Source organism: Ochotona princeps, chromosome 2 (genome assembly GCF_030435755.1).
Source record: "Ochotona princeps isolate mOchPri1 chromosome 2, mOchPri1.hap1, whole genome shotgun sequence".
In the NCBI taxonomy this organism is placed as follows: domain Eukaryota; kingdom Metazoa; phylum Chordata; class Mammalia; order Lagomorpha; family Ochotonidae; genus Ochotona; species Ochotona princeps.
In genome coordinates this window covers 918,627-1,047,091 of record NC_080833.1, presented here as the reverse complement: position 1 = coordinate 1,047,091, position 128,465 = coordinate 918,627, and the positions used below count along the sequence as shown (strand labels likewise).

General features: G+C 63.5%; 6 protein-coding genes across 6 annotated transcripts in view; 3 read left to right on the top strand and 3 right to left on the bottom strand.

Moving 5' to 3' along the window:
- Positions 1–7,351: 7,351 nt before the first annotated feature.
- PEX10 (peroxisomal biogenesis factor 10) lies at positions 7,352–10,084 on the top strand. Its single transcript, XM_058660764.1, has 6 exons — positions 7,352–7,522; positions 7,742–7,822; positions 7,950–8,356; positions 8,819–8,991; positions 9,085–9,220; positions 9,476–10,084. Exons 1-6 carry the CDS (start codon positions 7,414–7,416, stop codon positions 9,542–9,544), a joined length of 975 nt encoding a protein of 324 aa, XP_058516747.1. The 5' UTR covers positions 7,352–7,413; the 3' UTR covers positions 9,545–10,084.
- A 492-nt stretch (positions 10,085–10,576) lies between these two features.
- RER1 (retention in endoplasmic reticulum sorting receptor 1) lies at positions 10,577–16,911 on the bottom strand. Its single transcript, XM_058674360.1, has 7 exons — positions 16,748–16,911; positions 14,189–14,270; positions 13,272–13,376; positions 11,493–11,592; positions 11,293–11,371; positions 11,044–11,179; positions 10,577–10,926 (listed from the first exon to the last, which is right to left on the bottom strand). Exons 2-7 carry the CDS (start codon positions 14,267–14,269, stop codon positions 10,840–10,842), a joined length of 588 nt encoding a protein of 195 aa, XP_058530343.1. The 5' UTR covers position 14,270; positions 16,748–16,911; the 3' UTR covers positions 10,577–10,839.
- Positions 16,912–17,300: 389 nt separating this feature from the next.
- On the top strand, positions 17,301–35,377 carry MORN1 (MORN repeat containing 1). Its single transcript, XM_058661002.1, has 13 exons — positions 17,301–17,472; positions 18,147–18,245; positions 19,256–19,366; positions 19,837–19,927; positions 20,272–20,359; positions 24,926–25,022; positions 25,561–25,671; positions 26,681–26,807; positions 27,102–27,226; positions 30,929–31,065; positions 31,168–31,229; positions 32,549–32,628; positions 35,202–35,377. The coding sequence occupies exons 3-13, from the start codon at positions 19,309–19,311 to the stop codon at positions 35,363–35,365; spliced, it is 1,140 nt and encodes a 379-aa protein (XP_058516985.1). The 5' UTR covers positions 17,301–17,472; positions 18,147–18,245; positions 19,256–19,308; the 3' UTR covers positions 35,366–35,377.
- A 4,164-nt stretch (positions 35,378–39,541) lies between these two features.
- On the bottom strand, positions 39,542–79,493 carry SKI (SKI proto-oncogene). Its single transcript, XM_004596156.3, has 7 exons — positions 78,389–79,493; positions 43,447–43,569; positions 43,208–43,320; positions 42,724–42,980; positions 42,090–42,364; positions 41,074–41,304; positions 39,542–40,837 (listed from the first exon to the last, which is right to left on the bottom strand). Exons 1-7 carry the CDS (start codon positions 79,349–79,351, stop codon positions 40,655–40,657), a joined length of 2,145 nt encoding a protein of 714 aa, XP_004596213.3. The 5' UTR covers positions 79,352–79,493; the 3' UTR covers positions 39,542–40,654.
- Positions 79,494–96,905: 17,412 nt separating this feature from the next.
- Positions 96,906–98,627, top strand: FAAP20 (FA core complex associated protein 20). Its single transcript, XM_058661001.1, has 4 exons — positions 96,906–96,967; positions 97,296–97,482; positions 97,554–97,768; positions 98,417–98,627. The coding sequence occupies exons 1-4, from the start codon at positions 96,906–96,908 to the stop codon at positions 98,487–98,489; spliced, it is 537 nt and encodes a 178-aa protein (XP_058516984.1). The 3' UTR covers positions 98,490–98,627.
- Positions 98,628–99,925: 1,298 nt separating this feature from the next.
- The window catches only part of PRKCZ (protein kinase C zeta), a 45,387-nt gene continuing 16,847 nt past the window's right edge, over positions 99,926–128,465 (bottom strand). Inside the window, exons 5-18 of the mRNA XM_058674343.1 lie at positions 114,162–114,247; positions 110,346–110,477; positions 109,448–109,529; positions 108,570–108,622; positions 107,874–108,062; positions 107,244–107,341; positions 104,826–104,912; positions 104,069–104,204; positions 103,897–103,984; positions 102,639–102,758; positions 102,355–102,434; positions 102,044–102,133; positions 100,326–100,441; positions 99,926–100,245 (exon numbers count right to left, since the gene is read on the bottom strand). Of these exons, the coding sequence (XP_058530326.1) occupies positions 100,158–100,245; positions 100,326–100,441; positions 102,044–102,133; positions 102,355–102,434; positions 102,639–102,758; positions 103,897–103,984; positions 104,069–104,204; positions 104,826–104,912; positions 107,244–107,341; positions 107,874–108,062; positions 108,570–108,622; positions 109,448–109,529; positions 110,346–110,477; positions 114,162–114,247 (1,445 nt within the window). The 3' untranslated portion in view covers positions 99,926–100,157. The remainder of the gene's footprint in view (positions 100,246–100,325; positions 100,442–102,043; positions 102,134–102,354; positions 102,435–102,638; positions 102,759–103,896; positions 103,985–104,068; positions 104,205–104,825; positions 104,913–107,243; positions 107,342–107,873; positions 108,063–108,569; positions 108,623–109,447; positions 109,530–110,345; positions 110,478–114,161; positions 114,248–128,465) is intronic.

The window sequence follows — 128,465 nt, the reverse complement described above, 5'->3', positions numbered from 1 at the left end:
CCACCCCAAGCCTGAGACTGGCAGGACCACAAGGCATCTGTCACCTCCCGGAATCCCCCTTGCTTCACAGAAGACAACCCAGACCCCACAGCTGGGAGGCCCCAGTCCTGTGCAGAGCCCAGGGTTTTGGGGGGAACAGCGCCCTCTGGCGGAGTGCAAAGCCGTCATCTGCTCCTGGGGCAGAGGCCGCCAGGGGGGGCCCCGGACAGGCTGGCGAAGCCACAAGACCCCAACCCAACCACCGCTGTCTCTCCCGGCAATACAGAAGGGGTCACCTTGCCCCGCCGCGGCCCGGCTTCATTGGGGTCCCTAGTGCCAGGTGCGGGTGCTGCCTGCACCCCACCACAGCCAGGAGGAGGCAGGGTGCCCTTTCACGGCCCACCGGAGTCTGCAGCACCAGGAGGGGCTCCCCGCTGCCCCAGCTGTCTGCCTTCCTGGTATTATCCAGGGCAAATTTCCCTCCTGGCTCCGGGGGAATCCCCAGGCAACCCACTAGGGTCCCAACTCAAAAAGGAGGCAATGAGTAGCTTGGGCTGCCTGGTTCTGCACACAGGGGCTGCTAGCACCCCAGAAACAGGAGGCTCCAGGCTGGCCCCCTGCCGTGGGAGAGCTGGACTGCTGCTAGGGGCCCCAGTCCCACCACGAAGGAGCTCAGGCCAGACGCCGCGCATGGTGCTAGAGCAGCGGTGCACTCCAGGGCTGGCCAGGGCATCCTGAGCCTCGTCTGAGGTGGCACCACACGCTCTCGGGGGCCAACTCTTGCCTCACACTCCAACGGGGAGGCCTGCTGATCCCAGGCCACGAGGGACAGCGGGAGGCAGTGGGCAGTGGACCATAAGGAGCCTCCCGTCTCCTGACAACTGCCGCATGGCCAGGGGCCTGGTCCACGCCACCACCCAGGGTACCCACTCCTGCCCCTCCCCAGTCATCCCACTGGGCACAAGGGGAAGCTGACAGCCAGGCAGCTGAGTACAGAAAGGGGGCTTCGCTCTGGCAGGCTGGGTTGGCCTCCCCTGCCCACCAGAGTGGACGCAGGTCCACCACACGCCTCCTCGCCCAGTGTGGCTCTGCAGGACCCTGGGCTCGCCCCCTTCCCACAGCTCCAGACTGCCAGCCTGGCCCAGAGTCCACCCCAGCTTCCTGACCTTCCCACGGGCACAGAGTCCTGCCTCCTCTGGAAAGCCCTTCCCCTGGGTCCTTGGAAGTCCCATCCTGCCCCCACCCAGCCTTGCTACCCAGCAGTGGGCAGAAACTTGAGGGACAGGACCAGATATACCTGGTGTTGTGGGCTAAAGAGTTGATTAGTGCTGGTTGGCCTGGGCAGGAACAGGAACTGGGCTTGTAGCTAAAAACACCTAGACTAATTGGACTCATCTGTATCCAATATCCTGCTAAATGAGGATGTGGGGGAGGCGTATATAAGGAGAGGTGAAGGAGCAACAGAGAGACTTGGCAGAGACTTCCACCATCACTGGTCTCCTGTCGGTGCTTCATCCCCAGACCCTCCCCGTGTCCACCTTACTGGCTCTGCTGGCCTGCTGGCCGGAGCAAGCAGCACCTAACGTGGGGCACGGCACGGGGGATAATCTGAGGGTCCCCTGGACCTACGAAGGTAAGTTTAGGATTTAAAAATTTTGTAGGAGCATAACTGATTTCATCCCCAGACCTTCTCCCTGTCCTAGGGCACGAGGGACAATCTGAGGGACCCCGGAAATCCAGAGGCAAGTTTAAAAATTTTGCAGGGGCATAAGTAAAATTTGTCATGGGGCAAGAACTCGCTAAAGTGCAGATGATTAAAGGAATCCGAGACCTGCTCCAGTCACAAGGCACCGACACTAAGCTTAAGGCCGCCCAGAAGTTTGTCGAAACTGTCTGCGACGTATCCCCCTGGTTTGCTCTCCTTGGAGCCAGCTTTTTCCTCTGGTGCTTGGTAAAACATGCTTTGCCATCTTCTCAAGCAGTGCTGCAACCCTTTCTTGAAAAACTATCTGTAAGAAGGGGCAGGGAGTCACAAGGACCCCAAACCAGGGTAAAAAGAAGGAACCCCAGACCAAAGCCTGGAGAAACTGCACGGAGACTTTTGTCTCTTGTAACTCTTCAGGTTTCATTCGTGATATTTTCAAAAATGTGAAATTTTATCACAAATAACTTGGCATAGAATTAAACTCTAATGCACTATTAAATTATTTCAATGTATAAGTTAAATTAATGTGGTATTCCTTGTATACAAAGCATTTTTATATGTTAACGTGATTCTGGTCTTTTCGGCTGCTTATCAAATATCTCACTGCTTTAAATTGGTCAAGGTTTTGTATTTGTTTTGAAGGTATTTGAGTGATTTCACGTCAATAACAGTCTAATCTATAACGTGTTATGCTAACTTCAACAACAAAAAATCTTGTTTCGGATGTTTTTAATCATCTTAAAAAGGCATCCAAGAATTCAAGTTTCAAATTCTAGGGCTTCGGGCCCGGCGGCGTGGCCTAGCGGCTAAAGTCCTCGCCTTGAACGCCCCGGGATCCCATATGGGCGCCGGTTCCAGTCCCGGCAGCTCCACTTCCCATCCAGCTCCCTGCCTGTGGCCTGGGAAAGCAGTTGAGGATGGCCCAATGCATTGGGACACTGCACCCGCGTGGGAGACTCAGAAGAGGTTCCTGGTTCCCAGCTTCGGATCGGTGCGCATCGGCCCGTTGCGGCTCACTTGGGGAGTGAATCATCGGACGGAAGATCTTCCTCTCTGTCTCTCCTCCTCTCTGTATATCTGGCTGTAATAAAATGAATAAATCTTTAAAAAAAAAATTCTAGGGCTTCCCTTGCTATTCTTACGAGGCCTCAAGAATGCCAGCGGATTAATCTCTCGTTTTGTGGGGACAATTGATCAGGTTGATTGAATTATATTAAGATTATTGCCAAATGGACGTGATACGCATCCCAGAGTTCGGGACACTAAAGTATTTGCATGTTACTGTCGATACTTGCCCTGGATTTATTCTAGCTACTCCTTATACAGGGGAATAAGTCAGACATACTCTAGCCCATTGCTATGCATGCTTTTCCATCTTGGGAACCCCCGAAGTTATCAAAACTGATAATGGCCCCTGCTATACCAGCAGTAAGTTTTGTGATTTTGCTGCCTCCCACCATATACATAATTACAGGTATGCCTTATAATCCTCAAGGACAAGGTATTGTGGAACGTGCCAGCCGTACTATAAAGGATTACCTTATTAAAACTAAAAAGGGGGAATACAGCACTCCCCGAGATCATCTGAACCTTGTGTTATTTATCTTAAATTTTCTAACACTGGATGCTGAAGGACAGTCTGCTGCAGATCGTCATTGGAATCCGTCTCAGAAGCAGAAGTGTTACGTGATGTGGAAGGACCCCTTGACTGGTCAGCGGCAAGGCCCAGATCCCGTCCTCATTTGGGGGCGAGGATCAGTTTGTGTTTTCCCAGAAAATGAAAATGGCCCACGGTGGATTCCTGAGAGGCTTGTCCAGCAAGCTCCTGCTGCGGAGTGTTGTGGAAGCTCGGGTACTGGCCACGGTGATGGCATTTGAGTCGGAAGATCGACGGGCCAAGCAGGTATATTAGGCCTTTACATATATTATATAAGTATATTAGTATATTGTTAAGCACCCCTCTCCTTTTCTTCCTGCTATGAGCGCCGAGGTCCTGATACTTCCCGCCTTTTCTCTGTGGCAGCTGTGTGGGGAAAGGGCATGCATGCGTGCCCCCCGTTCCCGTATTAAGGGAGGCAATTATTACTATGGGAATTATTAGTTCAATCACTCCTCTGGATTTGAGGACTCGCTCACGTGGGTGAACCTCAGCGCCCTGAATTTTAAACCTGTGTCTGCCTGTTATCCCCCCATTTTTCTCTTACATATAGAAAACCTCTCTGAAGTGAATTGCACCAAGCTCAGCGCCACCCTAACAGCATGTTGGACTGGTAATGGCGATACTGCTGTTGTCATTCGGCTGCCTGGAATCCTGCCTGTGCCTGTCAGGGCTAACGGAGAGGCCTCTGTTGGCCTGATAAGGCATAAAAGAGACTTTGGATAACATCGGCCATCATAGCCAGCGTTGCCCTAGCGTCGGCCACCACCACAGCAGCGGTGACCCTAGGACACCCTACAGCGACCACGGAGACCATGAATAAGCTTGTAGAACTGCCTGTCTGAGCTTTGGAACAACAGAACTGTATATATGAACATGTGCAGGTGGGCAGGCTTATGTTGTAACAGTGGGCTGATTTGTTGACAGAGCAGCAAATGCTGTGGGATATGGTCAGGGCCTCTTGTTCCCCATCATGTCTTTATGTGTGTGACACCTGTGCAAGTGCAAAATGTTTCCCAAGTCCAGGAACTGCTGTCTGCTCATTGCTACCTAGCTAAAGATACTCCAGCCATGGAACAGAGTTACCAGCCTCCCCAAGTATGGTTTGTGCAGCTGCAACAGGCAACGTGTTGAATGGCAGCCAGGGACGGGTAAGGTGGACCGGGCACTGACCAACCTAAGACAGGGGCTCTGTCATGCTGCGGAGATTCCCGATGACAGGTAAGGCTGGTAACTTTAGAGTCCACAACTTAAGACAGGCACATTTAAGTCTGCTTTAAAACAAAAAAGGGGGACCTGTTGTGGGCTAAGGAGTTGATTAGTGCTGGTTGGCCTGGGCAGGAACAGGAACTGGGCTTGTGGCTAAAAACACCTAGACAAATTGGACTCATCTGTATCCAATATCCTGCTAAATGAGGATGTGGGGGAGGAGTATATAAGGAGAGGTGAAGGAGCAACAGAGAGACTTGGCAGAGACTTCCACCATCACTGGTCTCCTGTCGGTGCTTCATCCCCAGACCCTCCCCATGTCCACGTTACTGGCTCTGCTGGCCAGAGGTTCATTCAAGCACACAGCCTTTTTGGAGTCACCACAAGGACTGAATGCCACGCCTTCTCCCCTGGCCCAGGCCAGCTTTACTCTGTCCACGCAGAACGGTGGCCCTGGCCGCCTGCCCTCACCACTGGCTTCCCCCAGGCAGTTAGCAGGTGGCTGGGCAGGGGAACTTGCTCCACCCCCCCAGTCTGTGGTCCATACTGCCCAGGGCACTTAAGGCCTTGACAATCCTGAGAGGGTCCAGTACCCACATGCCCTGGGTCCCATCTGTCTGCCCCATGGCATGGAGCAGACACGCAGCCTGGAGTGCACTCCCACCTCCTCCTACACCACAGCCCCCAAGGCCGGGCTCTGTCCCCTCAGTGTGCTGACCCCAGGGCCCTGGGGTTGGGAAACATGTCCCCCAGCTGGGAAGGGGGTAGGGTGCTGCATGCGGCAGGAAGTTCCAGCTCTGAAGCCTGGTCCTACTAGGGCAAGAACAGAGACTTACCTAGCCAGTCAACCAGTCAGCTAATTAGCCCACTAGTAGCGCAGCAGTGTGAACAAGGCACGTGCCCACTCCCTCCCCAGCCCCCTCGCCCTGGCCTGCTGATAGGGCTGGAATCAGTGAGGCGCCCAGCAGGTGCCTGGTGGGAGGGTACAGCCAGGAGGAAGTCGTCACACTCTACAGGGTGAGGCTGGGGCTGGGAGCGCAGCCCCCTGCAAGGGGCAGAGGTATCCCAAGCAGCAGAGAGCCAGCCAGGAGGACAAGGGCACCGGCCAGGTGGCGCCAGGCATCCCTGGCCGAGTGCCGCACTGCTGACCGTCTCCCTGTGACGGCCCCAGCACCCAAGATGGAGCTCCTGGCTCACCTGGGGAGGGGGCCTTTAGACCGACCCGCCTCCCCTCCCTGGGTCTCATCCTTGCTTGGATGTGGTCACACAGCGGTGGGCATGCAGCCCAGGACATCCAGGCTCCTGCAGAGGCTCAGGGACCCAGGCAGAATCATGCACTGGTCAGCAGGTGCCGCTGAGGACTGAGTCGCCGCCCGACAGGGTTGAGGCGTCAAGCCCTTGGGGGCCACCCCATCCCGCACTCCACAGGGGCTCCATGCGAGTGGACGCAGGGCAGGAGCCCAGGCTCCGGGACAGTGGGCCCAGTGCTCTGGGCCACGGGAGGTCAGCAGACGGAGACTCTGTTCTGAACACGAAGGGGAGGCGCAGGCCAGGGTGGGGGTGTGTGATTCTGGCCTAGGTGCCAAGTACCCCAGGGGCAATAAGGAGCTGATGGACCGTGGTCGCCCCCTGCTGGCCGCCCTTCACAGCCACAGGGAGTGGGATGAGAAGTGCACCCATGTGGGCAGCCAGCAATGTACGGGCCCCTGGAGGTGTCTTTGGGGAGAAGTAACAAGTGGATGATTCCAGAGCTTGGAGATATTTCTAGATTCACGGGAAAAGGGCATGAATTCTCCAGGCACCACAAGCCAGTCCGGGCCAACCTGCCGTGCTGATCTACCTGCCAACCACAGGGGACAAACCAGTGGAGTGACAGGTCGGCAGAGCCAGGGCCCCTCAGCAGGGCCCCTCTCCAGGAGGCCCCCCTCCAGCAGGACCCCTCTCCAGCAGGACCCCTCTCCAGGACCCCCCTCTCCAGGACCCCCCTCCAGGAGGCCCCCTCTCCAGGACCCCCCTCCGGGAGGCCCCCTCTCCAGCAGGACCCCTCTCCGGGAGGCCCCCTCTCCAGCAGGACCCCTCTCCAGCAGGACCCCTCTCCAGCAGGCCCCCTCTCCAGGACCCCTCTCCAGCAGGACCCCTCTCCAGGACCCCCCTCCAGCAGGCCCCCTCTCCAGCAGAACCCCCCTCCAGGAGGCCCCCTCTCCAGCAGGACCCCTCTCCGGGAGGCCCCCTCTCCAGCAGGACCCCTCTCCAGCAGGACCCCTCTCCAGCAGGCCCCCTCTCCAGCAGGACCCCTCTCCAGGACCCCCCTCCAGCAGGCCCCCTCTCCAGCAGAACCCCCCTCCAGGAGGCCCCCTCTCCAGCAGGACCCCTCTCCGGGAGGCCCCCTCTCCAGCAGGACCCCTCTCCAGGACCCCTCTCCAGCAGGACCCCTCTCCAGGAGGCCCCCTCTCCAGCAGGACCCCTCTCCAGGACCCCCCTCCAGCAGGCCCCTTCTCCAGGACCCCCCTCCAGGAGGCCCCCTCTCCAGGAGGCCCCCTCTCCAGCAGGTCCCCCTGAAGGAGGAGCTGCGTCCATGGGTGCACGCGCCCCGCGAGGCCCTGCAGGCGCACGGGGACACCGGCCGGCCCACGGCTGTGCAGCGGCCGACGGCGAAGGCGGACCAGGCGCCCGGAGCTCCCCGGCAGGCAGCCTGGACCCCGTCCGCTTCCCCTTGGGGCGTCCCGTCTTCCGCCTCTCGGCGGAGCTTGGCCTGCGGGAGAGTCCCCGCCCCGATCTCGTCGGCCCGGTCGCGGAGCGTGACGCACAAGGCCCGCGCCGCCGTCGGCCGGCGTCCCCGCGCGGGCGTGGCCAGCGGGCGGTCATGGCGCGGGTGGCGGGTCCTGCCGAGGTGGTCCGCGCGGCGCAGAAGGACGAGCTGTACCGCGGGGAGCTGCGGGCCGCGGCGGGCGGCGCCCTGCACAGCCTGGCCGGTGAGCGCCGCGCCCAGCCGGGGTGGCCTGCGGGGCCCGCGCTGCCCGACCCCGGCGGGGCCGTGTGCGAGGCTTCGAGGGGCGGAGCGGGCCGCCTCGCCGTGACCCCAGCTCCTCTGTGACCCCCAACTCCTCCCCGTGACCCCCGGCGATCCGCACTCCTCCCTGCGACCCCCGGTGACCCTCCTCCGTGACCCCTCTTCCTGTGTCCCTCCCCAGGGGCGCGCAGGTGGATGGAGTGGAGGCGCGAGGTGGAGCTGCTGGCGGACGTCGCCTACTTCGGCCTGACCACCGTGGCAGGTAGCGACTGCCGGCCACCTTTGCTGGTGGCCATGGGCCCGAGTCCAGTTCCGGGGTGCAGGCGTGGAACCCCTGCAGGAGGGCTGCTCCTCGGCCTGGCCTGGCGCTGACGCCGCCCTCTCCACAGGCTACCAGACGCTCGGGGAGGAGTACGTGGGCATCGTGCCCGTGGACCCGTCCCGGCGGCAGGTGCCCTCCCGGTGGCGCCGCGTGGCCCTGGTGCTGCTCCACACCGTGCTGCCCTACCTGCTGGAGAAGGCGCTGCTCCCCCTGGAGCAGGCGCTGCAGGCCGAGGCCGAGGGCCTGCGCGCCCTGCAGGGCAGCCCGGGGCTGGGCGGGCGCAGCCGAGCAGGGCTGTGGCCCTGGGTGCGGCGCCGTGTGGCCGCCCTGCCGGAACCCCAGCGCCGCGGCCTGCAGCGCGCGGCCTTCATCCTCAGACAGGGCCTGGCCTGCCTGCAGCGGCTGCACCTTGCCTGGTTCTACATCCACGGCGTCTTCTACCACCTGGCCAAGCGCTTCACGGGCATCACTTACGTGAGTAGCAGGTGCTGGGCCACCCGGGCTGAGCCCGGCCCGCATGGTGCTGACGGTAGCCACGGCTGGTGAAGCTGGCACGTCTGGTCCAGCCAGGTTGTCCTGGAGACTCGGGGAGAGCCCGGGCAGGCCAGTGGGAGCGGCTGCTGGTCCGCGGCAGGGCCGGTTCCGGGGCCCAGGTCTTTCAGCGCTTCTGAGACGCGCCTCGCAGGTCCTCGGTGGGCCTGGCTTACACAGAGGCTGCACAGAGTTCCCTGGGGGCCAGGAGGGGAGCAGCAGCCTCATCCTGGCCCCAGCCCACTCTCTGAGGGGACCCCTGTCCCTGCCTGTTCATCCTTGTGCCTCAGCCCTGCACTGCAGACTGCACCCAGGAGTGTCTTGCTGGGGCCTCCCTGACTCCTGTCCCCTGGCTGGTCTAACTGGCAGCACCCCAGAGACTCACCTGCCCCTCTGTCCCACCAGCTCCATGCCCGCCGGCTGCACGGGGAGGACCTGCGGGCCCGCACCAGCTACCGCCTGCTGGGGCTCCTCTCACTGCTGCACCTGGCACTCTCTGTGGGGCTGCAGCTGCACGGCTTCCGGCAGAGACAGCACGCCAGGAAGGAGTGGCGGCTGCACCGCCACCTGTCCCACAGGTGAGCCCTGGCCTGAGCCTTGGCGGGGCCCTACCCTGCGAGGTCGCGTCCGTGGAGACTGAGGGAGCCCTGGCCCCATGGCCGCCCTCCCAGGAGTTCTGCAGAAGACAGAGTGGCTTCCCGAAGCCCACTGTGCACCCTGTGCCTGGAGGAGCGCCGCCACGCCACGGCCACGCCCTGTGGCCACCTCTTCTGCTGGGAGTGCATCACTGAGTGGTGTGACACCAAGGTGGGCACTGCTTATGTGGGGGTGGGCACACGGGCTGCAAATGCTTGTACACAGAGGGGCTTTTGCTGAATGCATCCTGGACGGGCCGTGGGTTGGCAAGGCCCTGTCCTAGGAACCCCGCTGGGGGTGTGCTCTGTGGGCAGGCAGGGGCAGCCTCATGGCCTGAGCCAGGCCAGTCCTGGGGGAAGCCCATGCCCGAGATGCCAGGCCTTGTGCCTGGCTGGGCACAACAGTGAGACGCCCCTCGCTCTGCAGACGGAGTGCCCCCTGTGCAGGGAGAAGTTCCCTCCCCAGAAGCTTGTGTACCTGCGCCACTACCGCTGACCCCGCCTGGGACGGTCAGGAGGACGGAGGCAGCCAGGCTCTGCATGAGCAAAGACCTGCACAGCCTGCACACAGCCACGTCTTCTGTTTGGGTTTTGTCCTAAAAGCAACCCAGGGCGCCCACCCTGCCTGTGGTGCTGTCCTGTGGGCACAGCACAGTCACTTGGGCAGGGACTGCCCAGTCCAGATAAAGAGGCCAGTACAAACTGCCCTTCGTGTTCAGAGGACTATCCAGAATGTCAGGGTACGTGTGGCCTGAGTGTCCGTCAGCACCCAGCAGCTCGAGGACCGAGCCCTGGGGTGGCAGGCAGAGGGTCGCAACCAAGCAAGAGGCATTGGCACCAGCCCGCCTGCCCATTGCATCTACCAGCTGCTCAGAGGAGGGTAGGGCCAGGAAGAAGTGAGTCTGCCACCTTCCGGGGCACACCTGCTCTCCGTGACCTGGCCTCTGGAACAGCTGGAGCCCAGGGCCCAGTGCCCAAGGCCTCAAGTTGCTGGTCCTGGTCTGTTCAACTTGCTGTAGCATGGGCTGGGCCGCAGTGTTGCTGCAGGTTCAGCCCCGGGTGGGAGTAGCCAGCCACAGGCATGCCCTGCTGGAGACCTTGGCAGCCAGGGCTTCCTGAGCGCAGCTCTCCAGGTGGCAGCAGGCACGGTGCTGGCTGAGCACTGCAGAGGAACAGGGCCCGTCCACTCTGAGAACCTGGTGGGCACCGGCCAAGCTGAGCCCTTCAGGTGTCTCTGGAAGGGCAGCTCTGGCTCCAGGGCGGTGGGGACACCCCTGCAGGCCTGAGTGAAGTGTGCGAGTCCTGGCACCGGGGGGGGGGGGGGGCACTCCCAAGGGACCTGCTGGCCATCTACAAACTCCAGGAGTCAAAGACACGTGCCAAAGTCATCTCAAACAATTAAAATAGAATATATATTTATAATTCCAATCATGGTAGATAAGAACAGAGCTGTGCGCCACCAGGCCACACTGGGCCATGCAGCCAGGAGCAGCGAGCCAGGGTCAGCCTGTCCTTGCCACAGGCCTGGCCCCTGGTCACTGCCACACCCTGGCTGTCCCCGGCCCAGGGGGCACAACAGTTCCTTCCGCGAACATCACAGGAAACAAATCAATGCAATTTGGTTTAAATGCCAGTCTCTTCAAGAACCTGGTATTTGTTACAAATAATTAGAGGCTCCTTTTTAGAAAGAAAATTCAACTCCCTCATAATCAACTATTTTATGGGAAGAAAAAGGCCTTGTTACAACGGCTCCACACGGCTCCTGGGGCAGGGACGGGTCCAGTCCAGCTCCTAGCTAGCGAATGTCTTCACTTCCTCCTTCCCCGTGTACCGCCTCTTCCCGTGCGTAAATGGAATGTACCGGTACTTGATCATGTGCTGAGGGGGCAGAGAGATGCTCTGAGAGCAGCCTGGCCAGCCAGCTATGCCCCCACCTCTGCCACAAGCATGTGACAGCCCGGCCCCCGCAGCCCCCGCGGCCCCCGCAGCCCTCACCTTGATCTGCCTTTTCATGGTGATACAGAACAGCATGATGAAGTACATGACCAGGATGGGCCAGAACACCGGGACGTTGAACGCCTCGAAGAACGTGCACACCATGGCCACCAGGATGCCCTTCGTAGCCGCGTGCCTTGGGCCGAGGTGAGGTGTCAGCACCTCCATGCGGGTGCCAGCCCCTGCCAGCTGTGCTCCCCTTTGCCCACCCAGGCCCCAGACGGGGAGCACGGGACTCCACCCGCTCACCAGAACTTGAACTCTGGAAGTCTCCGGATGAAGGGGCGGAACTCTTCATTCTGCTTGGTGGGCAGTGAGGGGCCGTCATCTGCAAGGTACAGCACGGCCGGTGAGGCTCCGCTGACACGCCGAACCCAGCAGGCCCCGCCAGGCAGGCTCCGGGGAGCCCAGCTAGGCCCGCAGGCCACCCAAGTGCAGCGCGGCTCTACCTGAGTCTTCCAGGAGGGATGGGTCCACCTTGGGCGACAGGAAAGCTATGAAGAGGTTGAGATGGTAGATACCCAAGGCATAAGTCACGATGTACCAGCCCTGTGGGGAAAGGAGATGCGGCCTGTGGACCCCGACCACCCGTAGCCCTCCACTGCACCGAGGGCAGTGGACCACCGGCCACGGCAGCACTACCTTCCACGCTACCATGCTCAGCCCGGGCTTCTGCCAGCCAATGTCCTACCAAGTCAGTCCCGCGTGGGCACCCATCCGAGTCCTAGACGCCCCACTCCCCACCCAGCTCCCTGCCTGTGGGAGAGCAGTGGAGGACGGCCATATGGGAGACCCGGATGGAGTTCCAGGCTCCCAGCTCTGCCATCGTCTCATCTGGCAGTAAAGCAGTGCAGGGACGGTCTCTGTTGGTTTTTCCTTCTCTGTAACTCTGCCTTTCAAATACGTTCTTAAAAAAAGATTTATTTTTTGGAAAGTCAGATATACAAAGAGGAGGGGAGACAGAGAGGAAGATCTTCCATCGGCTGGTTCACTCCCCAAGTGACTGCAATGGCCAGAGCTGAGCTGATCTGAAGCCAGGAGCCTCTTCTGGGTCTCCCACGCGGGCGCAGGGTCCCAAGGCTTGGGGCCGTCCTCGACTGCCTTCCCAGGCCACAAGCAGCGAGCTGGATGGGAAGTGGAGCCGCCGGGATTAGAACCAGTGCCCATATGGGATCCCGGCGCATTCAAGGCAAGGACTTTAGCCACTAGGCTACCATGCTGGGTCCTCAAATACATCCTTAAAAAAGTCCAGTAAGAAGCACGTGGTTGCCACCTGAAGCCACAGACTCAGCGAGGTACCAAGTGTGCGTCCACCCTACACCTGGAGATGCTGAGGGACCCGCCCACTGACTGACTGAGGGCCCCTGCCAGATGACTAGCCAACAGCACCTACGGCCTGACTCACTGGCAACCTCTGCCTCTGACCACAGACTCGGAAGAGCAGGAAGGTTTCCAACACCTGGAAGCCAGACATTCCTTGGGAGCGGAGGACAGGGAGACACACGGAGGTACCAGCACCTGACTGCTCGCACAGTGGCCTGGCACTCGGGCACCCCGGGAAGCAGCAGCACCCAGGGTCCCCAGCCATCTGAATTAGCCAGCACATGGGCCCTCTTGCTCCCAAATGGGACTTTGAAGTCAATTTTATCCCATTAGAAACGGCAGTGTGTCAGAATGGTGAGGCTTGACCTTTTCCAGACAGTTCCTTTCCGCAAGCCAGACACCCAAACACCAAGCAGGCAGCCTCTCAGGGGAGGGCCGGTGGCCCAGTGCGCACGGTCCACGGCAGAGAAACAGCTGAACCTGCCAGCAGCGACCTCCCCATCCGCCTCAGCCCCCCGAGTCCAGCACTGGGCAGTGCGCCCCCGCAGTAAGCCCGTCTGGTCACGCACACCCCACCCGAGCGCATTGCCAACTCCACACGGCACCGGGGTAGCGTCAGGCCAGGGAGCGGGTGTGGCTGCCAGGCCCTGAGGCCTCCTCCCTCGGGAAGGCAGGAAGGAGGCGGCACTGTGCCCGTGCCCGTGCCCTCCTCAGCAGGTACACCCCAGTCAAGCTGAGGTGTGGGGATGCACTCGCCAGGCCAGGCAGGAAGGTGGCCAACTCCGGCTGCCTGGCCTGGGCTCCCCGAGGACCGCCGCGCAGGGACGGAGGCGGTGCTGCCCGCAGCAGGAGCCCCAGAGGACACAGCAGAGCCCACTGGGAGCCCCAGTCCCACGCTGTCGTACCTGTAGCAGGTAGACTCGGACCATGTAGACGAAGCTCAGGCCCAGCGTCACGACCCATCGCACAGCCGTGTAAGGTGTGGACTTGTCCAGCCAGGACTGGTAAACCTGCAAAGGCAGCATTCAAAAGCACCGCGGCACCACAGCCTGGGTGCACCCTGCCAGGGCCGCTCGCCATGTCCAGAGAGCCAGCTGAAACCGCGCGACCGCTCTCACACGCACACCCTTGGCACACACGAGTGGCGACAACGCAATTCTGCATTCATTCCTGAAGCAACTTCATCTCTGCAAACTCGACACACGCGCGGGGCGGGGCGCAGGCTCAGGAAAGGGGTCACTCCAGGAGCCCCTACTTCACCCCACAGATCGGACTGCAGCAGAGAAAGCAGGAGCACCCTCAAAGGCGCCCTGCGGCCTCGCCAGCCGCCTGCCCTGCGGCGTGCTCTCGGGGAGCTGGAGACGCGGATGGACTAGGCAGACTCACGCACACCTTCAATGCCGACTTAAAAATCCTAGCGTATGGAAAACTGCACCCATTCATGCAAGACAACACCCATACACTCAGCACCCAGTCTCAACAGACACTTCCCACAAGCTGATTATTAATTTAAAAACAGAAAGATTTTTCATGTAACCCAAATGTCAGAGAGCCCCGCAACCACTGCCCGAATGAGGCGGCAGCGGTCCCGCTTCAAGGGGCAGGACCAGCAGCTCCGTCCACGTATCCGACCACCCAGTTTCCAGTTTTTGTGTTGCTTGATTTAGAAAACAGCGGCCCCCGGCACACAGAAGCAGCCCCCAAGCCCCGCGCTGGCAGCACCCTAGACACCGAGCAGCCACGGCCCCACAGCATGGCCTCAGGTTAAGCAAAGCTGTTGCCCGGCGGCAGCGGCCGACACCGCGTCCCGCACTCCACCCACCTGCCCGAGCCGCGTGAAGAATCTGTACACCGCCGACGGCTTCCCGTGCACCGACTCGCCGACACTGTCCCCTTCAGACATTCTGCAACAGTGAGAACAGGCCAGAGTGTGACAGGCGACAACTCGCTGTCCAGTTCATCAATGCCACCTGAGCAGGCCCTGTTCACACAGACAAAAGGCAGAGGCTCCGGCGGATGGCGAGGACAGGGCCGGGCTGCCCAGGCCACCAGCACTGCACGTGAGGGCCACACAGCCCGGTTCCCACATGCCAGCAGTGGTGCCCACTACTCCACACACTGCCTAGGTCCAGCGGACTCCGCCTGCAAGCTCCCAGACGCCAGAGGCCATGCGATGCAGCACCTACTTTCTAAAGAAGGAGGGTATTCCGCAGAGCAGGAACCCCACATCCACAGCCAGCAAGGCTCTGAGCCTGCTCTCAGAGGGGAGACGCGGCAGAAAGAACAAAACACCCGGGCCCGGCGGCGTGGCCTAGCGGCTAAAGTCCTCGCCTTGAAAGCCCCGGGATCCCATATGGGCACCGGTTCTAATCCCGGCAGCTCCACTTCCCATCCAGCTCCCTGCTTGTGGCCTGGGAAAGCAGTTGAGGATGGCCCAAAGCTTTGGGACACTGCACCCGCGTGGGAGACCTGGAAGAGGTTCCAGGTTCCTGGCTTCGGATCGGCGCGCACCGGCCCATTGCGGCTCACTTGGGGAGTAAGTCATCGGACGGAAGATCTTCCTCTCTGTCTCTCCTCCTCTGTGTATATCTGGCTGTAATAAAATGAATAAATCTTTAAAAAAAAAAAAAAAACAGAACAAAACACCCGAAAGGGGCACCTGCAGCTACCAGGTGGCCTGAAGCTCTGTGGGGTTAGGCACAGCCTGCTGCAGAGTCCCAGGGCACAGCGCCCTGCTCCTGGGCCAGCCGGGCTGCGGTGGGCACCATGAGAGCAGACCAGCAGACGCAAGACTGCCTGCTTCTGCTCCGCCTCCAACGAGCTGGGCTTAGACGGCTCGCCGGATGATCCCACGGGGCCAGCCACACCAAGCAGGTCCTCATCCGGCTCGGGCCCCAGACGCTGGCCCCGCGGGTCACAGCAGGCTGATCATGCCTTCTGGGACAGACAAGGTGTTCCTCGTTGGAGAAAAACTCTTGTGAGCAGAGGACGCTGGCCAAAGCCATGCCGGAGGAGAGCTGCTCCGCTGTCTCCGTTCTCCACGCCCTGCCGACACGCCCTCTGCCCACTAACCAGCGTTTGCCACCCAGACCCTTAAACGGAGCATGAAGAACACAGGGCGCCAGCTCTCCCCGACGCGGCCAACCCAGGGCCTCACCCTGTCAGGGCACACACCTCCCCACACAACCCAAGGTCCTGTCCTACCCCTGCACGCACCCGGGCATGGTGCAGGCCTGCCCACCCTGTTCCCCGCGTAGGGGGGCGGGCCGCCAGACCTCCTCACTCCAGCGTCTGCCCCCTGCTTTGTCCTCAGTCCCAGGAAAGGAAAACGAAAGAGAAAAGCCCCAGGGCTGCCTCCTGGGGCACTGCCTGAGGGCCACAGCTGTGCTTGACCTGCAGCCCCGGGGCTGGTCTCACACCCCTTTCCCCAACCCTTCACCCACTTGGCCAGGGCTGCCCCCCACCGGGCGTGACCACCCACATCTCCACCTGGCCCCCCGGAATGGACCGCCGGCAGACCCAGAGCCGCGTGACAGAGTCCACTGACCAGGCCCTCATTTGCATTTGAAGGGCCTCCCAGAGGTGCCAGTCCCGCCTGGCCAACCAGGCACCGCCAGAGAGGCAGCCGTCCCGCGTGGGCACACGGCCCGCACAGGAAGCAGCAGCTCTCGGCTGGCTCCCTGAGCGCACGGCCACCCGCACCTTCTCTTGAATCTACCGCCTTCATGCGGAACCATGTGGAACGCCGTCAACAAAGCCGGAGCAGCTCCACTACCCCAGCGCCTCCACCTAGAACCCCACCCGGAGGTCCTGGCACCACACCCCACAAAGGCATCTGGGCTGTGCAGGCGGGCACAGGGGCGTGCGGCGACGGACAACCAGCCTACACCTCCCGACGACCCAGCCTGAACCCAGAAGTGCCCCCCGACTCCCGGTGCCCCCGACCCAGACCTGCCTGCCCCCATGGCCCTGCCCCTGGACTCCAGCCTGCCCTCCTGCCCTCCTGCCCTCCTGCCCTCCTGCCCCGGCCTGCACCCCGACTCCTGGCTTGCCCTCCTGCCTCCCAAGTCCCAGCCTGCACCCCGATTCCGACCTGCCCTCCTGCACCCCGACACCCTACACGGAGGCCCCGCCTCCCGACCCCCGGCCTGCACCCCGACCCCCGGTCTGCCCTCCCGCCTCCCGACCCCCGGTCTGCACCCCGACCCCCGGTCTGCACCCCGACCCCCGGCCTGCACCCCGACCCCCGGTCTGCCCGCTCCGGGGCCCCCAGCCCGCACTCGTTCCGTCCGCCCCCGGGCACCGGCCCGTCCCCGCCCGCGGCCTTGACAGCCCGGAAAGAGGCGGAGGCGGCGCCCCCCGCCAACCCCGAGCCCGGCACCTCGCAGCTCCGCGGCGCCCACGCTGCGGTCTCCCTCACGGCCGCGGGAAGGGGACGGGGCAGGGCCGCCGCGCTCGCTCGGGCTCCCGGCAGCCGCCCCGGGAACTTCCGCCCCGTCCTCCGCGGCGCCGCCTCCGGGGCTTCCAAGATGGCCGCGGAGGCGGGGCGCGGGCCTCCAACCATTTCCGCTTCCGGCGCGGACGTCCAGGCCGTTGCGGGCGCCACTCGGTGCAGCGACGAAAAATGCGCCCGCCACGCACGCGCAGTAGCTCCTTCGGGCCCCGGGCCTGCGCTCGCTCAGCGCCGGGGAGAGTCATCATCCGGGACTTGCGCCCTGAGGCCCGCCCCCAGCGAGAATGGACCAATGGGAAAGGGGCCTGGCGGTTGCTAGGGAACCCTCCGCGGCAACATGGCGGCTGCCAGGAAGTGGAGGGCCCGCCGGCTCCCGCCGCGGGACGGTGAGGGCTGAGCCGCTGCGGCCTCGGAATCCCCCAGATGGGAGCGGGGGGTCCTGCACCGAGCCCCCCGCTGAGCGGGCGCGGGCAGCGGAGAGCCCCCGCGGCCAGGGCGGGATCCCCGGGCTGTGCAGGCGGCCCTGGGCGCGGGCCCTGCCGGCAGACGCGCTCACCGGCGGCCCCGCTGTCCACGCCCAGGCTACGGTGTCCACGTGTACACGAACTCCTTCTTCCGGTACGAAGGCGAGTGGAAAGGCGGGAAGGAACACGGTGAGGGCCGGGGCTGCTGTGGGGTCCGGAGAGCGGGTGCTGGGCGGGGCTTAGCTGCAGACGTGGGCGTCAGGCCGGGTTGCCGGTGGTGAATTCGCCCCAGGGGCCTCAGCTTGCTTCCCCCCAGGAGCCGCTTCCTCTCCCGGGTCCCCCACCCGCGCCTTGTTCGAGTCCCCGCTGCTGCGCTTGGTCCACTCTCTGCTGACGACCTGGGAAAGCAGCAGAGGACGGCCCAGTCACTGGGTCGCTGTGCCCTCCTGGCTCCGGGCTGTGGTCTGGCCGTTTGAGGAGAGAACCAGAGGATGGAAGACCTTTCTCTGTATAATTCTGCCTTTCGAATACAAGTAAATAAGTCTTCGAAACAGGTATTTTCATTTTATTTGGAAGGCAGAGAGATCTCCCATCGACCCCTGCAACCCCAAGTTCGAGCACCAAGTATCCGTGGGAAGCCCGATGGGGGAGCCAGGACTGGCCCCGGTGTACCCAGCCCCACTCACCTGCCGTCGCCTCCACATTACAGCTTTTCTAGATTTCTGGTTGAAAGACAGAAGGGCCAGGCTCCCTGCTGTCCAGGGCTCAGTCTGGCCGGCGTCACACCCAGCGCCCAGGCCGGACGGCCCCTGCCTCCTGCCAGCCCAGTGCCTTCCCCGAAGCCCATCCTGCTCCCTTCGCAGGCCGGGGGAAGCTGCTGTTCAAGGATGGGAGTTACTACGAAGGTGACTTTGTGGACGGAGAGATCTCAGGCGAGGGCCGTCGCTACTGGGCCTGGTCAGGTGAGCCTCCTGACCCGGAAGCCGCCAGGTGTTAAACTGGGAGCCCCGGGGACCTTGGTCGGCGCCCACCCCGTGACGCTTTGTGGAAATAAAGAAGTGTCCTTCTGCTGGCATCTTGGAGCTGGGGTAAAGCTGCCACCGGCAGTGGTGTGCTGTGTGGGTACGGGCCATCCCACTGCCTGCCGATAGACCTGGGAAAGAGCAGAGGACGCCCCAGGTGGAGCTCCTGGCTCCAGCCCCTGGCCCAGCCTGGCTGCTGCAGAGTCGCCACTTTATCCTCTCTTTAATTTTGACTTTCAAATAAATCTTTAAACAAAAAAAAAAAGTTTATCTCAGTCCTGGCTCCCTGCCTCGGTGGCTGAATCCTCACCTTGAACGCGCCGGGATCCCATATGGGCTCCGGTTCCTGTCGCAGCTGCTCCACTTCCCATCCAGCTCCCTGCCTGTGGCCTGGGAGAGAGCAGAGGACGGCCGAAAGCCTTGGGACCCTGCACCCGCATGGGAGACCTGGAGAAAGTTCCTGGCTCCTGGCTTCAGTTCAGCTCAATTCCGGCCATTGAGGCCACTTGGGGAGGGAACCAGCGGATGGAAGATCTGTCTCTCTGTTTCTTCTCTTGTCTGTAAATTTAATCTGCGTTTCCAATAAAAAATCTTAACAAAAAAAATGTCCAAAGTTGTTACATTGTTTCCTTTGAAGCTGACTTGGCCCCACTGTGTTTCCTGAACTGCTGCTGCCTCAGGATTGGCTGGGCTCCATGCAGGTGCAGGAGGGTCCCCCCTACAGGCCTGGCAGCTCTGCTCTCCGCCCTGGGGTGCTCTTCAGTTCCTGACCGGCTCCCCAGGTGCCCACCGTGGCTGGGGTCAGGCCAGCCTGATCCCTGGCCTGCCTCCTGGGTCAGCTGCATCAGGAGCCATGAGGGCGTGGTTGTCCCAGCTGCTCGGCTGCCGCCCACCCCTCACAGGTGGCTTGTCCACTTTCCAACCACTGTTCCACCTCCTCACCCACACAGGAAACTCGTATTCAGGACAGTTCATCCTTGGAGAGCCTCATGGCCACGGTGTCATGGAGTATAAGGCCGGGGGACACTATGAGGGGCAGCTGGTCCAGGGCACCAGGGAAGGTACGGAGCGGAAGCAGGTGGTGCGGGCATGGGGACCACCACCCCGGAGGCCTGCGCGTCTCTGGGTCTGGCACTGCCTGAGCCACAGAGAAAAGGAGATAAACCTCTGGTGGGGATTTGGTGCGGTGCGGGTGTGATGTAACAGTGATAGCAGCAGTCTCCAAAGGGCCACTGGCAGTAAGCGAGTTCCCACCTGTGCTGGGTGGGTCAGCCAGAGCCCGCTGGGGGTCCCCCACTCAGCACACCCAGAAAGCAGGGCTGGTGGCTCTGAGGCCTTGGGCTGGGCGGATCCTACCCCTCCCCTTCCCAGTGACCTCCAGGTGTGTTCCTGAAGGCCCAGACTGCTCCAGGGGGTGCTGCTGAGCCGCCAAATCCACTGCCAGCCAGTGTAGCAAGCTGAGTCCACTGGTGGGAGGTAGAGGAGGAACATCCCAGGTTGGGTTGGGACCAAGCCCATCTCTCCCCTCCAGGACACGGATGCCTGGTAGACCAGGCTGGGCAGGTGTACCGGGGCTGGTTCCACAACAACAAGAGGCACGGCCAGGGGCAGATGCTCTTCAAGTGAGTACGTGGGGGCGTGGTGTGTCCCCTGCCTGCTGGAGCTGCCCCCTGCTCAACAGAAGCCCCTTGGGCCACTCCCAGTAGCTGATGGGGTGCTGCAGGGCCCCCCAGAGTTTGAAGGAGACTCCAGGTGGGCCCCAAGGACACACTTCTTCCCTGGCAGTCAGGAGAGGCACAGGGGTCCCCTGCTGGGGAACCCGGCACAGCCGCCTGTCGCCAGCCCTTCCCCACAGGACCATCTGCTCAGGGCCTATTTTTGCCTCAGTCATGGCAATGCTGCTGAGCGGTAACCCTAACCAGCGCCACCTGGCCCCTGCCGACCACAGCCTCTGTTTGTCCCTCAGGAACGGTGACACATACAACGGGGACTGGGTGCGGGACCAGCGCCAGGGACACGGGGTGCTGTGCTGTGCCAATGGCTCCACCTATGAGGTATCTGCCACTCCGGTCGGGGGGGGAGGGAAGGTCATGGGGCCACTGTCTGAGGCCACGTGAGCTGGCCTGGCCCTGGTGGTATCCCTGCGACCACGGGCATGGGGGGAGCCACCCCACGTGTGTCTGCAGGATGGCCCCAGTCCCAGTGGCAGGGTCCCAAGGGAACGGCCAGGCCACCAGCCCCAGTGTCTGGGCACAGCCCTGGCGTGGCTACCTTCCCAAGAGGCATCCTGCCTGCTCCGGGGACATCTTGCCTTGCCAAGCGGTCCTCCCCCTGCAGCCTCTTCCGTGACCCTTGGGACACCCACACTGGTCTCCCGTGGCCCTTGGGGCAGCCCACACTGGTCTCCCGTGGCCCCCCACGCTGGTCTCCCATGGCCCTCAGGGCAGCCCACGCTGGTCTTCCCTGGCCCTTGGGGCAGCCCATGCTGGTCTCCCTTGGCCCTCGGGGCAGCCCACGCTGGTCTCCCTTGGCCCTCGGGGCAGCCCATGCTGGTCTCCCGTGGTCCTTGGGGCAGCCCATGCTGGTTTCCCCTGGCCCTCAGGGCAAGGATGGCAGGTGTTTCTGGTTTATGGAGAGGAGCCTGAGCCCCCCCTCCCCTGCAGGGACTCCTATAGGTGCCCCCAAGGCCCCGGCTAACAGACCTCTAGGGATGAGAAATCCCAGGACAGGCGGGGGCCTGGGTGACGGCGCCCTGTCTGCCCTCACGTTCTGAGTCCTTGGGACAGCTGTGTCCAGGGGTCTGCACACTTAACCCGGGCCCAGGGACATCCTGCTCTCGCCCCCTGCCTGCTGGCTGTGAGCCAACCAGGAGTCAAGCCAGGGGCAGCCAGTCCTCACTCCCGGGCCCTGGGGAAGTGCTGGGTGTCCAAGTACCCAGGCAGAGGACAGGGAGGAATAGCCACTCGGTTGTCGAGGAAGAGTCCCATGGGCCGCCTAGCCTGGGGGACAGCGGCTGCAGGGGCAGGCAGGGCCATGTGGGGTCGCGTGCCTGGCGGCGTGTACGTCTGGTCTCTGGCTGTCCTGCATAGGCTCTGGCGGGAGAGGCAACAGAAGCGATGAGGCCTAGGCTCCGGCCCCTGCCTCGGGGCTCCACGGGGGGACCCTGGCGTCTGCGCCGTGGCACTGGTGCCCAGAGTTGGGGCGGGGGCCCAAGGGTCTAAGGGCATGCCCAGGAAGAACTGCCAAGTCCAGCCCTTCAGCGCAGGCCACTCCGGAGAGCCCCTGGGCCGGCAGTGCCGGGAAGAGGTCTCACCAAGACAGCTGGATTCGCACGGGTGTGACGCTGACCAGGCAGGAGCCCCTGCATGGAGAGGCTGTGGTCCAGGGTGCGTGGGTCACCTGGGGTGGGGCTGGACAGCACAGGCCACCCTGCCGCCCTGGGGCCCCACAGCTGGAAAGCAACGCAAAACTGGACAGGGTCCGGCACTGCACCTGCTCGCGGGGCCTGAAGCAGGGCAAGGACAGGGTGCTGGGTGCTGAGGGGCAAGAATGGCCAGCCCAGCCACCCTCTCCGTGCCTGGCCACCCCCTATCCCCACATGGGACAGCCCTGGCCAGGCCCCCCAACAGCGCAGCCACACCCCTAGCCACCAGGCAGCCCGGGCACAAGAGCCCAGTCGGCACGGGAACCACCGGCCATGGCATTCATTCCTTCCTGGGCACCAGGCTCGACTCATCGCACGTCTTCCGGCGTAGTCCTCAGGGCAGCGCTCTAGGGTGGGGCAACTGAGGGAAAGAGAAGTGGTAGGACAGCCCTCAGCACCCACGCCCTGCACCCCGGCATGGTCCCATCAGTGCCTCCTCACTGCCTGGTTCCAGGGGGCACTGAGGCCTCCTAGGAAGGGGCCACCCCGCCCCCGGCTCCTGGCCGAGGCCCATGTCCCCCTCCCGCCACCAGGGGGCAGCGCAGCCCCGCGGACGGTCCGCAGCAGCCTGGGCCTGGCTTAGCACTGGCCTGGAGAACTGGCTGGGTTGGGGGTTGCACCGTGGAGATGCCCCTCGGGTTGGAGCGAGTTTTCCTGCCAGCACAAGAGATGTGCGGTTCCAGGTGCCAGCCAATGGCCATGGGCCCCTGCACACACTGCCCCTCAAACACCCTCATGGAGCTGTGCCTGGCCCTCGGCCACGCCTAGTCTGCAACCCAGAGGGCTGCCCTTGCCACCCAGTGTGACTGGGCCCCAAGTCCTGTACACTCTCGGCCATCCAGAATGCACAGTCCCACAATGGCTGAGCAAGCAGTGACTTCCCAGGCTGGTGTGCGCGGTGGACGGGGCCAGGTGGGCAGGCCAGGCTCTCCCACGACGGCTACAGGCAAGGCCATGGCCAAGTGCCCGCATGCCCCGGGGCAGTCAGGAGTCAGGGGACACTAGGTCAGGGTCAGCCTTCCCGTGTGCACTCAGCCCAGGGAGGCGCATGTCCACCCTGCCCCTGGAGGGGACAGCGACCTTGTGTTGTTAGCTCAGGAGCCAGGCCTGTGGCTCTGGGGGATCTGTGTGCAGCAGCTCACACGTAGGCTAGGCTTTGGCCTTGCATCTGCTGCAGTAAGCTGGTCCGGAGGTCCCTGCTCCGCTGGGCTTCCCCACGCTGACCACAGAGCCCGGCTGCCATTGCTCTCATGCCTGTTCTACCTTTGTTGAAGACACGGCCCAAGGGCCGGGAGCTGCCACGATCGCTGCCCGCCCACAGCTCTCTCGGCTTGGGCCTCTGCAGCCATTCTGTCACACGCACACACACCATGTGGCCGTTCCCAGGTGAATCCTTCTGGAAGGTTCTCTTTTCTGAGAGACTGGAACCATGTGCTCACATAAAGGACTAGGTGTCAAAACCAGTACCTCCTGGGGACCGCGGGTGGCCCCTCCCCCACCAGCCCCCAGGAGCCCCTAGGCTACTCTCTGCTCGGGTGTCAGGGTCTTCCTGGGGCCCTGCCTGCAGCTGGACGGGGCCCCCGGGGGGACTGCTGGGAGCTGTGCAGTCCCGCCATCCCATGTGGCCGCACCACGTCCTGCCAGCAGCTGCTGCCTTCCAGCCCTGCAGGCATTGGCTGTCCTTGCTGGGCTGGCTGTCCCAGGGGGAGGGCCTGCTGGTCAGTGCACCTGTTCATGCACAGAGCAGGTGATCTGTGTCACCTTGTCGCCCCCTGCAGGCGCCCCCCTGCCACCCCTCTGCTGGCCCCACGTCCTGGAGGCCAGGGCCCTGCGGCAGCCCCCATCCCCACTGCCCTGGCCAGCAGTTAGTGGCTGGGGAGGTGGCTCATGGATGCAGAACCCACAGAAGGTTGGGGGACAGGCAGCTACAGAGGTGGGGCTGTGCAGGTCCCCGTCACAGTGTCCACTTCCACGTCCCCCTCAACCTTGCGTGACCCTCAACATGGTCACGGGCACCAGGCACTGTCCTCCACGCCCACGCTGGGATCCTTCATGAGTGGGGCAGCTCCCATGGACGTGAGCGCAGAGCAGCGGCCTGGTGACCTGGGCGGGCATCACGCTGCGGCCTGCTGCGTGCAGCCCCACAGGACACACCACATGGCTGGCACACTGCCATGCTTAGCTTGCCCAAGGCCCAAGCAGCCTTGGAGCAGAGCAGGGGAGGGGGCGGAGGCCAGTGTCCTCACCATCGTCCATGGCTATGAGGCCCTCGGGCTGGCCCGTGGCACCATCGGAGGGATCGGTGGGGCAGCGTGGGCGTGTGACACCAGGCTGGGGCTGGCATGCTCCTGGGCATGCGGGACTATGGCTAGAGGAGCAGGAACTTGGGCAGTGAAGGTCCCGGGCCCGGGCCGAGTGCGGGCTCAGTGACCACAGCTGGCCTCGGGCAGCGACAGCTGCTTCCCGGGCACAGCCACCCTAGTAGGCATGGGCTGCAGCTGGGAGTCCTGGGTCCAGTCCACCCTCCTGCCCCCGGGCTTAGGGCCCGAGTGGGAGTGTGTGGAGTGGGACAGGCCCTGGCCGCTGGCCCAGGGTGGCCACAGCACAGCCCCCCGGGTCACTGTGACTGTCGGAAGTCAGCCCCTAGCCGTGTCACCAAGGGGCTCATGTGGAAGGCAGCTGTAGCATCCCCAGAGCACCTGGTGTCCCCGTGTGCTGTCCATGCTCACAGCTCACGCCCCTCCACCCCAGGCTCCTCCCCACAGCTGACCTCAGGTGGGGTGACGGCTGCTTCCCGGGCACAGCCACGGCCACTCCTGGGGCCTGCCCAGCTCTTTAGCCGTCCTACACCCCTCCACAGCTATGCCTGGGACCTGGCCTTGGGGTTACTCTTGGAGAGGTGGGGCCCAGGGCCGTGGGCGCCTCTCCTTGGTAGAGGAGTGGATACAAAAGGAGAGTTGGTCTCGAGTTTCTGTGGAAATGCTTTTCCAGAGGATGTTGGCTACCTCCCTGCCACGGGCCACCCGACCACAGGCCCCGTTCAGCCACGGGCCGCCCAGCCACACCTCCTCCCTGTGGGAGCTGCGGAGACCTGGCTGTCCCAGCTCGCTGCCCCTGGGGGCACACACCCCTCAGGATGGGGTGAGATGAGGGACATGGACCACGTCCAGCTGAGGCCGTGCCTTCCTCCCTGCAGGGACAGTGGCACAGTGACACCTTCAGTGGCCTGGGCAGCTTGGCCCACTGCTCAGGGGCCATCTATCACGGACTATGGGTCAATGGCCACCCAGTAGGTAGGTGTCGCCAACTGGCCTGAAAACCTGCTGGGTATTGCGTCTAGGGTGAGCTGAGCCTGGCCTCAGGGGTCCCCATGCACACCAGGGCGCTGGGGAGGACTGTCCCCTGTCAGTGAAGGCAAGTTCTAGTCTGAGCTGAAAGGAGGCTGGCACCCCGAGGCCAGGCCAGACTCCTTAGTCCTGCTGCCAGCCACAGGCCCCTCCCAGCCATGGACCCCCCCAGCTACTCAACCTCCCTGCCATGGGTCCACTCAGCCATGGGCCCCCAGCCCTGTGGCTCAGGCTCCTGCCGTGACGTGGTCAAGCTGTGTTGCCCCCAGCGGTCTCCCCAGGTGACTCCCAGCCAGGCCCTGCCCCGTTCCCTGGACTCCCAGCAGCCTCCTGTTCCGGCTGTTCGTCCCATAGTGGTGCTTCCTCAAGCTGGCCATGGCACATGCCTGGGCTCTGGGGAGGCCGCAGCCGTGCACCTGCAGTGCTGACCAGAGCACCTCGGGCCAGGCGGGCACCCTCTGAGGCTGTGTTCTGCTCTCCCCAGCGCAAGCCACGAACATTAAGATCCTGGGCCCGGAGGTGATGGAGGTGACCCACGGGTGTCCCTTCTCGCTCGTGGTGCAGCTGCAGCAGGACGACGGGGAGGTGGCTGAGAGTAAGCAGGCCGGGGACACCAGCCGTTGGTTGGAGGCTGGGCGCCCACGGGCTCCCAACACAGTGCCCCCCGGAGCCCCACAGGAGGGATGTGCGTTCCTGCGTGTGAGTACTGTGCCCCCGGGTTGCACATCACAGGAAGCTGAGGCCGGGACTCAAAGCTGGCTACGATGGGGGTGTGGGCATCCCAGCAGCCATGCCACATGCTGGCCCAAGGCACCTGTTCCTGACTACAACTCAGGCTCTCCTTGTCGCCCGATTCCTGGTGCCAGCATATGGCTTGCTGGGTGCTCCCTAGAGTCGGGAAGGTGGTGTCTTTGGCTCCGTGATGGAGGGGACAGACCTACTTAGAGCTGCTGCTGCCTCAGTCTGTTCCGGGGTCTGAGGTCTGTGCGGGGGCTTCTCTTTCCTCCTTCCGGCTCCATCTAATTCACTCGTGGCCTGAGGCTGAGGTCACCCTTGGCCGACCTGCACATGGAGCCCACCCAGGCCTCCGTCTGTGTCCTGGGACCACGTGGGCCGCCCCCTCTGATTGCTGCATGAATCTGGAAGGGTCGCCTGCGGGCTGGTCCTGCCTTTCACAGGCCGCCTTGCTCAGGTCCTTGTGGTGAGCAGCAGGTGTGCAGGTGGTGGCTCAGGGACAGCAGTGCCCCTCCACTGCCCTGTTCTCCAGAGCTGCCTCCAGTCTGAAGAGCCACAGGCCATGTGGCCAACACTTTGTGGCCCCACCTGTGTGGGCAGAACTGTGACATCTACCCAGTGGGGTGGGACCAGCCCCAGGCACTGCTCCCATGGGGCTGCCCTGGCCCCCGAGGACAGCCAAGTGCCTCTGACTTGGAGACCAGAAGCCAAGGTGTCCCTACACCCTGGCTAAAGTTAGGTGATTCAGGGGGCATGGTGCGTTACTACTGGTCGTGCCCAGAACCCCGGTCCCCGTGGTAGATCTGGTGGGACTCCTGCCTGCAGCTGCTGGGCCCCAAACCCAATGCCACTTCTCTCCCCTCCCGGAGGCGAGAGCGGGCGGCTGCTGAGTGTGTCGGCAGGCATCAGGAGCGTGCAGCTCCCGGCCCACGCTGAGGTCAGCTCCTTCCAAGTGGAGGGCGGGTGCCACCCAGAGATGCCCATGGAGACACCACTGTGAGTACCGGCCACGCAGATGGGGGAGTGGGCCTGGCCTCCCTGCCGCTGCCAAGGCCTCTGCTTGAACCGAGTCTAGGATCATCCAAGTGCCCAGCTTGCTGTGGCCCCTCTGAGACAGTGTCCTGGAGGAGGACCCTGGCCCTCCCCCAGGGGTGGGCTTGGGGATATAGCCCCCAGGGTGACCAGAGCTGGGAGACCGGGCAAGGTCTGGGCTCCCCTCACAGCCTAGGTCCCAGCCTGCTCGCGTGGCCCTGGCCTAGCCCCTCTAAACCACCTGCTGTTTCCGTCCAGGGGGTTCCAGTGCGTCCCTTATCCGCTGTTCAGCCGTCAGCCAGTGGGGCTGGGGCCCAGAGGTGACGCCGTCCCCAGCATGGGAGAGCTGGACCCAGCACAGGGCACGGCCACCGGCCTGCCTGGTGAGTTGGGGTGGATAGGGTAGCTGAGATGCAGGATGTGCTGGCACAGCCACAGCAGCTTGTGGCCACCCAGGCCCCTGCCACAAAAGTGTGTCATCCCATGGAAGTACGTGTGGAGTCTGGGCTCCCCCAGCCTGCCCTCGGGCCAGGTGGGGACACCTGGAGGCTGTCTGGGGCCCGACTAGGGGAGCCAGGGTCTTAGGGGACAGGGGTCCACACTGGCAGGTCTCACACATGGGGCTGGGGTCACCCCCCGGTAGAGGTTCTAACGGCCCTAGCTCAGCCCCGGCGCGGGCCAAGGGTACCACTACCAGGATCCCCTACACCACCCTGGTCATCTGCACCATGGGAACTCTAGTCCCCTTTGCATTCTGGTCCCCACGGCCTCTGCGTGGTCTCCTGCGATCTGTGCCCCATCAGCTGGCTTGGGGGAGCGGCTGTGCATGCCTGCTGCTGAGCCTCCTCATCCCCAACCCGCATTCTCCCCAGCCCCTCCTGGTCTGGTCTTGGCAGTGGACACTCGGAGGGGCAGACGGGGTCCCACTTTCCCTGAAGTGGTCCATGCCACCAGGCCAGGCAGGCAGCAGTCCACATCCTGGGGGCCCCTGGGGTCAGCATGAAGGAACTGCAGGCCTGGCCAGACATGCCCAGCCAAGCTTGTGCACGGGGTGCCTCTGCCTTGGTTTCCAGTTAGTTTTAGGAGCATCAAACATAGGGCGCCTCACCTTCTGCCTGGACAGCCGGCCAGAGCTCAGCAAACCTGGATGGAAACCAGGGCGGGACAGCATCACCTGCCTGGCCTCCAGGGGGGCCTGCTCCCCAGACAGAAACAGGCTGGTCTGACACATGAATGATAGTGGGGGCAGAGCCTCGCCCTGCCTGGACCCACCGCTTCTGGATTCACCCTGCCAGGGTCAGGGCCTCCCGTGTGCACACTTACCTGCGGACAGGGCCTCCCGTGTGCACACCGGCCTGAGGCAGAGCCTCCCATGTGCACACCTGCTAGGGGACAGGGCCTCCCGTGTGCACACCAGCCTGGGGCGGGGCCTCCCATGTGCACACCTGCCAGGGTCAGGGCCTCCCGTGTGCATACCAGCCTGGGGCGGGGCCTCCCGTGTGCACACCAGCCTGGGGCGGGGCCTGCCAGTTGATGAGATGTGGTGAACACGGATGGGATAGGGCCCCTACTGGAGTTCCCCACACTTGTCCCCCATCCCATGAGTGCTCCTTCTCATTCGGGTTCTGTCCCTCCGCTCAGGCCAGGCCTCCCTGGCGGACCTGTGAGCTTTCTCTAAGCTCTGGGAGAGCCAAGGGGCCACCCTGGGAACGGGGCCAGTGCTGGACGTTCCCGGCTCGCATCTACCTCTGTGGACATGGTGGCTGCTCTGCCCCCACGCATGGGCTCCAGCGGTGGGTGAGGCCCCCACGGCCCAGAGGGAGGAGCCCAGTGCTTGTTGCCAGAGCCACCACGCTGAGGGCTGAGGGAACCGTGGCAGGGTCGGTGCCTTGGAGTCCTGCAGAGCGCACAGTGGCGCTGACCCCAGGCCCCGGGGCCCCGCTGCCGGGCCACTCTGCGGCCACCTTCTGCATGGGCTTTGTTTTTCTAGAGACATTTATTTCAAAGGCAGTTAGATCTGCTGGTTCACTCCCCAGATGGCTGCAGTGGCCAGAGCTGAGCTGGGCCAGGCTGAAGCCAAAGGCCTCTTCTAGTCTCCCACATGGAGGCTGGCATTTGGCCCGGAGCAGGGTGTACCTATGCCAGGAGTATGCCATGCTGGCTCCTTCTCGGGGTCTCCCGACCCAGCCCTCGCCTGCCCATGGCTCACAGCCGGGGCCCCGGGGCCATGTCTACCCCTACAGCCTCCATGGACAGCACCCAGGTGTCCCTCTAGAAGTGACCACTCCAGGAGGGAACATGAGTACGAGATGGGCACACCAGGCAAGGTGGGGTGCAGTCGAGGGTGCTCCGGTCCCCACAGGCTGCTTGGCTGGGCCGGCTCTCAGGTGCAGTCTGGCTACAGCTTAGGCATCACAGGGACAGCACAGTGTCTGGCCATGTGGGGCCTCCAGGCGGGGCCCTGGGCACAGCCAGGGAGTGAGTGGGAAGCCGCCCCAGCCCATGGCTTGCTGCCTGGGGTCCTAGGGTCTTATGCTGCCTCTCAAACAAGGGGCTCCTCCTCGGACGGCGTCTGTCGTGGAAGGCAAGCATGCCACGGGCGGTCACCTCCAAGCAGGCAGCACTGCCCCACGGGGCCAGTAACATTCCGGGACCATTGAGTTCACCGAGGTCCCTGTAGACCCGCCGCCTCTGTGCCCTACACAGATGACTGGGGGCCTAATTGAGCTGCCGTAAAGCAGTAATGGAGACGTGCCTCCCTGACCTCCCTCTCACCGACAGAGGAGGAGTGAGATGCAGCGGGCATCCCGGCGGGCCCCGCTCTGTCCTGCCGGCCTGGGAGGTGGCTGGGGCTGGGGCGTTCTGGGCCCCGCTCTGTCCTGCCGGCCTGGGAGGTGGCTGGGGCTGGGGCGTTCTGGGCCCCGCTCTGTCCTGCCGGCCTGGGAGGTGGCTGGGGCTGGAGTGTTCTGGGCCCTGTCTTACCGCGGGTGGTGCTGCTTCTCTGTGCGGGGTGGGAGGCCCAAGCCCCTCCTAGCCCTGCTGCCCTCTCCACTCAGGGTGCAAGTGCGGAGACCCCGATCTGGAGGCTGCTTGGACAGGGACCCCAGCCCCCTTTGGGCTTTAAGCCACTTCCTCTTGATCTCTGGAACTGGAGACAAAGGGGCCTCTTGCAGCCAGTGGGGCTCCTGGGTGGAGGGTCAGCAGGTGGCCTGGCAGCCAGCAGGGGTGGGCATGCTGAGTGACAGTGACCGCCCATTCCCCCAGCTGGAGTGCATGCTTGGTGCTCCCGAGGCCTTGTGTGAGGCCAGGGGCAATGCTGAGGGGTGGCGCTGGCCAGGCCGGCCTGCTGGGAGGTGACCGTGCACCATGAAGTGGAAGGCGCACTGTCAGCAGTGAGCCCAGGCATCACGCAGGACCTGCTGGGCCTGGGAAGGCGGGGGCAGATATGGCGTGGGCGTCCTTGGCCAGAGCACGTGAGGACTGGACGGGAGGCTGCGTGAGCCACGCGGTGCCTGCAGCCCCTGCAGAGGCCGGCCTCAGCGAGTAGGGTCGGCAGTACATCGACCGGGCTGCCTGCAGACGCTTGCCCTTTTGTGTTTTCAGGGGTGCTGCTGCCCCAGGGACCCCCTCAGGTGCCCCCATAGGACAGTGGTTCTGATGAGCTTATGGCTGGGCTCCTGGCCCTGAGGCAGGCAGGAGGTGGCACTGGGCCTGGCCCTGGAGCCAGGAAGGGACATTGGCTCCACAGTAGGGACATGGGTTGAGGGACACACAGCCCAGGGACCGTATGTCACAGCGTGGGTGTGACCCCAGCCCAGGCCTGTCCCACGACCCCAGGAGAAGGCTCAGCGTCCTCAGCAGTGGGCAGTGGGCTCGGCTCTGCCCCGTGCAGCCTGGGGCCCTGTCTGAGAACCCCCCAGGAAGTGACATTGCCCATGCACGAGGCTTTACGTGGCGGGGGTCCTCTCCAGTCAGCTGTCACGGGCTGCCCTGGCAGGCACTGGATGGGCACCAGACTGCCCTGTCTATACTGCCTATCCACACTGCCGTCCTCATGTCCCACCACTTCTTCACTTTCTCTGCAGCCTGGGGCCAGGACACTGGGCACCCCTGGGAGGAGCTAAGGCGCACAGAGGCTGGCTGTGCCAAGTTTGCCGACCTGCTCCTGGGGCCTCCCCCACCTGGGTACCACCCATTCCTCTTCCTGGAGGGCCACGGCCAGGTGAGCAGGCCCACCCTCAGCTCCAGCTGCCCTCTGCCCTGGTGCTCAGCCTGTGTGGCTACTGCAGGCCCTCCTCTCCCCTTCCTTTGCGGATCCTTCTAGAAGGCAGGCCTGTGTCCTGGGAGGACGACACCTACAGCGGAGGAACCCCTAGGAGGCCACAGGTAGGAGAGGCTGGACTCCATGGGCAGATCTTGGCGATCAGCACCTCTCTACACTGTGCCCTGACCAGGCCAGCAATGCCATTGGCACAGGGCCTGCCCGCAGTGACCGGGCCCGTGCTGGGAGCCCCCATCCTGAGGGGCTCTGTGGGGAGGCGGGCAGACTTCACAGGGTGCAGCGGTTCCCTTGGGGCAGGTTCTGGCGGTGAGGTTGGGGCAGCTGGAATGTGGCCCCACCCATCTCCCCAGCTGATGGCTGAGTCCTGTAGGAGGTGGGACTCCAGCAGCCCCCCTCAGGGCAGGAGCAGTGAGAGGCCACCCTGGGATGCTTTGTGGGGCCCTGACAGGCTGTGGGGCGTTGCCACCACCTGGCCCCCAGATCCCACCCACCCCTTGCACAGAAGGGCACACTGACACCAAGCAAAGGAGGGCGTGGGCAGGTCCCTGGCTGAGCAGTCCCGTGCCCCCTTGACTCCAGGCAGGCAGCTGTGGAGCCAAGGGGACCCTGTGTTCCCAGGCCCCCAGCCAGCACTGGCACCAAGACTGGCTCCAGCAAGCAGGAGCCAACTCCAAGCTACAGAAATCGTCCAGGGAGGGGCAGAGACCCCCTGCTCCCCTCCAGTGCACCAGGCCTGGGCCACAGCAACACCCCCAGCAGCAGACCTCTCCCACTGACTCTGCTTTGCACCCCAGGCTTTTTTATTGGAAAGTTAGATTGGGCCCAGTGCAGTGGCTAAAGTCCTCACTTTGCATGCGCTGGGATCCAATATGGTCACTGGTTCTAATCCCGGCAGCCCCGCTTCCCATCCAGCTCCCTGTTTGTGGCCTGAGAAAGCAGTTCAGGACGGCCCAAGGCCATGGGACCCTGCACCTGCATGGGAGACCTGGAAGAGGCTCCTGGCTCCTAGTTTTGGATCGGCTTGGCTCTGGCCATGGTGGTCACCGTTCTCTGCTCAGCAGTGCACTGGGGAGCTACTGGGAAGCTGAGCCCTCCCTCCGGCCTCCCTCCAACCCTTGGCCAGCAAAGCCCACCCAAGGAAGCCTCCAGTGCTTCCCCAGGCCTGCCCAACATGGGCTGAAGGGGAGCTCTCAACACTGGGGTGAGGCACAGGGCGGAGGTAGAGGCCTGGAAGAGGCGGGCAAGGGAAACGGTGAAGACGGCAGGGTGGCTCGGGTGAGGACCGCAGGGCGCCGGCCCCGCCTCCCGTGGATGCTTCCCGCCTGGGATGCTTCCCGCCTGACGTAGGCAGGATGCCAGCCCCTAATAACCCTGGGCCAGGGAGGCTGGCCGGCGGTTTAACCCTTCCCTGCCCACCGTGCAGCAGTGTGGGGGTCCTCTCCTCGGGCCTCTGCTACCTGCTGCCTGGTCACTGTCTGGCCACAGCTGCCCAAGGGCCAGAAAGTGCGGCTGGGGCTTCCTGGGAGGCGGGGTTGGCGGTGTGCCACAGTGCCTGCCACCCTCTACCCGGTGGGCCCAGAGAGCCCACTGCTGTTTGTGTCCCTAATTCCTCCTCATCCCTGGGGAGCTGGTGCCCAGGCAGCATCTTCCCAGCCTCTGTCTGACTGCCCCGCCAGGCCCCATCGGCCCCGGGGGCTGCAGGTGACCCCACACAGCCCGGACGGTCCTGGTCCCTGCTTCGCAGACTCCCTGCCTGGCACCTAGGGCCTCTTGGGGTTGGTAACATGGCCAGTAATTCTGGGTGGGGGGCAGAGGGCCTAGCCACCCACCCTGCCAGGGAGTCCTCCTGGGCACTTAGGGCACAGGGCCTGTGGAGCCCAGCAGCCTGTACCCAGTCCTGTGTAACTACCTTGGTGACTCCCCACTGAGCCAAGCCCTGACACTGCAGCACCCCCCAGACCCCCACGAGCATCCACACAGAGCCGGCCCCTCCCCCTCAGGGGGTCCCCGCCACCCCAGCCCCACATCCCTGAATCCAGCATGTTTCCCCAGGATAAAGTGTGGGCGTCATGAGAGGCACAGGCAGGCCCCGTCGGGTGGACATGTGGGTCACCGAGGTTTCTAACCCGGATCCTGTGGTGCACCTGGTCCAGGTGGGGCAGGACCAAGGGCAGTCCAGGGGACAAGGAGCGGCCGTGGACCCCACCCACCATCGGCTGGGGAGCCTGGGACTGCCTGAGGAGTGGTAGCTGTGTCCAGAGCCAGGAGGGCAGGGGTGTTTGGTGGGTCCCAGGCCACTCTAGTCCAGCTCACCCGGGGCAAAATCCTGTTGGAGTGCAGCCAGCAGCGCCCCAGGGCGGAGAGCCAGGCACAGTATGTCCCCACTGGCACACAGGCGTCAGTCTGCAGGCCCTGGAGGGGGGGTGCTGGCCAGAGCCCCTGAGTGGCCCCCAGGGGTCCTTGTGCCCTTTCCTTGAGGCAGTTGAACCTACTACACCCCCATTCTCCCCACCAGAAATGAGGTTTGGGGTCACTGAGCCCCACCTTCGATGCACCCTGGCTCGGGCTCCCCTACAGCCACCAGTAACCCCAGCTCAGCCCACCCTCCCCCGAGGCAGGCCTGGTGCCACTGGGGGGTATTTGGGGTTGCCCTCGCACAGTTCTGTCACCTGTGGTTTGTGTGGCACACGGCACACACTTCCGCACTCATGCATGGCCTCCAATGCTGGGTGGTCTTCCTGGCCAGGTCACATGCAGGAGTTCCTGCCAGCACAGCCCCTGGGTGGAGACTTGGGTCACAGCTGGCCCCGGTTGGGGACAGGGCAGGACACTCAGGGCACCTCCCCCTCCCCACAGGCTTGGTAGAACCGCCATGCAAGAGCCACCTGCAGGAGCTTACCCAGGTAGGTGAGACCCTGGGCTGAGAGTGCTGTGCCCACATCAGCCCACATGGTGGGAGGGGCTGCCGTACCACCAGGGCAGGAAGTGGAGGGGAACCCAGCCCTTGCCACTGTTGGTCCACCTGACCCTTGGGCACCCAGCACCCTGCCCAACCATGAGCCAAGGGTCCAACCCCTTCATGCCAGAGGGTCCCAGAACACCTGGTGTCACTGAGCCTGATGGTCCCCTGGCGGGGTGGGATGCCCCGAGTCCCCCTGTGGAAGGCCAGTGGGCCGCCAAGTCTAGGCCCCTGTCCACAGGGTCTCCCCATGTGACCAGGACAGCTGGCTGCCAGAGGTCCCTGCTGATCTAGGGGGAGACAGAGCCCAGAACTGCCCCCCAACAGCAGCCCCACTACGTCCACTGCTCAGCCGGGGCTGGCACTGTGAAAGCGGCTGCCCGCGAGGGAGGGACAGAGCTCAGGGGTCCGGGTGCGCCGCCAGGCCCGGGGCCGTACCCCGTGACTGTGGTGGCCCGTGGCCCGGCCTGCCTGTGCCTCCCGCGCGGGGTCAGCTGCGGCCGCTGCCCGCTGAGCTCAGGCTGGCTCCGCCGAGGCGGGAACACCTAGCGACGGGGCGCTCGGAAACACGGCCGCGTTGCCACGCGCGGCGGCCGGCCCGGGGCGCGCGGCCCGCCCAGGAATGCGCCGGCCGCGGGAAGCCTCCGCCCGCCTCGCCGCATTCCTGCCGCCGTCAGAGCTTTTTCCACGCTCCGGTGCCAGCCGGGCTCCGGGGAGGGGAGAGGACGGTTCCCATGGCAACCCCACTCCGTGTTGTTCCTATTTTCCTCCCTGCGGCTGTTCCAAGTTTGAGGTTCCCCAGAAGGCCACAGACGGAAGGAAAATGGGGCCCCTCCCCGCGCGCTGCCTGGGGCCTGGGGCGGCCAGAGAGGAAATGGCCGATTTCTCTGCTAGAGCCCCCACCAGCCGTGCGGGGGTGCCCAGCGGAAGGGGCCCAGCTCGGCCTCCAGGATTGACAGGCTGGGCCTGAGGCCTGAGGTCAGAGGCGGCTTTCTCTCCAATCCACTGCTTCCCCTGAGCCTTGAGGTCCTAGGGCCCACTGGGGGGGTCTGGGGCCTCCCAGGGTGCAGCCTGGGGGTCCACTAGGCCGAGCTCGGGCCATGATACCATCTTGCAGGGGAATACGTGCTGGTGGTGCGGGACCTGACAACACCCCCCTTCCTGGGCTGCACGCTACCCACCGCCTTCCAGCACCTGCGGATTGTGAGGGGGCCCAGCCCTGAAGGTGGCCCTGGAGCCCCCGAGCTGCCCGCGTCCACACATCAGGTTGCACCAATCTGAGCAGACCAAACTGCTACAAGCCTTGGCCCCCTGTGCTGCTGTCCTGCCCCCACCCCTCCTGCCGCTCAAGAAAACTCAATAAAACTCGTGGGGCCCAGCCTGCGTTGCAGCACCGCAGGCAGTGGGCAATGTTTCTAGAACTCGATCCTTCCCAGGATTAGTTTGTGTGCACCCTGTCCCGGTCCAGGGGTCTCCCTGCTGCCCCCCAGGTCACCCCTGGCTAAGAAGGCCCTTGACTGCTAGGCCTGACCATGGCCATCAGGCGTGTGGGTGGCCCTGGCTGTGCCACCTGCCCATGTGCCGCCCAGTCTCTGTCCACTAGATGCCCCTTCCCCACCTTGCACCGTCTGCACCAGCTGTACCCCTCTCCCAGGCTCTCACCAGTGTGGGGCCCACCAAGTACTGCACCTCGCTCCGTCCATGTGGCCAGCCCCAAGGGCCCCACACGACCCCCACCCCTGCTCTCAGCTGCCACCCAGCCCGGGTCACAGCAGGGCCCATCAGAGGCTTGCCCAGAGCTGCCGTTTGGTGGGAAGGAAATCCCACGTGAGTTTATAAAGAAGTTGCTGGGGGCCTGATGCGCCCGCTCAGTGGCTAGATCTTGCACATGCCCTCCAGGATCCCGTACGGGCACAGGGTCGTGTCCCAGCTGCCCCACTTCCCATCCAGCTCCCTGCTTGTGGCTGGGAAAGTAGCAGAGGCCGGCCCAAAGCCTTGGCCTTGGCTCAGCTTCTGTCTCTGTAAATCTGCCTTTCCAATACAGGCAAATGAGCTCTTCACAGAAGTCCGCACAAGCAGTGGCTCTCAGTCATCAAGCCCCAGGCTGGCTGTAGGCAGGGCAACTCAGGCTGCTCACTCTGGGCTCTGGCCCTCAAAGGTCAGGGCTGGCCAGGGCTGCCCACTGCTCTGGCCACAGCCCTCCTCTGCTGCGCCATGCTTCCAGGGAGGGGACGCAGGCAGGTCCGCACTGCGGAGCAGCCACGGCTTGGGGGAGGTACCTGCCAGACCACCCGAAAGCCGTGTGTCAATAAGGATGGACCCAGGCTAACCTCCCTGGGGGCCCAGTCCTCATGGCCCACGGGGCTGTGACCCGATCCCACAGCCCTGCCTTCAGTGCCGGCAGGAAGGAGGCCAGCTGTATGGAACTGGACCCTCCCACACAGGACTTCCTAGTGGGTCCTGGTGGCCACGGCCAGGGACACAGGCTGACCACTTCCTGTAGGCCGGAGAGAGCCCAGCAGCCTCCTGGCCGCCAAAGTCCTTCTCCTGGGCCACAGAATCTCCAGGAAGGGGTGGGGAGTGCTGGGTGTGTCAAGCAGGCGGGTCTGTGCTCTTCACCCCAAGCTGGGGCGTCCCTCCATGCTGCTTCAGTTCCCGCCCTGGCCGCCAGGGGTCGCGCTGAAGCCCCTCCCGAGGCAGGCCAGTGCCGGGCGGGGTCCCCGGGGTGCGACCCCCAGCCTCTCCCTCCCTGCAGCCCCGGCCGGGTGGGAGGAAGGGAAGTGAAACTGGGCGGCAATTCCGGTTGGGAAGTACAGGCCGCGCCCTGGGCAGTGCGGGCCGAGGCAGGTGATTCGGGGGTGTCGCCACCCTCCCCTTCACCGGTAGGGTTTCTCTGGGGTGACTCGTAAGGCCGGGTTGGTGGGGGCCCTCTGGTACCCTCAGCCCCAGAAGCCCGCCCCAGGCCTGGCAGTGGAGCCCCTCCTTCCGGCCTATGAGTCCTGCAACAGGGCCGGGGCCAAGCGGGGTGACCTGGCAGGGGCTGGCAGGGGCTGGGGTGGTGGGGCCCGAGGGTTCTGGTGAAGGCAGTAGGGGTGGGGAGGGGCTTGGCTGGAGGCCCCCCCAACATGACCCCGTGGACCTTCTCCTTAGAGGCTGGGGCTCAGGAGGCAGGGTGGGGGGAAGGCGTATGGGGGCATCAGGGCCTGGCAGTGGCTGGCTCCCTCCCACCCACTGGTGCGCACACGGCAGCTCTGCTGTCCAGTTCCTACCCACGCACCTGCACACACGTGCAGTCACACGCTGGCACCCAGGAAGACTGCCCAAGGCCAACAGGGCCGTCCCAGCTCTGGACCATAGCAGAAGCTGGGGTGCCCCTGCCTGGCCTCCCCCAGAGTCCTGAGCGTGCTGACCAGGCTGGTACCCCAAGCGGGCCTCGGCAGGGCTGGTGGGCTCAGCCCCCAGCCCAGGTTCCTCCAGGCCCACTGTTAAAGGAGTGACAAGGCCAGGGCCCAGCTTCCTGGTCACGCGGGCTGAGGCTTAGCATGGCAGGATACCTGGCCCCACACAGGCCGCTGTGCCCACCCGCGGTGGGGCCACCTGCTCCAGGGCTGGGCACAGATGGCCATGTGCGTCACAGGACCACGGGGTGGCAGGGGTGGGCAGGCATCCAGTTCCCAAATGGCAGAGGGGGCCTCCCTGCCCTTCCCCACAGCCATGTCCTGTACAGCAGGACCTGATGCAGGCTTTCTGACACCTGGACAGGCAGACCCCGGGGTGTGGAAGGCCAGGCCTGGGCCAGGTTGGGAACGTGGCTGGCCCCGTAACCCCTGCTGGTCTGTCACCGCCCCCCTGAGGAAGCGTCTGGTGGCTGCTGTCAGCCCCTGACCACAGGACCTCAGGCAGGTGCATGGGGGAGGGGCGTGGTCGAGACCCACGGGGACGGGTGTGGGGCGGCTGGTAATGCAAACATCAGCCTGAGGGCTCGGAGGTGGGCAGCTGGACCGGTTAGTAACAGGAGTGGGAGGGGACCCTGCTGATACAGACACCCCCCGACCAGCACACTTCACTCTACCCTGGGGTTCCCGGGGAGGGGGCTGCTTGTGAGCGAGCCCCCCTCTGGCCCTGGGTTTGGGATCTTCCAGGGGGTGAGCAGCACACAGGGTGTCCTGCTGTGACGCAAGGGGCCCCAAGGACCCACTCCCCGAAGAGGCCAGGACAGCACGCTGGGTGCAGGACCTCAAGGGCCCCCCGAAGTGGTATCCATGGAGGGGACACCCACAGGCCCGGCTCCGGGTCCCTTGGCACACAGAGGCGGCTGGATCTGTTGAAATCAGGCATTTATAAACGAGAAAGCGTACATTAATTACATAAAAATAGTTCTCGAGTAGCCGAGGAAGCATGTATCGTAGCAGCAGCAAAGGTGGCGGGGGTGCGGGGTGGCCGGGGCTAGAAAGGTCGAAGTGGCTTTTCTTTTTTTCCTTAATTGAAAAAAAAAAAGTCATTTGTGACTCCTGACTTAAAGCAAGAACGGAAGCGGCCCCGCCCCAGCCCAGCGGGCGGTAATGGACAGGATCGGGCCGGCAGTGGGCGCTTCTCTGGCCCCCGCGGAGCATGTCCTTATTAAAACCCAGAAAACAGGATGGGCACGGGGAGGAGGGCCAGCATGTCCACTATGATACAACGGCGTCGCGGAGGGGATGCGCACAGCGGTCCTCGCCTGGCCGCGGCAGTTAGTGGCGCTTAGCTGCTCGAGATAGCAACGTTATTGCTGTTGGTTTTCCCTTCGTAAAATACCTTCTCTCTCCTGGCAGAGAAAACAACGGGACGGACACTGGACGGACGGCGTCTGGTGGAGGGTCCTAGACGGGAGTCAACAGCCTGCCGGGGGGGGGATGCCCGGCCCCGGCCCCACAGGCACCGGGAAGGAGCCAGGGCGCAAAGATGCCCGGAGAACAGGAGCCCAGCCCAGGGTGGGTGGGCATCCAGGCCTCAGGGGTACACGGCCCAGCGGGACCGAGCTGCTGGTGAAGGGAGCCTGCCCGCCTCAGCTTCCAGGGCCGGGCTGGGGCGCTGGGCCAGAGCCCAGTGGGGCCAGGAGAGGCTCCACCCCCGGCTTCTCCCTGCGGAGCGAGGGGACTGGCAGCCGGGCTGGCCCTTGCCGTCTCAGGCTTGGTGACACAGAAGCCACACGAGGCCGACACATTAGCTTGGCTCTGACAAAACCATTTGGTTTCCCTCCAGAAAGTGATGGAAAAGACACGTGGCAACACAGGGCAGGGGGCGTCCACGAGCTAATGCCCAGGGTGGACCTGCCCCGGGGGTGCACAGGCCATGCCCCTTAGCATGGCACTTGGCAGGGGCTGGGGCGACTTGCAGGCGGTACCGCCTGGCTAAGGGTCGGCGGCCACAGTTTGTGGTTACGGGTTCGAATGAAGACTTTCCTTCCGTTAATAAATACCTCGATCACGGGCTGGTGGCCGCCTCTCGTCCACCGCAGAGTCGTTCTTCAAGCTTGGGCGTCAGAAACCTTCTATGATTTGCATAAACAGTCGCGAGTAAACGAGATTATCTGGAATAAATGCACTAACTCATTCTGGCAGGTTCCATCGCTTCTGGAGACGGGGTGCCGGGGGCGTAAGACGCGTCAGGGTGGGCTGTACAAGATGCTGGAAGGCACAGAGCGACCCCCTCGGTCCAGCGCGGCGTCTCCGTTCCGTGGGACTCCCTGTTGCGAGCACCAGAGGGCCTGAGCAGCACTGAGGGTCGGGCTGCTCCGTCGGGGAAAACCTCGGCTCACCAGGGACGGGAGCAGGGCGGGGACAAAGTGCAGTTCTAGGTACACGGTCACGGTTACATGAACGGACGGACGCACGCACGCGCACACGGGATGGGATGCTGCGTTTTGTTCCGACGCTGCAGCCTCAGACCTCAAGGGGGAGGTGCCACAGGCATGGGGCTCAGGGGCTGAGGGTGGGCCCGGCCGGCCAGGCCCCCCCACCGGGCGCAGGTCAGTGCCTGCGGGCGGCGGATGGGCCCCGGGGCCGAGGAGGCCGAGGGACGGTCCGTGCACAGCGCCTGGGCCTGCCCTTCCTGGTGCCCTGGCTGGGGGCGTCAGACGGGCAGTGTGGGCTCATCTCGCACGCGGTGCTCCCCCCCCACTCCTGGCGGCAGCGAGGGAGTCAGGTCCCGGGGCTGAAAAAATAGACTCTGAGGACATCTGTGCTGTCCACTGCCGCCGTGGGCACCGAGGGGTGGAGATGGCTTCCCGGCGGGCAGGCGGTGCTGCCCCGGGTCTCGGATGGCGTCATGTGTTGAGGCTTTGAAAAGTCGGTCATTAAAAAAGGTTGGTTTTCTGAGTATCAAGTCTCCATATTGGTTTAAATAGCTTATAACAAAAGTGTAAATGTTAGAATGTTCTAGCAAGCGGAGCAGCAGCCACGAGCTGCCACGGGAGCCGGTCCCTGGACAGTGGCCCCGCCAGCATGTGGCTGCTGACACCGCGCAGGGAGGCACAGTGAGACGTGTGCTGGCGGCTGCCGCGCGCCGGTGGGCAGGCCCGGGCTGCGGCCGTTAGGGTTCCAGCTCGGCAGTGCCCTCACCGGCCGTGTGCTCGGGCCGGGGCCACAGCTGCTCCTGCAGCCCCTTCACCACCTTCTCCAGGTGCTCGCGGGCCTCACGCTCCCGCAGCAGGTCGGCCCGCAGCTGCTCGCGGTCGGCCTCGGCATGCTGCAGCTTCACCTGCAGGTCCTCGATCTGAAAGGACGTGCCGGTCAGGCCCCGCCGGGCGAGCCCCGCGCCCGCCTCTGCCGTGCTGTCACTCACCAGCCCCAGCACCCTCCCGGGCCTGGCCCTGTGCAAATCAACCAGCAGGGCCAAGTTACTGGGGCCACCCTGGTCCCCACAGGCCCTGGGTGGAGGAGACAGCAGGGTCCCAGGCTCAGCCACCTGCGGCCCAGCACACCCCACAGCTGCTGCGGCCCGCCGCCTACCTGGGCCGAGTACTTGGCGCGCAGGCGGCCGGCCTCGCAGCCCTGGTCGCATACCCGGGCCTGCCGCGCCTGCTCCAGCTCCCGCTTGAGGCGCAGGCGCACCTCGGTGGCCTCCTTCATCTTCTTCTCGTTCTCGGCGCGGAGCCGCTCAATCTCCTTCCGCAAGCTGCGCTTGGCCTCCGTGGCCTCCCGCAGCTTCTCCTTCTTGGCCACGCGCAGGAACTCCAGCTCCTGGGGACGGGGGGCGTGCGGTGGGCTCAGTACCCGGCCTCCTGTGCCCACCAGCCCCATGCTCTGCAGGGAGGCCCCAGCTTTGGGCTGTCAGCTGCCCCACGGGCCCAGATTTGTCCTGCACGGGCATAGTAGCGCAGGCGTACACCCTGCCTCTCCGGTCAGCCATAATCCACTCAGGCCACAGACATGCGAGAGCCGCCAGGCGAGAATGAAGCCCCTGAAGGCCCCTGGGCTCTCCTTCTCATGGCAGAACAAAACAGAACAGTCAGCGCTGGGATGAAGCCACTACCCGTGGCGCCGGTTTGAGTCCCGGCTGCTCCACTTGCCACCCAGCTTCCTGCTCGTGGCTTGGGGAGGCGGTGGAGGACGGATGGCCCGAGCGTTTGCATTACTGTCACTGCTGCCACTCCACGAGGGGGTCCCAGACGGGGCTCGTGGCTGTGGTCTAGCACCACGCTGCCTGTCACCCATCTGTGCGTGGTGGATCTGTTTTTCCTTCTCTATGTAACTCAGCTCTTCAAACACATAATAAATTAAAAAAAAAAAAGCTGTAAGGGAGGCACCAGGCTGCGCAGACAGCAGGACCTTGGAGGCAGCACACACCCGTGGGGGCGCACACACGGTGCACACTCACCCCCGCTCCCCTGTGCACACCCGGCAGCGCACGCACGGCCTCACCTGGTGCAGGACCTTGGAGGCAACACACACCCGTGGGGGCGCACACACGGTGCACACTCATCCCCATTCCCTGTGCACACCCGGCAGCGCACGCACGGCCTCACCTGGTGCAGGCTCCGCTTGGCCTGCAGGGCGGCGCTCAGCTTCTCCTCTTGCTTCACGCGCATCTTGACCACCTCGTGCAGGAACTTCTCCTTGGCCTCCCTAGTGTCCAGGCCGCCCTCCAGGGCCTGTCGCAGGTGCTCCAGCTCCGCCTCCAGCCCGCTCGGAGTATCGGCCTGGGCAGCGGGGTCTGGGACAGCCGAGGGTGGGGCACGCACGCCTGGGGAGCTCAGGTCTTTGGCGGAGCTGGACGAGGCAAAGGACGGGGAGGAGGTGACTGAGGACAGAGATGGGGGCAAGTCAGCGGGCGCCCACGGAGGCCCAGCCCCACGGCCCCGCGCCCCCAGGGCCCGTCAGCGGGCGCCCACGGAGGCCCAGCCCCACGGCCCCGCGCCCCCAGGGACCGTCAGCGGGCGCCCACGGAGGCCCAGCCCCACGGCCCCGCGCCCCCAGGGACCGTCAGCGGGCGCCCACGGAGGCCCAGCCCCACGGCCCCGCGCCCCCAGGGACCGTCAGCGGGCGCCCACGGAGGCCCAGCCCCACGGCCCCGCGCCCCCAGGGCCCGTCAGTGGGCGCCCACGGAGGCCCAGCCGCACAGCCCCACCCTCTGGCCCCAGCTAGCCCACGCACACTTACATTCTTCTCTGCTCTCCACTTCCACCTCTGCCTCAGAGTCCTTGTCTTCCTCCGGGCCAGGGCCAGGTGCCAGCACCTCTGGGGCTCCAGGGGCATCCGCTGCCAGCTTTCGCTTCCGTGGCTGGATGCCCGTGGGGAGAGGTTCTGGCACCCGGGACACGATGGTGCACGGCGGGCTGCTCACGACCTTGGGGGCTGGTGGCGCAAGGGCCACGTTGGGGGCCACGGCAGTCTCAAAGCTCTTGTAGGAGTAAAAGCTGCAGGGGTGCAGGAGCTGGCATGGCGTTCTGCCCACCCGCCACAGCATGCAGCAGCCACCACAGGGCACACCCCTCGGAGAACAGCTTTCCGTGACCATGAACCCTGCCAGGCAGGCCCCCCAAGAACCACAGAGGTCCAGGCAGCTCCGTCCTGATGCCGTGCCTTGGCCAGGAGGTGAGGGGCTCCTGGGGACAGGCGGGGGGGGTGGGGGTGCAGCTGTCACCTGTCTCGGATCAGGGCCGGCAGGTGGGGTGACAGCTCCTTCTCACTGGAGATTGCGGGGGACCAGGGTCGGAACGCAGAGAGGCGCTGGCGAGGGTGCACACAGCTGAGGCCCTGTTGGGAAGGAGCTGCTGTGTGAGCAGCTGGCTGGGTCCCTGTGGCCAGGCTGGTGGCAGGGCCAGCAGCAGAGTCCACTGGGGAGCGGCCCAGGACCCCCCTCCCCGCGGGCCTGACCGGCACCTTGTTGGAGGAGCCAGGCAGTGTTCGCAGCCAGCTGGACGACTTGTCCTTGTCGGAAGACGCGGGGGACTGGGAAGAGGCGTCGTCTGTTTTGGCTCTTACGGAGGCTGGAGGCTCGGCGACCTGTGTCAACAAAACCCTGGTTGGTATTCTCGGCAGGAGTGAACCAGGAAAGACTTGGGGTGACACAGACAGATGGGACCACGCTGGCGCCCCAGCTGGGAGCTGTATGCAGGAAGGTGAGCCACAGGCCACCACTTGGGGACACGCACACCACCTGCGGGCCTGATGCTGGTACGAGGGCCAGGCGCCCTGTCCCACAGCCAGGCCAGGAGAGAAGGACCTGCTGGGCCGAGGCCAGCTCCCATGGGATGCAGACATGGGAGGCAGTGTGCAGGGGACAAGCAGGGGCAACACGCTGGCCTGGGTTCCAAGAGCAGCACCCAGAAGCCTCGCCGCGGAGGACGCCCAGGTGCACCGCCAGGGTGGGGCTTCCTGTCTGACAGGCATGGAAACATACGCCACTCTCACCCAGGAAACCCGCAAGACGGAGCGGCTGCCGAGAAACCTCAGACGCGGCGGGGAGGCGTGTCAGACGCCTGTGGCTAAGCCGCCAGCCCCACGCAGCTGTAGCTGTGGCTGGGCCAGAGCTGCCATGACTCCCCCAGGGAACTCAAGCGGCGCGAGCGGGGAGAGGTGTGAGAAAAGCTACCAACCCGCCTGTGGGCCCTGAGGGTGTTACCGAGAGGTACCAACCTCTCAGAACCCCTCAGGGGGCTCAAGGACACCTTGCAACGGCGAGGGAGGGCACTCCTGGCTTCCCTTTCCCAACAGGCCCTGGGCCCTGCAGTGATGGGAAGAGCAGGGGTACTTGGCAGCCTGTGCCCTGCGCAGGACTGCACCCCACACCTCGGCAAGCGGGCAGCACCACCGAGAACCACGCACCTGGCTCATGTGTTTGCCGCTGCCCCTCCCCTGCTTCCAAGGGTAGAGCCGAGACCCAGACTGACCAACAGTCCCTGCTGGGTGCGAGAAGACCGCCAGCCGGGGGTAGCTCGGGGGCAGCTGCAGAGCTGGCCTCCCCACCCCTCCTGCTGATCTGACAAAATCATGGTCTGACAGTCCCAACAGGCAGAATGGAGGGTCTGTGCGACCCACGCTGCCCCCTCAGCCAGCCCAGCAACCAGAGGAGCCCGCGAGCAGGTCTCTGGACCCAACAGCCCTGTCCACTTGACTTCTGGGCTGAGGGCCTTGCCATGTTGTCCCTTCAAACGCCACAAACCAGGGAGAGTCCCAGGGCTTGCGGCCCCACAGGAGCAGAGAATGATGCCACTGACAAGGCCATGGCCCAACACCAGGCACCAGCTTGGGTCCAAGCTGCCAGTCCCCACCACGTGGGCCCCTGCCACCTGCTGGGGCAGAGACCAGGCCAGAGTTCCGGGCTCTTGTCTATCCAACCCAGGCTTAGCTATGACACACTTGGGCTGGATCAGTGGGTGCAAGAACCTTTTCAGCTTCTAGATCAAAGTCATGAAATGTTTTTCAGCAAGTGAGAAGGGGGTGGGCCTCCACGAGGGCAGTTAGGTCACAGCAGGGGCACTGTGGTTGCCACCAGGCCCCGGGGCCCACCCTTCACTCCACTCCTGACCCCGGCTTCCCGCTGATCTGACAGGTACCACAGCCTGCCACGGGGTCAGACTTGGGGCTGGGTGGTCTCTCTCGGCCCTGCCTCGGGATGTCCCCAGTTGTACAGAGCCAGCCTAGGCCAGCAACAAGCACCAGGTCTCCATGGGGGCCCAGGCCCACTGGCAGGCCCCTGGCTGCAATGTTGCCTGCGGCCACACAGTTCCCAGAACTCCGCAGCACACTTCAGCCCCCAAGAAAGGCCCAGGAGCCTCAAGCTGACCCCGACAAGCTTGGCTCAGGGTGCAGGCCCCCAGCACTTGGGCTTCCGCCTGGGCCAGGCTTTGGAAACTTCCAGGTATACCTCGAGTAAGTGGCGCTGACAGAGGGGGCACACAGCCCTGCCATGGGCACTACCAACAGCCCTGTCTTGGCACACACATCCTCCCTTCTAGTGCCAGGCTCCCAGCTGCCGGGACATGGTCTCTGGGCAGCTGACCATGCAGGGCCACACCACGGTGCCATGTGGCACCCAGGATGGCCAGGTGCAGGGCAGAGGGTGGGGCCCATGGGAGCCCCCAAACCCTTCCTGCCCAGTGTGCTGCCGGCATCTGGGGCGGCACTGGCTTCTGGCCGATTCCTCAGGTCTCACTCAAGGGGGCCCAAGTCCCAGAACAGGCGGCCACTCCCAAGACCCCTACTGCTTTCCTTCACTGTGTGCAGACCCCTGGACCATGGTGGGCCTCGATGCACTGGCCCTGGCAGAACGTGGGTCCAGACATCTCAGCAGGATCCATGGAGACCCCAGGCACACAGAGCATGGTCTTGGTGTGCGGCTGGGCAGCTAGGCCAGCCCCCTCCCCACCTACTTCTGGCCCAACTCTTTATCTCTCAGGACGCCTGGGGCTGCACCCTGTGCCCAGCAGAGCCTGGCTGGGAGAAGCCTCCCAGCCAGGCCCAGTGGAGATGCCCTCTGCGTCTAGCCAGGGGCCTCAGCAGCCCTGTGGGGGGCGGGCAGCCCACACAGCCCCAAGCCCACCAGGTCAGCAGTAGCTCAAAGGTCAGCACACGGGGATGTTTCAGGACAGCAGCTCCCTCTGTCCACAAACCACTGGCATGGCAGGAAGACAGGTAAGGCTGTCCCCAGTCCACCGTGGAGGGGTGCGGGGTCCGCCATGGAGGGGCGTGGGATCCGTCATGGAGAGGAGCTGGGTCCGCCATGGAGGGGTGCAGGATCTGCCACAAGTGTGCCAGGCTGATAGGCCCTTCCACATGTAAGAGGTGGTGTCTCCTGGGGGTACCCATCGGTGGGGTGGGGCAGCATCTGAGCTATCAGGAGTGTCCTAGGCAGGATGGTGTCCCAGGGAGGTGCAGGAAGGCAGGGGCATGGAGATGGGCTAGGCAGGCTCAGAGCCCCCGGTCCACAGAACTGGCACTAAGGCCCCCAAGGGAGCTCCCACAGGGCAAGGGGCAGCTCGGCCTCAGCACTGCCCTAGACCAGGGCCCTCCCAGGGGCAGGCCAGTGATCATGGCAGGTGCAGGCTTCGGGACCTCAATACAGCCCTTCTCCAGGGAACAGCAGGAAAATGGAAAAGGTGGGACCGCGTCCGAGCAGGAGCTGTGCTTCCCCGGCATGGTGGGCCGGCATGCCTCCCCCCAGGGCAGCGCCTCGCTCTCGTCCAGATCCCAGCAGCAGGCCACGGCTCCAGCACTCCAGGAGCCCTGCTTCCGACTCAGCCACGGTGGCCACATGGGGAGAGAACAGTGGACGGCAGCTCTCACTCACTCTTTCCAACAAGCCAGTCTTAGGGGAAACAAAACAAAACAGAACAAAACAATGGAACCAACAAAACTGAGCGAACGGGAAGAAAGCCCAGCCGTGGGGGCAGGGAGAGGGGACACGGAGTAACCCTTGCACACGCTGCCCCATACTTCGGCACGTCTGGAGCCTCCTTAGCCACGGCCGCCTCACAACAGCTGCCCTGGGAGTACAGACCCAGTAAGGTATCCCCCTTCCAGACCAGCTGTGGCTTGGGAAGACACGTGAGGCACTGGAGACGGGGACAGGATTGCCCCCTAAGCCAAGCTCCAGCCCAGGGGACACGGGGCACATGCGCCAGCCGTCACGGGCAACCACACAGGAACACACTCCGTGGCCGAAGTCTAGAGCTAGCACGCCCGGAAGCGGGCCAGCTCGGTGGGCACTGCCAGGTGTGGGGCCCCAAGTCGGGCAATGACGTGGACACACACTGCACTCTCCGTGAGGGACGTCCATTGTCCAGTCACAGCTCTGTTCCTCGAAACTCCACCAGAAAACCACACCCACAGCAGTGACCCTGGGGGGCTGCCCGCGGTTGGGGGTCTTTGCTGACTGCAGCCCTCAACAAAGCACTAGGAGGAGACTGAAGTGCTGCTACCATGTCCACAACATGGACAGAGATCGGGCCAGCGTCCACGGTGCGACACACAGGCTCACGCACAGCTCCTCAGAGGGTCACTGTCGGTGCCCAGTGCATGGCCTTCCCCACAGCCCTGAACACTCATGGCCAGTGCCCTGGTCTACACTGCCATGCCAGCCTGGCCAGGCCCAGGGAGCTGGGGGCAGGCAGTTCTATGGCACACTCCAAGGGGGGCCTGGAGGCAGGCCGAGCCAGCAAGGGCTCCATGGTGGCTGAGGTCCTACCACCCTCCACCTCCCCCTGCCTCCTGCAGGCCCCACCAGGCTCACTCCCAAGAGCTCCTGCAGGGACCCCTCTGCAGCACAAGGCAGGGGCACGGCTGCCCAAGGCCCTCCCAGGAACCCATGGCTGCCCCACTCCCCAGGCTCTGTCACCACAACCTAGGCATCAGGGAACAGCAATTCCCATGGGATATCACACCTCAATCTACCCCGGCCCTGCCAGCCCACATACTCCACAAGAGGGTACAACCAAGCCAAGGGTCCTAGGGTGCCCACATCGAGTTCCTGGCTGGAGAAAGCTCTGCACAGCCCCCTACTGAGCACGTCCACAGGCAGTGCAGCTCAGAGCAAGGCACTCAGACTCGACAGCCCAGCCCAGTGCCCAGCCCCAGAGCCGGCCCCTCCAGGCACCCACCACATACCAGCTCCCAGGGCAGCCAGCCATACCCTGAGACGCCCTGTCCCAGGCAGAGGAGGCTGCACAGCCCGCAGCCCCCCAGGATCACCAGGGATCTGTGGTCAAGGTGGATCATGCAGCCCCCGTGCATCCAGAGAGGCCTCACAGGGCCTGTCCCTCCAAGCACGTTGGACAGCGGTCAGTCCAAGGCGTGGACTGCACATTCTGTCCTGTTTATTTTACTGTATTTTGTGAAAGAGTTTATTTATATGAAAGGCAGTTACAGAAGAAAGAGGGAGGGAGATACCCAGCACATGAGCCATCATCCACTGTTCTCCCAAGTGTACCAGCAGGGAGCTGGATGGGAAGTAGAGCAGCCGGGACTTGAACCAGTCCCACAGGGGACGGCAGTGCCCAGCACCTGTCCTCAGCAGCCCACAGACACATTGAGGCCTCTACTGGTCCAGGACAGAACAGCCACTGCCTGCCCCAGGAGGACCATGACAGACGCCAACACGGTCAGCATAGGCCCTGGGAGGGTGCCCTTCGGCTCAGCACCTCCACCATGCTCCTGCACCCCTCCCCACCTGCCCACAGAGCTCCCGTGACTGCTCATTTGCAGCACCCCCGGAACCCGCCCCCCGCGTGGGTGTCACTCTCCTCCTGCCGGGGAGACGAGCGGGGCAGGAGCACCCTCAAGGCCAGGGTTGAAGGGTCACCCTTGGCCTTCGATCCTCGGCTGGGAGCACCTGGGGGGAGGAGGCGGGGCTGGCTCAGGAGTCTAGGGTGGACCTTCCTCAAGATTTCGCAGTTGCAGAAATTACAAAGCTATTTTTGTAAGTACCATTAATATTTTACACATGACAATTCGTATTTCACATCATGCTTAAATTAACCTATTTTCTGAGGATTGCAGTGCAAGAGGAAGTGGATTAAATTTGCAAGACAACGCCAAACCCCACGACAAGCTGCAAATACAACTCCAGATCGCCGTGGCTCCACGGAACTTAAATAGGGTAGGTCGCTGCCGCCGTGGCCAGGCCGGCCCCACCGTGGGGGCTGGGGGAAGCCTGCACCTGTGTGCCTGGGGCCTGGGCCAGGGCTGTGGCCACGGCTCTGCCAACAGGAGGCACCCGCTAGCTGCAAGGGAGAACGTGGGGAAGGAGCCTAGGGCAGCAGGGCCAGACCAGGCCAGAGGCGGGCTGGGGCTGGGTGGGGCAAGGCGGCCTGACCCGCCCGCCTCTGCCACGTGGGCTTCAAGAAGATGCTGGACTCCTGCCCTCTCCCCGCAACCCTCGGGGCAAGTCCAGAGCTCCCCCATGGACAGCCTTAACACTGAGACCTGGGAACTCCACTTTCAAAACAAGATCACACAGCGCCCAACAACACGCGAGGTGAAACGGGGTCTAAGCTGGTGTAGCATGGTCCTGTCTCCACCTCCCAGGCCGGGGGTCCGAGCTGTGGCAGCATGGTCCCGTCTCCACCTCTGGGGTACAGGGAGGAAGGGCGACTCTCCTCTCCCAGCACACATTCCAGTGCACTGACTCGTGCCTGGAGGGAGGGGCGCCGTGATGGCCGCCTGGCCGCCTGCCACCCTCACAAAGGCCCTTCCGTCCTGAGCTGCAGGAAGTGCTGCTGAGGAAGGCGCAAGGCTCCCAGCACTGCTCCTGCAGGCAGGATTCCTGCAGAACCCGCGTGTCAAGGCAATGGTTTCCCTCGCAGCCTGAGCGGGGTGGGGGTGAGGCGGCCCCTGCTCAGGTGCCTGGGAAGGCCCCTGGCTCCAGTGGGAGACCTGGATGGAGCTCCTGGCTCCTGGACTCGGCCTGGCCCAGCTCGGGCTGTTCTGGACATTTGGGAAGTGAGCAGCAAACAAATGGAAGGTCTCTCCCCTCCCTGCCTTTCAAACCCCAAAACACATCTTCAAGAGAGCCCCTGGGAGATGAGGGGGTGACATGGGCTTTCACCCCACCTGCCCCATCCCTGCCTGGCCCCGGGACCTCAGCTGGCCCACCTCCGTGGCCACCATCAGCACTCTGGCTCGCAGGCAGCAGTCACATGGCCACGCCAAATTGGACACTGCTCGGCGCAGCTGCCTGCTGGAGTCCAGGCCCGTGGCTGGGCTTCCCCTGAAGCCCCCTCCCCAGCCTCGTCCCAACTGCACCCACAGGCCTGCCACGGCCACTGGTCATCCCTTGTCCACATTCACCGAGCTGTCCCATCACAGACCCCATGTGCCACAGGCTGTGCCCAAGTGGCAGGAAGCCCTGGGTGCCGGACTAGGCCAGGGTTCTGCTCAGCAAATCCGCTCGATGGGGAAGCCCCATGTCGCCTCCACCACCCTCACCCTCACAGGGATGTGAGCAGAGGCCTGTGGCTGCTGGCCATGTGGCAGCTCTGAGCCAAGGCAGCCATCCCATAGAGCTGCCCCAGGGGTCCCGCCCAAAGGACACAGCCCTGTCCAGTTTGTACCCCAGGTGCCTCCAAGGGTCAAGGGTGGGGGTTTCAATGCCAGGCAGGTCCTCCATGCTATCCCACCTTGGCAGGCAGGTTCCACCTTCAGGCCAAGGTCAAGAGAGACGTAAAGAGCCACCGTGACTCTGGGGTGCCAGGGTCTCTCAGAACCAGGGGAGGAGCCTCCCTAGGCACTGGCGACACACACCCCCTGCCTGCCTGGCAGCCCCGCCCAGCCTGCGTGCAGAGCTCACATGGCTATGTGGACTGCGGAGTGAGCCATTTGGTTAATTCACTTTCCCCCAAACTGTAATTTTTCCTGTGCAGGAAACCATGTGGACACACTTCCTGTCCAGGGCCAGCACTTTCCCATCTTCAAATCTAAACAGAAATACCCCCAAACGGCTTCTCCCCTGGGAAAGGTCTCTCAGGCAGGCCCAGCTGTGGCTGGCGGCGGACAGGTGGCAAGGTGCCACCCCAGGCCTGGAGTAAGGCTGGCCCGCTCCGGCCTGGAGGTGAGGCTGAGACAAAGGTGCTGACCACCAGTCTAGTGCCACAGGAAGATATGGCACCCACACCCAACACCATGGTCACAAGGGCCAGAGCCGGGCCCAGTCTGAAGCCAGGAGCCCGGAGCTTCCCCTGGGTCTGCCATGTGGGACCTGGGCATCCTCTGCTGCGGCCCCAGGCCGTAAACAGGGGCTGGATCACCCCTCCAGAATGTTGGCACCAGAGGCAGCCGCTCTGCGTGTTACACCACAGTGTCGATGCTGAGCGGGAGAGAACGTGCGAGACCAGGAGACCAGAGGAGGGACACAGGCTCCCACCCCAGCAGCTCCCCCGGCACTTGGCGCCTCTCAGGTGGGCAGTGTCCAGAGCCAGGGGTTCCAAGGCCACAGACCCTGGACACCAAGGGAGCCCAGCCCTGAACCAAGTCAGGCCTGTGCTGGGAGCCTGGGCAGCCATTTCCTCATCTATTGAAAATCACCTTCAAAGAAGAGCTCAGGCTCCATCCATCGATACCCCCAGCTGCCCGTGAGTCCCAGCACAGCAGGGCCTGTCCCCATGTCACAGGGGGCCACCCTCGCCCCACCACCAGTACCGATCCCTCTGGGGAGCCCAGCACGACGACGCAACCCTTCCAGGCCAGCTCACTCCGACTTCCAGGACTTGACAGAGGTTGGGCTCGGAGCAGTTTCCTGACCACCATCACCTCAACTAAAGGAGTGGGTCCTGGGCTACCCTGGGGCAGAACAGAGGCCCAAGGAATGTTCCAGAATCCACACAGCCTCGCGGCATCACAGCTCCTCAGGGGCTGCTGTGGAGGAACAGGTCACAGCCAAGGTCCCAGCGGAGCTGCCACCAGCTCTCCCTCCCAGCCAGGGCCTCCTGAGCCTCCTCCCTCCCTGGCTGACACCCACGCTGTTCTCCATGGAAACAGACACAACACACAGCTGGGCCTCGAGCACCGACGCCCTCTCCCAGCCTGCAGGCAGCTGCCCAACTTCCGGGCTGTGGGCCGCGAGGCCACGCCCAGCCCATGCCTTTCTCGGCACCACCGGCACATGTGACAAGCACCAGGCTCAGACTGTGCACAGGGCAACCGTGAGTCGCTGCCACATTAGGCGAGAGCGTGCGGATGCAGGGCTGGGAGGCCAGCCGGCTTCAGCGTGTGCACTGGGCTAGTCTGCGAGGCAAGGGGCCTGGACAAGGTGCTGGCCCCACGCGCACAGTGGGCTGTGCGTACTACCTCCCCAGGGCTGTCCTTGGCAGCCAGCAGCGACTTACAGCTCTGAGCCTCTCTGAGCGCCGTGCTGTGCGTGACCCACGGTGCTGGACACAGCACTGGCCAGCCTGCCAGGCACGGGCCATGCCACTGACCTGAGCCACACTCGCCTGTCCTTCTTGGGGTGCAGGGGGGGGGGTTACAGCCCCCAGCTGGGCCACTCGACCCTTCCACTGACCCCTGCTGGGACACCAGCTTCTGGTTCCCATTTTGTGGCTATCTCGCTGTGTAAGGTGGCGACCCTGGGCACTGGTACCACTGGTACCACTTGGCTTCCTTTGTGAGACATGGAGGTGCCTGCTCAGGACAGCGTGGGCCGGGGCAGCTCGGTGATGTCAGCAATCCTAGGTGGGTCCAAGACCGCTCTGCAGGGGTGTGGGTGCTTGGGGCTGAACGATGCCCTGGGACTTGGGGGGGAGGCCCTTATAACAGGAGGCACCCCTCCCCCAGGCCCAGGAGGTCTAGGCAGAACCAAGGAGGGAGTCTGTGAGTGAGGAGCAGGCACAAGTGCCCCACAGGCTGGGGATGAGCTCCAGCGGGCGCAGCTCATGCCAACCCAAAGAGAAGATGATTTAAAGATAGCTGAGTTTTCAAGTAACTGAGCTGCTAAGTCTACAAAGACCCAGGCCCACCCAAGACAAGGGGACGGGGGACTTGGGAGGCCAAGGTGCCACCAGTACACACATGGGAGCCCACCAGCCTCCAGCCAGAGGCTCCTGCCCTAGTCGTCACTGGACCCCCGGAGCCACGGGGAGCCCTGAGGAACAGGCAGAGTCCGGGCCCAGGAACCCACCTGACTTAACCCAGTGACCTCGCTTTCCTCCCAGCACCTGGGACCGCAGTCACCTGGCCTGGCACTGTCAGAGCAAGTGACCAAACTGCTGCAGCCAGAGTCACCTTCCGAACAGACCCAGGAGCTCGGTGCCCTGGTGTCCGGCTGAGCCCTGAGCCCAGCCCTCAACCAGGGAGGCCAAGCAAGGCTGTCAGACTGCATGGTGGCCCAGAACCGGCCTCAGCAGCCACTCGGCTGTGAGCAGGAAAGCAAGAGGTGGCTGGAGCCAGAGACCCCACTGGGCCTCCCAGCCTGTCACCTGGATGGAGTTCACGCACAGCCTGCCCCCCAGGCACCCCACCGGGCCTTATGCCACGAATGAGTGGTATCCGAGATGCTCGCATGCTGGGCTCGCAAGTCCCAAGTTCAGAACTCCAGACTCCTTGGAGCACGGTCAGCTGAGCGTCCTCCCTCCCTGGCCCCAGGCCCAACGCCGGTAAGCGTCCCTGCGCCAGTCTGACCCACAGCCAAAGATGCTCGCCTGCCCACTGCCAATGCGGCGAAGGACCACAAGCCAAGACAAACTGTGTCAGGGTGGAGGGCTCGCCCCTGGACAGGGTCAACCGTGTCAGCAGGCATCACTGAGAGGCACCCTGTGGGTCAGTGCGGGCACAGTGGGTAACGCCACCACCTGCAGCACTGACGCCCCAGATGGGCACGGTCTCCACTCCAACTGCCCCACTTCTCACCCAGCTCCCTTTTGACACACCTGGGGAAGCAGCAGAGGATGGCGTAAGTGCCCCTGCACCCATGTGGGGGACCTGGAAGACGCTGCTGGCCTCAGCCTGGCCAGTGAATGTAAGATCTCTCACTCTGTACCTCTGTCCCCCTCCTCAAACGAACCCCACTGCCACAGAAGCACCAGCTCGGCCCGCCGACAACATATCACGAGGACGCACTTCCAGAAATGTCCCATGGAAACATGCCCAGATGGCATGAGGACGTACCCAGGTGACTCGAGAGAAGAACGGCCATCCACGCACAACAGACAGGACAAGGAACACAGGACCTGTGACGGTGGCCACCTGGTGATCACCTCTCCTTCACTGCAGAGGGAGCAGCAGGGGGGCACGTGGGCCGACCTGGCACACCTGGGGCACACACGCACCCTGCACAGCAATGCCACTGTGGCACACCCACCCAGTAGACACCAGGCTGGTCCCAGCTGAGAAGCCACCCATGACTCAAGGCTTCTCCTTGGATTGTCCACCGACCAGCTGAGGACACAGCCCCCAGCCAAGGAGGACCCACGTCCACTCTCTCCACCTCCGCTGGGCACAGGGCAGGATGCAGGACTCAGCAGTGGCCTGCGCTGAGCCGGCGTGCTCAGGTGCTCTGGGGCCCAGAGCCACCCGTGAGTCCAGGACAGGTCCCTGCCTCTGGCCCCCTAGCCATTCCTCCAACAGCTAGCAGGATCCACAGAGCCCTTGGGACCACCTGGGGGACACTGGGAACTTAAGAGAGAAGGCATGGGGGTCACGGGGGCTGGAGCAGGAAGGCCGGCACACACAGACCCCCGTGGCTTGCAGCCAGCGCCCTCACCCCAAGGACAGGATGCGCTCGACAGAGCCGGGCTGAGCTGCGCAGCTTCTCTCAGCTGGGGCGACTCAGGCCGACACCAGGCTTTCCACTCACACCAAACTGGGGCAGGACGTGGACAGCATCTGGAAGCCCTGCACATTTAACCTTGGTGGCCCCAGCTCGGCCCTCCTGCCTGTCTTCACTGCGCTGGCAGGCCAGGCCGTCTGCAGAGGGCAAGGGGTCGTGAGAACCCAATACAGCAATCAAAACCAGGGCAGTGACCTTCTGAACTGGCCTCTTGGCGCAGTGTGGGCCTGGGGAGAGGGGAGAGGGTGGTGGGGCAGTGGGCCTCACCCCCAGCAGCTCCTCAGCCCAGACCCCTGGCACCTGTTCACAGCCCCACTGCCTCACCTTCATCCCAGGGAAACGGGAGACATGGGCAGACACCCACAGCCCTGTCACCCCACATACTGGAGCCACTGCTGTTGCTGAGAGAGCCAGGCCCTTCGTGGCTTTCGGGAAACTTCCCCGTGCAGCCCTCAGGGTGCCAGCTGGCAGCCTTGAGCACAAAAATGCAATAAGCCCCTTGCCACAGAGCCCTGAGCCAGTGGGCGTCCCTCTAGGGGACAAGGACCACACTCCTGGGCCTGGAGTGAGCTGGGAGGGCAGGTGAGAGCTGGACCAGGTGGGGCAGGGCCAGCAGCTCCCAGGCAGAATCCCCCAAAGGCACTGCTCGCGCCACACCAGTGTCCCAACCCCTGGTCCAGATGGACAGTCATGCAAGATGCCAGCTCCACCACGACCCCACCTGCCCAGTGCGGCAAGGAGGGCAGTGGGGAGTGGCCAGCTGGACCCGTCTGCAGCCGGGACAGCCTGAACTTTTCACCTTGGGCAGGCAGACCAGAGAAAGGCCCCGTGGTGTGTGCCCCGGAGGCGGGGCCTTCCACCCGCCGGCAGCTGCTCCGCCACCATGGGCCTCGTCGCCCCTGGTGACCACCTGACCTCCCATAAACAGGACAGACCCACACAGGGCACTCCAGTTACTGGGGCTGCAGGCGACCCAGACTCTAACAACCAACTGGGCACAGTCACCCCTGAGCAAACTGCCCTGCAGGAGATGGCTAAACACACCACACTCCTCCAGCTGTGCCCATGGCCGTGCCCCCCATAACCGCACGCCCCCCAGCCGTGCCCCTCATGGCCATGCCCCCCATGACCGCGCTCCCCCCAGCCGTGCCCATGGCCATGCACCCATGACCACACTCCCCCCAGCCGTGCCCTCTGCAGCCTGTGCCAGCTGAGGGGAGAGCAGAAGTGTCTCCTCAAGGCAGAAAATTGGAAAAAATAACACAGCAACATCCTCCCCGCCCCAGTTTCCTGTAGCCTCTGGGTGCCCGGCTGCACCAAGAGACCACCTCTCCGCCAGAACTGCTCCCTCTCCCCACCATGCAGAGATGGCTCGCTGGGTACTTAACCCCATCTAGGTGCGTTCCGTGGCTAAGGTCAACACAGGATGCCTGCCTTCAGGTCCCCACGGACAGCAGCAGGAAGGACCGGCCCCACAGCTGAGGGAGAATGTGGGGACACCCAGCCAGGCCGGGCACCCGACAGCCACCACCACGGGACGGCCGACGCTGCGTCACCATGGGCTAAGCCACCACGAGGGCACAGGTTCAAAACTGGCTGCTCTGCTTCCGAGCCAGGTGCCAGCTCACGCGCCCAGGAAGGTGACAGATGGTTCAAGGATGGCCCTGCCGCCCATCGGGGAGGCCCAGATCAAGTCCCAGCTCCTAGCTGTGGTCCGGCTGCACCCTGGAACTCCCCGCCCACTTACAACCAGCTGAGCAGTCCAGCAACAGGCAAGACCCCCGGCTGCTTCCAAAAAATAAGCAAGCGGCAGGCCAGCCCTTAAGGAAAGTCCAGCAGCCCTGAGACGCAGCCTCAAGCCCGGAACCAGATCTAAGTGTGACCCTGCCCCGACAGTGCCGTCAGGACCCTAGGGGCCACCTCCAGGGACAGGTGAGGCATCCCGGCTGGCTGTGCCAACAGAAGGGGGATGTGGCATGGTGCTGAATACATGCTCTACAATGGTTTACTGCCCAAAGCAACTGACCCCCCAGGCTGCCACCAGCCTTGGTCTCCGGCCCAGGACCGCCAGCACATGACTGCCCCCCCAACAGGGGTCAGAGAGCCAGGACTTGCTTGCTTTTCCATATTAATCAAAAATCCCAATTTCCTCTCAGCTCAAGCTGAGTTCCGAGTGGCACTCAGCAGGGGTCTTCCCTGGGACTCCCGTACCCAGGTGGAACCAGGTGTAGACCCCACAGCGGCCGCCCACCTGCACAGTCAGAACCCCAGCCCTGGGCCGGCTGCACTAAGGCTGTAAGGAACTCACAAGGAGAATGTGACGTAACCCAATCAGGTAAGCGAGAGGGTACCAGTGCTACCAGTCTGGCTTTCCCTCGCAGCCTGTGAAGGGGCCTCTGTGCAGCAGTCAGCAATCACGCCTCCAAGGTGACGGCTACCTAGCCTCCCAGCCCCAGGAGCCTTCACCGCCCCAACCTGCTGCCATCGGGGTTTCCAGGCTGGGCCATGGGCGGCATGCATGACCCAGGCAGCACCCGGCCAGACGCTGCGCAGCACCATGTGGGCACACAGCAGCATGCCATCCACAGCTGGCACAAAGCTGGGCCTGAGGACACAGGGCAAGGCCCAGGAAAGCAGATGGAACGTGTACACACATCGGCACCCACGGAGGCGTACCACGCGTCTGGCATCCAATTCAAGTGCAAACACACACCACAACAGAGGGCCATCCAACCAACCCAGCCCAAAGAACGCAGCGACACTCCGCCAAGTGGCCAGGGGCAGGGAAAGCCCAGGGCCCCAGCTGCCAGAGGCCAAACAGGAGGCTCGAGGGGTTGTGTCCTGGCCAGCTCCAGACTGGACCACAGTGAAGGGCATCCAGGCGCCAAATCAACAGAAAACTGCCCATTTGCTCTCTTTCAAATTAAAAAAAAAAAAAAAAAAAAAAGAATCCTCTTGCTCTTCAAAAAGTAAAGCAAATGAAAATGTATGAGAAAGGGCCCGGCGCCGTGGCCTAGCAGCTAAAGTCCTCGCCTTGAACGCCCCGGGATCCCATATGGGCGCCGGTTCTAATCCCAGCAGCCCCACTTCCCATCCAGCTCCCTGCTTGTGGCCTGGGAAAGCAGTCGAGGACGGCCCAAAGCCTTGGGACCCTGCACCCGTGTGGGAGACCTGGAAGAGGTTCCTGGTTCCCGGCTTCGGATCGGCACAGCACTGGAGTGAATCATCAGACAGAAGATCTTCCTCTGTCTCTCCTCCTCTCTGTATATCTGACGTTGTAATAAAAATAAATCTTTAAAGAAATGTATCAGAAAAACAAAATTAAAAATTTAGGTTTACTTGAGCAAGACCCTCGGAGCATGCCCCACATCCGGGACCTGGGATGGGTGGGAGACTGGGTGGGGCTTCTCCCTTTATCTCCCCCTTTACCCCAGATACAGGAAAAAAAAACAATGTGGAAATAACAGTCTTACCCACTTTCCTATATCCCTTGAACCTTTCTGCCGTAATTAACTATGTAAAGATTACCAAAAATAAAGAAAAAAAATATTTAAAAAAAAATCAAAAATTAAGGTTTAAAGTAACCCATTCCGGGCCGCTGTTTAAATGGAGCGGGCGACTCCAGCAGCCTGGCACCAAAAGCCCCAGACGCGTGCTAGCTGGAATCCGGCTGCTGCCTTCCGCTCCAGCCCTTCGCCGGTGCCCCTGGGAGAGCGGCAGGACACCCAGAGGCAGCACCCTTGCACCCACGGTGGGGCTCGGAGGAAGCTCCTGGCTCCCCTCAATCCAGCCCCAGCTGCTGCTGCCGTCTGGGCAATGAGCCACCAGAACGAAGGCCTTTTTCTGTGTGTTACTCTCCTTTCAAATAAATAATTCTTTTCAAAAACCCAGCTTGAAGGTGTGCTGTCAGGAGCTGTCAAAAGTGGCCACGCAGGGCTGATGGCCTACGCAATTCTGTCACACAAACAGAATTATTGTCGGACAACTATGACAAGGAGGAACCGGTGTGCTGGCATGGGCACTGCCAAGATGGTCCCTAAAGTCCACCTGCTGAGTGCAGAACCCAGGCAGGAGTCGGGACGGCCCACCATCTGGCCTGCTGCGGAGGCGCCCGCCAGCCCTGGGCTCTGCACGGCCCTCCACCCGACACGGCCCTCCTGCTCCTCGCCGAGTGCTCCGTGGGCCACGGCCGTGGGCATGAGCAGTTCCACAGCGCACGGTGGATGGGCCCAGGGTGTCCCCAGGCCCGTGACCTCACCGTGGCTTTGTGCTTTTCCCTGCCAGGTGCTATACACACAGGGACTTGTTTGGTTTTTTTTTTAATGTTGTAATGTACTGGAAACTTCTATGTTGATTTTTTTTATTATTATTAAAAGCCTTTCTATTTTATTTGAGAAAGCTGTTCCACATTAAAAGCCTTGATTAAAAAGAACATTTTTATAAACAAAAAACTTTGGGTCCAGAGTAATAGCCTAGGAGCTAAAGTCCTCACCTTGCCAGCCCCGGGATCCCAAACGAATACTGATTCTAATCCTGGCAGCCCCACTTCCCATCCAGCTCCCTGCCCATGGCCTGGGAAAGCAGTGGAGGACGGCCCAAAGCCTTGGGACCCTACACCCGCGTGGGAGACCCAAAAGAGCTCCTGGCTCCTGGCTTCAGCTCAGCTCAGCTCTGGCCACTGCGGCCACTTGGGGAGTGAACAATAGAAGATCTTTCTCTCTCCTTCTCTCTGTAAATCTGCCTTTCCAATTAAAAAAAAAAAAAACCAGAACGGTAGATATACCACGCTACAAACTGCCAACAGCAGGGCGTGTCTGTCAGGTGCACACAAGGGCGCTGCGACACGCCCAGCCCTGGCTGGTGCAGGCGCGGAGATGCCTGGGGTAGTCCTAATCTAGGGGGAGAAAACTGGACGACGAACAGCACACAGAACATGAGAGCCCAGAGCACAAATGGTGAACAGGGACACGACGGACGGGCCACACATCAGCAACAATGCACAGCACTGCGCACACGGCTCGCTCCGAACTCCCACATCTGCCTGGGAAGCAGAGCAGGCTGGTGAGCCAAGGGCCAGCACCGGGGCCAGCCTGAGGACAGCACGGGCAGCCCGGGTCGCTTCCCCAAGGGGCCGCAGATCCTGCTCCGTCCTGGCCCGTGAGTCCTCACACATCACTGACTTTCAAATAAGTCTCAAAGAAATAATTCAGGTTCCAATTTATGAATATAGAGAAAGAGTAAAGAAAGTCAAAGGCAGGGCCCGGCAGCGTGACCTAGTGGCTAAAGTCCGCGCCTTGAACGCACCAGGATCCCATATGGGCACCGGTTCTAATCCCGGCAGCTCCACTTCCCATCCAGCTCCCTGCTTGTGGCCTGGGAAAGCAGTCGAGGACGGCCCAAAGCTTTGGGACCCTGCACCCGCGTGGGAGACCCGGAAGAGGCTCCAGGTTCCCAGCTTCAGATTGACACAGCACCAGCCCGTTGCGGCTCACTTGGGCAGTGAATCATCGGATGGAAGATCTTCCTCTCTGTCTCTCCTCCTCTCTGTATATCCTACTTTGTAATAAAAATAAATAAATCTTTAAAAAAAAAAGTCAAAGGCAAGAAACTATACAAGCCTCGCCAACTTAAGAGAAAAAGAACACACGAGAAAGCCAGTGGCCAGTGAGACCTGACGCCGACGGGCAGTTCCACGCAGACGCAGGCAGGCGGCAGAGGCCGTAGGAATAACGGGCGATGGGTATGGACAGGAGCCCTGCACGCACGCACCAAGCCTCCACGTGCCCAGCGTTGAGGGTGGGCCCTGCCCAACAATGTGCCCACAGGCAAACCAGACAGTGCCACAGCAGGCAGCAGGCCAGTCCCACGCTCACAGCTGGAAACTCTATACTTGAATAAAGCAGCCTCCAGGAGAGCAGCACGGTGTGGCGTGGGGACTGGGGGACAGGCAGCCGTGTCACCAGGGCTCCATTGCAGGTCCAGCAGCAGCTCCTGCCAGGTGGTCAGGGGACCGCAGAGTGAAGCATGCACAAAGGGGAGGACACTGCACACCTCACACTGGAATGCTCACTGCACACCTCACACCGGGGAGCTCACTGCACACCTCACACTGGGGAGCTCACTGCATACCTCACACTGGGGAGCTCACTGCACACCTCACACCGGGGAGCTCACTGCACACCTCACACCAGACAGCTCACTGCACACCTCACACCGGGGAGCTCACTGCACACCTCACACCGGGGAGCTCACTGCACACCTCACACCGGGGAGCTCACTGCACACCTCACACTGGGGAGCTCACTGCACATTTCACACCGGGGAGCTCACTGCACACCTCACACCGGGGAGCTCACTGCATACCTCACACTGGGGAGCTCACTGCACACCTCACACCGGGGAGCTCACTGCACACCTCACACCGGAACGCTCACTGCACACCTCACACCAGACAGCTCACTGCACACCTCACACTGGAATGCTCACTGCACACCTCACACCGGGGAGCTCACTGCACACCTCACACTGGGGAGCTCACTGCACACCTCACACCGGGAGCTCACTGCACACCTCACACTGGGGAGCTCACTGCACATTTCACACCGGGGAGCTCACTGCACACCTCACACCGGGGAGCTCACTGCACATTTCACACCGGGGAGCTCACTGCATACCTCACACCGGAGTGCTCACTGCACACCTCACACAGGGGAGCTCACTGCATACCTCACACCGGAGTGCTCACTGCACACCTCACACAGGGGAGCTCACTGCACACCTCACACTGGAATGCTCACTGCACACCTCACACCGGGGAGCTCACTGCACACCTCACACCGGAACGCTCACTGCACACCTCACACCAGACAGCTCACTGCACACCTCACACTGGAATGCTCACTGCACACCTCACACCGGGGAGCTCACTGCACACCTCACACCGGGGAGCTCACTGCACACCTCACACTGGGGAGCCACAGCATTCTCCCCAGGAAAGCCAACACTCCCACTTCCTGTGGACTTCCTGCATTAAGGTGAAAGGTGAAGGTGCCGGACAAACAGAAACAAAAAACCTTTGCAGGTGACAGCTGTCCACATGGGATAACCCAGAAGCTTTGTGGGGTCCAGGCCAAGAATCAACTGTACCCACAGCTTGGAATTCAAGCTGAACGTGAAAAAACAACTTCAGTAAGAGAAAAACCAGAAAGCCGGACAAGACCCAACCAAGCTACACTCTGGGTCTCGAGTCAGAGACCAAGGCACACCAAAGAACAGCACAGCTGCCTCCGCCTGCAACACAGCATCCCATACGGACACCGGCCCACTTCAATCCAGCTCCCTGCTTATGACCTGGCAAAGCAGCAGCAGAGGGCCCAAGGGCTTGGAACCCCACTCCAGTGTGGGAGACCTGGAAGAAGTTCTTGACTTCAGATGGACTCAGCTCCAACCACTGTAGCCATTTGGGGAGTGAACCAGCAGAAGGAAGATCTTTCTCTGTTGCCTTCTCTCTGTAAAGCTGCCTTTCATCTTAAGATGTCAGCTCTTGGACCTGGTGCAGCAGCCTAGTGGCTAAAGTCCTTGCCTTTTATGTGGCAGGATCCCATGTAGTCACCAGTTCATGTCCCAGCTGCTCCACTTCCCATCCAGCTCCCTGCTTGTGGCCTGGGAAAGCAGTGGAAGACGGCTCAAAGCCTTGGGACCTGCACCCATGTGGGAGACGTGGAGGAGGCTCCAGGCTCCTGGCTCTGGACTGGCTCAGCTCTGGCCATTGCAGCCACCTGGGGAGCGAACCAGCAGATGGAGGACCTTTCTTTTTCCCTCTTCTCTAAATAAATCTTCAGGGAAGAAAACCCAAAAAGACGTCAGCTCTTTCCACAGGTCAACTGAATTCTAAACAGGATTTTTTTTCACCAACACCGACAGCCAATTCTGCAGATGAGAGGGGAGTAGAGACCTCGGAGGTCCTGTCTGGGCAGTCAAGCGCGAGTGGCCAGGATGGCCGCCAGAGCTGCTCAACGTCAGTGCTGAGAGGACCAGCTGGGCTCTTCCGCCACACAGTGGGCAGCGTCAGTGTGTGTCCCAAGGACAGCGTGGGCAGCGCACAGTGGATGTCGCCCAACACCAAATGCCAGAGTCGGGGCACGCTGTGGCACAACAGGCCGCGCCCCCGCGTCCCTCCGGTTCTAGCTGCTCCATTCCCATCTCAGCTCCTGCTCAATGCGCCTGCAGAGGAAGCAAAAATGGCCTCCGAGTGCTCGGGCCCTGCCGCCCCCACACAATGCTGGAACGGAGCTCTGGGGCTCCTGCCTTCAGACTGGCCCTGGCTGGCTGGAGTCATTCGGGCGGTGAAGCAGGGACAGGCCCCAGCCTTGGCTGTGCTCCTGGGTTCCTGCACTCCGGGCTGGCCAGGAAGGCCTTTAACTTCAAATGAAAACTGCTGGTCTGGACACCAGCGTGGTCTCCAGGCCAGGTGTGAGGGGCACACGACAACGTACACACCACCAGCTCCCTTGGCTTCCTAACTATGACATCAGCCCTCCAGAGCAAGTCTGAGACGCCTCGCGCCTGCGTGCTGGCCACCACAGCGGCACTGCCAGTGTGGCAAGACCCGCTGCACACAGAGGCTGCCCGCTTCACACCACCCACTGCAGCCTGTCCTGCACGTTCCTGCCGAGCCCGAAGCCCCAGGCCGGCTCCGGGAGGAGGCTCCAGGCCGGCACGGACGTGGCACAGATGCGCGCGCACACACACAAGCCCTGACTGGGGGAGCACGACTTTGGGATGAGGCCCCGGCAAGCGCAGCCCTGTACTTTCCTTCTTAATCTTCCTCTGGGTTTGCCAACACTGGGCAGAACAAGTGTGAGTGCCCCAAGAAGCACAGCAAGGACTCATGAGGACAGAAAACTGGAGGGGCCAAGCACCCCAAACCTGCTCCCCACCTGGAAGTGGCCGTAGCCTCACCTGCCACACTTGCAGGTAAGAGCTGGGCAGATGCCACCAGCTGCCACAGGAGAAAGGATGCCAGCATGGCACACCCTCTCAGCCCTGGGCACCTCTGTGTGGACCAGACGTCAGCAACGGCCAGTAGGGAAAGGCAGCCACTTCAGCCGTGGCCCAAGCTGAACAGCAGACAGCAGGCTGCAGAGACGCCCGAGGGAGCACTGGCCCCACGTGCGGTGGACATCAAGGCCAGAGGGAAAGACACGGCACCCAGGAAACTGGAGGCTTCCGAAGGAGAACAAGAAAAATCCATCTCAGACGGAAGGAGACCTGAGACACCACAAACAAAATGCCTGGCGGGCACTCTGTCACAGGTGTGTTCTCGAAGCCCTGGCACGTCCACACACATGCACACTCCCACTAATGTGCCTGGCGGAGGCCGCTGGGGGGCGGCAGACAGGGGCCTGAGAGCCGGGGGGCGGCGGAGAGGGGCCCCAGAGCCGGGGGGCGGCGGACAGGGGCCCCAGAGCCGGGGGGCGGCGGAGAGGGGCCCCAGAGCCGGGGGGCGGCGGAGAGGGGCCCCAGAGCCGGGGGGCGGCGGAGAGGGGCCCCAGAGCCGGGGGGCGGCGGAGAGGGGCCCCAGAGCCGGGGGGCGGCGGAGAGGGGCCCCAGAGCCGGGGGGCGGCGGAGAGGGGCCCCAGAGCCGGGGGGCGGCGGAGAGGGGCCCGAGAGCTGGGGGGCAGCAGAGAGGGGCCCCGAGAGCTGAGGCCCCTGTGATGTGACCCTTCGGGGAGTGAACCAGCAGAGAATCAACCCTCCACCCTGCTCACTCTGCCTTTCAAACAATCCATAAAACCAACCATTCACTCAAGCCCAAGGGTGACCCTGAGAGACCGCCCCTACGATCCACATCTGACCCGCGTCCACGGGAGGGGAAGGGCAGCCACAGGAGGCCAGCAGCTCTAGCCCAGACTGGCCAGGAGCCCGCAGAGTCCTGGAAGAGGCACGTCGCCCAAATCCCGCACAGGCCATGGGGCGCTGACCAGCGCCGGACGGTGGGCAGCCAGCGATGAGGGCCTAACGTCACGGCACAGGAAGTGAGGTCAAGATGCAGGACATGAGATCAGAACAGGGTGTCCCAGGCGGCAGAAATGAGGTCACAACACAGGAAGTGAGGTCAGAACAGGGCATCCCAGACAGGAAACCAGAACAGCGGAAATGAGGTTGCGACACAGGAAGTGGGGTCCCAACAGGGTGTCCCAGACAGGAAATGAGGTCAGCTCACAGCATCCCAGACAGGAAATGAGATCAGGACAGGGTGTCCCAGACGGGAAATGAGGTCAGGACAGGGTGTCCCCAACAGGAAATGCAGTTAGGGCACAGAGAGGCTCAAGCAGGAAATGAGCTAATCAAACGTCACGCAGGAGCAACAGTTATACAGGACAGACTCATCAGAGTCAGGCACAGTGGCACTGCACAGACAATGGGCCAGGGCAAAGCCGTGTCCACAGGATCCTGGCAGCAGGTGACCAGCAGGAAGCCTGTACAAGCAGCAGCTGCCCGAGGGTCACAGAACAGACGAGGAACACAGGGAAAATCCTGGCTGTGACTGTATCCTTCAAAACCATGAGTTCACCCAGATCCCAGCGGCTGCCCACTCAGGGAGGCTGGCCAGCCCAGAGACATGCCCAGCAGCTAGAGCAGGGGGCCCAAGAGGGTCAGGGGGACACTGCACTCAGGCCCAACTCCAGGCCTCTACCCACATGTCTACCAGCAGACCGGGAGGTACCCACAGTGGTACACAAGGATAGGAAGCAGCAGGGAACTCGCCACAGCACTCAGAAACATCTAGAGAATTCCAAACCTCAGAGTCCCAGGCCACCAGGAAGAGGCAGACAGCCCAGGACACAGGACCAGCATCTCCCAAGGCCACACTTAGCCCCCATGCAGGACGCAGGATGGCACCTGCTCCAAGCATCCAGCCACTAGCCACTTAGGAAGCAAGAGGCAGCAACCAAGAGTCAGCCCCCAGCTCACGAGAACCCACTGAAGCACTGACATACACACCCAAAGACCTGGGCTCTGCCCGGTCGGTCCCAGCATGGCCACCGCACCAAGATCTGCCCAGAGCCCCAGACGGACACCTGGCAGGGCGCCCACCTGGGACCTGGGGGTGAGCGGGGGCGGCTGGCCTGCGTGTGGTGTCTTCAGCTCCATCAGGAGGCACTCTGGACGCACATGAGCCACCAAAGCAGGCACAGGGCTTCTGCCCAGGCCCCTGGCTGTGCTGGCACCCCAGGCACCCACAGGCCTCCGTACCTCTCCCAGCGGTGCACTCTGATGGTGGCCTGGGACCATCACTGAGCAGCACACCAGGCTCCCCGGGGGGCGATGCCCACGGTCACAGGGAAGGACTGTCTACGCCGTGACAGCTGGAGACGCAGCCATAAGCTTCGCCTGCAACCGTCCCAACTCCAGGACAGCGTCACCCATCCCGGAGCACACAACCACCAGCTATGCGCCAAAGCCCAGGTCCTATGTGCCTGCTGACGACACTGTCGGCTGTCTCTCCTCTCTGTAGATCCATCTTTTCCGAAAAAATAAGTGAAAAAGGAGGGAGGGGGAGGGGGAAGGAAGGAAAGAAGGAATCCAACCAGGGGTTCAGGTGCACAGGTGCAGGCTGCCAGCCTCCCCGACAGGTCACCCCACCCCAAGTAAACAAGTGTAGGGCTGCCAGCCCTCCCTGCCTCTCCTTCTCCTGCTGGGCGTGCTGGGCATGCTGGGCTCAGCCGGCTGGGGTCACCCCACTCTAGGCAGGAGATCCCAGAGGGATTTTGCAAAACAAAAGCAAGAAGCCTCCATTCAAGAGCCACCCTGCAGCGGCTGCCCCCTGCCCCAGCCCCCCACATTAATATTCAGCAGTCAACACAAAGCTTGACAAAGAGCAGAGTGGTCACCGCCAAGGGGGCCCGCATGGGGCATTTGGAAACCAGCTCGCAGGAGTGGCCAGCGGCCAGCAGGAGCCATCTGCCAGATCAGGGTGACCCTGGGGCGTCCAGGGACCACCCCTTCACCGGAAGGGACAGCTCTGCCAGAGGTCCTCGCCAGTCACACACACTCTCACCTCCCACAAGGCCCAGGCCCCACAGGTGAGGGCACTGGCAAGGAAGGGCAGGATCCCACTCGGCTGAGGCCTAAGCCAAGCAGGCCAGGGCAGCAGGTTGTGCCCTCCCACCTGGCAGCTGGCTCTCCAGGCCAGGAGCACTGGTGCGGCCTGCCTTGGTCCCACAGAGTCCATGGGCCTGGCCAGCAGCGTGGCCCGCAGCGCCTAGCGACTCCCCTGCTCCCCTCAGCAGGAGCTGCCCGCTCCGCAGCCCAGAGCCTCCAGCCCTGGGGGCCTGGCACACAGCAGGTGCAAAGCCTGCAGCTTGGCGCTTGGCCCTCGGCCTTGGGTCCCAAGAGGACATGGTGGTGCCAGGCACAGCCCCTGCTCAGCCAGCACCAGGAAGGGGCAGGGGACCATCACACAGAGTCCTCTCAAGGGCAGGTGGCAGCTCATGCTCCCCACACCCTCAAGGAGCAGTGACTGGTCAGGTGGGAGTCGCTCCTGGAGGTAGACCTGACCAGGACACCCCCACAGGGCCATCCTCCAGGACGGTCAGCAAGCAGAGGTCCTCACGGGTGACTAGGGACTAAAACAGGCCTGCAGGAGCTGGAGCGCCACAAGCTAATGACAAGACATCAGACAGTGGTCCCCACGCAGCCATCCCCTGCTGGGTGTACACACACTAGAAGAACACTGGGCATCCGGATACATGCCCACCCACGTTCATGGCCATGTGAGCACAGATGAGCAGACAACATACGGCATGCGCAGACGCAGCCTGCAGCCTTGCACACAGGCTGTGAGAGAACGACCCCAGGACGCCACAGCAAGAGGAGGCAGATGTCGGTAGTGGCCGGGGCAGCCAGCACAGGGCACCCCCGTCCAATCAGAGCTCCCTGCTCAGGCGCCCTCCCTCCATGGAACAGCTGGACCAGCCTGTGGCCCCCGGCTTCAGCCTGGCACAGCCCTGCAAGTGCAGGTGCTCCGGGCCGACAGATGAAGGCTCCGGGCGTCCGTGCGCTGCTGCACCGCAGAGCCACACCCAAGGGGGCACCAGTTCGTGCCCCAGCTCCCTACGAATCTGCCCTGGGACACGCTCGGGACGCTGGGGCATCTGCACGGACAAGGGAGACCTGAGAGGTGAGCCAGGAGATGGAGGATCTTTCAAATAAATTAGCAAATCTTAAAAAAAAAAGAAGAAATTTATCTGCCTTTGGAATAAAATCAATCTATGCTTTTTTAAAACAAAAAAGAAAGGGGAGTGGGGGGGCCAGGAGTGGGGGGAAGGAAGTCTTAGGTAGGAAAATGAGAATGTTCCAGAACAAATGGTGGTGCTGGCTGTATCACACTGTGGTGTGGCACACTGGCAGAGGCGGCCAGCATCCTGTGTCAGATGCCCGCTCCTCCGGGCTCAGCCCAGGTGCCCAAGGCTCAGGGCCCTCACACATGGCGTTCTGGCTCCGGAGCCGGGCCTGGCCACCCTGCCTGCTGCAGAGGGCTGCGCAGCGAGCCAGCGCACAGAAGCCTGCTCACCATCCTTCGTATCGTAACGACTGCACCAAACATCACACACCTAGTCACTTAAACAAGGATTAGGCTGGTAGAACTGTATACAGCACATCCTCTCCCACAATAAAAAACACTCAAAGCAAATCAGAGAACTGCCAGATCCCCAGAAAGCAAAGAAACACAATGAAACCACGAGCTTTTTAAAAAAACTAATTGACTTTATTGGAAAAGCAGATTCATACAGAGAAGGAGAGACATCAAGATCCTCCGGCAACTGGTTCTCTCTCCAAATGGCCACATGGCGGGGGCTGAGCCGATCCAAAGCCAGGAGCCTCTTCCAGGTTTCCCACGCGGGTGCAGGGTCCCAAGGCTCTCGGCTGTCCACCACTGCTTTCCCAGGCCACAGGCAGAGAAGTGGAGCAGCTGGAATACTAACTGGTGCCCATATGGAACCCTGGTGCAAGCAAGATGAGGACGTTAGCCACTAGGCTACCGTACCAGGCCCAAAGCCATGAGATTTTACACCTTTTAAGATATTCCAGGCAGCATTAGCTTAAGGTTACAGAAATAGGAAAGACGGACAACAGGTATCTTTGCTGTTCTACTCTCTAAAAAAACAACCTTTTAAGAAAAGGGTGGGGTGGGGGGGCACCAGCACTCTACAATGGCTCAGTTAGCTAATTCTCCCCTTACAGCGGTTGCTGGTTCCTGTCTGGGCTGCCCCACGTCCCATCCAGCTCCCTGCTTGTGGCCTGGGAAAGCAGCAGAGGACGACCCAAAGCCTTGGGACCTGCACCCATGTGGGCGACTGGATGCAGCTTGAGGCTCCCGGCTCGGCCAGGCCCAGTCCCGGTCAACAGATTCTGAGGAGTCAATCGACCAATGGAACAGCTCTCTAACTCTTCCAAATAAAAAACTGTTTCAAAAACTTACTTTTTAAAAATTAATTTATTTGAAAATCAAGAGTTGGAATGAATCTTCCATCCGCTCTCCAGATGGTAGGCCAGGCTGAAGGCAGGAGCCCCCCTGGGTGCAGGGCCCAGCCGGGGCCGCCCTGCACTGCCTTCCCAGACCACAAGCAGGGAGCTGGGTCTGCAGTGCAGCAGGACTCAGACCCAAGCTCACACGGAATGCCACTGCTGTAGTGGCGACTTTACCACCATACAACAAAAAGGGGAAGCATAATTTTTTTTTAAGATTTATTTATTTTTATTGGAAAGACAGATACACAAAGAGGAAGAGAGACAGAGAGGAAGATCTTCCATCCGATGATTCGCTCCCCAGGTAGCTGCAACAGCCAGAGTTGAGCCAATCTAAAACCAGGAGCCAGGAACCTCTTCCAGGTCTCCCACGTGGGTGCATTGGGCCATCCTCAACTGCTTTCCCAGGCCACAGGCAGGGAGCTGGATGGGAAGTGGAGCTGCCGGGATTAGAACCGGCATCCATATGGGATCCCAGTGTATTCAAGGCGAGGACTTCAGCTGCTAGGCTACCACATTGGGCCCACACATAAAAATGTTTTTATGGCAATAAAAACAAACAAATCTTAAAAAAAAAAACTTGAAACTAAAATTTTTTTTTTTTTTTTTTTTAAAGATTGATTTTATTTTCATTACAAAGTCAGATATACTGAGGAGGAGAGAGAGAGAGGAAGTGGAGCTGCCGGGATTAGAACCAGCGGCCATATGGGATCAAGGCGAGGACCTCAGCCACTAGGCCACGCTGCCAAGCCCTAAAAATGTTTTTAGGGCTGGCATGGTGGCCTAATCCCGGCGGCCCTGCTTTCCGTCCAGCTCCCTGCTTGTGGTCTGGGAAGAGTCAAGAACGGCCCAGAGCCTTGGGACCTGCACCTGCATGGGAGACCCGGGAAAAGTTCCTGCTCCCGGCTTCGGATCAGCACAGCACCGGCTTTTGCGGTCACTTGGGGAATGAATCATCGGACGGAAGATGTTCCTCTCTGTCTCTCCTCCTCTCTGTATATCTGGCTTTGCAATAAAAATAAATAAACCTTTGAACAAAATGCTTTTAAAGCTGCCCAACACGTACACGAAGACAAGCGTAGTGTGTACCAAGCAGGTCAGGGCGTGTGCCCTCTGACCCCTGCCCCTGGCAGTCAGACAAGGCCAAAGGTCAGAGGCGCCCTGGGCGAAGGCAGCAAACACCCTGCACCCGACTGCCACTTCCCTCCAAGGCTGATTCCAAACACACAGCCGGAACAGGAGCGGCCACACCACAGCGACACCACCGCCCAGCTCTCTAAGGAGCAGGCAGGGTCACCACACCAGTGCCTGGTGCTCCCAAGTGCCAGCCACTCGCTGCCACAGTGCAGCTGGGACACAGCGTGGGGGCTTTGAAATGTGGGGCAGCAGAGGAGCGAGCTCCCACCGCTGGCTTGCTCCCCACTGGTCACCAGGCCTGCCCTCGGGGTCTCCTACAGGGGGTGGAGCCCATGCCCCCGGCCATTCCACATGGCCTTCCAGACACACCCGCAGGGAGGCAGGGACCCAGCACGCCACCGGAGACGCCCACACACACCCTCAGCCGCCATCCAGTGAGGAACACAGGCCACAGTGCTGGCACGCCCGGGACCCCAGCCGCGCCCTGCACCCTGCCTGGGCTCAGGCTGAGGGGCACCAACGGAGGGACTGGCCTGCTTCCCCAGCCAGCAGGCCTGGTTCCAGCATCACTGCCGCACCCACGGTCGCTCAACAGGCAGCCAAATCCCTGCCAGACTCGGGACCGTCCTCCCCGCCCCGCCACAGGGCTGACGCGGTCAAGTGGGACAGGCTGATTGCTGGGACCCCGGCACTCCAGGTGGGCAGCAGGGGGAACCCCAGCTGATCTACTTCAACCCCAGCTCCTTGCAGCACACGTGGGAAAGCCGTGGAAGGTGGCCCAAGTGCCTGGGCCCTGCACCTCCTGCAGGAGACCCGGATGAAGCTGAGATGCTGTAGTCATTTAGGGAGTGGGCCAGCAAACGGACATGTTTCCCCCTCCCTCTCTGTAATTCTGTCCTTCAGCTAAATAACTGATAGCCAGGGTGCTACGTGGGGCTCCGCACCCTGTGGGAGCACGGTTCGCGTCCCAGCCGCTGGAGTTCCGAGTGCCCCAGGCCCTCGCAGATGAGGCTCCCCTCCCTGCCACCAGGCCCTTCAAGCACCGTTACAGGAACCCTCACCACTGAAGCCTGACCCACTGCCACGGGAAACCACCCTGCCCCAGGTCCACAGTCACGCTGGAGCCCGAGGCCATGGCGGCACAGGCCGGCACAGGGCAGGCAGCTGGGTAGCCTGCCGCCTCGGTGTGCCTCGATGGTGAAGCAAGAGGCCAGGTGGGGGCAAGTCCCTCTCCCTCCCCCCCCCCAGGCACCACGGGGTACACCAGGGCGTGACTCCCCTAGAGGAACACCGGGCACCGAGGCGGCCAAGGCGGCCAGCAGCAGGGTTTCCCACGCCCACAAACCAGGCCCTGGCAGCGGCTCCCAGCCCTGGCCTCCCGTGGGACCCAGGCTGAGCCCTGGGCCCCTGGTTCCCGCCCAGCACGTGCGAGACATCCACCCCGCAGGGATTCTAAGTCAACAGAATGCATGTAGGCTTCCAGCGCTCACCCGGCCTCACCCAGCAGGGCCTGCAGGAAGCTGGCGGCACAGCATGGGGCGCTCTCCCCTGCCAGGCACCAGGGCTCTGGAGACCTCGGCGGAGCCCCACAGGACACCCTGTCTCATGGCTGTTCCCCCAATTTGCTCTGTTAGACACCCCCACCCGTCACTCGTATGCCTTCAAACTCATTCTGGGGCCCAGCACGGCAGCTCAGTGGCTAAATCCTCACCTTGCACACACCAGAATCCCATATGGGCACCAGTTCAAGTCCCAATTGCTGCACTTCCCATCCAGCTCCCTGCCTGAGACCTGGGGAAGCAGTGGGGGACAGCCCAAAGCCTTGGGACTCTGCACCCGCATGGGAGACCCAGAAGAAGCTCCTGGCTCCTGGTTTCAGATGGGCTCAGCTCCAGCTGTTGAAGCCACCTGGGAAGTGAACCAACGGATGGAAGTGGAGCAGCTGGGACATGAATCAGCACCGATAAGGGTCCTGATACTTGCAAGATGAGGATTTAGCCACTGAGTCATCATGCTGGGCCCCAAAATAAATCTTGAAAAAAAAACACCTCTGGGGCCCGGCGCCGTGGCCTAGAGGCTAAAGTCCTCGCCTTGAACGCGCCAGGATCTCATATGGGCGCCAGTTCTAATCCCGGCAGCTCCACTTCCCATCCAGCTCCCTGCTTGTGGCCTGGGAAAGCAGTGGAGGACGGCCCAAAGCTTTGGGACCCTGCACCCACGTAGGAGACCCAGAGGAGGTTCCTGGTTCCCGGCATCGGATTGGCGCGCACTGGCCCATTGCAGCTCGCTTGGGGAGTGAAACATCGGACGGAAGATCTTCCTCTCTGTCTCTCCTCCTCTCTGTATATCCAGCTTTCCCATAATAATAAATCTTTAAAAAAAAAAAAGAAAGAAAAAAACACCTCTGGCTTCCTTCACATTGGCCCCCAATGGTGCCAGGACACCCTGCCCAATGGGCCAACCCTGAGTGTCATCCCTGTGGCCACTACCCACAGGACAGCTGCCCAGGGTCAGGGTGCCCAGGTGCCCTGTCCAGCCTAACAACTGCAGCACTGTTGTGAAAACGCAACGTTTTAGCCCCTGCCCCTCCCCATAGCTTCTGCCCGTAACCCTCCCCTGCCCGCAGCCCCTTCCCGCAGCCCCTGCCTCTGCAGCTTGTCCCCACGGCAGCCCCTGCTCCAGCCGGCTTTCCAGGCTGGGTGGTGATGTCCCTGCTGAGAGTCCTTCTGCCCGGCCCTCCACCCACACCCCCGAGGGAGCACAGCTGCAATGCAATGCTTAAAGAGCACAAACCAGGGCCCGGCGCGATAGCCTAACAGTTAAAGTCCTCGCCTTGAACACACTGGGATCCCATACGGGCGATGGTTCTAATCCCAGCGGCCCCGCTTCTCGTCCAGCTCCCTGCCTGTGGCCTGGGAAATAAAGGACAGCCCTAAGTCTTGGGACCCTGCACCTGCGTGGGAGACCTAGAAGAGGCTCCTGACTCCTGGCTTCAGATTGGCCCAGCTCTAGCCGTTGCAGCCACTTCGGTAGTGAATCATCGGACGGAAGATCTGTCTTTCTGTATATCTGCTTTTCTAATCAAAATAAACAAATCTGTAAAAAAAGAACACAAGCCATCCACACTGGAAACCCAGAGCCCATCACTTCACTGAATGGGGGGGCAAGAGGGGTCCCCCCACCACACACCCTGGTAACCCAGAACCAACCGCAAACCCAAGCGGCCACCACATTCCCAGCCAGCCCCGACCCACCGTGTCCGGCAGAGTCCCCAGGCGTCCCCAGACCTGTCATTAGCTGCCCTGGCGCCCCGCCTGGGGAGCCCCGAGTGGGGCATGTGAAGGCAGTGCCCCCGGCCACACGTCCTGGGGACCAGCGCTCATGCAGTCAGAGCCGCAGGGTCAGGCACAGCGGGCGACACGCACCACATACAAGAATGTTAAAAAGAAAAAAAAAATCACAGTTTTGATAGTTCTGCAAAAAAAAAAACTTAGCAAATTTACAACAAAACTGTCAAGTAATTAAGGCAAGGCACTTCACACATGAACTTAAACTGCTAATTAAAATCCCCTCGCCTAATTGACTACATTTGCATATCATTCAACTTGGGAGTATAATTTTTTAATGGTTTGGGCAACAGGGTTGTGACGCGGGAAGGAGACTGCGGGGGCGCGGCCAGTGGCACCGCAGTACCAGGTGCCCACGACACCGCGGGGAGGCCCCTCCTGCCAGTGCCGGGAGGGCAGGGCCGAGGCAGCAGCACGGGGCCTTCGGCTCAGGACGCCCCGCCCTGACCACCTGCTGCCGCTCCGCCCTCTGGAGCCAGGGTCGGAGTCCAGCCCCGGCCCCTCTTCCACAAACAGGCCTAAGTCCTGGTCTCCACTTCCGGGCGGACAGCCCAAGGCTGCGAGCGGCACCGTGCCAGTGTCCTCGGGGACCTGAGGGCAGGACAGGCCTGAGAAGGACGGAGCCGACCACAGCGTGCACAGGCCCCCCGACAAGCGCAGAGCAGGACGGGCTCTCCGCCCGACTCCCCTCCGACAGTCATCCGGGACACCCACGCACGGGGCACCACCAGACTGGCCGCAGCAGAGGACTTCCACTGCAGGCCCAGTCACCTCTGACCCTCAGGGAGAGCACGCATGCTCGGAGGCCCCACCAGCTTCGACTCCACTCTCAGGGTGCCAAGGCGCGGGCCAACCTGGGGCTTGCTCCCGTGTCACTGGGCTGAGCACACAGGGGAGGCTGCCTCCACCAGCAGCAGGGCCCGCCATCAGGGCAGGGCGGCCCCCCAATCTGGGTGGGGGGCCAGTCACAGCTCGCTCCCACCATCTGCAGCCCCCCAGCCAAGAACAGGAAGGATCGCTGAGGCTTCCTCCCATGAGCTAGCATCCAGGAGCCCCTGCACAGAGCCCACAGCGGACAGCAGTTGGCCCCAGACGGCTGCAGGCAAACTGAGACAGGCGGGGAGAAGGTGCCACTGGCCCCTGCCCAGCTCTCCAACACGCATCCAGCTCTGACCAGCCCACCCCGGGGGTCCAGCTGGGGTATCAGCACCCTGAGCTCGCACCCGGAGCCCAAGCAGCACCCTGGGCCCTCGGATCAGCCACACAGGCAGCCAGCAGCCTGGCTCACCTCTCTGGGTCCCAGGCACGCAGCCCCAGCAGCCCTACCCCTAGGCCGAGCGGCTAACCCTGTCAGGCCTGCCAGCACGGCCGGCCAGGCGCCACAATTCTCCGAAATGGGCAGCTCGCGGGAGCAGCAGGAAGCTCTTTCAGGCACCAGCCACACTCGGAGGAGCAGTCCAAGCAGCGGCTGCCACAGCCGGGCTAAGGGCTGGGAAGCACAGCAGCTGTGGCGGCCAAGGGGAACATGCCAGGGCTTTCCGAGAAGTGTCCCCACACCGTCTGAGAGAACCACTGTGTTCAGGGCCTGGCGGGACAGAGGACACTAAGGAACAGCTACAGCTCCTCCCCAAGAGCCCGATGGCCTGTCCTGACCAGTCCTGGTGGTTTGAGTTTGAGCCCCTCGGCAACCCCCCTGTGCAGGTCCCTCCCAGCTCAGCACTGGCCACTGTCACAGGCTGCAGGGGCCCTGCCACGCAGCTGCCCCCTGCCCCTCCCCAGGGGGCCAGCTAGGCGCTTCCAGAGGGCAGAGGTGACGTGGGGTGACCCCAACGGGCAGCAACTCCTGTCTTGACTGCAGTCGGGGAGGCGTGCACACAGAGAGGGGGTCCTGGCTGGGGCCCTCCCCGCCCCTCCCCTCCCAGGCTCGGGGGTGGGAGGTGAACACTTCCTCCTCCTGGTCACACATCAGCAGCCTCCCAATGTGTTGACTCAAAACAAAGCAACTTTTCAAGCATTTCTGTTGAGCCTTGCATAACTTCCACAGGAGAAGTCCTCCTAGCTTTCGCAATCCTTCGAAAGAGACGCAGTGTTGCCACAGAGGCCACCGCCTGGACACGGCCTGTCAGACGGCCAGGGCGCGGGCCCCGGAACCACCGCCTCCTCCCCAGGCCCTGCCGGCCGGGCGGCTCTCCCAGACCTGCGCCAGGGCTGCCCTGCGCCGCCTGGGGCGGGGCGCACTTCACAGTTCACCCAGACTTCCTCCTGCTCCACTTCCTGTCTGCCCTGCTGGCCACGCTGCAGACACAGCAGCCGCACTGGCCGCAGGGGAGGGGAGTGCTCCCCACCGTGGAGCCGCCGTGGAGCTGCGAGCCACGCTCTCAGGGCTCCCCAACTCAAGCCCTTGCGGGGGCTCTGCCCCCTGCAGCAGGGACACCGGAACAGCGCCAGGACTCGGGCAGCTGGGACCACCTTCCCAAGCTCCTGTACCCTGCAGCACTTCTGCCCAGCAGCCGGGCCTCTCCCAGAGCAGGGAACTGAGCAGGAAAGCCCAGGGCGCAGAGCTGCCGCAAGCCCTCCAGGGGAGCCGGGAGGCCTGCCCAGAAGAAGGGGCCTGGGTCCCTGACGGGCTCTCTCCTCAACCAACGTGCACAGGGCAACGCCCCAGGGCACACTGCTGAACCCCCACGCCTCCCCAGACCTTCCCACACACACAGCTCACAAGTCACACCGGCAACAGGGCCACCCGCAGCCCAAGCATGTGGCCCCCCACCAGCATCACCCCATGACTGCCAGCCAGGAACCATTTCAGCAAAGATGCCCACCGCAGCACAGGGAGGTTCGGGACTCCCAGGGACACAGCAGCCGGGCTGAGAGCAGGTGGCGCTGTCAGGCACGTCAGCCACTTTCAGACAGAAGTGGGACACCATCCACAGCCACAGGGCACACCCCAGCCCCTCATGTCAACACCCTCAGAGCCTGAAGCCAACAGACTGGCTTCCAGCCTGGCGCCACTTAGGGAGTGACCCGCACAGCTCAACTCGCTATAAGCCTGACTTCTCTCCCATGACACTGCTGGGCGGTTCTGAAGACCACCAGCCCCTTCACCCGGCCCACCCAACAGTCACTCTGCACACACCGGCTGTCCCGCTGGGGGGCGAGCACAGGTACCAGCACCCAGCACAGCTGGCCCCCAGCCCAGCAGGTTCGCAGAGGACTGGCCAGCCTCGTCCCACGTGCTCACCCCCCATCTGGCTGAGCCCAAGGCCTGTGCCCTGCCAAGAGGCCCAAAACCCCCACATGGGAAAACAAACCACAAAGAAACCAAGAAATCGCACCATGCCCAGGCAGAGAGCTGTCAGGAGGTGAGTGGGAGGGGCCAGTGGGCGGCAGGGCCTCCCCAGGCCACTCCTCCAGGACAAGGGGGTGTGGGCAGCTGAGGGCCTGGGGCCCCATGCACAAGGCATCCCTGGCACGCACGGGCAGGCAGGCACATGGCTGTCCTGAGGAGACTGACTCACGGAACGCCCAAGAGCCCCCAAGAGCCCGAAACGGGCTGGCACCCAGGCTGGCAGCCCTCCTGGGTGGAAAGGGCTCCCTCGGATCAGCCTGAGATGCCCAAAGGCCTGCCTCCTGGGCCAGGGACCCCCACCTGGGGAGCCCGGGGCTGGCTGTGCAGCAGTGGCTAAGGGCCTGCACAACAGCCCAGGGACAGAGGACAGCCAGACACAGACCCGCCCTGCTCGGCCCCACGTGGCTGGGAAGGGTGTGGACACCTAGCCCCCATGGAAGGCACCCTGTCCCACACCCAAGGGGTGCCCAGCACACCCCCTCGACGGCACAGGGCACCTCACAGCCCCCTGCCCCACCCTGCCCCCAGCAGGGCCGACAGTCCCTCGTTCCACAGCCCCTCCTCCCCAAGACTCTGACACTGCTGGAGGGGCGCCCAGAGAAAGCCAGGCTCAAGCATCTATTCACAGATTCAGAAAGGAAAAAAAAGTTTGATGCAATAGCTGAATTAATTAGGCCTCCCAAGAATAGCTGAACCAACGCAGCATTCTGGGCTTGCAATTTAATAAGCCTGGATTTTGAAAAGCTACAAACGCTGGGGCTGGAGACCAGGAGGGGGACCCCCCAGTCCCTCCCACCAAGCTGGGGCAGGGAGCCCGCCTTGGCGCCCCAAGGCCAGCAGCCCTGCACCCAGCCCGCACCCCGGAGCGAGGGGAGGAGGAAACCGGCGCGTCCAAAACAAATCTCAGGCGACGCGGGGACTCCCTCCCCGGACACGCCACACCGGCGTCAGGCACCTGGCTGCCCACATGCCGGCCAACGCGGAGCGGGGCCCAGCAGGCTGCCCGCGGGCCCCTAGCCAGCAGGCCGGGCCGGCCTCCCCCAGCAACAGCTGTGGCCTCGGGCTGCTGGGGGGCCTCGGGCTGCTGGGGGGAGCCTCCTGGGGGGGCCCTCGGGCTCCCGGGGGGCGGTGTCCCGAAGGCCGGCCTCCTCCTCCCCCGACCCACCCACCTCCCCGAGCGCCGCGCCGCCCACTCACCCGAGGCACCCGCCGCTTGTACTTGTTGCCATAGTCGAATTTCTCCTTGACGTCGTCGAGGCAGCGGCCGAGCCGGGCCTGCTCCTCCTTGCCCGTGTAGTCCTGGCTCAGCAGGATGTAGGCCCGCCAGTTGGCCGAGTCGAAGCCCCAGTGGCAGGTCCGGTTCTCCAGGGCCTTGTGCGAGTGCACCACGAACTTGTGCGGCGGGTACAGGAGGCGGCAGTCCAGGCACTGGATGCAGGCGGCGCTGGGGCTGCTGTAGAGCTCGGGCAGCAGCAGCCCCTTGCACTTGCCGAAGCACTCGTGGTACACGCGCACGCTGCGCTCGCTGCGCTCCAGGCCCAGCGCCAGGCCGGCCGCCAGCTCCTTCTTGCAGGGCGGCGGGTAGGCGCCGCCGTAGAGCAGCGCGTTGCACAGGCGCTCGGCGTCGGTCTTGGTGATGAGCCCGCACGAGGGCGCCGAGAAGGGCAGGATGCCCATGACTTTGAGGATCTCCAGCTGGTCGGCCGTGCAGCGCGAGCAGTAGATGTGCAGGTCGTCGCACACCGAGTTGATCTGCTGCAGCGAGAAGTCGCGCAGCACCGAGTTGAGGATCTGCGGCAGGCACAGGCGCTTCTCGCCGCCCACCACGAAGCACGAGATGGTCTCGCCCTCCAGCACCGTCTCGCAGCGCTCGGTGGAGCGGTCGGACGGCATGAAGAAGGGCCCGGGCAGCACGGGCGGCGGCGGCTGGATGGCGGGCAGGTGCAGCACGGGCGGCGGCTCGGCGGCCGCGGGCAGCGGCGCCGGCACCGCGGCCGCCTCCTTGGCGCTCTCCTTCCTGTAGGCCTCCTGCGCCCAGCGCGCCGAGAAGGCGGCCGGGCCGCCCAGGGAGCTCATGGAGCTCAGGTGGAACTGCTCCAGCGTCTTCTGCAGCCCCGGGTGCGGCTGGAAGCCGCCGCGGCCGCCCGCCGCCGCCTCCATGGTGCGCTCGGGCTCCCCGGGCGGCTCCCGCTCCCGCGCGCCCGAGCCCCCTCGCCCCCCGCCGCCGCCGCCCCGCGAGCCCCGGCGGCGCCCGCGGCCCCGACCCCGGCCGCCGCCCCCCGCCGCCGGCTCCCGGCCGATCACGGCCGCGGCCTCGCCCGGGGGCGCGAAGGGGAAGGCGGGCGGGGCGAAGGGGTCCCGCCGCTGGAGCCCGCCGCCGCCGCCGCCGCCGCCGCCCGGGCCCGGCGCCACATCCACGCGCCCCGCGCCGCGCCCGCCGCCGCCCGGGCCCCCCGCGCGCCCCCCGCGCGCCCCCCGGGCTCTAGGCGCGGGGCATGCCCCGGCGCGCGCCGCCAACGCCAACGCCAACGCTCGCGGGCCCGGGGCTCGCGGGGGGCGCGCGGGCAGGTGCCGGCGCCGCGAGGCGCGAATCGCCGCGGCGGCCGAGGCCGAGGGGCCCGGGAGGAGCGGGGGCGCGGGCGCGGGGCCCGCCGGGCCGTCCTCGCGCGGCGCGCCGCCGCCGCCCCGCTCCTCCCACCGCGCGGCGCCCGCCCGGCTCGTCCCGGCGGCGCTGGCCGGCCGCGTCTCGCCCGCCGCCGGCCCCCGGCCCGCCCGCCCGCCGGCTCCGCGCCCGCGGCTTCCGGGCGGCCGAGGCGCCTGTGCCCGCGGCCTCAGAGCGCGGCGGCGGCGGGCGCGGCGGCGGCGCGGGGCCCGGGGCGCTCGGCGCACATCCTCCCGGCGGCTCGCTCCGGCTCGGACTGAGCGCCCGGCGCTGAGCTCACGCCGCCGCCGCGCCGCCCCGCCCCGCGCCGCCCCGCCCCGCCGCGCGGCCCGCCCCGCGCGCTGTTTGTGGCCGTGCGTCCGCCTCAGCCCGAGCGCCGGCCAAGAATGTGACCCGCTCCCCGCCGGGCTCTTCCAGGAACGCGCGCGCCCCCGCCCGCGTGTGCGCCGCTCGGCGCCGCTCGGGCCCGCCCGCCGGCGCTCGGCGCCGCTCGGCTCCGTCCGCCGCGGCTCGGCTCCGCTCGGGCCCGCTCGGCCCGCCCACCCTGGGCCGCTGGCGGAGGAGGAGGAGGCGGCGCCGGCGCCCGGGGCCCCCCTTCCGGCCGAGGCCGCTTCCTGCGGGGCTGGGAAGGCGCCCCCGATCGCCGCCGCCGCCGCCTCCCCCGGACCCCAGCAGAGCCCACAGGGCCCCTCCACAACCGCAGCCTGACGCCGAGCGCGGACGGGGCCGAGTGCCCGCTGCAGCCCACGCCCGCCGGGGTCGCCTGACACACTCCCCCGAGTCCCCTCCGGATACAGGGCCAGCCAGGCCACAGGTCCCACACGACGGGGTCGCCCACACACAACACCGATCCCACACACGAGGACTCCCCCACATACCTGAGATCTCCACACACGCCATCAGGGTCCCACACACCATCAGGGTCCCACACACGCCGTCAGGGTCCCACACACGCCGTCAGGGTCCCACACACACCGTCATGTCCTACACACCGTCAGGGTCCCACACACACCATCAAAGTCCCACACTCGCCGTCAGGATCCCACACACACCATCAGTGTCCCACACTCGCCGTCAGTGTCCTACACACCGTCAGGGTCCCACACACACCATCAAGGTCCCACACACGCCGTCAGGGTCCCACACACCATCAGGGTCCCACACACGCCGTCAGTGTCCTACACACCGTCAGGGTCCCACACACGCTGTCAGGGTCCCACACACCATCAGGGTCCCACACACACCGTCAGGGTCCCACACACACCGTCAGGGTCCCACACACACCGTCAGGGTCCTACACACCGTCAGGGTCTCACACACACTGTCAGGGTCCCACACACACCATCAGGGTCCCACACACCATCACTCATACCATCAGGGTTTCCATACATGGGGCTCCATACACAGGGTCTCCCCCATACACCATCTGGGTTCCACACATAGGATCCTCACACAGCGGGGTCACCCCATAGCTGCCCAGGGTCCCACACAAAGCTGCAAGCAGCATGGGCCATGTTGGAGTGGCCACACGCGGGGACCCTACACAGCCGGCCGCCAGGTGAAGTCCCAGCTGCCATACCTAAGCCAGCCTTGGGCAGAGCACAGCCCGTCCCGCACTCTGGGACCCCCCACAGCCGTTGCCAGCCAGGCCCCTCTGGGGGAGTGGAGACTTGAGTTCCTGGTCGCAGAGCCAGCCCCATACCCACTGTGTGTCAGCCACAGGCCAGTGTCCAGGAGCTGGCCCCTGTGACTTGCAGTGGCTCGTGTCACACCCCATGCCATGGTGTCCAGGCCTAGGAGCTGTTACACATCACTGGGTCCCAGTGGGATGCTGCAATGTGTCAGTCTGTGCCTGGGCTATTCTCAGAGAAGGGTCTGTCCAGCCAAGGGGCTTAGTGGGGAGGCAGTGTCCGCAGAGGCTTGGGGGGGGGGCTCTGGTTGTGCTCGCCTGAGGCAGGACGGTGCAGCCCACATGGGCAGTGGCACCTTTGGGCTTCCAGCTTTGTGGGCCCAGCCTGCCGTGGGCAGAGGAGACACACACCCACACAGGCCTGGTGACCTGCCCATGGCCTGGCTGCTGGGTGCACCGTCCTGGACAACCAGGCAAGGCAGTCCCATGCAGGTGAGACTTGGGTGTGGGTCCCCCGACCCCAGGGACTGTCCCTTGCCCTACCCATCTCCTCTGTCACACCACACGGTCGGCATGCCCCATTGCGGTGTGTTCGCCTTGGAGGGACTCTGGAAAAGCCGCAGGTATACCTGAGTGACTCCCAGAGACAGTCTTCCGCCCAGAGAAACCAGTTAGCATGCTGTACAGAAGTCACGGCCAGTTGCCATCCCCAGAAGGCCAACAGCATGTCCATCCAGAGAGGCCGGGTAGAGCCAGCCGGCCCAGGCAGGGCTGTGTCCACAGGCGCGTATGCTCCCTGTCTCACTGCTTGCCTCTGGCTGACAACACGGGTGTGTGGGGCAGACGGAGTGGGCAGGGGCAGGGGCGTCAGGAGCCTGAGAAGTTCCGCTGCCCGTCCAGCTCTGGCAACGTGCCTGGGAAAGCTGGGCGTGCTCACCCATGCGCTCCAGCCACCGCACCCTCGTGCGAGACCCAGCTGGAGCCCCTATCTCCTGGCTTCTGCGCAGCATGGGCGTTGGTGACCCTTTGGAGAGTGAATCAGTAAGTGGATGGAAGGTCTTTGTCTCTCCCCCTTCTTTAACTCTGACTTTCAAGTAAGCAGCTGAAAAAATTGACGCTTTGTTTATTTTTATTTGAAAGGCAGATTTACAGAGAGAAGGAGAGACAGAGGGAAAGGTGTTCCTTCTGCCGGTTCAGTCCTCAAATGACCACAACAGCCAGAGCTGAGCTGATCCGAGACCAGGAGCCGGGAGCTCCATCGGGGTCTCCCACTGGGCACAGAAGCCTCAGCACTCGAGCCATCCTCCACTGCTCTCCCAAGAGCAGAGAGCTGGATGGGAAGTGAAGCTTCCGGGGCTTGAACTGGCACACAAAAGGGAAGCCAGAGTCGTGGGCGCAGGATTGGCCACAGTGCTGGCCCCAGATGAATCTAAACAAAAAGCAGCAGAGGACTGGAGCAGGGCGGGCGGCTGGCATCGCAGCATCACATGTAAAGCTGCAACCTGCACTGTTGGCATTCCACCTGTTCCGGCTATGCCATTTCCCGTCCAGCTCCTTGCCTGTGGCCTGGGAAGTCAATGGAGGATGGTGTATGTGCAAGGGTCCCTGCCCCTCCTGCAATCTCTCTCTCTTTCTCTCTCTTTCTCTCTCTCTCTCTCAGGCCAGCCTCCATGCTCCAGTGACTGAGTAGCCTGCGGGGGCCTCCTGTCCTCAGGCTGGATGTGCTGAGCGGCCCAGCAAGGCTTGGGGCAGCTTTGCCATGACAGACAGAGAGTAGGGCCTGTGTGCTCCTGGGGCCTCAGGGGCTCCCCGCTGCTCACCTTGGCAGCGCTGGGAGAGGGTGGGATGGGCCTATTACCATTCATGCCCTCCCAGATGTGCCCCAGCTGTTGCTGTGGGTGGGTGGGTTTGGGTGCTGCTGGTGCACTGTCCGCCTCCAGGAAGCAGGGGACCAGTGCGGGGCATGAGCTCAGGAGAAGCGGGAAGGCAGGCCTGGGAGCACAGGCGGCCAGAGCGGCCAAGGCTGCCCCCCGTGGTAGTCCAGCTTCCACAGCAGGCAGTCTCCTCTAGGGAGGAGATGTGGAGTGTCAACAGCGGAGGAGGACCCCCGTATATGGGGGGCAGCCGGAGGGTGGACCCAGCCGGGGCCTGCTGTGTGAGGGCGACGGCCCGCTCCCACTCACTGTGCTGCTCTGTGGGCGTTGCGCAAAGCTAGGGCGCAGCCAGGCTGGCCCTGTGTGCACCTGGAGGCTTCAGGTAGATCTTTTTTTTTTTAAAGATTTATTCATTTTTATTACAGCCAGAGATACAGAGAGGAGGAGAGACAGAGAGGAAGAACTTCCGTCCGATGTTTCACTCCCCAAGTGAGCCGCAACGGGCCGGTGCGCGCCGATCCGAAGCCAGGAACCAGGAACCTCTTCTGGGTCTCCCACAGGGGCGCAGGGTCCCAATGCATTGGGCCGTCCTCGACTGCTTTCCCAGGCGACAAGCAGGGAGCTGGATGGGAAGTGGAGCTGCCGGGATTAGAACCGGCGCCCATATGGGATCCTGGCGCGTTCAAGGCGAGGACTTTAGCCGCCAGGCCACGCCGCCCGGCCCTTTCAGGTAGATCTTAAGGGAGTTGCTTCTCCCCTCTGAGAGCAGGGATGGGGAGCCAGGCCCCTGGACCACCCTGACACGCCCCATCCCCGGGGTGGCTGGGGACCTCAGCCTGGAGAGGGACCTGCCAGGGCAACGGGAGTTCTGGGTCCTGAGGGTGGGCCGGGAGACTCATGGCCCAGGGGTGCAGACCCAGAGTCCGGTGTTAGGGGAGACCGCACCTCTCTGCAAGAGAACGTGCATGGGGAGCAGCCGCCCTCAAGGCTTTGGTTCAGTGGGTGATCCGGGCGGCCTCGGGCCCATGGACGTTTATAAAAGCCATTGCAGAAGAGAAGGTGGGACGGGCACTGTGGAGCAGTGAGGTTGCCTCCTGCAAGGCTGGCATCCTGAATGGGCAGCAGTTGGAGTCCCTGCTCTATCTCCAACCCAGCCCCCTGCTGATGGCCTGGGAAGGCAGCGGCAGACGGGCCCAGTGCCTGAGTGCCCTGCGTGGAGTCCAGCCCTGGCCGCTTGAGGAATAAACCAGTGAATGCAAGGGCTCTTTTGTGTCTCTCTCCTGGCAGGACGGCCCGAGCATGTGAGCCGTTACTGCTGCTTTCCCAGGCTTCTTCACAGGGGCTGGATCAGAAGTAGAGCATTCGGGCCCGGCGGCATGGCCTGGCGGCTAAAGTCCTCGCCTTGAACATGCCAGGATCCCATATGGGCGCTAGTTCTAATCCTGGCAGCTCCACTTCCCATCCAGCTCCCTGCCTGTGGCCTAGGAAAGCAGTGGAGGACGGCCAAGGCCTTGGGACCCTGCACCCGCGTGGGAGACCCAGAAGAGGATCTGGGCTCCTGGCTTCGGATCGGCGCAGCACTGGCCACTGCAGCCACTTGGGCAGTGAATCATCGGACGGAAGATCTTCCTCTCTGTATATCTGACTTTGCAATAAAAATAAATAAATCTTAAAAAAAAGAACTGGCTCTCGTGTGGGGTGCCAAGCGGGGGTGGTGGGGTGCCAAGTGGGGGTGGTGGGTGCCAGGCAGGGGTGGTGGGTGCCAGGCGGGGGTGGCTCAGCCTGCGCACACACGCGCGTGTCTGATGGTAGTGGGAAGGGCAATGAGAAAACAAACAGCAGCCACGTGTCCCAGCACACTTCAGTGATCATTCCCTTTACATCAGGTTTTTCTTTTTTTTTTTATTTGAAAGGCAGACTTTCAGAGAGAAGAGAGATCTTCCATCTGCTGGTTCACTCTCCAAATGGCCGCAGTGGTCAGAGCTGGGCCGGCTTGAGGCTGGGAGCCCGGATCCTCTCCCGGGTCCCCCACGCGGGTGCAGGGTCCCAAGGCTTTGGGTGTCCTCCGCTGCTCTCCCAGGCCACAGGCAGGGAGCTGGGTGGGAAGCGGGGCCGCCGGGACTTCAGCTGGTGCCCCCGATGGGGATTGGCCATTTACACCACAGCACCGGGCCTAGTGTTTACTAAGATAAATGAATGAGTTGAACCTTTGGTGAATTTCTTCCACACCACACACACACAAAGTTGCTTCTTTGTTACAGAAAGAGCAGGAGCAAATTGCCAACTGGGAGTGGTCCGAGCTGCATTCCCTGAGGGCCCACAGAGGACCAGGGTGGACTCAGGGTGGACTCAGTGGGCATAGAGCAGTTCCTGTGGCCGGGGAGGGAGGAGGCAGGCCCAGCAGCTGGCACAGCTGCCCTGCTGGGGTGTGCCAAGACCCCAGCAAGACCCAAGCCCACAAACACTGCTCCGCTTGCCGTGCCGTCCAGCTCCCTGCAATGCCCAGGGCGGCTGCTGCACCTGTGTGGAGACCCTGCTGGGACTCCTGGCTTGGGCCTGGTCCAGTTCTGGCCGTGTGGCCATCTGGGCAGTGAACCAGAGGTTGGAGAATCTCTGTAGCTCTGCCTTTCAAAGAAATCAATCTTGGGAAAACGCACACACGCCTCACAGGAAGGACACTGCCGACCGTGGAGTCCCAGGGGAGAGCTGGTCTAGTCCTCCGAGGGGTGCCAGGGCTGCCTGATGTACACCTGACCGGGGTCTGCACACAGCGGAAGCCAGACGGAGCTGTGCAGCCCACGAGGGTGGCGTGAAGGTGCGCCAGGCTGGCTGTGGGACGACGGCCGCAGGGGACAGTGAGTCCATGCAGGGCCTTGAGGAAGACCCCCGGGGCCTGCATCCCCACTAGGCTCAGCCCTGGACAATGTCCTCACGTGCACATGGCCCGTGCGACTGACTGAGCCGAAAACCAAGCAATGCCTCTGGCTTCTTAGAGAAGACAAGTTGGGCGGGGGGGTGCTAGCCCTTCCACCCCAGGGCTGAACCAAAGGAGAGCTCCGGAGAAAAGCGAGCCAGTGAGGGGCGACCAGCAAAACCTCACCATCTGCTTGGGACTCCTGACCCCTCCAGGCTTACTGAGGCACACTGGGGGCCAGCAGGTGGGGAACAGAGTCCTTGGGGGCCCCCCAGGGGGGCGCTTGGCTCTGCCTGGCCAGCCTGGCTGCCATGGGCGTCTGGGTGAAGTTAGCGCTCCCTCTTTGCTTTTGAAGTGGATGAAAGTGAGTTAACTTCCCAGCGCCTTGGCTCAGTGGCTAAACTCCTGCTTTGCATGCGCTGGGATCCCACACAGGCACAGGTTTGTGACCCAGCTTCTTCGCTTCCAGCTCCCTTCTTGTGGCCTGGGAAAGCAGAGCACAACTCAAGCCCCTTCTGTGTGCAGACCCCTTCCCCAAACAAGGGCTCCTAGCCTGGCCAGCACAGGTGGCTGTGGGGTCAGGGCATTGCCTTGGAGGAGGACCCAGTGGGACCAAGCGTCCAGGCTTCCACTCCCACCCTGAGACCCCAGCCCAGCTCTGAGGGTGTCTGGCCTGGGCCGCTTGGCAAGGCCCCCCTGAGCAGCCGTGGGCGTGCTACCCACAGGCCCTGCGCCCTGAAGCATCCTGTGCCACACTGGAATGTGCATTGCCCAGGGCTCCAGCCACATGGGTGATCACAGGTGGCCTCCGTCCCTGTGCCCTGCAGCACCAGCCCACGTGGGCCCTGGGGCCCTGGGGCAGGGGGCTGCGGGGGGTCACAGGGCAGTCCTGTCACATGCGCAGAGCCAAGCGCTGTTGGATGGCTGGGGAACACTGCTCAGAGCACACCAGCCCTGAGCTTGGGGGGATTCTAGAGGCAACAGTTTATTTTAAAGATGTGTTTATTTATCTATTTGCAAAGCAGGCAGGCAAAGAGGGGGTGTCAGGGGAAAATCTTGCAGCTGGTTCACTCCCCGAGTGGCCTCCGTGGCCAGCCTGGGCCAGGCTGCAGCCAGGAGCCTTCCACGTGGGAGTGGGCCCGTGTTCTTGGACCATGGTCCACTGCCTCCCAGGTGCGTGGGGGGAACTCAGTTGACCTCCCAAAGGCCAGACAGGACCCCAACAAGGACCCACCCTGGCTCCCCGCCTCCTGCCCAGGCTGCCCCTCAGTACCAGGCCAGGCCCTCTGCCCTTCCTCTAGCCAAGCTCCCTCCGGCCGCCCTCCCAGGGGGCCCGCTCCACACTGGGCTATGAGCTGGCCCAGGGGCCGCCTTCAGCTGCCGGTTCTGAGCATACAGGCTAAGACCCTCCTGCAGATCTTGCCCTGGCCCCTCACTGCTTCAAGCGTGACCCCCTGGCTCGGGGTTCATTCACTTACTGCAGTGTAGTTGTGGGGGGTGGGAGGCTGCCTTTCCTGGGGTGCACAATGCCCATTCACAGCCCTGGGTCTGGGCCCTGCTACACTCCACTGAGCCTCCACGTGGCTGGGGGTGCTGGCCATCAGGGCCCTCAGGGACCCCCCTGCACAGCTGCCCCAGGTTGGGATGGCAGTAGCGGAGGGCCTGAGCAGAGATGGGGCAACATGGAGGCCCAGGGGTGTCCAGGAACTCCAGTCAGGCCTGGTCTCTGAAGGAGAGGGAAGAGCAGCCGGTGCCCAAGGGGCTGCGCTCCAGGCCTACCTGGGGCCGTGCAGAGTGGGCCTCCACTGGGTTGTGAGCCGGAGGGCACGGGGCACCTGGGACTTCCAGGAGGAAGGGCTCATCTCCGTGGGCTCTCAGAGTTGCCCCTTGCGTCTGAGGGCTGGGGTGGGTCGGGGGGAACCCTCAGACCCCGTCATGTGGGATGCAGTGGCCCTAGGCAGCACAGGCAGCAGTGGTCTGCACCCTAGGCCTGGCCATGGCCACCTTGGCCTGCACCCAGGCTCCCAGCCTCACCTGGCACCCCTCTCTGGCCTCAGTCTCTTGCTGCAGCAAGCCAGACAGCCCCCCGCTGGGGAACAGGAGCCCCTCAAATACAGCTGGGGTGAAGGGAGGCCTGGGCAGAAGAGGGGGTACCCCCATGCACCCTGACCCTGCTGCGTGGAGAGGGGCTGCAGGTTCCCCGTTCCCACGCCCTGCTTGCCCCAGGCCCCATGTGGAAGGCCTCTCCCTCCAGGGGCTCCCGTGGGCTCCTGGCCGCCTCGGGCCCTGAGCCCAGCAGCCTTCAGTGGAGACTCCAAGATGTCACTGGCCAGAGAAGGCGCTGTGCACTGTGGGGAGGCTGCACATGGGGTGGGGGTCCTCCAGCCTCCCGCCCGTTCTCTGACCTGGGGCTGAGATGACCCCCAGGGAGGGCGGGCCGGGGTCCCTGCGGAGGGCCTGGGCGCTGGCCCCGGGTGGCGGTGTGCCTTGCGCCCACCGGGCGGCCCCCTCCCTCTTCTCACACATTGCTTCTTGGAACTCGCACCCTCTCGGCTTTGCTATTTTTACTCACCCTGAGCCTTCCGGTCTCCATGGCGACGCCTCCAAACAGCAGACTCCAGGCGGCAATGACGTCACCTTCCCCTTCCTGCAGCCCAGGCCTGCGAGGCACTGGTTGCCTGGGCCCCCTCCCACGCCCCCCTCCAGGCCTCGCTGGCCCCGGCAGCACCCTCTGTGTCCGGCCCTGTCCACACCCCTCCCGGCAGCTCACCCTTGGGCTCTGGGACCTCCGACCCTCTGAGCTGCCACAGGCCTTAGGGCCTCGGGAGGCAGGGGCCAGCTGGCACCCGCAGGCCAAGGAAAGGTCCCTGCAGCCGCCATGCCAGAGACACAGTTGCAGCAGTCAAAGTCGTGGCCTGGGCTGCCAGGTGTCTGCCACAGTGCCCGTGAGGCTCTCATGGCGCCCAGGTCTCAGCTAGGCCATTTCCACAGAGCGCTGCCACACACCGGGTGCTGACCTGCAGCTGGGAGGGGCTGTGGCCCTGGGGCCTCACGCGGGGGTGGGGCAGGGCAGGTGGCCCCCCATGGCTGCAGCTCAGTTATACAGGCAGAGTTCGCTGAGGGGTTCCCCTCTGCCGCACCCCCTCTCCCCGGACCCCCCATTGTCTCCCTGCTTCCAGAGTTCCTTGTGGCCCCAAGGCCTGGCCGGCATTTCTGCCCTGGAAGTGCTGGGGTCCTGTCCCCCACTCCCCCACTTGGCCTTGGCCCCTGGGGCAGGGCCGGCCAAGTGCTGCAGGAGGCCCCAGGATCCTCCCCGGCTGTGGGCCTGGAGGTAGTTTCCCCGTGCTCATTCCTGCGACTCCCAGGTGCTTAGTCCCAACTCGCCTGTGTCTGACGGCAGCAGGCACGGCCGCAGGTCCAGGCACGAGGCATGCAGGTGGGCGGCTGGCCCCAGAGCTCCACACAGACCCAGTCACCAACCAGGTGTGCCGCGGACGGCCACAGGCAGCCTCCCTGACCAGCCCCACCCTGCAGACAGGACCTGGGGGAGGCCTGTGTGAGCCATCACGCTCCCCAGGGAGGCTGCAGCTGCATGGCAGGGGCGAAGCCCCAGGGACAGCGCTGTCAGAATGGACAGGAGACTTAGGGAGCCATGAGGGCTGGGCTGGGGGAACCCCAGCCCCGGTAGGCGCGCAGGTCACCCCAGGACCCCAGCCGCTGGGAGGGAAAGTCCCAGCCAGCCAGACGGGTCTTGCTGGGACAGGGCAGTGGGTGGCTGAGGGTGAAGCCCCATCATGCATGTGGGGCTGGCAGGGCCTGGCCTCAGGGGCTTCGTGTGTTGGGGGTGGGGACCCAGGCTGCCCCCTTCCAGGCTAAGCGGGGGCGTTCAGGTCATTTGAAGATGTATTAATTTATATGAAAGGTTACAGAGGGAGAAGTCTTCCACCTGCTGGTTCACTCCACACATGCCTGCAACTGCCAGGGCTGTGCCAGGCTGAAGCCAGGAGCCAGGAGCTTGCTCCAGGTCTCCCACGTGGGTGCAGGGGCCCAGGGACTTGGGCCATCCTCCACTGCTTTCCCAGGTGTGTTGGCAGAGAACCGCACCAGAAGTGGAGCAGCTGGGACTCCCACCAGCACCCATCCAGTGTCCCTGGCAGTGGCTGTACTGGTGGTGCCACGGTGCCCGCCTTCTGTGAGGTACAGCTGACAGAACTCAGAGGGGCTGAGGGGCAGCTGATGCAGCCCCAGGGCGCTGCAGGGGGGCAGACCCCAGGTGCTGTGTCTGGCGCTGTCCCCCACCACAGGCCCTTGTGTGGCGGAACCTGAAGGGTTGACGGGCCCCAGAGCCAGGCAAGGCTGTGCTCCTGAACATGTTGTTCCCAGCCTCGCCACCCCGCCTGGCACAAGGGTGGACTCTACCCTGGCCCCTGGCTCAGCCCAAGCCCCTCTGGGGCCTGCGGCTCGCCCCTCCCTGCCCTGTCCCTCCTCTTCCATCCCAGTCTGGGGGTTCAGTAGACAGGCACCTCAAGCCGGAGACGGGAGGACCCCGCTTGGGGCTGGAGGTGCCCAACTGCCCCATGCCGCGGTGCCCGGCAAGGCCTCCAGGGAGTCCTGCCCGTCCGCAGGCCTTCCCCCTCCAGGCCCAGCTGCCCAGGGCTGTGTCTCCATGAGTAATATTTAACTTGGAAGGGCTCTCGGACAACTGCGGGGGAGAAGTTAACAGCAAGTTAGGGTTGGAGCTGCGTGCCAGGAGGGGGATGGGAGGAGAGAGCAAAGGGGAGGAAGACAGGCCGGAGGGGCGGCAGGAGGGGCGGGGCGGGGGCGGCAGGAGGGGCGGCCGGAGGGGCGGCGGGAGGGACCGGCGCGGCGGAGGCGGGCCCAGACAGCTCCAGGGACCCCAACCTCCCGGCACAGGCGCCCCACACCCCTGACACGGGAGCCTCGGGACTTGTTCTGGGGCCTGAATGCACGTCACGCGGAGACACGGGGAGACACACGCGTGCACCAGTACACACAGAGGCTTGTTAGCAAAACAGCCACGCCCACAGCTCAGGGGCTTCAACCAAAGAAACGAGAGGTGGGAGCAGGGAGGCAGCCCCCACAGGGGCTCCCCCAAATGCAGGCTGCTGGCATGGCCCACGTGGTTTGGCTGTTCCAGGCCTAGGCTGGATGCGGCCCTCGGCCACCACGGAGGCACCCAGAACCCACACAGGAGCGAGCAGCCCCGGCTGGGCTGCCTGGGGCAGATGCCATGCGCAGGTGGGGACAGAGCCGGAGGGGCTGGGCTCCAGCTGGGCCCCCTCCTCTTGGGGAACAGTGCCCAGGGTTGGGGGGCTCAGAGGAGAGAGCCCCATTGTCCACGGGACACTTCGGAGTGGCCCGGAGGGTTCCTGGGATCCTCAGCTCTGCCAGCGGCCCGGAGCTGGCGGTTACAGCCCCTTCATGCCAGGCAGAGTCCCACCCCAGGCTGACTCACTCCCACTCCCGAGCCGAGAGGAGGGGAGGGGGGAGCGGAGGGGAGTGCAGGGGAGGGGGGAGCACGCGGCTGCTCAGTTTTCAGGCTTTTTTTCCCTCCAGCTCAGGGAAAAATCCACCCCTCCTATAACCTTCTCTCCCTCTTTTTTTTTTTCTGATTTGCCCTTGGGCTAAAAGACCTGCCCCTCCTCCTGGAGGGGGGTGCAGGAGCAGGGGATGGGGCCCTAGCCTGAGCTGGGCCGAGCTGGGCGGGCCGCAGCCGAGTCTGGGACGCTGCCCAGGGGAGGAAGGACTCCCCAATCACTCCCGGGACCCCCTCCCTCCTCTGCCCTGTGTCCCGCCTCGGCCCGCCCTCCACCGAGTCCCTCCTGCCAACTTGGGACGTCCCAGCCCGGATAGGGGGTCGGAGCGTCCAGAATGAGTCTTTGGGGACCCCTCCGCTCCACGCGGCATGGGGAGGTCCCGCGCAAGGCTCTCTGGCTGGGCTGTGCCGCCTGCACCCGCCCACAAAGGGTCTTCGCGCCTGTCTTCCTCCTTCAAGGACATGGCCCACTGCAGGGTCAGCGATGGGGCACCCAGAGGGCAAGACCCGGCCCAGCCCCGGCCCAGGTCCACGCAGGCTGTCAGGCTCGCGGGTCGGGCTGCGAAGGGCCCGAGGCCGTGTCCCGACCCTCGCGGGGAGCAGGCGGGTCTGGGCGTGCTGGGGCCCCACGGAGCACAGCTTGGGGCGGGGGCGCCCCACGCACGCGGCCTCGCAGCAGGCCTGGCGCGAACAAAGGGCTGCGCGCGAGGCCCTGCGGACGCGCGTGGGGCGCACCGGTCCGACCGGCCGGCCTGCCGCGGTGCGCACACGGCCCGGGAGCGCCCGCCGCGCCGCTGCGAGTTTAAATCGACCTGCGCGGGCTGCTCGGCGGGCGGGGAGCGGGGCCGCCCAGGGCGCTCCCGGGAGCGCGGACCCCGCTGGACCGAGGCCCGGAGGCCGTTAGCGGGCGGGCCCGGGGCGGGGCGCGGGCGTGGGTGTGGGAAGAGCCGGAGGGCGCGGCCGGGGAGGGCGGCAGATGGACAAAGACCCGCGGGCCGGGGGCAGGCGGAGGGCGCGGCGGGCGCGGCCAGCGCGGGAAAGCGGAGAGCAGAAGGCCGCGCAGGCGGGTGACTGGGCTGTCAGCCCAGCGGCGTTTCCGCGGTCACCTGGGCTGTCAGGCTGCCCCGTGCCTGCCAGCTCTCCCGGGCACGGCGGTGGGCGGCCCCGGCAGGCTGCTGACGGCGGTGGCAGCCGGCCACACTTTGTACATGACTCCAGTGGCCTGTCCATAGGCTCGCCAGGCCACCCCGCAAGGTGCCAGGGCGCTCAGGGGGAGTGGACAGAACAGGCCGGGGACAGTCTCCCATGGGTCGGCTCGACCCAGAGCCTTCGGGGATGTGCCAGGCCCAAAGACGGAGGGCAGATCCGATGTGGGCTCAGGGTGTTGACCGGGCAGGAGCCTGTGGGCACCAGCCCGTGTGGCTGCAGTGGGTGTGGTCTCCTGGGCAGTGCCCAAGCTGGGGGTCAGGCAGCAGGACACGGCAGGGGAGTGTGCTGTGGGGTGCCCCATTCATTGCCCGCCTCAGGCTGAAGCCACTGCGCCCATGCTCACCCAGTGGGTGCACAACTCCCAGCCCAGCCCTTCCGCACCTGCAGCAACGAGGGGCCCAGGTTCCAACGTGCCACAGCTCATCATCTGTGGCCCCAGCCCTCTGCAGGACACCAGCTGCAGGGGGCAGCCCAACAGCCAGGCCAGCGTCCCGGTGGAGGGGTGGCCCGACAGCCAGGCCAGCGTCCCGGTGGAGGGGCATCCTGGCGTCCTGGTGGAGGGGTGGCCCGGCAGCCAGGCCAGCGTCCCGGTGGAGGGGCATCCTGGCGTCCTGGTGGAGGGGTGGCCCGGCAGCCAGGCCAGCGTCCCGGTGGAGGGGCGGCCCGGCGGTCCGGTGGAGGGGTGGCCCGGCAGCCAGGCCAGTACCCTGGTGCATGTCTGAGTTTTCTCTGCTCCCCACCCCCCTGGGAGGGCCTGGGGGAAGGTCCTGCCTAGCCGTCCGTCGCTGTCCTTCTGTGAAGCAAGGGACAGGTCACAGGGCAGGCCTGAGACACAGCCCCCCACCCGGGGTCCATTTCAAGCTGACAGTGTGGAATGCAGCCTGGAAAGGCCACGGAGGTTTTGGGGAAGGAGGAGTAGGTGCTCCAAGTCCGAACTCAAGGTGTCGCTCCGGAGGGCCTGGGGAGGTACCTCCAGCAGGGCCCAGGGCAGAGAGAGAGGCTTGAACCGGGGGACCGGGAGCAGTGTCCCACTGCACACAGGAGTGGCCAGGCATGGCTCAACTGGCCATGCCCGGCCCTGCTGAAGCCGTGAGGACGCCATGGTACCCGGGCCATGTGGCATGCCCTCAGTCCATGGCCCAGGCACGGCCCACACTCGCGCTGTACTGCTGTGTTCCCCAGACAACAACACACACACTGTCTGCCTGGCACTCATGCACCCCATGAGCGCCGCCATGCCCGGCTCCAGCACTGGCACGGCACAGCCAGCAGGTGTCAGGAGGTGGCCAACCCATGCCCCTGGCTGGGGCCAGTGTGCCAGTGCTGGTACTGTGGGGGACACGTGGTGCAGGAGGTGGCCCGGTGCCCGCCTGCCTCAGGTCCTGCACTATGGCTGTGGAGCTGCTTCCTGGGCCGTGCTGGTCCCCTACCCAGCCCGCTCACCGCCATTGTCCCTCCAGTGGCCTGCAGGCTGCCCACCACCTCCTGAGGTTCCAGTGGATTTGGGCAGCACTAGGCACCCTGGGGTTTTGCTGACAAGCTCATCTGGTCGGGTGCTAAGCCCTTCCTGGAGTAGGGGCGCGTGGGGAACCCTCTGGGACCCCGGGGCCCCAGCCCTGAAGAAGTCAGCTTCCCTGCCGGAGGCATCGTCCACAGGGTATGCTGGCGACACAGGAGGACGAGCTGGTGGCCCCAGCGCCGGCCCTGCGGCCTGCATGTTGTAGCCTGAACGTTGCTCGTCTCTGCAGCCTGTCTGCCCCAACTAGAGATTAAGTTCCAAGCAAGCCTAATTTCCATCGCAGGAAAAGCGTCTCTGGGCTGGGGGTGCAGTCGCCCCCCATGACGCTGGCTCTCTGAGGAGGGGCCTGTGCCATCCGGGCACCAGGGCACCATGGGCTGGCCCTCCTGGGGGCACCGCTCTGCTTTTCCCTGCTGCTTCCCCTGCACTCCCTCCTGTGGAGGGTTTCCTGAAACCACGTGCCCATGTGGGCCTGCATGAAGTCCCCTGGGGAGTGGGAGCACCAGGCACCTCCCACCGCCACCGCCTGGCCCGGGGAACCAGCAGGACAAGGTGGTAGGGGTGGAAGTTTGAAAGCTGAACTTGATTGGGCACATTGGCTCAACTAGTTAGCTGATCCTCCGCTTCAAGTGCTGGGACCCCACACAGGCCCTGACTTGTGCCCAGCCAGCTCCTTGCTGGCAGCCTGGAAAAGCAGTGAGATGGGTCAGGCCCTTGGCCCCCGGAGCCAGGTGGGAGGCCTGGCTGGGCTGGCTCGGTCCTGGCTGTGAGGTGGCTGATGGGACTTCTGTATGTCTTTCTCAATCAGTAAATGGGGCCCTGGGGGTATAGGGGAGGGCAGAGCAGGCAGCCCCCTCAGCGCCTGTGGCTCTGCCTGCCAGAGGAAGCTGGGGCAGGATGGGTATGGCGGTCCAGGGAGGGACAGGGACCAGGCGCTGCAGGTGTCAGATCGGCTCCGGTGTCTGGATTCCGGGGTGGGGCTCTTCTGGGTCCCGCATGGAAAGCCAGGGTTGAGGGCAGCAGCTGCCCATATGGCCCTCTGTCCCATGTGATCCTGTGGCACAACACTTTGCCCTGGAGACCTTGCACAGGGCCAGAGAAGGGCCCAGGGTGGGCTCAGTGGCAGAGGTTGCCCAGGCCAGGCTGGCCCTGCACCCCTTGGACTTGACCATAGAGACAAGGAGGTAGGCAGGGCTGCCCTCTGGGTCCACCAGTGGGACGTTGGTTGGAGCCAAGGGAGAAGGGGTGAGGACCTGACAGCTGAGTCACAATGCCTACCCCCGCCACCCCCCCAAAAGCCCCCAAGGCCTGGTGCCTCCAGGAAAGACCTGGAGCTGGGAAGCGGGTCAGGGCCAGCAGGGTCCAGCAGGGGTCCAGCAGGGCACAGGGCAGAGGTTGGCAGCAGCCTGCCGGTCACCTCCTGCAACAGGCATCCCTGGGGTTCCCTTGTCTGAGAGCATTCTGACCGCAGGTCACTTCCTCCAGGGCCCCGTGAAGTCCCTCTGCCTGCAGGCCCGAGTGTTGACTAGCTCACGTGCAGTGTAGACCAGAGCAGCAGGATGAGCCCAGCCGAGGTCTGGCTGCGGCACAGAACAGCTCAGCAGGGAGCAAAGGACGGTGCAGCCCTGGGAGGGGAGGCCACAGTGTGCAAGGAGCCAGGCCTGGCAGGCAGGACACACCGAGACGGGGTGGTCGCCCAGTGCTGCAGGGCTGGCCCACCAGCTGCCACTCACAGGATCCAAGGAGAGCCAGGCCTGGCCAGGGTACCCGGGCCTGTGCTGCCACCCTGTGGCGGCCTTGGAGGTGGCTTGGTGGCATGCCAGCAGAAACAGCAGGGCGCAGGGTCCACAGGCGGCTGGCCAGGCGGCCTCAGCCAGAACACCCCTGCACCGGAGCCGGGCTCTCGGGGTGCTCGGGGGTGGGGGGGAAGTGGCCTGCTGCGCTCAGCAGGGATCCGCCTAAGATGCAGGCAGGGCGAGTGGACCAACATCTGTGGCGGACCCAGTGGGCGGCCCGGTTCTTGTGCATGGAAGTTCTGGGGGGCAGGCCTGCCCCTGGGGCAGGGGTTCTGGGGCAGGGGTTTCTGGGAGTCCTGGGGCTCGGCCCCCTCCCGGGGCAGGGGGTTCTGGAGGTCCTGGGGCTCGGCCCCCTCCCGGGGCAGGGGGTTTTGGAGGTCCTGGGGGTCGGCCCCCTCCCGGGGCAGGGGGTTCCGGGGGTTCTGCGGGTTCTGAGGGTTCTGGGGGTCGGCCCGCTTCCGGGGCAGGGGCTTCCAGCCGGGGCGGGGCTGACGCGAGCCGGGCGTGGCGCCGCGTTTCGTACGTCGTTTCCGCCTAGCCCGCTCTTCCGCCCATGGAGGCGGCGAAGAGGCCGCGGTTGAGGCTGAGCCGCCGGAAGCCGCCCTCGGAGGATGGGTGAGTTGGACGGAGTTGGAGCCGCGGCAGGAGGCGGTGGACACGGCGGGGTCCCGGCCGTCCACGTGCGCCCCGGGGTCACCCCAGGCCGGCTTCCGCCCGGTCACCGCGCGCAGCCCCGCCCCTCTGCCCGCCGCGCCCCGTGACGCCACTAGCCACGCCCCGCGGACGTCGTCCGCTCCGCCCCGCCCCCGCGGACCTCGCCCGTCTCTCCCCCAGGGCCCCGCCCCTGCTGACGTCGCCCGCCCCGCCTCCAGGACCCCCGCCGAGCCCCCTGGCCGTCCCGGGCCCCGCCAACTGACGTCACCCTCTCCCGCCCCGCCCCCAGGGCCCCACCCCTGCTGACGTCGCCCGCCCTCTCCCGCTCCGCCCCCAGGGCCCCCGCCCCGCCCCCTGGCCGTCCCGGGCCCCCGGCGGGCAGCGAGGACGCGCCGTGGACGGAGCTGCTGCGGACGGCGGGTGCCGAGCTGCGCGTGGACGGCGAGGTGCCGCCTCTGCCCGCCTTCCCCGGCCAGGTGAGCCCGCCGCCACCCTGGGGGGCGCTCTGGGCCGGACGCGGCGCGACGCCCCCCTCCGTGTGTTGCAGGAGCCGGGCCCGGAGCCCGCGGCGCCCCTCGAGGCCTTCACCGTCGGATCCCAGACCTTCTCCTGGCCGCCCTTTCCGCAGGCCGCGGGACGCCCGGGCGCAGGGGAGCGCCTGGGGACCCCCACCCGGTCCCCGCGGCCCGAGACCCCGAGCAGGCTGCCGGAGGCGCCGGCCCTGCCGAGCTGCCCCATGTGCCAGGAGGAGTTCGGCCCCGAGTGAGTGTCCAGTTCTGCCCCTCGAGGTGGTGGCGGGGACCCCCGGCCTGGGACGTGCCCAAGGAGGGAGCTGGGGGTGAGCGTGCAGGTGTGCGTGACCGAGGTGTGCAGCGCGGCTCCACCGGCCTGGAGCTGCACCCAGGGGTGCCACCTCGGTCCGCGGACAGGCCTCCCGGCCCCCACGTCCGCCCTAGCCTGGGAGGGTCCCCCGGGAGCTGCAGCCCTGTGGGCACTGGGTCTACCTCTGCCTTGCAGTGATGGGGGAGGGACAGGAAGCTCCCCCACCTCGCGGTTCACCACCTGGAGGCCCGGCCCCGCCAGGACCTTCCTGCCGCCATGGCGCCCCTGTGGGGGTGCAGCAATGCTGGGGCGCCTCTAGAGAAAACAGCACAGCGCAAATCCTGTTCCTGCCTGGGAAAGCAGCCGAGGACGGTCCGGGTCCTTGGGACCCTGCACCCACTCGCCCAGCCCTGGCTGCTGCTGGCCATTCGGGCAATAAGCTGGTACATGGAAGGTCTCTAACTCTGCCTTTCAGTTGAAGAAACAAAGTCAGCTCGTGGTTTTCTGGAAGCAGAAACAGCCATGGGGAGGGAAGCGCAGGAGGGGGCTGGGGCTGGACAGGGTGGCCATGACCACCGTCTCTTGCAGGCTGGTGCAGCTGGACATCGACAGCCACCTGGCGCAGTGCCTGGCGGAGAGTGCAGAGGACGTGTTTTGGTGACTGCGGGCGCCCAGCCCCTTCTGCCTGTGTGTCTGGGTGGGGCAGTGTCCGGGCCCGCGCATGTCCCACCACGGCGCAGGAGGGGCTCCCCGGGGGACCCCACAAGGATCCCCCAGTGCCAGTAGTCGTGTGGGGCACTGGCTGGACTGAGATGGCCTGCAGAGGTGCTCTGTAATGGCGAGCCCCGGGGGCAGGGCCAGCGGGGCTCAGGCCTGTCGCAGGGGAGGGGTGGCCTTGGGACTGCGGTGCCTACCCCAGGGCTGAGCCTGGCCGGGCTTGCATGAGAAGGCGTCTCCAGGGAGGAAGCGCACATGGGGAAGGGATGTATTAAAAAACATGGTTTGGGGGCGTGCCCAGGGCCTGGGCCTCAAATGAGGGAGCAGCAGATGGGACTCCATGCAGGACATGCCTGGGATGTGCCCAGGACTGCCCAGTGCTGAGTGGTTCTCCAGGGCACCTGTGGGGCCTGTCCCCCCCTGAGTCCAGGCTCTATGGCTGTGGCCACTCGGCCATGGACAGAGATGGACCACTTGTGTTCCAGTTCCCTGCCCCTGTCTTTGGAATAAATAAATAAATAACAGCATCTCCCTGAAAGCGTTTGGTGAAAAGCGCAGTAACACGCATGTTCTGGAAGTCTTTAATGGACGTGCAGGAACAGGGTGGGCTGCCCAGTGGCCAACACGCAAGCCCAGAGCTGTGTTGTCCTTCCCCACAAGGCACTTGGCCCGTGCCCCACCTTCTTGGAGGGGAGTTGCCACCACTGCCACCCAGGCCAGGCCTAGGGTGTGGCGCTGTCCCCCAAGCTGGGCTGCAACCCAGGGGGCCCCAATCAAGGTCGCCTTCGCTGACTTGGGTGGACATGGGGGTTGCTGGTTGAAAATGAGCCCTGCTGTGGTCAGCGAGCCCAGCTGCCTGGGTCCCAGGGGCTTCCACCTGCCCACCCAACACCTTGCTGTGTCCTGTGAGCACTGGGCAGCCGCAGACCTGAGGAAGTGGAGGGGGTCAGGGCTGGCACAGCCCCTGCCCTCCCCAAGGCATAGCTTGGGCCACGGCCTGGCTTGGGGCCTGCCCACCACACAGCCTGGGGTGGGGCTCGAGCCACGCTCCCTTCCTCCATCCCGGGACACGGCCCTTGGGGCCCTCCAGTGCGGCTGTGGAGGGGGCCCAGCACGGTGGCTGAGGGGTTGGCCAGGCGGGTCTCAGCGCCTCCCCCTCCAGGCTGGAGCCCAGGACTGCAGGCTGCCGCTTCACAGCTGCCTTCAGTGCGGGCTCAATGGCCCGTTTGGCGGGGGGGCTTGGAATCGGCCCCGACTCCCCCACGGCAGTCCTGGGTGGCTGCTGCTGCCACAGCACAGGGGACGTTACTGCGGCCTGGCGGCAGCCCATCCCCCACTGGCTGGGCGCCACACGTGGAAAAAGGCGAAGGGTGCGTCCAGGTCATCGGCACGTTTTATTCCTCGGGACGTGACACGTGGGCGGCGGCAGCGCGGCCTTGCGCCAAGTCCTGTCTACACCGCCTGCTGGGGGGGAGGCCTTGCCACGTCCCACAGCCTGATGCCAGCTGCCCTGCCCTGGCGGGCCGGTGCTCGTGCCCAGCCTGGCATGCAGTGCTGTGGTTGGGAGGAAGGTCAGGTCAGCCCCGGGCGTGTGCACGCGGCTGCCCGAGCTTCACACGGACTCCTCGGCCGAGAGCAGCAGCGGGTTGATGTACTCGAAGCCTTCGAACTCGGACTGGTCGATCCTCTTGATGGTGTCCCTGCAAGGAAGGAGGGGACAGATGGCTGCCACAGCCGCGCCCAGCCCCCGGCCCACCGCAGAGCGAGCGACGGGACGCACTCATCGTCGGGGGTCAGCTGCACGGGCTCGCTGGTGAACTGTGTGTCGAAGTTGTCCAGGCCGTAGTCGTCCGTGATCTGTGGCTGGAACGGCGGCAGGGCCTGCTTCTTCTCCAGCTGCCGAGGCAAGGACGGGGTCAGTCCACACGCTGCCCACTCCTGGCACACAACAGCCCAGGCCAAACCAGGGCCCCGCTGGGCCCTGCAAGGGCCAAGCATCACTTCCTTAAGATGGAAAATGAGGGGGGCAGGGCTGGTGCGATGGCCCAACTGGCTAAACCTCCTCTTTTTGGAGGCGACATCCCATATGGGCACCAGTTTGTGCCCCAGCTGCTCCACTTCCCATCCAGCTCCCTGCCTGTGGCCTGGGAAAGCAGTCGAGGACGGCCCAAAGCCTTGGGACTCTGCACCTGCGTGAAGCTCACTTTGCATTAGCTCAGCTCCGGCTTTGCAGCCACTTGGGGAGTGAACTAGTACATGGAAGATCTGTCTGTCTGTCTCTGTCTTTGTCAATCTGCCCTAGGGCCCACTTGGGGGCGGCATGGCCTTGGGGCCAGGTGGTGGCTCAGTCACCGCTCCTCAAGCCACAGGGGCTCCCGTACACGGCTCCAGTGGGCTTTTCAGGTCCCCCAGTGTCAAGAGCAGCCAGAGCTGCCGCTGGTTCATCATTCTGGTACCCCAAGTGTGAGCTGCACTCCTGAGCCCTGGAGGAGCAGGGTGAAGGGTTGGGAGCCAGCGCCCGCTCAGGGCTGAGACCCCAGCAGAAACAGGAGCCCATTTCCATGTCCGGCCCCACGAGGAACTCGCCACCCTAGCTCCACACGGATGAAGTGACCCAGCAATGTCTTTGCTCCATGAAGATGTGTTGCCCGAGGCCCAGGGTGGGCGGCTGGCCCTGGGCAGCCGGGGTGGCCGCAGGTGTAGACAGTACCCTGGCCTGGTCTTCCTGAGGAAAGCTCCGATTCCCCTAGGTGGGTCTAGGGGGGCACCTGCTGCAGGGGCAACAGCCAGGCTGCCCCAGGGAGGGCGGATAGGGACTTGTACGCGAGTCAACAGGTGGACACGCCCCAGGATGGACCAGCAGGCATGGGAGGGCTGACACACCCGGGAGGCGTCGGCCCGCAGGGGTCCCAGCAGGAGTGGGGCGGTGGTTCCCAGGGGCTGGGTGGGGAGACGCTGGTGATGACGGACTGTAGTGATGGTCACATGACCTGCGAGTTGTGGGGGAACCAAGTGACTCTTGAAGCCACTGCCAGCAGGCCTGATGTCCCGCGTGGGCACAGGCTGCTCCACTTTGTCCCAACTGCCTAACAGCTGGAGAGCAGTAGAAGCTGGCCTGAACATACCGCAAGGGAGACCTGGCAGAAGCTCCTGGCTCCGGCCCGGCCACCATGGCTGTTTGGGAGTGAACCAGCACATGGAAGATCTTTCAAAGCCGTCAGTCCTATGGATATTCACTTCCCCTGGGCCTGTGACGGCTGCACCTCGGCCCTGCCAGCAGCGACTGGAGGGCAAACAGGCCTTGCCCCGTCGGGCGTTGCAGTGCCAGAGGCTGTGGTGCGTGTGGGGTGGGCAGCCGGGGGCTGGGGAGCAAGCCTTCCCTAGGCCGGCCCCAGGTGGGGTCTGACCCAGCGTGCCCTGTGCCCCTGGGACTGGGATCCCAGCAGGGGGGCCTGGGCAGCTCCCATCCCATCCCATCCCACTGCTGCACGGCCTTACCAGGTCCCAGTCCACACTACGGAAAAAGGCATGAGACTTGATGTCAGAGAACCCCGTCTGTGGCCGGCACCCGAGCCTCTCTTTGGGGTCCTGGGGATCAGAGGTCAGAGGACGAGTCAGGCCTACTTCCCCACAGGATGGTGAGCCCCCGCGTGGCCAGGGGCAGCGCCACCCCTCACGCACGGCCTCTTCCCTGCCCCATCTAGCTCTTGTCCAAGCAGCAGCAACATGGACTTGGATGCGCAAACCCACAGCCCCACACAGTGGCCCAGCCGCCCCCAGTCTGGCCCGCCCCAGGAGGCAGAGCCCACCTTATTTAAAAATCCTTTCAGGACGTGGGAGGCCTTGACAGACAGGAAGCGGGGGATCCGGATCGGCTTTTCCAGGATGACTGCAAGGAGGGGGGGCCATAGCTGCCCAGGGAGCCCTCGGCCGCGCCCACACCCCGGCAGGCCTCCTGGGTTGCCAGGTGCCTGCAAGGAGCACTGTTCCAGGCCCGCACCGGCGGCTCAGTGGATCCTGGGCCGGGTGGGACAGGGCAGCAGGAGGGCTCCTGGCCAGCGCACAGCAGGGAGCAGTGCGGGGAGGGCCGCACCTTGGAACAGGTAGTCCTCTGTGTTCATGTCAGGGTTATCCGTGATGATGTCGAAGGGAGAGCGGCCGGCCATCATCTCAAACATGAGGACGCCCAGCGCCCACCAGTCCACGCTGAACCCTGCGGCAGAGCAGGCACTGTCACGGCTGCCAGGGCCACGGCTGCCATTGCTGTTCTGATGTTGCCCACCTGCGCCATCCCCTGGGGTTTCCTGGGGTCCCAGTGTTCCAGGGTCCCAGTTTCTTTGTCCTGCCCAGGGTGTCTCCCCGCTGACAGGACCCTCCTGCTCACTCCGCTTGTTGGAGGGCACACCAGGGAGCCTGGACCCCCCTGCCAGGAGCAGCAGCTGACACAGGCCCCCCCACTTGCTCCTGTCAGGGTGGGCACAACTTGGCTCACGCACAATATCCCTGCCTGAGCCTGGCTCTGATCTTGGGGCTGAGGGTCCCACCTGCTGTCCACCACTGGCTCCTTGTGTGCCAGAACACTTCTCCCTGATGCCTCAGGACCACCCACTCTGCCCGCCCCTGTGGTCCTGGGGCATCCAAGATGTGTCACTGCAAACGTGTGCAACACAAGATGGTGTGGACACACGGGGCACACAGATCACAGAGTACACACAAAATACTATACACTACACAGCACTCCCAGCGCACAGCACTCCCAGTACACAGCACTCCTAGCACATAGTACTCCCAGCACACAGCACTCCTAGCACACAGCACTCCTAGCACATAGTACTCCCAGCACACAGCACTCCCAGTACACAGCACGCCTAGCACATAGTACTCACAGCACACAGCACTCCCAGTACACAGCACGCCTAGCACATAGTACTCCCAGCACACAGCACTCCCAGTACACAGCACACAGCACTCCCAGCACTCAGCACACAGCACTCCCAGTACACAGCACTCCTAGCACACAGCACTCCCAGCACACAGCACTCCTAGCACACAGCACTACCAGCACACAGCGCACACACATCCCACACAGCACACCTACTGCAGGGTCCTGTGCACACACATAGCTATGCTGTGTTCCTCTGTAAGTCAAGGCGCAGACCCGTTTCTGTCACGGGGGCAGGGCTAGGTCACCTCACCCTCAGCGCCTCCCCACCTGGGGTCTGTCCCAGGACCCTGGTGCTCCCTGTGAGAGGATCCATGCTGACCCCTTCTGGGGAGAGTTGAGGATATACCCCTTTCTCACTGCCCGGCTTTCCAAGCCCTCCCTCCTCAGCCCACGTCCGCGTGCTCACCGTACTCCTCTCCCCGCAGGATTTCTGGGGCGATGTAATTCGGGGTCCCACAGAAAGTGCTGGTTGTGTCGCCGGGGCCCAGGCCTTCCTGTGGGGGCAGTCAGTGGGGGGTGCGTCCTGTGAGCCGCTCGGGCGGGCCAGGGCGCGCAGGGCGGGCCGGGCCGGCGCGCACCTTGCACATGCCGTAGTCGGTGAGCTTTATGTGGCCGTCGGCGTCCAGCAGCACGTTGTCCAGCTTCAGGTCCCGGTAGATGATGCCCCTCTCGTGCAGGAAGTTGAGGGCGATGCAGATCTCCGCCGCATAGAACCTGGTGGGGTCAGCCTGTCACGGCCTGGCTAGGCCCCTGGCACACCCAGGAGGACCTGCAATCAGCCCCACTGGGGCACACAGGGCTGATGGGCAGGCCTCACACAGACACAACTGCGGACCCAGACGCATCCTTCCAACAGCCAAAAGGCAGCATGGCCTCAGCGTGCAGAGGACGAACAGGCAGGGTCCACCGACAGCAGGTGCTGACAAATGCCCCGTGTGGGCAGCCGCAGGGCACCTGAAGCCACAGGGGCCGTGCATGGTGGGCTGTAGGGCCGGGACCTGACATCACAGGGGCCCCACGTGGCGGGCCGCAGGGCACCTGAAGTCACAGGGGCGTGCGTGAGTGGACGGTGTGGGCTGTACACGAGCAGGTAGGTGCCGGTGTGAAATGACAGAAAATGGAAAGATGATGCTGTGCAGGGCGGCCCCCGGTCCTGTGTGGCGGAGGGACGGGCCCTGGGAACATGTGCTGTGCTGCACTGAACCAGACTTGCCACGCCTGGACTTGTCCCCTGGTGAGTCAGCCAGGCACGGCAGCCTCTGCCCCAGCCCCGCCACCGGGCCTCTCCTGCCCTCTGCCCTGGCCCACCCCACCGGCCTGCTGACCCACACTCACCTGGCATGCTCCTCCGGCAGCTTCCGCTGCCTCTGCATGTGGAACATGAGGTCCCCTCCATTGACGTACTCTATGACCAGGAAGAGCCTGGCGGGGCACAGAGGGCAGGGCTGAGGGCGGCAGAGGTCAGCTCCCACGCCCATTCTGCTCACCTACCCTATGACCAGGAAGAGCCTGGCGGGGCACAGAGGGGCAGGGCTGAGGGGGTGTAGGACCCCCAGGACAGAAGCAGCCAGGCTGTGGGGCAGTGCGGTGTAGGTCTTTCTGCAGCTGGTGCCAGGGTGCTGACCACTGGCTGGCAGCTGCAGTGTGCCCAGCCCCAGCCAGTGACAATGGCCACAGCAGGACTCCTGGGATACAAACACGAGTGGCTCTTGCAGCCACACGCTGCCCTGGGACTTGCACCTGCACGCTGAGTGGTGGCCACACGCTGCCCTGGGACTTGCACCTGCACACCACGTGGTGGCCACACGCTGCCCTGGGACTTGCACCTGCACACCACGTGGTGGCCACACGCTGCCTTGGGACTTGCACCTGCACACCACGTGGTGGCCACACGCTGCCCTGGGACTTGCACCTGCACGCTGAGTGGTGGCGGCCCATGCCATTGGGAGCAAATGGAAACCTGCGTCAGGGCCTTTGGGGCGGAGGCCTGGGCTCAGGCTCTACCCTCACTGACGCCAGCATCCTTGGCTGTGCCTCCAGGGCCGGCTCCAGCTGCAGGGTCCTGCTCCTGCAGGCCACGGGGAGTGGACCAGTGAATAGACCTGTTGGATTCTGTTTTCCAAATAAACAAAATAAACCACCTACTGAAAAAGGTGGAAAGACAGAGAAAGGGGGCAGAGAGAACACGTGAGCGCAACCTTCCACCTGTGGGTCGGCTGCAGCAGCGTCCGGCTGAGCTCCTGTCCTCGTGCTCTGGGTGGGCGGCAGGAGCCCAGGCACTTGGGTCAGCACCGTCTGCTCTCCTAGCACTGTCCCCAGGGCCCTGGTATGCGATGCTAGAGCCACGAGCGGCAGCTTAACCTGCTGAGCCAGCTGGTCTCAATAAAAATAAACACGACACCGAAAAAGAAACACATCTGGAAGCAAGCAGCCTACACACCGGGGAAGGCGCCGGGGGAAGGTGGCTGCGGCATAGGCCCCCGAGCGTCCAGCCCAGTGGAGGACACCCCAGAGCCCGGTGCTGTCCAGCGCACCCCTGAGCAGCAGGTGGCTGCCCGGGTCAATTTGCACAAGCATCCCACTGGGCCTGGCGGCCTTGCCAAAGGCCCCCAGCCCACATGGGCCTCATCACACAATACGGGGAGCAGGACCAAGCCACAGCTGACACGTCAGAAAAGAACCCGGAGGTTGGCCCCTTCTGGATCGGAGGGTCTGGGGTTGGCCACACCAGACAGCAGTGCCCCCGGTTGGCGCGGGAGGCTCTCGTTTGTGCAGTCAGCCTGCCACGTGCACACAACAGGCTGCTGGCCCTAGCCTGGCTCGGGGAGAACCACGGGGCAGAGAGGGCATGCTGAGGCTGGACAAGAGGATGGAAACATGCAGCTCGCCACGGCCGGCCCACAGCCCAGACTCACACAAAGACACACACATCCTCTACTGCCAGTTCTCTCTCCAAATGGCCACAATGCTGGAGCCAGGAGCTCCATCGGGGTCTCCCGCGTGGGTGCAGGGTCTGTGGGCCATCCTTGACTGCTTGCCCAACCACAAGCTTGTGTCCTGACTGCTCCCCTCCCCGTCCACACCTCCTGTGCCCCACGGGGCTCCCAGTGCCCAGGGTCCCGAGCATCCTGATGGCTCTCTGCACGTTGCCAGGAAGAAATCGCCCCATCAGTGCAGAAACAATCCCGAACCTTCTCAATCCCAGGGGTCTCTTCCTCAGCACAACTGGGCATGGCCCCTCCACCTCAACAGCTGGATACGTCCCGGGTGACAGCAAACCATGCCTGGAAGGGTTCCCGTCCAGCCCAACCCTGAGCCTCCTGCTCAGACACTGCGCCCTGGACTATCCAGCTTGGGGGTGTCACTGCTTGGTGGGGTTACAGGCGATTTCCAATGTATGAGTGAATTGATGCTTGAGAAAGGTGTGGCGTTAGGTGGCACCAGAGAGGACTGTGGGCCTGCGGGGTCCGGGTGGCACCTGCCCACCCCAGGGTGCCAGCTCAGTGAGAAGCTGATGCCCCAACAGAAGCTTCTCTCTAAAGCTGCTGCTAGCTCCGTGGGCAGCCAGAGAGCTGGGCGGGGCTGGCCACGTCCTCCCGCAGCTGCCCAGAACCCCTTGCCAAGCTCTCCTGGCAGGTCATCCAGTTTCACAGCTTAGGAGTGCATTGGTGCCCAGCAGTGGCCAAGAGTACTGTGCCCAACAGCCACCTTCTGGGCTTGCACAGGGTCCTGGCCATTTGGTCGGGTCCTCACCGACTCGTCGTCTGGAAGCAGGAATGCAAGCCGACCAGGAAGGGGTTGCTAGACGCCTGCTCGAACACGTGCTTCTCCGTCTGCACCCAGTCGATGTCCTGAAACAGAGGCCGGCTGGTCGGCTCCGGGCCCCGACGCTGGCGCCCAGCTCTGGCCATCGCACGCATTTGCAAGAGAAGCCATGAATGGGGAAGCTCTCTTTGTCTCAAGATAAAACTAAATTTAGAAATTACATTAAAAATAACACCATCAAATGCACCTATTCTAATTTTGCTCCATAAACTGTGAGGGTAAGTCTTGGGCCTGGCTTAGCACCTGTACCACTGTAGGGTGTGGGCAGACAGGGTGCCTGTGCCCTCCGGGGGCGAGCAGACCCTGTACGTGCTGTGCGTGCACCCTCCGGGGGTGGGCAGACACAGCATGCCTGTGCCCTCCGGGGGTGGGCAGACCCTGTACGTGCACCCTCTGGGGGTGGGCAGACCCTGTACGTGCATCCTCTGGGGGTGGGCAGACCCTGTACATGCACCCTCCGGGGGTGGGCAGACACAGCATGCCTGTGCCCTCCGGGGGCGGGCAGACCCTGTACAAGCCGCATGCGCGTGCACGTGTGCCACGGGGAGCCCAGCTCACCTCATCGTCGTGGACCAGCTCCTTCTTGACCACCTTCATGGCGTAGACCTGGCCGTTCTTCTTGAGCCGCACCAGGAGGACCTTGGCGTAGCTTCCACGCCCGATGACCCTGATGAGGTCGAAGTCGTGCAGCCCGAGCCCCTGAGAGATCTTGATTCCATCCACCCCGTCGATAACTGGCTTCAGGTCCTGGGGGAGGAGGAGGCGGTGAAGCGAGGCCCCGTACAGGCTGGCCGCTCCCCGAGGCCCAGAATCTCAGCCCATCCCGCAGAACGCCTTGGCCACGACCTGCGTGAGGCATGAAGCCAGCCACGAGTGCCACGAGCTGCTGGCAGCAAGCACCCAGGCACTTCACTGGCAGCCTGCAGGAGCCCCGCCCCACCACCAAAAATGAAACATGCACAGTGAACACCTGCCGAAGCCCGCCAGGCCACATCAGTCTCCCCTCCAGCTTGAGGAGGGGTGTGGCACTGTCCCTGGCATTCCAGGAACAGAGCGGGGTTTCCCTGTGAGCTGGCTGTGGAAGAAAAGCCAATTGGAACATCCTGGTCCCAGTGCATGGAGGGACGCAGAAGGGCAGCCAGGCCAGGAGGGCCAGAGGATGGGCAGCGGGCAGTTTGACAGAAACTGGAGCTGGGAGCCCACCCTGGCCCCCCCAGTCCCCCGCTCCCTCAAAGGGGCTGTTAGAACACTCACCTCGGAGTCCTCTTTCATGCTGTCACGTTTCCGGGTTGAAGAAATATAAGTAACTAGAGGAGAGAGAGGAAGAAAGGGGGGTTACAGGCGGCCCCGGGACAGGGCCCCATGTCCTGGGCCTGGCCAGCGGGGTGCCACCACCCATGGCAGCACGGTCTGGGACACGCTGTGCACAGGCAGGGTCCGTGTGTCAGCCCCGGCGTCCAGTTTGCTCGTGGCTCTAACTGCACGGTCACAGGTCGGGGGCTGGAGTGCAAGGACGGGTGACGGACGGGTGATGACGGGAGTGGAAGGATGGAAGAGAAGTGGGTGTGGGTTGGCAGATGGGTGGGCAGCTGCTGGCTCAGAGGCATGGGGTCTCAGCCCCAGCCACCTGTCAGCTCAGAGCTGGGGAATGCGCACCCAAACCCACAGGGTGCTGGCTCTGTGGGCATCAGTGCCAAGCGGGAGAGAAGCTCTCCAAACATGCCTTACAAACAGAAAGCCGTTTCTCCCCAGGAAATCCACACGAAAACCGGAAGATCAAGCCATGCCAGCCATGCGCAGGGCAGCCAGTCTCGGGCCTCTATGGGCAGCTGAGCGCCCAGCAACGCCATGCGCAGGGCAGCCAGTCTCGGGCCTCTATGGGCAGCTGAGCTGTGTGGCACCCAGAGTGGGGTCCCAGCTCACAGGAGATGCTGCACGGAGCTTTCTAGAACACCTGAAGTCAGCCTGAGAGCACCATGGCCACTGCAGGGCCACCCTGCCTGCCCATCTCTGCTGGGTCTGGATGGCTCTGGGGTGTTGTTCCCGAGGTGGTCACAGACGCTGACCATGGGGGGTGGGGGATGATGGCCGTGGCGGGGGTCTGATGGCCGGGGGGGGGAGGCGGCACCTACTTCCGTCAGGCTCCTCGGAGGGTAGGTCCGTGCTGTCACTCCTGTCATCTCCTGGAGGCTCTTGGGAAGGCATGACAGGATCCTGCCGGCGAGACCGCAAGGTGACCCCTGGCCTGACCCCCAGCTCCCGGGGACCCTGACGGCCACCCGCACGAGGGACCTTGGAATGCTGGCGGAAGGCCGAGTCACAAGACAAGCGTGAAATCCATGTGTAGTTTTCCCATGATGTGTATTTTTCATGAATCCTCCTATGTGTGTATCTAACCATTTCTTGCACCAAAATAAACCTACCCTTAAGACAGTTTTTTCTTTGAGAGGAAGAGAGCCTGGGGAGCTCCATGGCCGTCCAAGGTGAGGACTCCCACGTGCTGCCTCGCGGGGTCCGCACGAGCAGGGAGCTGGGGCCACGCCGGCCCCCCCACGCCTGCTCCCGAGTGGCCGCCAGGGCTGATGGCCTCGGAGGCAGCTCTGTGAGGTGGAGCTGCTCCCATGGTCTCAGGCAGAAGTGGAACTACATGGTCAAGAGGTGTGTGTGCTCTTGTGGTCTGCACCGGGCTCCGCATGTCCCTGAGCCCCGAGAACACAGGGGGGTAGAGCCAATCACTTTCTGCCCCCAAGCACACGCAGGGGACGCACTCCACGTGCGGGGATGCAGGATGCTGGCAGGGCTGGGGGACAGGTGTCCACTGTGAGGTTCCCTGAGACACACACTGGCCTGTAAGTTACCAATGGACTCTTCAGATTGCAACTCACAGGAAAGACGTGCCCAGGCTGGCCATGGGGTGCCCCCTGGTGTTGCGGAGGGCTCTGGGGCCTCCATGGGCATGGGTGGCCGCCGCCGCCTGCCTGCCTCGGTGGCGGGGACCGTGACAGAGGGGCAGGGCCTAGGCCGACTCACCATGCGCCTCCTGCAGGTCAGCGGGACGAGGCCGTGGCAACGCTTATGGACCAGCAGCTTGCAGGCGATGCAGCTGTAGGCCTGCCTTGCGAGGCCCCATACCCTCTCGCTGCACTGGCTGCAGTACGCTCTCTGCGGGCGAGAACGGCAGCCGTCGGGGGGCTGGAAGGGTGTCGCACGCCAGGCGGGAGATGCCTCAGGCCTACGCGCTCAGCCCCCGCCAGGCAGACCCTCTGAGACGCCTGCTGCAGCAGCCTTGGGGCAGCCCCACACCCTGCTCTGCGCGGGCCTGGAAGGACTCTGCGGGGTCTCAGTCAGCTTAGACCACCGTCTTCCAAACAACCTCAAGTCAGTTCTACGATGTTTCTACAAGTCTGATTTTTATAAAAGGCAGGGGATGAAGGTCTCCCAGCGGGGCACATGTCGCTCAGCTGTGTCCACAGCTGCACCATGGTTCGGGGTGCCTATGCCCCAGTCCACTCTCAGTCTCTGCCCTTCATCACTCTAACTTCTGCTTCTCAGTAAGCCTGAGGTCACTCCTGAATCAGGGAGCAGGAACAAGTACCAGCGGCCAGCCTGAGCTGAACTCACAGGATTCCAGGCACACGTCTGCACATGGGCAGTGTGCAGGGACGGGCCCCCCCAGTACATCGTGGTCAGGGTGGCGTGACCGGCCCCAGGACAGAGCTGAGGCAGAGGCGCATCCCAGCAAACACTGACACACGTGCCGTGGCCACGGCCCTGCTGGAGCTGTTTCTGGGTGCTTGGCAGCCGGGGCAGCGCACACTGGGTGGTTGGCAGCCGGGGCAGCGGGCACTGGGTGGTTGGCAGTGCAGGCTTGTCTGCCTGCTCTTCTCAGGGGCTCACATGGCAGAGCAGATGAACGCAGCCAAGTCCCTCTTCTAGTCGTCTAGTTTCTGGATGGTTCTACACTCGCACCCACTGGCCTGGGCCATGTTTCCCACCCTCTGTGGCTTGAAGTCATGAGCTCAGATGTTCAGTGTGTGTCGTGGGAGCTGACACCAGTAGGTGCCAGGCTGGACGAGACTGTGGGAGCTGGCACCAGTGGGTATGGGGCTGGTTGGGGCTGTGGGAGTTGACACTAGTGGGTGGGGATGGGCTTCTTCACATGGAGGGCTGGGCAGGGGATGGTGACACACAGCCCAGCTCTCATCTGCCCCTTCAGCTGCCAGATTGGGGCCTTTCATGCTGACGGCGGGAGTCAGGGCGGTGTCCCCTACCATGTCCAAACCGTCTCCCCTCAGGACAGCACCTTGGGCCTTCTGTCCCAGAGTGGCCAATGCTGGCCGCCTGTGTCCACTCGGACGCCAGTCTCATGGCACGTGATCAGGGCCTCGGCCCGAAGCCTGGAAGCTGGGTGCTGGCTCCCCGCCCCTCTAACTGCTTGCTGGACAAAGTGGAGACACCTGCCAATGGCAGGGCCTGGGCAGTGCCTGTGACAGGCGGGCTCTCCCTGCCTGGGAGCCCGGGGAGGCCCTGTCCGCTGCTGTGGGTCAGGGCCCGGCAGGGATGGCGTGGGGTCTGTTCTTAGCAGGGCCTGGCGACGCTCCTCGCATAAGACCCTGAGGTGAGAGTGCTGGATGCAAGTGTCTCAGGGCGGCAGCTGTGCACTCGTCCCAAGCCAGCTGTCAGTCACCTGTCAGTCACCTGTCAGTCACCTGCCCCACTGCTCCAATCATTCCCCACGCAACATCTTTGCAGAAACAGAGAATCGGGCCCGGTGGCGTGGCCTAGTGGCTAAAGTCCTTGCCTTGAACGCCCCGGGATCCCATATGGGCGTCGGTTCTAATTCCGGCAGCTCCACTTCCCATCCAGCTCCCTGCTTGTGGCCTGGGAAGGCAGTCGAGGACGGCCCAATGCATTGGGACCCTGCACCCACGTGGGAGACCCGGAAGAGGTTCCAGGTTCCCGGCTTCGGATAGGCACAGCACCGGCCCGTTGTGGCTCACTTGGGCAGTGAATCATCGGACGGAAGATCTTCCTCTCTGTCTCTCCTCCTCTCTGTATATCTGACTTTGTAATAAAAAAAAAATAAAATCTTTAAAAAAAAAAAAAAAAGAAACAGAGAACCACCACTCCTGCCTGCCTATCCTGACTGCTGACCTGCGTGCCCACACAGAGCATCTGCAGCAGGGCCGGCGCTGCGGCTTCGGCCAGGCCTGCCTGTCACCTCCTTCAGGGCTCTTCTGAAGGCGGTTGGAGGAGCTGCCTCATCCCCAGAACACAGCTGCATCTTCTAGAAGTGTCAATGGAAGGTCCGTGCAGAGGCAGGCCGGGAGCCACGGCCCACAGGGCACGGCACCCTCTGTTACCCTGGGCCTCAATACAGGCTGGGGGATGCTTCGTCCCCTCCAGGTCCTGCCGAGTCCTGCTGAACCAGCCCTGAGCGCAGAGCACCTCCAGGCCAGCAGGTGAGCTGGTGCGCGCGAGGAGGCGGTCACGTCTCTCGCCTGTACTCTGACACGGCCAGGGTTTCTGGGGTGCCTCCTGGGCTTCTCTGCTCTTGCCTGGGGAGGGGGCAGCACAGGTGTGGCGAGGAGGTGGGGAGGCCCTGGCCGGATCAGTGAAGGAGTCAGAGGTGGACACAACCCTCTGGTCACAGTTGAGCGTGGCAGGGACAACCAGGAAAGGGCGTGAGGCAGGCGGTGGCCTGTGCGGGCCCCAGGGCCCCAGGGCGCCTGCGGAGCCAGGCAGGAGGGGCTGGCTGCCCTAGCATACGAGCTAAGGTGTCCCAGGCCTGGATCCCAGCTGAGGCCTGCCAGGGCGGGGTCCCAACCCTCCCCACAGATGCCCAGGACCCCAGGGTGGACATGATGGATGGAAATGAGGCCATGTGGGGTGGGTCAGGTCGTGTCCAGGTACCACTCCTCCAAGCCCAGGGACACACACACACACACACACACACACACACACACACAGACTGCCAGTGGAGACCGGGCCAGGACTGAGCCCAGGGCCAGGTGGCTGTGCATGCTGGGCAGGGATGCACTCAGGTACTGCACCCCGTAGACACCCTCACCTGCCATCCAGAGCACCAGACCCCTACACCTCCCAGCTGACAGCCACCTGGGCTCCCTATGGGCTGGAGCCCCCACACTCAGACTCAGGGACCCCCAGGCTCTGCCCATCATGCCCTACTACTCCCAGCACCTCCTGCAGAAAGCCCCCTGGGGTCCGCACAGCATTTGCTGCTCTTCCTGAATGCTCCGACCCGAGAGTCTGCCCCTCCTCCCCACGTCAGCTCCCGGGGCAGGGCTGAGGCTGCGTGAGCCCTGCTCTTGCCAAATGAAAGGGCCTGGGGGAGGCAAAAGTGACAGCCCACAACGCCCACATCCGGGACCAGCCCCCACATGTCTGTCACTCTGACAGAGCGGAAGGGCTGGAGCTTACAACAGCAGCAGAACTGCCTCCATCCTTCCGACCATTGGGTCAGCTGCTTGCCAAGCATGGCACGGATGGCAGAGAGCAAGTAGCTCACTGCCCCCTGAGGGCCGCCAGGGGGCTGCACACAGCACTGTGGGCTCCCCTGCGCCCTCTGGGGAGGGAATCAACATGCCCACCTCATTTATGGCGCGTGGGATGGCACCGTGAGGAAAACACAGAGAACACGCGCGTGTCCTCCGGAGGCCACGGAGGGAGGCACGTGTTGGTGGGATCCTCCGTGCCGCCAGGCCAGCTGAGGGACATGGAACTGGGGTGTGCAGGAGCCATGAGGAGCCACTGGCACCAGCTGGGGGAAGCCTGCAGGCCCCTGTGCGCTGCAGAGGTCATCACACAAGCGGGGTGGGCACTCACCCTGTTAAAACGCTTGGCTTGGAAGAGATGGCCGTTGGCGCGGTAGAGCTTCCTCCATCTTCTGGCTCCCCGGCGGTAGATGGATTCTGCAAGAGACCAGAGAGGCGTAAGCAGCGCCGGCCACACGCCTGCCCGGAGCCTGGGGGCGGCTGGGCAGAGCCAGCTCGGTCCCCTCCTCACATGACTCTCCCCTGGGAGGCGCCACAGGCCCCTGCCGCCCTCCAGGCAGGCCAGACCCTGCTCTCCACACAGGATAGAGGGGCTCATGGAGGCGAGGGGCTCATGGAGGCGAGCGGACAACACCCCGGGGCCTACTGCCAGCCTCCAGCACAGCACCGGCCCTGGCATCACCATGACTCACCCGGAGCCGGGAGGCGAGAGGGGTCAGGGCTCCCCACCAGGGTGCCGGCGACCCCGGCCAATCTCAGGGCAGGGGGAGCGGACCCTCGGAGCGCTCATTGTCACAGCTCCCCGAGACGGCCGGAGCTGTGCCCTGCAGCCCGGGTGCTCTCGGCAGCTCCACAGGCTGACGGGAACCAACCTGGGAAGCGCAGCGCACAATGGGACACTTTGTGCTTTATAAGGCGCGGCAGCAAAAGCCACTTTCATGAGCCGGTAGAGGTGCCGCGAGCACGCCGAGTGGAAACCCTAACGGAATGTTTTGAAAACAGCTCAGCAGCTCCTGCCAGAACCAGGTCACAGTGCGGCAGAACCCGCTCCTCTCCACCAGCCGGCAGACCTCACAGGAGCCTGGGTGCCACCTCCGTGCAGCGGGGCCAGGCAGGGCTGCTTCCCACCTCAGCCACCTTGGGAGCCTGGGCTCTGCTCCCCCCCACCACTCCTCCGGGATGAGGACGCCTGCCCCGCCTGCCCAGCCCAGCGGGTGGTCCTGTTTGTCCCTGATTGTCACTCATCGCCCGCACTGTCCCCGGGACACAGGGAGAGAAACACGCGTTGAGAGGGTCCAGGCAGTCAGGTGGAACCGTGCCAGGACCAGTGTCTCAGCACCTTCCACCCAGTGCCAGGTCCAAGTTCCCTCTGCTCCCAGCCGGGCTCCCTGCGAATACACACCACACCCAGAGAGGCAGCAGGTGCCCAGCGTGAGGGCTGCAGTGAGCTCGAGCCACCTCTGCACCTTCCTGTGTGGCTGTTCTGGAATTGGGGCACATGGCAAAGCAGCACAGCGCCCCACACTCCCGCCCTGGGCTCCATGTGGTCACATGCTTGCCTCATGCCCCTGTCGCCCCCTCAGTGCCATGGCCCAGGCCCTCACTGCTGTGGGTGGCACACGGGCTGCCCTCCCAGTGCCACGGCCCAGGCCCTCTCTGCTGTGGGTGGCGCACACGGGCTGCCCTCCCAGTGCTCCTCTTCGGCAGGCCTGGGCATACGCGTGGTCCCCAAGCATCTTTCTGGAAAAGTCTATGTCCCCACAATGCTACTACCACTAGAGACTATAAACTGCCAAGCCTCTGACCCCAGCATCTAGGTCTGTGCCCCGTGAGGCCTGGAGGCCCCAGGGACCCAGATTTGAGGCAATGTGAGCCCTTTTCTGGGTGGAGGAGAGGGGCTGTGGCAGCCTGCTCACCTGGCCCACCTCAGGACAGAGCCCTTGCTGGAACGACCCCAGGGGAGCCCAGGCTGGGCCCTGCCAGGTGGCAGCAAGGTGGAGGGGTGCACCCAGCCCGGGGCAGTGAGCGCCCCACTTCCCCTGTGCTCCCCAGCCCTACAGCCCCCACAGGGGTGCACCCAGCCCGGGGCGGTGAGCGCCCCACTTCCCCTGTGCTCCCCAACCCCACAGCCCCCAGGAGCTCTTTGCTTGCCTTTGACATTCTATAATTAGGTTGGGCGCAGGCACGCTAACGAGCTGGTTTCCAGGGCAACGCAGTGTCTTGAGCACTCCACAAGGCGAATAAAAACACATTTTCAAAAACTCAGCTCGCAACAGCCCGGGAACCAGCCCAGGGCCGCCCCAATCCAGGGCCCAGTGTGTGCGAGGCAGGGACCGAGAACCCTGGCGCAGGGTGTGGCCAGCACCAAGCACTGCAGGACCCTGGAAAGTCAGGCCACCTGCCAGACGTCCACCCTCCCTTGCAGGAGCTGGCCACAGTAGGGCTTGGCTCTCAGCTGACGGCGCCTCTCTCCAAAGGCTGCCATGCTATGCCTACCCTCCCTGTGACGGTACACATACGGGCACCGGGGTTCAGCAAGGTTACCCCACTGCCTGGCAGGGGAGAGGGATGGGGCCCCAGCGGGGACCATAGCCTGAGAAGTGGAGAGACCTCCTGGAGCAGCCAGCAGCCCACACTGCCAGCACACGGGGAACCACCCGGGGGTAGCCAGCATGAGGGACGAGGGCCGAGAGCCCACGGTGATGCTCCCACAGACATGCCAACTGCCACAGCACTGCCCTCAGACCGCCCGTGGGTCCCCACTGGATCCCAGGGCGTCATCCCTGGCAACATCCTGTCCCAGAGCACTCACGTGGCCAGGAAGGAGAGGGGAGGCGGGCAGCAAGCCCAGGACATGGCCTGCCCACCCGGACCCCGCTGGTGGGCGGCAGGGCCTGCTGCTGCCTGTGTGTAGAGCACAGGCCTCAGGTCTTCCTGGTGCTGGGCACGGGGCAGGCCGGTGAAAAGGGGAGGGAAGCTGCCTTCCTGGGGACCTGCGCTGCAGCACGGGGAGGTCCCGCGTGCACCGGACAAGGGCAGCACGCGGCTTTGTTTGCGGCCAACACGCGCAGCACTTTGTGGGGAGGCCGCCACTGAGGCCGGACGGCGTGGACCCCCTGCTGGACAGCAGAGGAGGTTCAGGGACCACGGGGTGCAGGCTGGGGACAGCCGAGTCACCCCATGGAGGTTTTGAAACAAGAAAATGCAGAGGCTGTGGGAAAGGAGTTCCCGTGGCCCTGGAGGGAACCGTGCTGGGAGGCGAGCGGAGGAAGGGGTGGTGTGTCTGAGGGGCTCCCCACATCTCAGCCAGCTGTGGCCAGCCCGAGGGAGGCCAAGCACCCAGGCCGCCTCTGGCAATGCTATCGCAGGGGAGTTAGGTCTCCTGGGAGTGGAGGGCGCCCCCAGTCCACAGGCTTCTCCACGCCCAGCATGTCCACTCCTGGTCTGGCATGCATGCTTCCTCCAAGCCACGAACAGGCAGGGGAGCCTCGTGTCTCTCCTGAGCCTGCTCCTTGGCAGATGCATGGTGTGCGCGGGGGTGGGTGTGTGACAGCCCCTCTGTAGAGGAAGGAGGAGAGGGGTGACGGGGGCGGTCCAAAACCCAGCAAGGGGGACCCCTGGTCCTGGGGTACTGTCCCACCCCTTCCCCCCGTCCACTGTGGAGTAACCTGAGGCCATGAACCCACGCAGGAAGCAGCTGCTGGACGCCCCAACTGCTTCAGTCTAGGCGGACCATGGGCGCATCCTGGTGTTAGGGACTGGGATTGGGGAGAGGGCACTGGGTTGGGGCCACTGGACTCAGCCCGGCTGGCTGGCTGTGCTTTTAAGCCGCACCACCAGCAGGTGACCAGTCACTGGACACAGGCCCATAGCTGACGTGGTCACTTGGGGTGCATGGCCAGATGGCTGCAAAGCGAACTGACTGGGGAATTGGGACCCCACAGGGCAGAATCAGACGGAAATTCTCAAAGTGAAGAATGTGGTAGAACCCAGGAGCAGCACACCAGAAGAGACACAGATGGGGCAGGATGTGTGTTGGGGGCGGGGTGTGTCGTGGGGGCAGAGTGTGTCTTGGGCGGCAGGGTGTGTCTTGGGTGGCAGGGTGTGGCAGGGTGATGGGGCAGGGTGTGTCTTGGGGGGCAGCAGGTGGACCCTCCCAATCACCGAGGGCAGATGCCGGCGAAACCAGAGAACGGTAACTGAGCAGCACGCACGTGTGCAGAGGTCACGCAGGACTGCCCAGAGGCATGGCTCGGAGACGGAGTGGGACGCGGCTCGTGTGGCGCACAGACGGGACACAACGAGCAACAGGAGGCCCAGAGAACCGAAAAGGCTCATGAACCCTGGCACCAGCATCCGCCAGGCACACAGGTTCGAGTCCCGGCTGCTCTGCTCCCCATCCAGCTCCCTGCCTGTGGCCTGGGAAAGCAGTCGAGGACGGCCCAGAGCCTTGGGACCCTGCACCTGCGTGGGAGACCCAGAGGAGACTCCTGGTTCCTGGGTCCAGATCAGCTCAGCTCTCGCCATTGTGGCCACTTATGGAGTAAACCAGTGGATGAAATATCTTTCTGTCTGTATCTCATCTCTGTAGATCTGCCTTTCCAATAAAAATACATAAATCTTTTAAAAAGAGAGTTAACAGGTCACCTAGGGAGCAAGGCTGCCACCGGCCACTCTTGGTTAGGGGCGTGGTGGGACCCCACCCCACTTCCTATGCGCCAGGGTATCCCTGTAGGACATGGAATGGGGCCTAACATATACGTATATAAACATACACATTATATATACAATATCACACACACACACACACTTAGATTTAAAAATCCCTGAAAACACAACAGAAGAAGAAAAAAGCCTGCGTGAATGCTACTTCACAGGAACACACACTGAACTGCCATGAACCACCGAGCAACAGCACAGCCTTCCCCGAGCTCCGAACAAAACAGGCCACGATGTGCAAGCTGAGCCCGTCGCAGGACGGTAACGGGCGACCGCCGGCTCATCCTCCCAGGACGCTGCGGGTTCAATCCCGCTCATGTGCCTGCCAGGCAGGTACACCTGCTCGGAGCCACACACGCCAACCGTATCACCGCACACAGGCAGGCTCCATCCTGGACACGAGCAGACAGCGCTATAAGGAGAGGCTCCGACAGGAACAGAACGGGGCCTCCTCAGCCTCTGTTTGCTCGTTCAATTACAGCGAGAGACACAGGCTGTAAATGGGCCAGGCTGAGGCCGGGGATCAGGGCTGGGCCCCGCTAGGCTGAGGCCGGGGATCAGGGCTGGACCAGACTAGGCTGAAGCTGGGGATCAGGGCTGGACCAGACTAGGCTGAAGCTGGGGATCAGGGCTGGACCAGACTAGGCTGAAGCTGGGGATCAGGGCTGGACCAGACTAGGCTGAAGCTGGGGATCAGGGCTGGACCAGACTAGGCTGAAGCTAGGGACTGGGGCTGGCCCGGCCAGGGGAGCCAAGAGCTTCTTTTGTCCCCCACGAGGGTGCAGGAACCCATGAACTTGGCACACTCTGCTGCTTTCCCAGGCAAAAAAGGGAGCTGGATGGGAAGTGGAACAGCGGGACTTGAACTGGAATTCCTGTGGGATGTTGGCATCTTATACAATGGTTTCACCTACCACTCCACCACACTGGGCCCTCTTTACAGATCAAAAGCACCACCCTTTAGACCACAGGCATGACGGAATTGGGCCTTCCCCTAATCAGGATATGGCCACCACTTCAGGACCACGGAATGTTGGAAAGAGAAACATCTGGGTGCGGGCGACACCTGGGGGTCAGCACTGACACCACTCCCTGACCCGCGGCTGCCAATCAGCTGACTGGCCTCAGCTCCTGACCGTGAGACGAGGTCCTTCATCTCTGCTGTGACACGTGGATGCCCAGTGCAGACCCTGAGCAGTGACCACACATGCTGCTGGACTGCTGTGTCACCATCATGGTTCCTGAAAGGACAGGGCTCCTCAGAAGAGGACATGGGGACAGTACCCACGGGTACTGTGCACACAGCACACTGAGAGGGCTGGCTGTGCGGGGCAGTGTCCCCACGGGGACGGAGGGGCTGGCTGTGCGGGACGGTGTCCCCATGGGACGGAGGGGTTGGCTGTGCGGGGCGGTGTCCCCGCGGGGACGGAGGGGCTGGCTGTGCAGGGCGGTGTCCCCACGGGGAAGAGGGGGCTGGCTGTGCGGGCCATGTGTGCACAGCAAGTGCAAGGTGATTTCAGCATTACAGCCCAGACCCTGCCGAGGGAGGGGCAGCCACGTTTGTACATCTGAGGCTGAAGGGCAAAGCAGTGCCAGGGTAAGAGGCCATGGGATGGGTACCACAGCCTCCAGTGAGAGACAAAACACATGTGGGTTCCCTTGCTGGGTTCCAAACCCTGAGTCACTAGCTGCAAAGCAGGTGCAGAGCTGGTTCTCACAAGGGATTCGATCTGGCCTGCCAGGGACAGATGCCCCACTTACCGACACATGAAGCGGGTCACACCAGGGCATCCCACTGCAACTCCCGCACCGCTAACAGGACCTGGAGCACCCCTGGGATTCTTGCATGCATGTGGGCATGCCCTGCCCAGCGTCCAGGCTCCCATGCACTGCCCAGTGTCCAGAATTCCTGCGTGGACTGCACACTGCCCAGCGTCCAGGTGCCCACGTCCTGTCCTGCGTCCAGGTTCCCACCCCTTGCCCTGCATGGGCCATGCCCTGCCCAGTGTCCAGGCTCCCAAGCCCTGTCCAGCATTCAGGCTCCCATGCCCTGCCTAGCGTCCAGGATTCCTGCGTGGATCACGTACTGCCCAATGTCCAGTCTCCCACACCTGCCCAATGTCCAACCTCCCACACCTGCCCAGTGTCCAGACTCCCACGCCATGCCCTGCGTGGGTCACACCCTGCCCTGTGTGGGTCATACCCTGCCCTGTGTGGGCCACAGCACACTCAGTTTACTGAGAATGGCTTCCAGGGCTCACAGCTGTGGCTGCAGCCGACGCCTCTGTGGGTCAGTGAGAGCAAGTAGGAGTGTGGACAGCCCAGAGTGCCTGGCCTCCAGGCTTCCTGCTCCCCTGTGCCCTGGAGCAGCCTCAGCGCAGCCCTACCGCTGCTGGCATTCAGGAGTGACCCAGCGAACGGGCTGAGTAAAGCTCCAGGTGGGGCCAGCAGCGGGGTCCTCCTGAGGCTCCCCTCGGCCGCCACTGATGAGGACACCCAGAAGCTGCAGGACACGCGTCAGCCCCCAACCTCGGGGAGCCTGCGTCACCCCGTCCCATCAGCACCAGGTCACTTCACGCTGTCAGGTTAAAGCCAGGTGGGCAGCTAGTGCCTGGGCGACACTGTATCACAGTGCAAGTGACAGATGGAGCCTGCTACCCAGCCCTGGGTGGACCATGCACTGTCCAGCCCTTGGGCTGCGGCCACGGCCTCCTACCCAGACTGGCCCTGGGCACGGCCCGCAGAGGGGAAGGGCAGGCACACAGGGCCCTGGGGGAAGAGATTCCCTCTGCTCCCAGGACCCGGTGCGAGTGCCACGCTCAGACGCCACTGGGCGTGGGCATGCATGCCAGCCGGCAGGGGCAGAGCTGGGCGACCAAGAGCAGCGCTTCTTACAGGGAGAGGGAGAGACGGGCAGGGGAACCGAGCCTGTGGAACTGCACCAAGACAAGGCAGGAGCCAGCCTGACCCTCCCAGCCTGGGATCAAGAGGACAGGACGGCCAGGGGTCAGAGGAGGAGCTGTCGCCCCCTAGGGCTGGTCAGCCCCAACGCCCTACATGGGTGCCGGTCATCTCAGTCAACACTCCCAGGCCGCCACGCACCTGACGCGGGGGCAGCTCCAACTTCCCCGGAAGCCCAAGCACGGGCACTCAGCAAACTCCTGCAGGAGGCCCAAGTCTCCACCTAGGTCAGGGCTGTTCGGCCTTTCCGGTGCTGGACCCACCCAGAGACCCCGCCTCATGAGCAGGCCACGCCCCATCCCAGGCAACGCCCCTTCCCAAGGAGACCACGCCCACCCAGGGCCCAGCCACACCCCCAGGCCAGTCCTGGGGCCACTGCACTTCCAGCCACTCTGGTCAGTACTTTGTCTTGAGCAAGCAGCCCTCAGAGCTCAGCTCTCAGCCTCACCTGCATCATCCTAGAATGGGGACTCCTCGGGTCCCAACCTCTGGATCCGTGGGCTCAAGTGGCGAGGGCAGAAGGGGTTTGGAACTCAGGACTGGATGGTCAACAGGACCTGGAATTCCAGCCCCAGAAGTTGTGGGGTAAAGGGTGGTGTGCGCACTGACACCTGCCGGGCGGTGCCTGCCGGGCGGCCTGTCCCCCACCCAGTGGTGCCTCCAAAGGGCTCCACTCGCCCACCACAACACTGTGGCTGTGCAGGGCTTTGCTTGGGGGTTCCCCCCTGCAAATCCCAAATCCGCACCAACATGGGATTCCCGGGTATCCACGTGGGAAACCCAAGGGTCACTGGCTAGAGGCCACTAGAGAAGTGGGCACCAGGCGCAGGGCTGCACGGGAGAAAAGGGACTTGCCAGTGGATGCCACCCCAGAGAGCTTGACAAGCTGGGCCTGGAACTAGCCAGGGGTGCAGCCCATGGCCACATGGCTCTGCCCAGGGACAGACAGGGCGCCCAAAGACACCACTCCCAGGGGGCACCCAGGGGAGACAGGAGAGTCCTAGGGCCAGCAACAGACGGCTGCAGATGTGCATCCATGTGGAACCCCACACTACACCGTCCACAGGTGACCCCCACACTACACCGTCCACAGGTGACCCCCACACTACACCGTCCACAGGTGACCCCCACACTACACCGTCCACAGGTGACCCCACACTACACCATCCACGTGGAACCCCACACTACACCGTCCACGTGGAACCCCCCCACTACACCGTACACAGGTGACCCCCACACTACACCGTCCACAGGTGACCCCACACTACACCATCCACGTGGAACCCCCCCACACTATACTATCCACGTGGAACCCCACACACTACACCGTCCACGTGGAACCCCCCCCACTACACCGTACACAGGTGACCCCCACACTACACCGTCCACAGGTGACCCCACACTACACCATCCACGTGGAACCCCCCACACTACACCGTCCACGTGGAACCCCCCACACTACACCGTCCACGTGGAACCCCCCACACTACACCGTCCACGTGGAACCCCCCACACTACACCGTCCACAGGTGACCCCACACTACACCGTCCACGTGGAACCCCACACTACACCGTCCACATGGGATCCCACACTACACCATTCACGTGGGACCCCCCTACACTACACAGTCCACACTGCAGCCCACCGCGCCCCCCCTACACATACTGTGCACGGGCCTGGGCTCCCAGGGGCATGTACCACATGTGTCCTTCAGTGCTCACAGACAAGGGAATGTAGACATGTGGTCAGCACAAGACCAGCCCAGCCCAGGCCTGTGTGCATGTGGGCCTGTGGGGCTCACTGAGAACCCTGACCATCCAGGCCTGTGCACACGTGGGCTGTGGGGCTGAGAACCCTGACCATCCAGGCCTGGGTCCCCACACTGAGCCGCCTGTTCTGTGCCTCTTCTCACTCAGAAAACCAGGTGGGTGCATGGCAGCGCTGACGTGGCCACACGTGGCTGGGAGGGAGTGGCCGGGACCTGCAGGCGGCCACCAAGGAAACAGGAAGAGGTGAACATTGTGGGGGTGGCTGTGAGCAGCTGGCATGGAATTGCGACTGCTGTGTGGAATCCAGAAGCTCCTAGCAGCACCACAGGCATGGCTGCCGAGAGGCAGCCGACAGATAAGTGTGTATGCAGGTATGGGCACGCCAAGGATGTGCCTGGCCTGAGCACAAGACCCAGCACTCCCCCCGTGGCCTCCTATAGGACAGGAGTGGCCAGCAGTGGCAGCAACAAGGGCTGAGAACCAGGCCTTACTATGAGCACCTCAAGCAAGCCACAAGCTGGGAGGGGCAGAAGCTGGGAGGCACAGGCGTGTGCACCCTGTGATCTGGGGGAGCAGGGTGTTCATAACCTGGATTCCTCTTCCATGCAGGATACACCATGGGAGAGGATGCTCGTGGGACACACGCAGCCACGGAAGATGCTCGTGGGACACACGCAGCCACGGGAGAGGATGCTCATGGGACACAGGCAGCCACGGGAGAAGATGCTCATGGGACACACGCAGCCATGGGAGAATATGCTCGTGGGACACACGCAGCCACGGGAGAAGATGCTTGTGGGACACAGGCAGCCAGGGGAGAGGATGTCGGGCCCACCTTCAAGCCCACAACACGCTAAAGACATGCAGGCCAGTTGCCAAGACCCCGGGGCAGTCTCCACATGACGGAGTCCAAGCCTTAGTTAGCACCCATGCCTGCTCCGCTGTCCACCCTCAAACCAACCCAGACAGGTGCAGGCCACGGCATGCTGCCCAGCGACTCTGCAGCCCCCTGCAGCTGACCACACTGCCTCCTGGGGCCACTGGTACCCTCCTGCCCCTTGCCACACACACTTCCGAGCTCAAAACTACCCTGGGCGGGCACCTGGGTCGGCAGGAAGAACCTCATCCCAGCTCTGCACCCTGACCACAGTTCCCGCCAGAGTAGCCACTGTGGGGCAGCAGTGGGGGGCCAAGTGACGGGGCTGTGGCCTCCCGTGGGGTCCTGGCTGCTGGGGACCACTGGGGAGTGACTTTGTGTCACTACCACTCAGGGGGGATTCAGACAGTCCCCCACCAAGCACGTGACTCGGATGAGGGTCAGGGGGACCGAGGGCCACCTGGCCATTCCAGCATTTTGCCTTGCCGCCTTTCCAATGTTGTGCGGTCTGCATGCATGGTGTGATTTCAGCATGGAGCCTTGCTCAGAGGCCAGTCATGCACCCCAACACAAGGGAGGTGGGAGGGAGAGAGCGGGGTCACCTGGGAAGCTCCACTGTACTTGAGGGGGACCCGGGTGATCTGGGAACCAGACCGAGGGTCTCCGAGCGGAAATTCCAGCGGGAAGGAGAAAGGGGAGAGGAGAGGCAAGGGGGAAGGGACCCATCCAAGCGAGGAGCTGGTGGCTGGGCAGTGCTGGTGGGAGAGGCAGAGTGGGCTCCCAGCCCTGCCCCAACCCCACAGCAGGGGAAAAAGCCACCATTCAGACCCTTCTGAATGGCGCCTTCAGTGGCAGTGCCTGGCGGCCAGCACGTGCCAGCCACCAAGGGGCCTGCGCTGCCTAGGCCAAGGCGGGCCTCTGCCAGAGGCTGCTTCTGCGGGAAGCCCTCACAGACCATCTGGACCCTAAGGCCAGAACACCCCGTGGTGAGAGGTCCCACTGCTCCACCTGGCCTCACCCCGCAAGCCACACATCCCAAAGCCATGTCTTGGGTTCTGCTTTGCAGAATGATCTGTTCACAAGGACGCAAGGGGTAGCGTGGGTGCAGGGGCAGCCCACTCAGGTGCCTGCAGGGGCACAGTCCAGCCTTACCTGTTAGGGGCATCAGAGGGGATAACTGGCGAATGGCACACGCTGGCTAGCTCACTTTGTGTGTGTGTACACATTATACACGTGTGCATCAGCATGTCTATGCGCGTGTGTGGGGTCCCAAGGCCTTGAGCCATCCTCCACTGCTCTCCCAAGCCGCATGCTGGGAACCCCATTGGAAACGGAACAGTCGGGACACATGGAAAGCCAGCCAGTTGAGCACCGAGCCTGCCCCTACTGGTTGAAAAAAGCAACCACAGGGGGCTCGGCAGCGTGTCCTCGCCTTGATCCCATATGGCCGCTGGTTCTAATCCCGGCAGCTCCACTTCCTCTCTCTCTCTCCTCTTCTCAGTATATCTGACTTTGTAATAAAAATAAAATAAACCTTTAAAAAAAAAAAAGCAACCACAGAACCACCACCAAGCACCCGTGCCCTGCACTCTTTACAGCCCGCTGTCCGGCCCAGGTGGAGACCTGTGTCCCAGATCGAGGCCCCTGGGCTGGGTCCCAGCTCCACTGCCGAGTGTTGGCTCCCTGCTGCTGTGCATCTGGGGAGGCTGTAGCCACGACTCCGCTGGGGTCCCAGGTGGAGCTCCTGGCTTCAGGCTGGCCTGGCCCAGGCTGCTGGGGCCACTGTGGGAAACAGCGTGGGCAAGACCCCTTTCCGTCTCCCTGCCCCCACCCCCATACGGCTTTCAAATAGATAACTAGAAATAGAAAAACCAGAATGAGTAAGAGTGGAGGCAAGGCCATGAAACTGAGACAGACAGCAATTCCTAACCCCTCTGCCTGTGTGCCATGACCACACAGAGGACAGGGTGATCCTCACGGGGGTCTGGCCTGGTACCCACAGGTGGGTGCCACGGGCTAGGTCCCGAGGACAGAAGCGCTGCATGGGAGCACAATTCAGAACCATGCTCCAGACCCACGTGGCCCTGGGGCTCTGCAGGGCGTGGCCCTGCTCCCTGCACCTGTGTGCAGCTACAGCTCAGGGCAAGGAGAGCGCCAGGACCACGTGGCATTGGTGCACAGGGTCACACATGTATACATGGCACAGGGCCCCTCCCCTCCTGGTGGACGTGGACAGGGCCCCTCCCCCTCCTGGTGGACGTGGCACAGGGCCCCTCCCCCTCCTGGTGGAACAGGGCCCCTCACCCTCCTGGTGGAACAGGGCCCCTCACCCTCCTGAAGAACGCGGCATGGGGCGGTGGTTGTGGCTCAGGCCAGACTGGGCAAAGTGTGCTGACCCTTGCATGTCTTAGCACAGCAGCGCGGACAGGCCCTCAGGCCCTGGGTCTGATCTAGAGACCCAAGGCACTCACTGTGGCTGCTGTAACAGGAGACCAGGGCCATGGCGTGTCCATTCAAGAGGAGCCTGCCCATTGGTCAGTGGAGAGTGTGCCAAGAGGGCCTGTGTCTGCCAGCTCACAGTGCCAGAGCAGGAGGGACAGAGGCACGTGGTGGGGTCAGCCCTGGTTGCCCCCACACCCATGCCCAAAACTGGGACAACTAGGTTCCAGCTCACATGTGAGCGAGCACCCATGGGTGCCCACAGGCCCACAGGAGGGGGGCAGCATCAGGCATGGCTGCAGCTGCTGGACAGACACCTGGAAGGGCACTGTGTGAACTAAGGTCGCCCCACAGCGGGGGGGCAGCCAGGGACCCCCACCACAGTGCAGGGACCCAACCTCACACACACCCCACAGTGCAGGGACCCAACCTCACACACACACACACACCACAGTGCAGGGACCCAACCTCACACACACACACACACACACACACACACCACAGTGCAGGGACCCAACCTCACACACACACACACACACACATCCACAGTGCAGGGACCCAACCTCACACACACACACACACACACACACACCACAGTGCAGGGACCCAACCTCACACACACACACACACACACATCCACAGTGCAGGGACCCAACCTCACACACACCCCACAGTGCAGGGACCCAACCTCACACACACACACCCCACAGTGCAGGGACCCAACCTCACACACACACACCCCACAGTGCAGGGACCCAACCTCACACACACACACACACACACACATCCACAGTGCAGGGACCCAACCTCACACACACACACACACACACACACACCACAGTGCAGGGACCCAACCTCACACACACACACACACACACCACAGTGCAGGGACCCAACCTCACACACACACACACACACACACACACACACACACCACAGTGCAGGGACCCAACCTCACACACACACACACACACACACATCCACAGTGCAGGGACCCAACCTCACACACACACACCCCACAGTGCAGGGACCCAACCTCACACACACACACACACACATCCACAGTGCAGGGACCCAACCTCACACACACACACACACACACACACACACCCCACAGTGCAGGGACCCAACCTCACACACACACACACACACACACATCCACAGTGCAGGGACCCAACCTCACACACACACACACACACATCCACAGTGCAGGGACCCAACCTCACACACACACACACACACACATCCACAGTGCAGGGACCCAACCTCACACACACACACACACACACACCACAGTGCAGGGACCCAACCTCACACACACACACCACAGTGCAGGGACCCAACCTCACACACACACACACACACACACACACACACCCCACAGTGCAGGGACCCAACCTCACACACACACACACACACATCCACAGTGCAGGGACCCAACCTCACACACACACACACACACATCCACAGTGCAGGGACCCAACCTCACACACACACACACACACACACACATACACACCACAGTGCAGGGACCCAACCTCACACACACACACACACACACATCCACAGTGCAGGGACCCAACCTCACACACACACACACACACATCCACAGTGCAGGGACCCAACCTCACACACACACACACACACACACACACACACCCCACAGTGCAGGGACCCAACCTCACACACACACACACACACACACACACATCCACAGTGCAGGGACCCAACCTCACACACACACACCCCACAGTGCAGGGACCCAACCTCACACACACACACACACAATCAGCTCTTCAGTACTCAGGTAAACCCATGATATCCTACAGAAAGACATAACCAGCAATGCCAGGGTGGAAGGTTCTGGAA

Excerpts from the sequence above, each read along its gene's own strand:
- PEX10 (XM_058660764.1), top strand. The coding sequence starts at position 7,414 with ATGGCGCGGGTGGCGGGTCCTGCCGAGGTGGTCCGCGCGGCGCAGAAG. Across the intron at positions 7,523-7,741 it reads CGCCCTGCACAGCCTGGCCG|GGGCGCGCAGGTGGATGGAG; the intron begins GTGAGCGCCGCG and ends GTCCCTCCCCAG. Across the intron at positions 9,221-9,475 it reads CTGAGTGGTGTGACACCAAG|ACGGAGTGCCCCCTGTGCAG; the intron begins GTGGGCACTGCT and ends CTCGCTCTGCAG.
- RER1 (XM_058674360.1), bottom strand. The coding sequence starts at position 14,269 with ATGTCTGAAGGGGACAGTGTCGGCGAGTCGGTGCACGGGAAGCCGTCG. Across the intron at positions 11,593-13,271 it reads TCCGAGTCTACCTGCTACAG|GGCTGGTACATCGTGACTTA; the intron begins GTACGACAGCGT and ends CTTTCCCCACAG. Across the intron at positions 11,180-11,292 it reads CTTCCAGAGTTCAAGTTCTG|GCACGCGGCTACGAAGGGCA; the intron begins GTGAGCGGGTGG and ends CCTCGGCCCAAG.
- MORN1 (XM_058661002.1), top strand. The coding sequence starts at position 19,309 with ATGGAGTATAAGGCCGGGGGACACTATGAGGGGCAGCTGGTCCAGGGC. Across the intron at positions 25,672-26,680 it reads CGACGGGGAGGTGGCTGAGA|GCGAGAGCGGGCGGCTGCTG; the intron begins GTAAGCAGGCCG and ends CCCCTCCCGGAG. Across the intron at positions 31,066-31,167 it reads TCCTGGAGGGCCACGGCCAG|AAGGCAGGCCTGTGTCCTGG; the intron begins GTGAGCAGGCCC and ends GGATCCTTCTAG.
- SKI (XM_004596156.3), bottom strand. The coding sequence starts at position 79,351 with ATGGAGGCGGCGGCGGGCGGCCGCGGCGGCTTCCAGCCGCACCCGGGG. Across the intron at positions 42,981-43,207 it reads CCGGCCCTGATCCGAGACAG|CTTTTACTCCTACAAGAGCT; the intron begins GTGACAGCTGCA and ends GCACCCCTGCAG. Across the intron at positions 41,305-42,089 it reads CCAAGCGGAGCCTGCACCAG|GAGCTGGAGTTCCTGCGCGT; the intron begins GTGAGGCCGTGC and ends CCCCGTCCCCAG.
- FAAP20 (XM_058661001.1), top strand. The coding sequence starts at position 96,906 with ATGGAGGCGGCGAAGAGGCCGCGGTTGAGGCTGAGCCGCCGGAAGCCG. Across the intron at positions 96,968-97,295 it reads AAGCCGCCCTCGGAGGATGG|GGCCCCACCCCTGCTGACGT; the intron begins GTGAGTTGGACG and ends CCCCGCCCCCAG. Across the intron at positions 97,483-97,553 it reads TGCCCGCCTTCCCCGGCCAG|GAGCCGGGCCCGGAGCCCGC; the intron begins GTGAGCCCGCCG and ends CGTGTGTTGCAG.